This window comes from Equus quagga, chromosome 4, assembly GCF_021613505.1.
Source record: "Equus quagga isolate Etosha38 chromosome 4, UCLA_HA_Equagga_1.0, whole genome shotgun sequence".
Lineage (NCBI taxonomy): Eukaryota > Metazoa > Chordata > Mammalia > Perissodactyla > Equidae > Equus > Equus quagga.
This window is the reverse complement of record NC_060270.1, coordinates 20,694,202-20,806,930: the sequence shown is the minus strand read 5'-3', so window position 1 is coordinate 20,806,930 and position 112,729 is coordinate 20,694,202. Positions and strand designations below refer to the sequence as shown.

The 112,729-nt window shown below is 41.0% G+C and overlaps 4 protein-coding genes and 1 non-coding gene across 7 annotated transcripts in view; 3 read left to right on the top strand and 2 right to left on the bottom strand.

Moving 5' to 3' along the window:
• Positions 1 to 10,873: 10,873 nt before the first annotated feature.
• CD80 (CD80 molecule) lies at positions 10,874 to 38,479 on the top strand. The gene is made up of 7 exons (XM_046659748.1): positions 10,874 to 11,078; positions 12,161 to 12,462; positions 24,287 to 24,604; positions 28,912 to 29,196; positions 33,355 to 33,471; positions 34,915 to 35,027; positions 36,892 to 38,479. Exons 2-6 carry the CDS (start codon positions 12,363 to 12,365, stop codon positions 35,010 to 35,012), a joined length of 918 nt encoding a protein of 305 aa, XP_046515704.1. The 5' UTR covers positions 10,874 to 11,078; positions 12,161 to 12,362; the 3' UTR covers positions 35,013 to 35,027; positions 36,892 to 38,479.
• Positions 19,712 to 19,868, top strand: LOC124238777 (U1 spliceosomal RNA). The gene has a single exon (XR_006888382.1). It is a non-coding gene; the product is annotated as a U1 spliceosomal RNA (small nuclear RNA).
• A 149-nt stretch (positions 38,480 to 38,628) lies between the features above and the next one.
• On the bottom strand, positions 38,629 to 60,745 carry TIMMDC1 (translocase of inner mitochondrial membrane domain containing 1). The gene is made up of 7 exons (XM_046659749.1): positions 59,698 to 60,745; positions 57,116 to 57,281; positions 54,400 to 54,488; positions 53,826 to 53,893; positions 45,706 to 45,784; positions 42,123 to 42,233; positions 38,629 to 39,921 (listed from the first exon to the last, which is right to left on the bottom strand). The coding sequence occupies exons 1-7, from the start codon at positions 59,913 to 59,915 to the stop codon at positions 39,771 to 39,773; spliced, it is 882 nt and encodes a 293-aa protein (XP_046515705.1). The 5' UTR covers positions 59,916 to 60,745; the 3' UTR covers positions 38,629 to 39,770.
• Positions 60,746 to 62,936: 2,191 nt separating this feature from the next.
• POGLUT1 (protein O-glucosyltransferase 1) lies at positions 62,937 to 85,345 on the bottom strand. The gene is made up of 11 exons (XM_046659576.1): positions 85,155 to 85,345; positions 84,336 to 84,426; positions 83,119 to 83,262; positions 78,772 to 78,907; positions 76,487 to 76,608; positions 71,737 to 71,796; positions 70,066 to 70,165; positions 67,844 to 67,902; positions 66,645 to 66,812; positions 65,891 to 65,947; positions 62,937 to 65,432 (listed from the first exon to the last, which is right to left on the bottom strand). The coding sequence occupies exons 1-11, from the start codon at positions 85,237 to 85,239 to the stop codon at positions 65,276 to 65,278; spliced, it is 1,179 nt and encodes a 392-aa protein (XP_046515532.1). The 5' UTR covers positions 85,240 to 85,345; the 3' UTR covers positions 62,937 to 65,275.
• A 3,319-nt stretch (positions 85,346 to 88,664) lies between these two features.
• The window catches only part of TMEM39A (transmembrane protein 39A), a 31,782-nt gene continuing 7,717 nt past the window's right edge, over positions 88,665 to 112,729 (top strand). The window contains exons 1-6 of one of the 3 annotated variants that reach the window (XM_046658042.1): positions 88,665 to 88,688; positions 88,823 to 88,959; positions 90,135 to 90,321; positions 97,652 to 97,874; positions 102,784 to 102,867; positions 107,596 to 107,750. In XM_046658042.1, the coding sequence (XP_046513998.1) occupies positions 90,209 to 90,321; positions 97,652 to 97,874; positions 102,784 to 102,867; positions 107,596 to 107,750 (575 nt within the window). In that variant the 5' untranslated portion in view covers positions 88,665 to 88,688; positions 88,823 to 88,959; positions 90,135 to 90,208. The other 2 variants (XM_046658041.1, XM_046658043.1) reach the window with 2 other exon arrangements.

Below are 112,729 nucleotides of genomic sequence, written 5' to 3'. Positions count from 1 at the left end.
GCCTAGGTGACTTCTGAGTGTTCACAAAAATCAAAGGCACTGTTCGAATTTTACCCTCGGAGGATGTAGTCAAAGAAAGTTCTGTAGTGAGGGACGTTTTTAGTGATAAACAGGCCTATGAAACTCATCCCTGGCTCAGCTTAAGATGTATGTTGAAGATATTCTTCATATCACATAGGGCTCTTTCTGTGGGAATCCATGGGAAAGGCGTTCCTTTGGCTTGAATGTCAAGAATCCCGGGGTTGTTCTTAGCCATTAGTTCACTTTCACTTCATGGTGCCTGGGAACCTTGCTATTATTAGCATAGACTCCCCTCATGCTACCTCGTTTCAAACCCCAGCAATAGCACTTTGGGAAAGTCACTTCATCTTACTAAGTTTCACTTTCTACTTTTGTAAAATAGGGAAATCGTTGCACCCACCTCATCACGTTGTTCTGAGGGGGTTGCATGGAATAATTAATGTAAAAATTTTAGCACTCTGCTTATCAGTGTAGTAATCATGCAATAAAAAATTACTCCCAAGTCAGCTGCCTGTCTGTATCCCCAGTGCTCACCTCTGTCACGTAGAGCCATTCTACCCTCTTTTCACAATAGTTAATGCCTACGGACATCGTTTCTCCTTGGTCAAAAACTAGAAAATGTTTCTGGGACATCAAGGACATGGTCGTGCAAACCAAAAAAACAATTGATCAGTTAGCATGCTTCCAGCTCCAAGTAACTGCATATAACCATCATACCCCCCCATACCAACACCCACATACTCACCAGGCTTAAACAATAAGCACACATTATCTTATACAACAAAATGTCCAGACATGTCCAGATTATCTTATAAAACAAAATATCTTATATAACAAAAGTCCCCAGGTTAACTCAGCAACTCAACACTATCATCAAGGACTTGGTTCCTCCCATCTTTCTCGTCTACTCTTGTCAGCGTGTTAGTTTTATCTGCAAAGTTATTCTCAAAGCTTTCCCTGCTCCCATCCCCAGCTGCACCCCAGAAGAGTAAACCAAGAGTAAACCAGTAAACTACTGGCAGGCAAATGAGATTATGTCTCCCTTTGATCAAGGATAGAACATCTTCCCGCAGAGGTGGAGACTTACACAAAAATCAAGGTTTTGTTTACAAAGAAAAGAGTGCATATTGTTCTGCCAAGAAGAACAGATATTTATCTGGCATTTTACTGGGTGCTAGGTATTAGTGTAGATGCTGGAAAGACAGAGATGTTGAAGGCTGAGTTCCCTGTCTCCAGTTTTATGATGGAGGACACATCTCAGGCATTCACTTCATTACTCACCAACACCTATCATTTGCCACATTGAGGCTCTTGCTGAGAAACAAACTTGTAGGACTCAGACCTGACCTCTGAGACATTTCCAGCACTTCATCTGTAAGAATTGTTATGACATCCAGGAATGATCTTTATGTATGCCGCAGACATTAAACACCTACTGTGTACCAGATATATGCTGGGCCCTGACACAGGACCTGACCTCAGAGAGTGGACCGAGCCAAGTCATCTCATTTTAGGCTTTTGACTTATGATATTAAAAAAATTTTTTTAAATAAAATGTTTATGTATTTTTTTGATGATAAAAATAATGCATACTTCCAGTAGAAATCCTGGGAAAGCTTCTAGGAATCTCTCTCCTAAAGAAATATCCACACATGTTCACAAAAGTAAATGTTCCTGGATGTTCTTTGCAGAATTTTTTCTAATAGCAGAAAATTGGAAATGACCTCAATATGTTTTTACAGGAGAGTATGAATTTCCTTCTCCTCAATTATGGCATAATTATGGAACTGTTCCAAACCATGAGGTAGACCTTTAAATCAGTAGACTTTGAGTAAATAAACAAGTGTGCCTGGAAAGAGCTTGGAGACATTTTGTGAAGTAAAAACCCTCAAATTTTAGAATGAGGAATATATATGGGCTTATTTATGTAAAAAAAAAAAAAAAAAAAAGAGGAGCTGTGTGTGTGTGTGTGTGTGTGTGTAAAATGGCTGAAAGGATACATTTCAAATTGTTAATGATGATTATGATTACCTCACGGGATAATGAGAAAGTTCGCTGGGAGTAGGGAGAAGGATAAGGGGAAACTTTTAATCTTTCACAATAAGTAGTTTTATATATTATGTGTATTAAGAAATTTTAGAAAACCTAGAAAAAGTAGAAACCACCCACGTTCCTATACTCCGATTACAGTTTTTATTTTATGCACGTGTTTTGGAAAAAACCGGGTCATTTGTACATAGAATTTTATATCCTTTTTTTTAACCACTAAGCTTTACATTGTAAACATTTCAGTCATTTGTAGTAGTATTATTACTATAATTGATCCCAAATGTTCAGATAAGGTAACGCCTCTGTAATAAACTCCCTTTCATGTTGATACAAAGAAATATGAGGCCTGCTTGCTCAGTTGCTTTCTGAGCTCTCCATGGCCAAGGTTGGTGCAAGGCCAGGAAAACATAAGCATAGATAATGGAAAAACAGCAGACTAGTTGAATCTTTGCCATTTCGTGGGCCCAAATGTGTGATACTTTGTCTAGTTAAATCATGAGAACTAAAAAAAAAGAGAGCTAACAGGAAATGGTTAATAGGCAGGGCCCCTTGAACTCTCTAGCAGACACAAAATAACAAAAATATTCAAAGGAAAACATACCACAGGATAGGACCTCAATGTACATTTTTAAAATAAAGTGAAAAAAAAAAGAAGTAGAGACTTTTTAGAAGAAAACAGCAGAGAGCTAGTGCAGGAGAGGTAGGAAGCCCAATGCAGCAGTTCACATATCCTGTATCATCAGTTCATCTCAGAAGACTTAGTGGGCATCTGTGATGGTTAATTTTACGTGTCAACTTGGCTAGGCAAGACTACCCAGATAATTGGTCAAACATTTTTCTATATGTTTCTGGGAAGGTATTTTTTAGATGAGATTAATGTTGAAATCCGTGGACGTTGAGGAAAGCCGATTATCTTTCTTAGTGTTAAGTGGACCTTACCCATTCAGCTAAAGGCCTTAATAGAAGAAAGACCAACCTCCCACTCTACCCTACCCACCCCCGGCCAGGGAAGAAGGAATTCTGCCAGCAGACGGCCTTCAGCTTGGAGCTGCAGCATTAACTCTTACCTAGGTCTCCAGCCTGCTGGCCTACCCTGCAGATTTTGGACTTGCCAACCTCCACAATCGTGTGAACCATTTCCTTAAGATAAACCTCTCTCTCTCTCTCCATATGTACATATTAGTTCTGTTTCTCTGGAGACCCCTGACTAATACAACATATAAAATGTGCCAGGCACCTTGCTAAGCACCCCTTGCAGTTATAGAGGGAAGGCAAAAGTCACAGTAACAGAGGAGACTTCGGAGGGTCTAATGACATTAGGCCCTGAGGACTGTGGCAGGGAGAAGGTTCAAGAGACAAGGTCGGCAAATGTGAGAGAGACATTATCGGCTTAGTCAGAGTGTTCAGAGAAGGCATCCAGAGAAAATTACATCTGGGCTGATTTTTCAAGAGTATTAGGAAGACAAACTAAAATTGCCAGAAGCCCAGAAATAACCCAAACAGCTAGCATGCAGGAGAAGCAAAGATCTTTAAAACATAAAAGCAAAGATGTGAGGTTAGGTTGGTGTTTCCTCCCCGAATGATGCACAGCTGCTGGGGCCCACCTCAGTGCTGAGGCGTGAGCTACTCACCAGTCGAGCCTGCTTAGAGTTGTGAGAGTGGTCACCATCTTAAGCTGTCTCCTTTCCTTCCTTATTGAGTCATTCCAAACACATCACCCATGAGATTGAGTACCAGATTTGCACAATGGAAATCAACTATCCTCCTTGAGGATTTTAAGGAAGACAAGGAAAAAGGACTAGAAGTTCAGCTCATTGAGGAAAACAGGCTCTCTGGCCACTCGTCCCAAGGTAATTTTAAAAAATAGAAAATGCATGTGCATAAGAGCAAAGTTTAAATCATCAAATAGCCTCGCAGGGGATATTTGCACAGCTTGTCACTTTATAGTGAGGAAACTAAGGCCCAGTGAGGTGGAGAGAGTCACTCAGGGTCACAGAAGCAGAGAGAAGTGGGCCCGGAGCCGACGGTCTCTGACCTCTCAGTCCAGGACTTCTGCCACTCTCTGTACTGCCATTTAGACAAAATTTGAAAAGATGCAATAGACTAAACTTCGATTTCATTAAAGTTATGAACCTCCTGAGCCTGATTTTTAACATAGTCCACTTCCCCCCAAAAGAGGCCTCCGCTTGATCACAGTATGAAAGTAGTATTTAAAGAGAAATCTAAGATGTATACTGTAATTCTAATAAGAAGGCAGTAATCACATACAGTAGGCTGTGGTGACGGGGACACTGCCTGGAGAGATGCGAAGGAGATTAAGTGGATTCAAATTGGCGTTTGAAAAGCCAGCGGTGGCTTCTAAACCTCTGATCTGGAGATCCACCAGGAGATTTTGAAACCTTCTTTCTACCAGATGGCCTCCACGGCCGCTGTGCGTCTCCCAGTCCTGCTGGGATTTCCCCCGGGGAAGGAAGCTCAGCCGGCCAGGCAGTCCCCAAGGTCGCCTTCTGGGGTTTGTGATAGACTTTCAGTGCTCCTGGCCGCAGGCCCATCCTAAAGGACTTCACTGCCCACTGGGCTGGCTTTCAATGCGTGAAAATATATCTTCCAGGAAATGGAAAGTAACTATTCCTTAAAGCAAAAACCTTGCTGAAGTCATTTTTTTTCCCCACACAGCCTCTATTCCACAATCCCTCCATCAGGGTCAGCCTGGCCTAACCCACATGAATCTGCTCTCATTTTTGTTTCTAGAAGAAAAAAATGAAAAAAAATTTTGAGACTACGGGTAAAGAAAAATCTGGCCAGGGAACATGTTGTTGCTCTCCCCTATCTGGCCCTGTACCCTTCCCTCTGATGAGGGATCACTTCCCTCACGGTGGGTCTCTGGTGTTCTTTCCTAAAGCTGCACTTTGGAGAGAACTGAAGCTCGGGGTGGAGAATCTAAAAACGGCAAGGGTGGAACTGAGGACTTCACAATGGCAACTGGTTTAGGCAGGTTTCCTAGTGGTGACGGCACTGGAGAGTCCCTCAGCCTTCCCTCGTGGTTAGAGAGATCAGCTCAAGGCCTGGGAGGGATTCATTCTGAGAATGCTGAGACCCTTCACTCCATCAGATGCTACTCTTCATGTGCCGTACTTGTATAAATTGGGCTCTGCCGCAGAGGCTCCAAATGGTCAAATTCCTTGTCATATTAAGTAACAGCTAAATGTGTCTATGCAAGGTGTGCTTTAAATGTTGCCCATTCTGGGAAGAGAAGGTGAGAGATAATTCCCCTCTCCCTTCAAGTCTTGAAATATCTCTTTAATTTTATGAATAGAATTGAACTACTCCCCACCCCCCACCACCTTTTTTGAAATCTGGAGACCATGGACTTTTGTTAAAGATTGTTTGTCCACTTCAGTTTATATTCCCTTGTCAGTAAGAAACAGATGACAGCTACCTATTTACTTTTCAGGAAAATATGCAAGAAGGAAGAAAGAGAAGGAGGGTGAGGGGACAGGGAGGAGGAGAAAGGAGAAGAAGGAGAAAGAAGAAGGAGGGTGAAGAAAGGTGACTGATTCCCTTTAGGAGTGGATAGATAGCTTCAGCGTGTTTAAGCAGTAAATATGCCCTACTGTTAAATCTTTAATGGGCTGTGCACGTGACTTCAGCTTTTATTCATTCAAGCTTCCTTTATGGTGCTACACTGTCCCATTTTGAAACCACCAACGATCATCTCTGGCTTCTCTTTCTAGTGACTGACGGTTAGCTACTTACCCTGTTTCTCGGGGGACAAGGAAAATGAAGTAGAAAAGTGGAAAGAGTGACTTGTAACTTTGTGAGCAGCTGTGGTCTTAGTACTATATCCACAGTGTGGGTGAGGGGTGGCGACGGATGGCTGTAGTGACACTTAAGCCCCAGAATCCTAGAATCAAGGACCCCCAGGATTGCAGGGCAGGTCCCTATCCTCAGGCAGAGAAGCCTCAACTCTCACAGACACAGGATTTGTCCCTTTTCTTAAAGGATAGGGCCATAAAATGCTGCAACCACCTTTGAAAGTTGCCCTTTTCAGTTTCATCACAAAAAAATTCTTCATTAAGCACAACCAAAATATCTCCTGCTTTAATTTGATTATTTTCTTTAGTTCAGTCATCCACAGAAGTGGAGGGCATTTGCATCCATTAAAAGCTCAAAGCAAATAAACAGAAACACCCCAAGGCTATGGAGGATCATAATCAAGCACCTCAAAGCCACTTGGCCAGTCTGAAAAAAATCTCAGCTCTCCATTGCTCTTTTCTCTGGGTTACCTAGTTTAGCATCATTATTGTTACTTGTTACTTTTCTCTGGATCCATTTTCTACATTTAGTTTGAAACTGAATGTAGTATTTCAATGAGGATCTGGGCTCATGTTGGAAGAATCCGCAAAGATTGTTCCTGGCCATGGGGTGTCATCTTTCCACTCATACGTCCCAATAAGTCGTTGGGAGTTTCACCATCCTACAGACTCATGTTCGGCTAGGTGCCCTGGTCTTTTTCTGCTATTGCTTGTGATTTTTTCTTGAGGTCCATCCACCTTGTTCTTATCTCTCCCATTCTGTTCATCTTTGCATCCCCAGTGCTTAACACAGTTCCAGGCACACATTAGGCACTCGTTAAATTTGGGGGGAATTGGCTTGATGTGCCGAAGGAGTGGTGCAGAGGTTAGAGGCTCAGAGAAGGGGAGCGCAGATGGGGTAAAAGAGTCAAGAAGAGCTTCTTGAGGAAATGGCATTTGGACTGGTCCTTTAAGGAAGAAGGATGTTTGGATGGGCAGAGAGAATGAGGAAAGGCACTCTAGAAAGCTATGGTACGGTCAAGATTTTCAGGTAGAGTATAGTGCCAAATGCAGGAGGGAGAAGTGTAGTGGGCCATAGGGAGAGAACCCTCAGTTCGGACAAGGGTTAGCTCCCAATGTCCACTTCTCTTTTCAGTTTAAGAATTCTGGTGATTTCCATCCCAGAGAACCAGAAGGAGTGTGACAGCATTCAAAGAGGAAGAGGTGACCACTCTCACACCGATGATGTTTCCTGCCAGCTTGAGCAGACTATGGCGCCACTTGGGAGCACCTTAGTCTTAAAGCCTAGATCTGACCACTGCATGCTAGGTGCAGGCATTATAGACAGGTTTGAATGAAGCAGGGAAAGGAGCCAGGGAAGCTCCACGGAGAGGCTAAATGTTGCTGCAACCATACTCAGTGGCAGAAATCGGGGTGCTGGTCATTAGGTGGGTGCCCTGGGGAACTGACCTGAAAGAGTGGTCAGAATGCTTCTTGTGACTCTTCACTGCTGAGATGGTGACATCCCCCATAATGAACTTCCAAACCCCATGAGAAGGTCTTGTTAGAAAACCGAAAAACATAACTTCCCTGAAAATTTCTGTCAGTGCAATAGTGTGTTTGTTTCTTTGGCAACAGTGAGCTTGTGGTGGGAAAGGGGTTTTCCCAGAATTCGGATGTCGTAGCACCTTGGACCCTGAGTACTCAATATGCAAATATCGAAATGGACAAGGATTCTGAGGCCACAGGTGGGGTCTAGCCCAACCCGGACCTGTGGCCTCCTAGAGGAAGGGTAGAAAGTTGGAGCTCACTTTCCAGTCTCCAGAAATTTACTCCAGAAATCTTCAGTTCACTTATCATGCACCTATTCTCATTGTAATTGTAGATATATCTTAAAAAAATTTTTTTTTTACTATTATTTTAGTGGGGTTGCAGGAGGAAGACGGTTAAACATGTCTGGTGAATCCACAATCTTGGAAGAGGAGCCTTCTGTATTGTACAATCAGGAGGTGGGGGGGTGGGGCGTGAGTCTCAGTGTCCGACGTGTTCCTCTCCCTCCAGTCTCTCTGATTAATTCACATCAAGGTGCTAACGGCATATGCTGTTTAATGTGTGCTTTTGCAAAGCAGGTTAGGACTTTCACTGGGACTCTTAAAATTTGAGGGTGTCTAGTGGTCTTCAAAGATTTTGCCCAGATACCCCTCAAATAAAATTTATAAAACTATGAATTTCTTTGCTCATTCTAAAGTTGACATCTATAATTTTGTCTTCCTTGAAATATCTGCAAAGGATATCATTTCCAGCATATTGTAAGATTGTCCTTTAAAAAAAATAAAACTATTACATTACTCTTACATGTACTGAGTAAAATCTAGATTGGCAAAAATCAGTGAAGAAGTTTCTTCCACATCTGAAAAAATGTTCGAGAAAATATAAAACAGGAACTTGCCTCTGGTATATATTCCTTTTACTTGCAAATGTAATGTCGATCTATTAGAGGTAACCTGGAAGTTGTCTTGTAAATTATTCAAAATGTGCAGCTGACACCCAGACCAAGACACAGATGAATGAAAATGCTCACCAAGCTTTTTCTTCTAATGAGAAGGTGAAAATGCCGTGGCCTCCTGCCAGAGGAGGTCTTGCCTGGCATGCTTTACAGAGCTTGAATATTCTAAATCTAAGATGGACAGAGTCACTCACTGAGCCTTGCCATAAACTTGTCTCTGGGATGCAGTACGATCGATGCCACTGCCTTCAGTATCATCTCTCACCCACACTCTCTGCTCTTTCTGGCTGCCTTGGGAGAGATGGTGTCTTGACGACAGACAGGAAGTAGAAGAGGCAAATTCATTCAATAAAAGCTGCTATCACACCTGCCACTCCACTCTACACCACATCTGTTGCTAATGCCACGTTTCTGCCCTCAGAAATACGGACAAGATGGGAGGGACATGAGGCCCTCCCTTGGGCTTATATTGTCTTGATTTGAGGAGGCAACATTGATTAAAGCACCAGTATTTCAAATTGTCCCTTCATTAGGCACCCTGAAGTTTTTTAGTTTCCAGAACTTTGTACCATAGTAGCATTCAAGCTGGGTGAGAGGTAAGCTTTCTTTTCAAAGAGAAAACTGCACTGCACTGCAAACAAACACTGCAGGGAAGTTTTCGGAAAGAGTACATAAACCGAAAATTTGGAAACTGATTCTCCTAAAACTATCAGTGCCCACATGCTCTTTGAAAATCTGCAGGAGCCTTTGGGGATAGAAACATCTCAGTTTGAAGATCCTGCCTTGGCCTGAATAAATGCATCTTCTGGCAGGGAAGTGCAAGCATTTGGGGGTGCTACGAGGAGTGGATATTTAGAAGCGGACCCATCAGACCACACTGTATAAGCTGCTGCTCCCTCTGTGAATAAGATTTGTCTCAGATGCAGCCAGCAATTTTCTGAGGCTGGGGCATTAGCTGAGCCTTGGGCATATTCCCTCTAGTGAGGGGCTGTATTTGCTGTCCCACAGGCCTGGTCAGAGCCTAAGCACAGTCACGAAGTGGAAAAGACTTTCTTCTCTCCTTCTCTTCCTTCAGGATGACTTTCACTCCTCCCTACCCTGTGGACACCCAGAGGCCTCAACCGTCATCCTTCCCTATGAGCTTTTGATTTCAAGGGATCTCAGTGCCTTCCTTAACACTGAAAAATTTGGGATGGATGGCAGCTTCAACTGTGATTTTTGCCAGGAAGTTTGATTTCTAATAGCCTTAAGTCAGTATTTCAGACATTTCTATACCATATTCACAAAGTTTACCACATTCATATATCACATCTACTATCATTTTCTTTTTTTTTCCCTGTAAATGGACTCACCTTTCTACTTCTACAAATTCATTTTAGATGGAAAACTATTCTCTACCAAAAACAGTATCCCTCCTGTCTTAGCCTAGATTCTCCAGAAAATGAAGCTAGAAGCAAAGGATTGGGAAGTTGAGTCCAGTGGTGCAGGATGGGGCACGGAAACAGGGAAGAAGGAAAAGCCAGTAAAGGGTGTCTTACTGCATCGGCCTCTGCTGCAGGCGACTGGTACTCAGTCGCACCAGGACCTTCTGGAGGGCCCCAGGAAACGTCTCTCAGACTCTCCACCTGGGTCACAAAAGGGGAAAGCAGGGCTCCATCAGCTTCCAGCCCTCTTTAGTTAAGAGTAGCCCCATGGGCATGAACTCCCCCATATTTCCAGGCTGAAGGTGCCTGAGTGCAGAACTTCCAGGGGTATCCCATGCCAAGACAACAGAGAAATCCCAGGGCCAGAAGCAGACCGTAAAAGGTGCAGGCCCGGGCAAGATGCCCTCAGGTTCCACATGTGCAAAACAGGCCGAGTGGACCAGCAAGGGCCGGCTGCTTACCTATGGAGTGCCCCAGAGTTCTATATAGGCTGGCTGGAAATGGGGGCGGGGGGCCAGGTGTGTGACTAAAATCTTCCTCACCCCACCCCTTGGTTCTGTCATGGTGCTCACTGAGGTATGCTCAACCATGGCCAGGGCAACAGGGATACACTGTCCAACATGGCTGCCAAGAGTCCACCCTGTGAAGGTGGTGGGGGTGGAGGGGTGGGAGTGCAGTTAAGGGTGGCTTTGTGAACTGAGCACTCTCCAAACAGTGTCCGCCACGTGTGAGGTGGACGGCCCACTCTGGCAGTGTGTGACTGTGATGAGGGAGGGGTTACTGGGTGCTGAAACAAAAATTTGAAACCAGCACAGAAACAGCCAGCCCGTAAAGCTCACAGACCATCTACCACAAAGTCAACGGGCCCACACCCCTCCCCACAGGGAAACTTTGCTTCTCTCTCTCCCAGGCTGCCCAGTGCAGTCTTCTCTCCCCTTGAGACTGCACGGTGATGAGAAAGGCTAGGGTGTGGTTTGTCCTGGGCAACACCCTCTAAGGAGGTGACTGCTTACAAAAAGGGACAGCAGAGGGAGCTTCCTTAAATGATATACAACGCCTTACCCATACCCTGCTTTGGCTTAAACCTCTCTGGTAAAGAAGATCAGATCCTCTATCAAATGAAAGGAACTTGGAAGGGGAAATGCCATCCGTGTGATATATCACCCAAAGAAAAACTGAGCAACTTGCCATTATTTTAGAGACAGCACGAAAAGAACACCACAGAAGTGGGGCCTCATCCTTTGATTTTTAACACAAGAGAAAAGGAGGATCGTGCTTCAACAAGTAAGTACATTTACTATTATCTTAATATGGGATAGCTGGGTAGAACTGTTTACCAACCACCTGACTGCTTTTTAAACAAACATAGCATTACTCCTGCCCCCAAGATGCTCACTTACCCCCAAAGGAGGCTTTTTGGGGTCTTTTATTCCCATAGGAGGCTGAGGCATCCCAACACATTTGGAGAATCATAGTCAGAGTTTTGGCCCATTATTTCAAATTTCCTAGATGGTAGCAAACATTAATTTCATAGGCTGAATTTGAGTTTTCCAAACCAGTAAAATTCAGCTGAATAAGTGAATCTAAGCTAATGCTAGTTAAAGTGAAGTATGGCTGATAAAACAATCCACTGTGGCTGGAAAACTAGCTCTGGGGTAATTCCCAAAGAGGGGTCCCAAACATCTCCTGGGTAGCCTTGGACTGTGTGGTGGCAGGTTACCCTGAGAGGATCACATTGAAGGCCGGCGTTCATTTTCATTTCTAAATTTTGATATATTTACTGAAAAAACAATCAGCTTCCCCACATTATAGTACATAAGTAAGTCACGTTTCCAGTATGTCTTTTCTCTTCCCTTTTTATTGACAAACTTTTCTGTCGATTGAGATCCTCTCCCCTTGTAAGACATATTCTTTGCGTAGAAGTGTTTAAGAATTGAGACGCTTGTTTTTATAGGTTAATGTATTAAGAAAGAAGCAGTTTCATAACTTAAGGACTTCCTTGGACAAAACAGGCCCTCGCTGGTGCTCTGTGTTTCTCAGTACGTTCTGAAGAGGATCTGAACTTTCTTAAGTTGGCTAACTGATACCGAGGGCCCTTAGAGTGCTCTGTGGTTTTAACAGAGTCGTCCCTACTGAGCAGAGAGCCATTCCGTGGGATAGCTGGTGTTGGTTCTTAGAACATGCACAAGGCAGGGTCAGCTCCCGCGAGTCCCTCAGCCTTTGTGTTTCCCCTGAGACCCAGCCCCGGTTTAGAGGTTGCTCACATTAAGATCCTCACCTCGTTTCAGACAGGCAACTAGAGACTTGTACAACGTACAGTAGGCCCATCTTCCTTCCTGGATGACTTCTATTTTTTTCCTTTTTAGGTTGCAAAAATAAATCCACGATCTTTGACGTTCAGGAGTTTGGATACTTCAGTACACCATCCAGCCTCTCCTCGGTGTGTTTCGCAAACATCACGGGAGAACCCTCTGTGTGGGGCAACTCAGCTGTCTTCTGCCCCCGCCTGGCGCGTGCTGGGAGGTGCCCAGGTCTCACTTGGCTTGAAATTGTTTGCTTTCATTTTCCATGGGTCACACACTGAAGTGGGGAGCCCCACCACCCAAACGCCCATACCTCAGGATCCTTCAGCTCTTGCTGCTGGCGGGCCTTTTTTGCTTCTCTTTAGGTAAGTAACTTTCAGGAACCTGACTGTCAAGTCTGCTGCTTCTGGGTTTACCGAAAGGAAATGATGTTCTCCGTGCTGCCCCTTCTATCGCCCTGTGAGCTGGAAGGGAACTTCGGGGTATTTCAGTCCATTTTAGAGGTGAGAAAACTGAGGTCCAGAGAGGTTAAAGAACCTGCCCATGATCACACAGCAAGTCAGCAGCCATGTTAGCTCAAGAACCCAGACCTTAAAGGAAGGGTGGGACGATGTTATTTTAACAAACCCATAAAGCTGATTCAGGACAGCTTAGAGTTGTGGTCTCTTCCATGAACACTAGATGCTTATTTGCATTTTGTGATATGCTTGGTGTGTTGATCTAGGGCTCTGGTTTCCAAATTATATTTCCGTGAAATCACACAGCTAGAAGTCTTCTGCTTCTAAAACTGAACAGTGATGACCTTCTTTCCAACTTGAAGGGGGAAAAGAAAGTAGTGGAGGCATATATAGTAGTCCCCCCCGATCAGAGGTTTCACTTTCCGAGGTTTCAGTTACCTGTGGTCAGTGGGGGCCTGGAAGCAGACGATCCTCCTCTGCCATTTGTCAGAAGGTCAGTAGTAGCCTAATGCCATGTCACAAAGTCCGCGACATTCCCCTCACTTCATCTCATCACGTAGGCCTTGGATCATCCCGTGTCATCACAGAAGAGGGAGTCACAGGCAATAAGATATTTTGAGACAGCGAGCCCACATTCACGTAACTTTTATTGTAGTATATTGTGATAATTGTTCTATTTTATTATTCGTTATTGTTGTTGCTCTCTTACTGTGCCAAATTTATGAATTAAACTTTATCATAGATATGTGTGTATAGGAAAAAACATAGATAGCATATATCGGGTTCAGTACTGAGCTTTCAGGCATCCACTGGGGGTCTCGGAACGTATCCCCCTCGGATAAGGGGGAACTGCTGTAATCTTTGTAATGTTAAGTTTTTGTCTTAATATTTATTTTTATGCTTTAGTTGCTGATGCTTGTTGTCAATACTGGCATCTGACATTAAGCGGTATCAGGGTTAGCACAAAATTCTATTGTTAGTTATGTTTAATTTACTACATAGATATTTCACGTATGTCCTACAGAGAACACCTTGACTTCTAGAGGCTTGTGTTCCAGCTCAGTGCTGGTCTTGGGGGCTGTCGGGAAGGGTGGAGCTCATCCTACTGATGGGGGGTTCTGACTTTAAGTCAAAACAAACAGAAGATCTGTTTTCTGCTGAGCAGCATACCCCTTGGTTTCCCCAAAATAACGAAGAGCAGTTTGCCAGTCTGCTAAGAGCCGAATAGCAAGGTCCTTGTCTTGGAGCTGCTTACTTAAAACATGTCTGTGCTGCCGGCGTCACCTGGAACGTCTGAGGTGGGAGGGAGGCCCCGGCAGGGAAGGGAAGAGGAGTGGGCACACAGGATACTTGGCTGCCGTGGGAGGAGTCGTAAATTTTCTGTCCTGAGTTAGAAGTCTTGCTGTTTTACATTGTTGCTGAGCCAAGAGAACCATGAGTGAAGTTTCACAATTTACACATCAGCTTTATGTATATACTTGACAGTTATATTACATTTCCCACACTGAATTTTCTTCTGGGAAGCTGGGAAGCACTCCCAAACAGAATCTTCTGGGGAGTCTAAATGAGTTGAAAAATATTGAGAAGGAAATTATACAGGTTTCCTAGAGGATGTGTGTGTGTATGTGTGTGAGAGAGAGAGAGAGAAAGAAACAATAAATAAGAGAGAGAAAATATAAAAAGAAAATTAAAACCAAGGCTTTAACAATTATACCAGGAAAATTAGCCAGAGGCAAGTGGAAGGAGATGATCTTTGAGCTAAAGAAAGATATTTAGGAAAGCACCTTGCTCTACAGCCAGACCCGGATTTTATTGTTTCTGTCCTGAGTCAACAAATGGATCCAGGAGCTTCTTCTGTCCGAACACCTGCTGTGCATCGGGTAGGCTTCAAAACGGAGCCTGGGATTCCTGCCCTCAAAGAGATTTGAGTATGTTAGTCGGAGAGAGCAAAACTGGCCCCCCCATGAAGCAAGGGAAGAGCAGTGAAGCACCTGGTGCTGGCTGTAAGAGCCCCAGACCTGGGAAGGGCAGGACCCAGCTGGGCTGCACAGCTGGGGCAGGCGTTATGGTGAAGGATGGGTGGTCATTTATTAATTCAGTAAACGGTGAGCATCTCATATGTATAAGACACTTTTCTTGGTCCTGGGGACAAGTGGTGAGCAAAATCGATGTGGCTTTTGGCTTCATGGAATTTAGGGTCATTAGGAAGAAGATGAAAATTAATCAAATAATTACTCAAATGAATATATCACCAACAAACACTGTCTTTCCCTGGCAGAGGGGAGAGTGGTGAGAGTAAGCTGGGTGATGGCGGAAGGAGCAGCCTGTGAGGGAGAAAGAGGAGCAAGGAAGTGCAGAAGGCCAGTGTGGGGTCACGAGGGAGGCAGGAACCAGACACCAGGGGCTTAAAGGCCACTGTCAGGAACCTAAATGTTATTTGGGGGCACTGGGAAGCCACGGAAGGGTTTTAAGCAGGGGAGGGACATGGCCTGTACCAGAGTTGCTCACACTTTAATTATGCATGCCAATTGCCTGGGGGCCTTGTTCAAATGTCAGTTCTAGGGGATTTTTAGGGCAATGAAAATACTCTGTATGCTACTAGAATATGGATTCATGTCATTATACATTTGTCTAAACCCATAGAATGTACAGTGCCAAGAGTGATCCCTAATGTAAACAGTGGACTTCGGGTGATAATGATGTGTCAATGTAGGTTCATTGATTGTCAAAATTGTGCCACATCTGCTGGGGGATCTTGGTGGTGGGGGAGGCTGGTGGTGGAAAGGGCAGGGGGTATATGGGTATTCTCTGTACTTTCCCTTCATTTTGCTGTGAACCTGAAACTGCTCTAAAAAACAAAGTGTACGTATTTTAAAAAATGCAGTTTCTGCTTAGGTGGGTCTGGGGTGGGGCCTGAGATTCCGCATTTCAAACATGCACCCAGGTGATGCTGATGCTACTGGTCCACAGAACTTTAGTTTGAGTAGTAAAGCCCTAAATGACATTTTAAAAACCAGTGTTGCTGAAGCATAAAGAATGGCTCGTAGGGCAGCCAGAGTGATTGTGCAAACCCATCAGGAGGCTGTTTTCATAGCTTACAGTACCTGACGATAGCTTTGACGATGGGAATGGAGTTGGAGGGAGATGGATGGACCGGAGAGTGTGTGTGATGTAGAATTGTGGGGATTTGCCAGACGGGAGGGTAGATGTGAGTTGTGCGTGACCTGTGGGAGACAAGACTGGGTGAAGAGAGTGAAATATGATTACGGAGGACTTTGTTCCAGGGCCGGGGATTTGTCACATATACCCTCCTCTCCTGCCCTGGGTCACGTCCACCCATCCCCAGCCCTTGCTGTCCAGGACAAGTGACCCCTCTTTTCTGCACAGGGTAGGACCAGCTGGGCCCCTCTCCACTTCCATTTCGGTCTGTGGAGGCAGAAACCCTGGACTCATGTACTCCAGAAATCGGTGGTTGTAGGGCAGAGGGTTTAACAGGGCCTCATGTCGGCATCTGTTCCTCAGAGCTGGGGCCTTTCAGGGAGACCCAGTTCTAAGGGGAGGGGAGAGGCCTTTGGGTGGAACGGGCCGGGCACCCAGGAAAGGTACTGGCCTGTGAGTCCACAGCATGAGGAACACTGAGCTAGAGGAAAAGAGAGCCCTCAGAGTGCCACCGTAAACAGAGCCTCACCCCACCCCCATGTACGTCCCAATGCTGCTGGCCAGGGCCTCTCATGAGCCACAGTTCTTGCTGTGACTACCCTGATATCGGCTGTTCAAGTCCCTGAACATTTTAAAGACGTAAATCCTGTTTAGAGACACACACCAAAGTAAGGATCAGATTTATACAGAGTATAAACACTGGGCCTAAAGAGGAGAGAAAGTTGGGAGCAGGGCAAAAAGCAGGTGACAAGTCTCAAATCTGTCAGCTGCTGGAGAGGAGATGCCTCTTCTCCTCCTTCTTGCCCAGCACCCAGCCCAGGGCTGACACAGGCCCCACAGGTGCTGGTTCACTTAGAAGCACTTAGAAGCGTTCAAAAAGCGCCCTTCCATTGGAAAGACATATACAGACCATTAACAGTATATCTCCAGGCTGTGGGATTATAGGGGACTTTCATGCCTTTCTGTATTTTCTATTCTTTCTAAATTTAATGTTTCTTTCTGAGTCAGGGAAAACATCTATTTAAAAAGCATACTTAAGCCCTCAGTGAGAGAATGTGCACCACAGCACGTGGTGACTGAAGTTGCTGGGCTCAGTGGATTCTTTCTCCATTAGGAGAAGTGGTGGTGCAGCCCCACTGACCACTGCTGAGGTTCAGCTCCGTGGAAGGGCACGAGGACCAGGCCACTGTGTCCACGCTGCCTCCCTCCAGTTTGGAGGCATTAGCGGAGACCCGTGGCTTCCTAGATTGGGTTCTTTTTTTTTTTTTTTTAACTATACTTTAAATTTTATTATATTTATCATTAGATCCCCCAATTTTCCTGCATTTTTTGGCAATGATGTAAAATTAACCATTTTAAAATGTATAATCTGGTGGTTTTTAGTGTATTCACAATGCTGTAAAACCAGCACCACTATCTAATTTCAGCATGTTTCCATCACTCTCAAAAGAAACTCCATCCCCATCAGCGGTCACTTCCCCTTTCCCTCTGCACCTTCTCCTGGTGACCATTGACCTACTTTCTCTATGAATTTGCCTATTCTGGACCTTTCTTATAAAAGGAGTCATACAGTAGGTGGCCTTTGTCTTCTTCCACTTAGCGTAACGTTTTAGGGTTCCTCCATGTTGTAGCAAGTATCAGTACTTCATTCCTTCTTTGGCTGAATAATATTCCACGGTAGAGTGGGTTTTTGCAAGGTGCCTTGTTTGTCTGAAAGTAGCGGCCTCTATACTTGTTGGCAGGAAGCTTCCTCTCCTGGGGGTTAGCAGCTGAGAGTTGAAGTGGTCAGGGCAGGAAGCTGGCAGAGGGGTCAGGGAAGACAGGGGCTGGGGGCCGTTGCCGTGCCGGTGGGGCAGCTTACACACATTTGAGAGAGGAGCAGAGTCTACTTCCGTTTCTGCCTTCCCTCCCCCCTCCTCTCACAGCCCCTGTGTCTACGGACTGCTGCTGGGTGGAGGAGGCTCCGGGGGGGCCCCCCACGCCAGCTGTGGGCGCTTGACTCAGTCCAAGAGTCAGCCAGTTACCATGGTGATTCTGCAGCCACCCCCCCCCCCACCCCCCCAGCATGATTCACCAAACCTGGTGCTGTGCCTGAGACAAAGGGCCCTGTTTAAAAAACCTGTTCAGCATTTGACAGTTAAAGCACTTTTATATCTAGGTGTCATACAATCCACATGATACTTAATGTGAAGTTAGGAGGGAAGATAGTATTATGCCCATTTTGCAGAAATTATACCTGAGGCCCAAGGTGGTTAACCAACTTGATCGAGGTTATAATTCTAATATGCAGCGTGTAGAACAAGATCTCCTCGCCTAATGCCTAGCCATGCAGTCAGCAAATATTTATTGAGCACCTACTATGGGCCAGGCCCTGTTCTGTATTCTGCAGATATGGCAACAAACAAAACAGATAAAGCTCCATTCTCATGGCCCCCAAAGTAACTACACATGCAAATATGTATCAGCTGGAGACAAGCTGGAAGAGAAATAAGTCACGGAAAAGGACTGAAGAGTGGCAGGATGGATGGGGTCAGAGAGGATGGAGTCAAGTGACGTCAGCATCATGGCAGAGTTCCCTTTGGTCTCTCCTCTAAGTAACAACCAGTCAGACATCCAGTGACCAACAAAGGACTCCCTGCACAGCACACCAGAACGTCCGAGTGATCCATTCACCTATCCATCTGAAGGTGGGCGGCCTGGACCTCCGGGAGGCAGTAGAAATAGGGGAGCAGTCCCTTCCCTCTCGCCTGCCAGAGGTGACCCAAAATGCAGATCTTCACACTGGCACACATGCCAGTGACCATAGGCCTCAAGGGCAAACACAGCACTCGTGGCTTGGACTCTGTCCCACCCCCAACGGTGGTGGTCAGTGCACATGTCCTGAGGCTCCAGGACACAGCGAGGCTAGCTACTCACCCCGCTCCCACCCCTTGGCAGTGGTGCCAGCCTTTTCAGCAGTGGGGACTACATTGACGGCATGAATTTTCCCAGCAGGGGTGGAGGCCCCTGATCCGAGGTTCCAGAGCAGAGCATCAGTGTGCACATGCCAGCGCTGGCAACCAGAAGCTGCGGCCCCTGCTCCTGCCAGTAGTGCTGGGTGTGCACAGGTCCTGAGGCTTCAGGACACAGAAGAGTGCTGGTGACCCTTCTCCTGGCAGTGGTACTGGTCTCTCCAACAGTGGGGACAACAACCAATACATGGATTTCACCAGCAGAAGCAGGGTGCCCTGACCTGAGGTCTCAAAAAGCACACTGGCACACGGCAGTGACCAGAAACTGCAGGGCCAGCAACAACACTTGCAGCTTAGCCCCTTCTCCTCCTCCTGCAGTGGCAGGTGGCACCTGTGACCTGAGGCTTCAGGAACCACAGCAGAACCTGAGATCCAGCCCCTGGTTGTGGCACCTCTGACACCAGCTCTACCAACGGTGGGGCTGCATGCAAGAACGTGGGCCCCCGACACCAACAGTGATACATGTGAACCAGTGACCCTGGCAGTGGTGCTGCCTGCACCCCCAGATAACTCAGGAGCAGCAGCACAGGTAGAGCACAGGGCAGCAACACCTGAGTCTGTGGAGAGCGATTGGGGCAACCTGAGACCCAGGTGACCCCAGAAGCAGCAGAAGTGCTCACAGCCTGGTAACCCCAGTGATGACAGCTGAGACTGCAGCAACATCATAAGCAGCACGGCATGAGCAGCACAAGGAGGGCACTGATCACACCTCTGGCAGAGGCAGTGGATGATGAAAAGTGTAGGCTCTCAGATACAACCAGAAGCAGTTCAAAACCAAAGTAACCAAAGCTGCACCCAGATAAGACAGGTGGTTCCTACCACAAATGCACAGGCAGAGGATCAATTCCTCAAACAGCATGAAGAACTACAATAAGACTGCAGAACAGAAGGAGAGTGACAGCTTTCCAGAAACCAAACTTGAAGTCACAGAAGATAACAATCTGACTGGCAGAGAATTCAAACTAGCTGTCGTAAAGAACTCAATGATCCTTTCCTGGCAGAGGAGACAACATGATCATGAAGGTTGTTTTCCCAGGGCAATGTTATTCATTGCATTCCAGATGTGTGACCTCTTTCTTTCCCCCAAATGTGGGAAACCTGACTGCATACTTTGTGACTTTGGGGGACTGCATTCATGCTTAAAAAAAAAAAAAGAAAGAGAAACTCAGCTAGTTACAAGAAAACTCAGAAAGTTCAATAAGCTTAGGAATAAAATTAATGAACAGAAGGAATACTTCACCAAAGAGATTGAAGCTCTAAAAAAACCAAACAGAAATTCTGGACATGAAGAACACAATTAATGTGATTAAAAAGTAATGTGGAGAGCATAAAAAATAGAGCAGACTTTATGGAGGAGGGAATCAGTGAGCTCAAAGATAGAAACCTAGAAATGATCCAGGTGGAAGAGGAGAGAGAACTAAGATTTTTTAAAGGAAAGTCTTCAAGAAATGTCTGATTCAATTAGGAAAAGCAACATAAGGATTATAGGTATCCCAGAAGGAGAATGGAGGAAGAAAGGATCAGAGAGCTAATGCAAAGAAATAACAGCTGAGAACTTCCCAAACCTGGGTAAGGAACTGGCTATACAAGTACATGAAGCTAATAGAATTCCTAATTACAGCAATGCAAAAAGACCTTCTCCAAGGCATATAATATTAAAACTATCAAAAGTCAATGACAAAGAAAAAAAATATTAAGGGCAGCAAGGCAGAAGAAAATAACCTACAAAGGAACCCCCATTAGGCTTTCAGCAGATTTAAGCAGATAAAGAACTCATACAACTCAACAACAAAAAAACAAACAACCCAATCAGAAAATGGGCAGAGGATATGAACAGACATTTTTCCAAAGAAGATATACAGATGGCCAGCAGGCACATGAAAAGATGTTCAACATTACTAATCATTAGGGAAACGCAAATCAAAACTAAAATGAGATTATCAGCTCACACCCGTCAGAATAGCTATGATTAACAAGACAAGAATTAACAAATATTGGAGAGGTTGTGGAGGAAAGGGAACCATTGTACACTGCCAATGGGAATGCAAACTGATGCAGCTGCTATGGAAAACAGTATGGAGATTTCTCAAAAAATTAAAAATAGAAATACCATATGATCCAGCTATTCCACCACTGGGTATTTATCCAAAGAATATGAAATCAACAATTCAAAAAGATTTATGCACTCCTATATTCATTGCAGCATTGTTCACAATAGCCAAGATGTGGATGAATGGATAATGAATATGTGGTATATGTATACAATGGAATACTACTCAGCCATTAAAAAAGATAAAATTCTGCCATTTGCGACAACATGGAGGGACCTTGAGGGTATTATGCTAAGAGAAATAAGACAGATAGAGAAAGACAAATACCCTATGATTTCACTCATATGTGGAAGATAAACAAACAAACACATAGATAAGGAGAACAGACTAGTGGTTACCAGAGGGGAAGGGGGTAGGGATAGGGTGAAAAGGGTAAAGGGGCACATATGTGTGGTGACAGATAAAAACTAGACTATTGGTGGTGAATACGATGCAATCTACACTGAAACTGAAATACAATAATGTACACCCGAAAAAGACACAGTGTTGAAAGCCAATATGCCTTCGATAAAATAAAAAAGTAAAATTAAAAGAATTTTTAAAAAAGAGAGAAAACAAAGAATAAAAAAAAAAAACAAGAGAATGGAGTCAGAGAAGTCCTCTCTGACAAGGGACACCAGAGCAGAGACCCAACGGAGGTGAGGGCCTGAGCCACGTGGACGTCTGGAGAAGGCGTCGGTACCTGTCATGGGCCGGTACTATGTAGGGTTTTACTTGTGTCATCTCACTCGAATTCTCACCCCACTTTGTGAGGTAGGTGTTGCTATGCGCATTTGTAAAATGGGGAAGCAAGCTTGCGATTTCACTAGGTTTTAGGCAGTAACACTGAGATTCCAAGGCCCTAACTCTCCCTTCCAGAGCCACCAAAGCAGACAAAACCCCTCGGAGACCTTTCAACTGTTTTCCTGTAATAGTCTGCGTGTAGCAGAGTCCCTGAGTAGGAAAGCCGAGTCCTGGAGGAAATTTCCAAAATGCCCAGAAGATGGTTGGTTCCTCTTTTCAGTCTGGTTCTTCCTCAGCGTGAGCCTCTAGTGAGGGGACCTCACATAGGAATACTGAAAAGCCCATTGATGGCGTGTCACTGACCTTTAGAGAGACACCCACGCTTCTCCTCAGATGGCTGGACAAAAACTCCTTAAGAACCATCATGGAAACTAGCTCACTTTCAGTTAAGATTTCTCCAATGTCACCATATGTCAAAATCAGTTAGAAATCCTGGATTCTTTTTGGGTGGGAACAAACAGACTGGTGGGGGGAAAACCCTATTATTTAAGACCCCAGTTGAGTAAGCTGCTTTCTGTCATCATGTCTGTCTGGCCCAAAGCAAGACCAGACATAACCCCTGTCAGGTATCTGACATAACCCCTGAGTGACATGAAGGGGACCAGAGGGCAGAAGCTGAAGGGGAGGGGAGGGAGACAGAGGAAAGGAAGTGCTAGCAGAAGACCTGCTATGGACCAGGGACTCTGCTATTTATATCAGTAAGTTGATTTAATTTTACAATGATCCTCAGAGACAGGATCATACCCTTTTTATAGAGGAAGAGACTGATTAACCAGTAAGTGGCTGAGCTGGGACTAGAAACCATGTCAGTAGGAAGCCGTACGTAGTCCATGCTCCTTCTATATATCACTTTGCTTTCATTGTTTCTCTTTTTAAAGAGGACTCGGGGTATTTAGCTACTATATGCTCCCCTCAAGTATTTATTTTTATTTCTTCCCTCTTTTCAATTATATTCCCTAAAGCTGGGACAGGCAATGTTCAGCACAATTGCCACAAGGGGTGCCTTCGATCATTCTGAGTCACCTCACATTGCTAGGAAAATACCTACCATCACAAAACTTTCTTCCTAAATGCTGTGGTGGGGCCACATCCAGCCTGAAGGAGGCCTGAAGAATGGCTGGTGAGATGGAGGGGTGCTGGTGCCCCACAGTCCTGCTGTCCAAAAAGAGAAAGCGTCTGGAAGTGAGATCCCTAGACATGGGCCCCCCCAAGGGCTCTGTGTGGCTCCAGGGAATACGGGGAGGGGAGGACACGACATGGTAGCATTGGGTGGCCCAGGGAGACGGCAGTTGTGAAAGAGCTTGGGGCTTAGAACGACTCTGCTTTTAGGTCAAGCCAGAATGGGAAGAGTGACTATGGCTTCTGAACCAAAAAATCAGAAACTATTGTCGGACAAGGGATTTTGGTGCTACTGATGCGTGCTTAGGAGCTAACAAAGAGATGCAGTTTGGATGCTGAAATGTTGGTATCGCTGGGATATACTGATGGGAAAATGGGCAGAATGTTTTAAATGGGGGCCCTCTAGCAAAACTAGGCTGTAGGTCATGTGATTGCAGATAACCAAGAGAGTTAAGACAGATATATGTCCATTTAGGATAGCTGAAGAGGGCAGAAATGGTCCAGAGGTATAACCGAGCCTTGTCTGGTGGGGATGAGGTGAGTCATTTCAGCCTGAAGTCATGGAGTCTATCAGGCCTGGAAGGAAAAGGACTCTGTTTTTCAAAGCAAAAGAACTCAGTGGTGGGGCTGGGCTGGGGTGCAGGCAGTGGTTGGCTTACTTATGCTGGAACTGGGGCCTAAAATTGGGGAAACCAATAAAGAAGGAGAATGGGCTGGAAAGCCTGGGCCAGAAAGTATGAAACTGGGGTAGTTTCCTTTCCTGGGTTTAGTTTCTGCATCTGTAAAATATGACCACCAAAATGAATGATCATGGAAGTCCCTTCAAGATCTCACATTCCTTAATTGTGACTTCCATCCACCCGGGCTGAGCATTTGTCAATCCATAGTTGACATTCATATGCTAGGGCTCCTAAAGTCCTCTCTCTTATGGGACTAGTGGAACCTCTCCCTTACTGTCTATCCACAGATAAAGAAAATGTGGTATACTCCACATACAATAAATATATTATTCATATCATCATTGTCATTCCTTAAAAAGGAAGGAGATTGTGGCACATGCGAAAACATGGCTGGACCTTGAGGACATTATGCTAAGTGAAATAAGCCAGTCAGAAAAGGAGAAAGATTATATGATTCCACTTCTATGTGATATCTAAAGTAGTCAAATTCCTATAAACAGAAAGTTGAGTGGTGTGGGGCTGTGGGGAGGGAGAAAGGGGTTGTTTAATGTGTACAGAGTTCTAGATTTGCAAGACAAAAAAGTTCCAGAGATCTGTTTCACAACAATGTAAATATACTTAACACTAATGAACCGTACACGAAAAAATGATTAAAATGGCAAATTTTATGGTTTTTTTAACCACAATTAAAAAAGAAGGGAAAAAAAAGTGCTAGGGACCAAAAAATCAAAACAAACGTAGCTCTCTGATCATGCTTAGTCACTAGATACAATACCCTGAGTTCTATTACTGCCAAGTCTGAATTCCTGTTTGTGCAGGAATCTTTGTTTAATAAATATGAAATCTTGTTCTGCTTGCCTCTCCTTAGGCATCATCCAGGTAACCAAGACCGTGAGAGAAATAGCAATCCTATCCTGCGAGTACAACATCTCCACTGACGAACTGACGAGCGTTCGCATCTACTGGCAAAAGGATCGAGAAATGGTGCTGGCTGTCATGTCTGGAAAAGTGCAAGTGTGGCCCAAATATGAGAACCGCACCTTCACCGACATCACCAATAACCTCTCCATTGTGATCCTGGCTCTGCGCCTGTCAGACAATGGCACATATACCTGTGTCATTCAGAAGAGCGAAAGGGGGTCTTTCAGACTGGAACACCTGACTTCCGTGATGTTATTGGTCAGAGGTCAGTGGGATTTTCTCATTTACTACAAGCTGGCAGACTCTTGATGCCCTTAAAGACATGCTCCTATTGATTTAGGTGGAAGTTTTACCAAAGAGGGATGTATCTCATTTCATTTCTTAGGTTTTTTAAGGTTAAGTGAATCTCTAGTTTTACATTAAACCTAATTGGTTTCTCAAGATGTTCTGGAAATATCTAGTAGTGTGTGTTTCTTGCACTTTGATAATCCAAGTTCGTGACAATCATCCTGGGGCACTACAATGACCTGAAGTGCCTTCTGAATCATAAGGGGCCACATTTGATCTGATGTAGCTGTACTATTAACTGCGCTTGACCAGTAATAGATTCTTGTGAAAGCATGTTGAAAGGTATAAGATGCAATGCAATGCAGGCATAAGCATTTTTCAAATAGTGTTTGAATATCTATTACTATGACTATTGTATTATCGTATTTATTGTATATTTGAAGTTCTCATCTAACAGCTATTCCTACAAAGTTAGATATTAGGGAACTGGATGCAGCATTTATGAGTGCCATAGGAAATTAATTTGTTAATTCATGCATCAAAGCCCTATTTATACACCTACCGTGAAGGGCAAGCATTTCTTATCTTGGGTAAGGAGCCTTGACTTAATCACAGGTGATGGTACTAGAGGATGCTGAAGCAGCCTGAGCCCTTGCTGAGAAATTGCAGCCCTGGGCCATTCTCTCATACTTGAAATTCAAACACATTTCTTTTTCTTCCTGGGCACTTGAGCCTGTAGCAGAAACCAAACCTCTTAATAAAAGATAATGTTTAACCTTGATAACTGATAATGTAAGTGGGTCCTTAGTGAATTCCTCACTGTTCTTCCCTGCTTTGGTCTTCAGCTACATTGACTCTTTGGCTCTAGCATCCAGATCACACCCAAAGCTTAGCGCGTAAGCCAAAGTTACATGGAATTATCTTAAACCTCACTCTGTGCATTCCCTACTCCTGGAGAGAGGAACTGATTATATGGTGGTGGGATCTGAGGAAGTCTAAGAAACCCAGCTCCTCCAAAGTTCTGATCTGCATCGATTGATTCCTGGAATTCTTGCATTATAGCCTCTCCTGCTAGGTTCAGCATTTTTCTCCTACAAGATCCCTGTTGAAAATGAAAATGTGTTACCTGGCGGAGGTGGCACAACCAACATATTAGCCTGTATTAGTTAGTTACATTAGATACATAGTCAATCCTCCAACAGAATACCCAGAGACACAGAGACTCAGGACATGTACATTTTGATAGAAAGATAAAGAAGAAAATCCAAGAGGGAGAAGAGGCAGAGTTTCAGGGAGGGCCGGCCCTAGTAGCCGATTACAGGAGACCAAGCACAGCTAAAGGGGCAACATGAGAGTGCCGGGGGCCTCAGAAAGGAGGACGGGGTACCAGCATCAGGTAAGGGAAGACACAAAGGGAAACTTCACCTGCTTGATTTGACCCAGAACCAATTCTGATTTTTCCGATTGCATCCATGAGAGCAGTGCTCCTCAAATGTTAAGGTGCCTGTGACTTGAGGACCTCGTTAAAATGCGGATTCAAATTCAGCAGGTCTGGGGTTGGATCTGAGATTCTGCACGTCTAACAAGCTCCCAGGTGATGCCTGTACTGCTGCTGAGGACCACAGTTTGAGAAGCAAGAAATTAACCTCTCAGGTGGCTAGGGTGACCAACTGTCCCAATTTGCCCAGGTCTGAGGAGATTTCTCAGACACAGGTTTTCAGTGCTAAAACTGGGAAAATCTCAGGCTAATCAGGACAAGTTGGTTTCCCTACATTTGCCTGAGATTGCCAAATGATACAGTATCAGCATTGCAGTATGTGGAAGGCTCCATTAACCAGCACATTTGAGGAACTAGCTATACTAGTTAACAAATTTACTAGGTTAACGGATTTTCACCTTTCTAAAACATGTGCACCCTTTCCTTTGCTAATAAGACATTCTTACCTTACCCATTAAGAGTGGTGAAAACTTGGGTTAATTGGTTAAATGAGATACAAAGGGGTAATTCTTTGATGATTCACGGTCTTGCAAGGCTCTAGGAGCTGTTACTCTAAACAGATCATCTTATAGAAGGGATTGGAGACAGAGTTGAGGCTGTCCTAAGCTCAGCCAGACTTTGAAAAGAAGATTTTTAATCCGATCTCTAGTATTGGTGGCATTCTCTGGTGCACTATTGGTGCGCTCAGAAAAGCAGTGCAGAAATGAACATGAATCATAATTTAGGATATCAGTTACCTGGATTTGTTATTCCAGGTTATAACACATGACATATTGATAGTATAAGACACAAAGAGAATATTCTTTTTTTGAGGAAGATTAGCCCTGAGCTAACTAACATCCACAGCCAATCCTCCTCTTTATGCTGAGGAAGATTGGCCCTGAGCTCACATCCGTGCCCATCTTCCTCCATCTCATATGTGGGACACCTGCCACAGCATGGCTTGATAATCAGTACACAGGTCTGTGCCTGGGATCTGAACCGGTGAACCCCGGGCCGCCAAAGCAGAGCACGCAGACCCAACTGCTACGCCATGGGGCCAGCCCCACAAAGAGAATATTCTTAATGTCAGCTATCTCTGTGACAATTTGATCCTATAGGATAAATTAAAAGAGTAGGAAATAATAATGTCAATTAAAAATGGCTCAGGAAAATGTCAAACAATGTAGGAACAGGGTTAATTCAGAAAAGAAAGGTGGCTTCACCTTCAACCAAATCCAAGTTTTTCCTTTTCTTAGCAATTATAATCACTTGACATAACTTCCCCTTTCCTCTGTTATTCATGGTGCTACCAGGCAGTCCCGGAAGTTTTCACCCAACCGCTTGATGAAAATGAGGGAACTCATCTAAGAAAGGACAAACTTGAGATACATATAAATCAGGCCATTAACTACCTTCCTGCGTGTCAGGCTCTGTGCTATGTGATTGATAGTAATGACGTCATTTAATTCTTACAACCCCGGAAGGCAGATATTATTATCCCCATCTTACAGATAAGCAAACTAAGACTGACAGTGGGTAAGTAATTGGCCCAGGATTAAGAGGCAAATCTGGTTTTAAAACCTGCTCTTGATGACGACTAGGCTATCATGCATCTCTCTGTGGGACTCAGAATTCTGAAAAACACACAAAAAACAAAAAACTATATGGAATGATGTATGGGGGTGTGGGTTCCCCACATTCATGCTGAGAAGTATAAATTCTTTAAGTCTGAGAATAGGTGAAGAAGTGAGGGGAGCTTTCACCTGTGTTCTCTGCAGTTATTTCACTATGCTTTGCTTTGTCAATACTTTGTATCTTACTGAGGGTCAAACACACAAATGAGAGAGCCTCGTGTATCTTGGAGGAATGCTAAGAAGGCCTCTCTGTCCTTTTAAGGCATATCAGAATAGCGAGGGCATCAGTAAAGTATAGTGGTTGAGATGACAGGCTCAAGACTGTACACTTTGGACTGGGGTTTATCTGATTAAAAGACTACTCTTGAAAAAGCAAGGGAATGCTAGACAAACTTCAGGGTAGTGGTTACCTCAGCTGTGGGAAGGAGAGCACAAGATAGGTGAGGCCATGCGAGTAGATTTACCTAAGTTACTGTCAATGTTCTGGTTCTCAAGTTGGACGGTGGGTTCATAAGTGTTCGTGTAGTAATAATTAATAAATAGATAAATAGAAGAGAGCCACTTGGTGCACCTCAAGTATCAGGAAGAAAGGAAAGAAAACAAAGTGAAAGAAAGGAAGGGAAGGAAAGGGAAGGCTCTGGTATCAGAAGAACTTCATTCAGATCCCAGCTCTGACACTCACTGGTTGTGATTTCTGTAGACCTCAATTTGATTATTTACAAAATGGAAATTGTATTACGTTAAATCAGATGAAACTTTTATTTTACCTTTTTGGATCTACAACCTACCTCCTAGGGTTATTGTAAAGACAAAATGAGGTAATGTCCAGACCTAACAAACATCAAGAGCTCAATCAATGATGTCTGTTATTTTTCCCTTCACCTCTTACAAATGCAACTACTATGTCAATGTTTATTCACACGAACCTACTTCATCTCCTTTCTCGAATAAATGCCCTCCTACCTCCATCAAAAGTGATGAAGAATTGATGTAGCCAATTCAAACCAAAGCTAGCCTTTGAATTGTACATAATTATTAATGACTTATAGGAAGTTGCAAATTATATCTCATTTTTTCATTCTTATTAAAGCTAGATAATCTATTAAAAATATAAACCCATACACACACGTACACATATGTAATGATATGTGCATATACTTTTCTCTTCAGCCAACTTTCCTGTCCCTACCATAGCTGAAGTTGGAAATCCATCTCTTAACATCAAGAGGATAAATTGTTCAACCTCTGGAGGTTTTCCAGAGCCTCACCTCTCCTGGTTGGAAAACGGAACAGAAGTAAATGCCATCAACACAACGGTTTTCCAAGATCCTGAAACCGAGCTCTACACTATCAGCAGTGAACTGGACTTCAACATGACCAACAACCACAGCTTTGTGTGTCTCGTCAAGTATGGGGACTTAACAGTCTCACAGACCTTCAAGTGGCAGATACAACGTAAGTGGCAGTTTCCTGGGGAGTTTTCACTGTGTAGAATCCAAAAAGAAAATAACTCAGCCAGATAGATTTTAAGAATTGTGCGTATCGACTTTGATAGTATTTTTTTTTTGCAGTAGTTTTAGACACGCAAATAAAATGATAAAGTGTTATTGTGACTTATTAAGGTCACTGTACAAGGTGGGACTGCAATGTTACTAGACTAATTTTATTTTCTTTAATAAACGTTCTAAAATTTACACACCCAAATAAGTTTTATCCACCGAGTGTAGTCATCTTAGGAAGTTACTGTAACAATATTGTTGTTATCCAAAGCACTAAACTTTGTCCTTCTTTGGAATTGCCCGCGGGGCTTTGGGGCTTTCCTTTTGGGACCCCATCCCTATAGTCCCATGGTATCAAGTCATTGCTTTTTATGGGCAAATGTGTCTTTTAAGATGAACTCCTGATTCATTCAGAACCAAGTCTGGTGAAGAACGTAAATGACAAACCACTCGAGGACAATGCCTGAAAAAAAGAGGTCATTTCTGAGCAAAAATCGTGACCAAATACGTTACCCTTCAAGGAGAGAACTTATAGAATTTTCTTTCCCCAAGAGGTGAAATCATTTGAAAATATAAAATGGAAAAAGTTGGGCTTATATAAATTTACACATGTTAAACCCATAATGGGTTATTACAGAAGAACTCAGATACTCGAAATACCTGCCTAATTTGTATGGCTGATTATATGGGGGACCACCAGGCCTCTCCCACCCCGGGCCCTACTCCTAACAATATGTTTTGTGGGTGCATCGTAAGAAACAATATGCTGTTTGATATACGATGGTATGTATAATGTGTAGTATGTCTTGTGTCCTCTTGTCTTTACCTGTAGTAGAGGAGATATTTTAGATATTTTAGGTCTAGTAGTTCATTCTAATGAATGACTTACTCTAGATCTTTCCATATCAAGTGGATTCTTTATTTAGGTAATGAGATAAAATTTCCTGGGAAAATTAGTTCAAATATAAACCAAATTTTGACATGATTTTATTGATAGTCCAAGTGCATCTCTCTCAATTATCTTTTATGTATTCTAAAAATATGTATTAAAATGAGATTTGAATCATATAGTTTATTAATTCAGCATTACTTTTTATTTTACTGATATATGATTAACCAATTTTATATTATCGTAAGGTGGTGAATAGTATACAAATCAGTAATAGCAGCTTCAAACATATTTTATTTTGGACAGTATTTATATTTGGAATATGGGTATATATTCTAGGACAGGGGTTGGCAAAATGTTCAGAAAAGGGCCAGATAGTAAATATTTTAGTCTTTGTAGGTCATAGAATCTCTTGCAAGAACTTAATCCTGCTGTTATACCATGAAAGCAGCCATAGCAAGCTAAATAAAATTAAAAAATTTTATTTTAAAAAATAGGTGGTAGGCCAGGTTTGGCTTACCTACTGTAGTTTGCTAATTTATAGAAAATAGAATGTAGCCCTTCAAATAAAAGGATGGAGCTATAATTTAAAGATGATTTAGGCTGCCCAGCTTTATCATCTTTTCCCTCGTATGCCTTCTCTCAATTCTTCCTTCAAGCTAAGGATGAGCAGAATCCCTTTTCAGTCTAATTCAAAACCCTATTGCACTATTGCACTATTTGGTCTACATTCACAATGATTAATGGAGAGATGATTAAGTGTATGTGTTTATTCATTCCTCCATTCAATCTTTATTAAGTAGTTATCACATTCAAAGCGTCTTACTAGGTCCTCGTGTTGTCGCTATGGTCCAAGAGCTTTAGTATATAAATACTTCAAGGCTCATTAATTGAACTGCAGGCATCATTTAGAGTCAAAAGCAAATAATGCATTTGTGGGTGGTTGAGGGTTGACTGCATAAACAAACATAAATTAGGGGTATAGTTCATAGAAATGCTACAAATCAGTGTGAGTAAAGCTTTACTATATAAATGCCCACTCTAAAAAACCCTCAAATTTATTAATGAAACAGATTGGGTCTATGATTCTATTAGCCTGGGCCTGCTGAATTTGTTAACCCTTGATGTCCTGGAGGCATATGTGTGTGTAGAAGAGGACCGAGTCCCACTCGTGGTGTCTAAGAAGCACTATGAGCAAATGTCCGCATGGAACAATGCCCCTGGGATCCTGGGTCCGTCCTGTGTGGCGTTACCAGGTTCCTAACCGGCATCACAACAGAGCCGGTTGGCTGCTACCGGTTCCTCCTTCTTTCCCTCACACACACATCCTCTTTCTAGGTTAAGTGAGGCTTGAGGATGGATGGGCAGTGGCTTCTGAGAGGAAGTCAGGAGTGAGTCAGAACCTGTGAAACTTCTAGACTCCCAGGATAAAAGCAAGAACCTCTTTGTTATTGTGGGTGTCATTCTGGTCTGTAAAGATAACCCTGATAATCACTTGATGTTTCCACGCAATCTGGTGTTTTAAAGAGAAAGAAAAAACCAACTTTCTCTAGTCCCTAAGTGGTAGGTGCACCATGATCAAATGTGCATTTTAGAGTGATTACTGTGGCAGAATGTTTAGAAATTATTAGAGCCCAGGAAACCAGAGGCAAAGAAACCAGTGTGGAGGCTACTGGGTGGGAGATGAGGAAAACTTGAACTAAGGCAGTTGCTGTAAGAGATTTGGGGAAAAGGAGTCAATTGCAGAGAGTTTCTGAATACAGAATAGAAAGTCCGTGGATGCCTACTGGGCAGTGAGCACAAAGACAAGCTTTTACTCTTGTTTGGGTAACTAAATGTGTTGCCATTCACTGAAATTGGAGAATATAGGTGGTAGTATGCTTTGGAAAGAATAGAGTGAGTTCAGTTTTAATCAAGTGGAGATGCTGGCATCCAACCATCTAGTTGGCAGCTGGAAAATAAAATCTGGAACTCAGAAATGAGGTCAGAAATATGATATACAGGTTTAAAATCAGATGATGTTCCAACCTTGGGTGTGGATGAGATCACTCAGGAGGACTGGGGCCAATGAGAGGATAATGGGACCATAGACGGAACCACGGGGAACCACATATTGAGAGGGCAGGAAGAGGTAGGAGAACCTATGAAGAAAACTGAGTCACAACAAACACAAAGAGAAGCATTTGGTGTCAAAAGAGTCCAAGGAGGAGAAGCTTTCAACTGGACCAAATGCTGATGAGAACTCCAATAAGCTAAAGACCAAAGTTTATCCACAAGGCTTGGTAACCAGAAAAATTTTAAAAACTAATAAGTTAGCAAATGTTCAATATTGATTGGTAAGCCATTCTAGAGAAATCAGAAGAGGATGAGCTGCTAATATTCCTTTTAATCTGTGTCCCTGCCCTTTCTCCAGATGTTGTTGCTAACTACTCCTCAAAGGGGTTGAAGAATAAATGGTGTGGCCGCTGCTCCTGATCAGGAGGGATGCACAGCGGTGCCACATACAACTTTCCATTCCCCACCCACATCCTTCCTTGCGCCCCCATACAGCCCATAGCCAATTTGCAGAGCTCTCGTCCAGGAGGATCCTGCCTAATACCAGGCCATATGCACTCTTAGTTCATTGCTGGGCCTCTTCTATCCTTCCAGAAGCTCTAGGCTGGATGGTGAAAAATGTGTATCTGAAAATGAATGCAAAGCGACTCCTGTAGCTTTAGGCACCTACTGTGAGAGGTAGGTGTGAGTGTGTGTGTGTGTGTGTATGAGAGAGAGAGAGAGAGAGGTGTGTATGCTAAGAGAACACGCTAAGAGAAAGGAAGAAGCCATGACAGAGCTGGAGAATGAAAAATAAGATATATCCAGAACACAACATCAACTAATTAGTAGCAATACATAGTAATGTCAGCTATAAAAATGAGATACAAAGACAAGATAGCTTTTAAAGTATCTCCTGAGAATCTTTTTTCATGCCAGCTTAACTCAGTAAATGCAAAAGTTCACATTTTCTTTTTCACATTCAGTATCTGACACCTGGATATTAGTTGCCCATAAGTATGTGTCTGATCGAAGAGTTATACAAGAAAAATGCTAGCAGCTGTGTTTTGAAGGGCTGACCAGGCAAAGAAGTGAAAAGTGCTCTACAGTTGTGTCAATATACGGGGCATGGAATGGGTATCAGGCAATCGGAAACACATTAGAGCTGACAATATTCTTTTCCCTCTGCAGCCAAACTAGACGACTCTCCTACTAACCAGTCCCCGCTCCTGACCATTATCATCACGGTCTCACTCATTGGGACTTTTGTGATCGCTGCAGTCATATGGCAAAGACTCCAGGCCTGCAGTAAGTACTATCGTGCAATCATCACCATCTCAATTCCTGCAAGCTCAAACTCTATCAGTCTGGTTCAGCATCTCTCTGAGGTTTTAGCCTAGTCTCTTCTCATTTTTGGAGCAAATCTATGGGAATTTTTGTGTCTCCTTTACTTGTCTTGACAAGTTCTGTTTATTCACTGGACAGACATTTCTTGGGCACCTACTATGTGCCTGGCACTCTACTAGGCACTGGAGATACAAAGATGAGAAATCACTGCCCTCAAGACACATTCTAGTTTAATCCTTTTATTTTTCCTCTAACTTGAGAGTATTTTCTTGGAGACACTGAGACTTGCTAACTAATTTGAAAACATTTCTTTCTTTCTTTCTTTTTTTGCTAAGGAAGATTAGCTTTAGGCTAACATCTGCTGCCAACCTTCCTCTTTTTGTATGTGAGCCACTGCCACAGTAAGGCCACTGAGAGACCAGTGGTATAGGTCTGTACCTAGGAACCGAACCTGGGCCGCCAGAGCAGAGCACCCCAAACTTAACCACTAGACCACTGAGGCTGGCCCTAATTTGAAAAGATTTATGATGCAAACTGATATTCTAATTTTTGACTTAGAATTGGAGGAAAGGCAGAATGGTAAGATTTGGGGGTCAGGAATAATTTTTTTGGAGGAGGGTAAGATGCACTAATGAAGTTAAGAAACTACACGGCCACAGGTGATTTGACCAATTCTCAATTCTTCAGAATACATGTTTGGAAGGAGTGGTTGAGGAAAGAAGAGATATCTAGGATATTTGTTCCTATGAATTTAAATATTTGGCCTTACACATATCCTACCCTCAATCTCTGTAATTAAATGAAGAGGAACTGCTAGTCCAGAGCTAAGGCCATAGTCACCAGGAAGGAACATCAACCTTTCTTGGAGTAGAAATCATGTACAATGAGCAAAGAAAATGGGAAGACCAACATCTGCTGATTTTCCCAACATTCAGCACAAAAAACAGTCCAAGCTCAGGGAAGTCACTAGAGATTCTTTGCCCTGAACAACTCACCCCACAGGTAGGATGAAGAGGTCTGGTGGGATCAAGGATGTTTCTAATACAGACTGTCGAGCCTTATCCCTGTAGTTCAGGGTTTTTCATTCTTAGTACTATTGACATTTGGGGCCAAATAATTCTCTGTTTTAGGGTGCTGCTCTGTGCATTGTAGCATTGTTAGCAGCATCCCTGGCCTCTACTCGCTGTATGACAATAGCACCCTTGCCCCAGCCGTGACAACTGAAAATGTCTCCAATCATTGCAAATGTCCCCTGGGACGGTGGGTGGGGGTGGTGGACAGGACTCACCCCCAGGTTGAGAACCACAGCTCTAGTTCTAAGCCAGTCTGAAGGCTTGCTGAAATATGTGGGCACAATTTAAGGGAAACTTATCTAAATTGTTATTGTTTGTGCTTATCTTCAAGGACCTGCTCCAAGAAGGAGGGAGAGGAGTAATGAGGGTAACATGGAAATGGAATGGCTCTCCTCTAACTCCAGAGGATCTGCAAAAGCATCAGGCTGAGTGGAACACCTGGAGGTAGCTGCCTTTAGCTCTTCTCTACCAATGTGGGGTAGATGAGATCTTGTGGATCACGAGGCACAGTGTTGCTTTCCTCTCAGTACCAAATTTAAGAGCTTTTACCTACTATGCCACTTCTTCAAAAACCTCATTCAGATTGCTCTAATGATTGGTATCTCTCTCCTTTCTCCCCACATACAATTTGCTTACTATAACCTCTTCCTTTGCTGTGCCATTCTGCCATCTTGAAATGTTCCCCTCTTGTCCGTCAATTCAGTGTCTTTCACTATCTATAAAACACTACCTTACTTTTAAGTTCATCTTGAAGTACTATTCCTGGGCTACCTCCTTATTCTGACCATTCCTTTTTCCCCAGATCCCTCAGTACTCATGGACATGGATTGGGATCACTTATGGGTCTCTCTGTACTCACTCAGGAACATTCTCATTGGTCTCTCGGCCAGTTACTAATAGTCACACTACCGATCCAATCACAGAGCCAAATTATTTCATAAAGAATTGCTTCTCCTTGTCATTTTCCCACTCAAAAACTCAGAAGAGACCCCAGTGCCTACAGAAAAACCTTCAAAACTTTTAGCTTTCCACAGTCTGGGTGATCACTTTAGTCTAAACATCCTCAGTTCTTTGCAATTGTTCTTCACATGGCAGTTTCCAAAAGGTTCAAGTGAACACACTAGATGTCAGTAAATGGTGTCCAAGACTTTAGATTTGACCTGACTGATTCTACATACAATGGGATAAGTACTGTCTGGGGTCTGGAATGTTCTTTCTGTTAAGGGAGCCTAACACAGCATCAGCTTTTGTGAGTCACATGGTTAACTTATATCAATTTTGTGTTATCCTAAAACTCCCACTTCTTTTCATGTAAGAGAAACATTGGAACATTGGAATCCCAGAGACTGCTATCAGGTCCAGTGTGGTTTACAGCCTCCACAAGCAGCTCAGTTTTGACTTATAAAAGTTAGGGTGACACCAGCATATGAAATGAGAGTCTGCAGAGTTACCTTTAAAAATAAAATGAAATGTAACACCTGAGACTTATATAACAGGCTATGTTTTACAAAAGTATCATTTCATTTTAGTCTTTTAAAAAATTTCTATGAGCAAGATCTTTCTATCTCTATTTTATGGGAGATGAACTCGAGGCTCCCAGAATGAGTGATTTCCCTAAGGCCAGACAGATAAGGAGCAAAATCAGGACTCAAACTGGACATCAGCTCAGGTCCCTCTCAGACACCAGAGCAGCCTACACATATTTTCCCCACAGCAGGCCCAATTTCCTTCCTGTTTTCTTTTCCTTTCAACTTCTTGCTCACTCTTCAGGATGCCTTTTCTGAGATGTCCCCCTCAGTTCTGCAATTACGTAGAATTTCCTGGACTTTCGTTCGATCTTAGAAGTTGTCTGCTCAGTTGGCTGAAACTTCATAATGAAGCCACGACTCCAGTCTTCTACATGAAGCCGTCTGTGGCCATCTTGTCCAGTTCAAACATTTCTGCCTCTGAAGTGCTACAGCAATGCTCTCTCCAGCACATCACATTCCACCCTGGGTTCATGTGTCATGTCTTATATTTGTTACCAATTGTGGGTTTACTGAGAAGAGCAGCCATGCCTGACACATCTTTGTTGGCCCCAGATATAGAAGAGTGTCTTGATCAATAATGTTTGGTTGTTTGGTCATAGCTGGTGCTTAATATTTGCCTGGTATTTCATGTAGTAAAGTGTCAGGCTTGTCCTCAATTCTCTCGAAATTTAGACTTCCCTTTATATTCTTTAGCCATCAAGATTAATAACTACAATGTTACCTCAAGTTGGGAATGCGCTTGTGATAAAAAATTTTAAATTTAAAAATGCTTTCCTCAGATCCAACGTCCATCTGAGATTCTTCTTCTTGGAACTTCGTCAAATGGCCAGGATCATCCCACCTTGCCCTTCATGTATCTGTTCTCTAGAAGCCTCTTCACTTCAGTGGATTTGCAGAAAGTGACTAGAGGAATATGCTGGGCACAGAAGTAGCTCTGGTGACCTTGATCAAGGAATTTGGAAACAGAATTCTTTAGACCTGGAAGAGACATTAGAGAATACTAGTCTCATTAATGATAAGGATATCAAGGCCCTGGAAGGTGACCTGCATTGTAAAGGCCAAAGTCAGTACCCAGATTTCCTGGCTCTGGTGCTTTTTTTCCTCCATCAGTCTAGCCCTGTACTATTAACTGGGGTACATATGTGTATATATACACATCAGTCAAAGTGCTTCTGGAAACAGAATTTTCCAACATCAGGTCAACTTCAGATACTTGATCTGATGCAATACGGGAGAAAGATTTTATGTTGTTGTTGTGTTTTGTTTATGTTGTTGAAAGCAATCCAATGTTACTGTGTGGCAAGTATGTTCGTATGTATACCTATATGAAGACAATGGAACTATTATTGGTGTTTAGCCAGTATTTCAGTTTTCATTGTGGTCTCTGTTGCTCTCCCAACTTCTCCATCAGGTTCAGGAGAAAGTAGAACTATGTGAGACTCATTTCCTCTGACATGTGAGACAAACGACTCACGCACCTCAAAGCAGTAGGCAGGTTGGAGAGAGAGAGTTTGGTTTAAACAGTCACATTCTACTGGTTCATATTGGACTGATAATCTCCCTAAGTGGTTTTATGCTAGTTTAACCTTATTTGTAAAACATTTATGAGAAAGTTCTCATTTAAGATAAGATACGTTTTTATTGTGTAGATACTAAAGAGTAAGCTGTCTTCAGAAGAAACTGATTGAGGTAATGAAAACAGCATTCTGTAGGGCTTCCTTAGATCCCTACAGTGGCTTTTCTTCCTTGGTATTTCTGGATCCTTCTGACATTAGCAGAGAATTGAAAACAAAGAAGTGACCCACTGCTGTTTCTCTGTTACTTACTCTTTCTCTGAAACTTCCTTCCACACTCACTGGCCCAGGAGTGGACCTAAGGTAAGCTGGGGTGATCAGACATTCTCATCTGAAAATTTGGAGTTGGACAGCAAAAGTTGACCAAGTTTCTCCAATGTGGCTGGATTTAAAACATCTAATTTTGGTAGCTATAAAAGGACCAGATTATGCTATATAGTCTAAGAACAGAAGTACACTTTTAAATGGTGTACCAGAACAAAATCACTGAAAATAAAGGTAGCAGACTGACAAGAACTTAAAGCAAAGAAACAAACAACAAAAAACACAGGAATTACTGCATTTAGTTAAGATTTATAATCCTCAGACATGATCAAAAGGAGACATCAAGAAGTAATTAGCCACAAAATAGGGTAAACCTAACAGACAGCTTATTTATACTTTACATAAGTATATTAAGTTATTGCTTATTACATTTAATAAATGTGTCAGCACTGTTTTTTCAAAGAATTTTATTTTACTTTTATTGTTCTGATATTTGTGTGATATGAATAAAATTATTTTTAAAACGAACTATCTAATTTTATAACTTCTAGTTGAAGGATTTAATCTATATGTGGTTGTGAATAAAACAATAAACAGACTGTCAATTTGTCAGCAATTTATGAATGCGATAATTAAGAAAAACACACTTTATGCAGTGTGGTAATAACATGTAAATCATGGCGAAAATATATTGGTGCAGAGGTCTTATATCCTTGTAAGTAATATTTGTTGTTATCTAACGCCTGTGTGCCAGGGCATTGTGCTGCGCTTTACGTGCATCGTTTCATTAAATGCCCATTCTGAGGTAGATACTATTTCATTTGACAGATGAGAAAACTGAGTCTTAAAGTAAAGTGGCTTTGCTGTGGGTCATGTGGCTGCAAAGCCACATGGCCAGGATTTTAAGCCAGAGGTCTGCCTCCAGAGCCCATGGTTTTAGCCACTACACTACATGGCTTCACAAACCTTGCTCCTGTGGACAACAGTATTTTACAGTAGGAGCTAAGAGGTCTAATACAAAAACAAATCACTAGCAGTCATCGTCGTCGTCCCATGTCGTGTCCGTCCCCCCGCCCCCCCGCCCCCATCACAATCTTCAGCACAGCTTCCTTCTTAGGCAGTAAACTCCTGCAGTGTAGAAACTGTGTATCTATTCTAAGTAACTCTTCATACTACAGCGGAGATGCTTTGTCAGCAATACTGAGACAGGAAACAAAGCTGGGCTGCTTCTGTAATCTTGCTTATCTACTTCCTTTTTGTTACATTTATATTTTACTTCAGATGGCGTGGGAATCATCTTTGATTTTTATTAAAACAAAACCAAACACTATTACACACTGAGGCCCATGCTGTTTCTAGGACCCCAGGGCACAAGAGTTTCACAGACTATTTCCCTTACCTGGTTCTTTCCTCCCCTCCTACGGGCTCCTAGAGTACCCTGTTAAAGGGCTACAAGAAAAAGAAAGAACCTGTAGAATTCAACTTTAATCTTTTGGGAAATTCTTAATTTCCTGTTGTAAAATCCAGGGAAAACAAATATATATTGATCAATCAATATAGATATAACGTCAAATATATAAACCAATCAATATAGATGTAAGTATGTATTTCAATTTAAGGATTAGTAAAGTTAGAGTACAACAGCCCAATTCTTGGTTAAAAAAAAAAAAAAAAGATAAGAGCAAGTCCCTGCCAGCACAGGTGCCAGCCCTTACATCTGTCAGCAGGCTGACCAAAGAGGAGTCTGACCACTGGCATTCAATGAACATGGCAACACAGCTCCCTTCAACTCTCCAAGGAGTTTCAAGTCAAGGAGGTTTTCAGTCCTTGTCTTGTTTATCTGTTGATGGAGGGTTTCTAGGAAGATTTAGCAGTGCTTCAATTTTCTCAGCATCATCCTTCGATTGATTTTTCTGTAAGCTGCTTTCAATTTCTTCAGGGAGGAGCTCAGTAAATTGTAGTCTGGCTTTCCTGTAATCAAAGAATGAAAAGGATATATCAAGTACTGCTCCATTTCTTTAGTTCTTTGGTTTTTAAAAAAGATAGTATTTGTGTTATTCTCCCTGCAAGTTATGAGCAAACAGTGCTCCTTGCACTTCAGAGACAATTACTTCCTTCTCTCTCCTAACCTGTTCCAGTCACAAGCCAACTAAGATTCTCATGAGACCAAAATGGACACCGCCCTGGCAGCAGCTCTGAGTCAAAAGATATTCCCGAGTTCTCGCAGGGGGGACGTGCAGTTGCTGAAGCAGCCTGAGCTAAGGTGTGAACCCCACAACTTAGCCGTCCTCTTGCCCTCAGGGCTGGGCGGACGTGACCCCCGCCACTCTGTTAAACCCTCTGTTAGAAGACCTTGTAGGAAACGCACAAAGGCTATGACCATGGTAACCTTGTTACAGAAAAGTCAGGCAGGACCACACTATAGAGGCATATTCACCAAGAGTGAAAATCTGATTTCCAAATAACGGATCAGTTCTTTTTCTAAATCAAATATTAGTGTCTTCCTTTCTTTATATGATTAACAGGGTCGCCCATGACTTTCTTCTCAGGTCTTTCTGAGCAGATGGGACCATTTCTTCTCCATATCTCTACAGCCAGTTTTCTACAATTTCTGCTCACTAAGGCAATTTTTTAGACTCCCACTTTGTTTGATTTCCCTATGGTTATTTTCAAGCAAAGAAGCAGACATATAAAAGGTTCTTAACTATTTATTAAATTAACTCTCCTCAAAAATATCACATATATTCCATATAGATAACCTATACATTTTTGACACTACTTCCTCTGCCAGTGTTCTTTCAGTACTATAATTCAAGTTATTGTTTTTACCCATTATTGAGGTTTTCCATCTCTAAATAACTGACAACTTCTCTAGTTATTTTTTCTAGTTTCCTTTTTTTGGGGAATACAATTATTATTATTTATATTTTTCCAAATGTTAATTCTTCTATGTATCAGATTCAAATAACCAGTATACTTCCTTACCTTTCTAACTCCTTTCTCAAAGCTTCCTTTTTAAAAAAGAATTCTTTTATGACACCTAAAGAACTAGAATAAGCTAATGCTTTCATGCTTTTACTTCTTCATAATATCAAATTTTATGCTGGCATTCAGAATTTTAGGTGCTGTACCCTGGAACCTAGTCAATTGCATATCTCACCTACCCTCTTACTATGGAGAGGAGGAAGGAATGAAACAAACATATACTGAGCATTGTGATATGATTCTGCCCTTAGAGCAGCTAAGAAAACTGAGGGCTTGAAGTTAAGGAAAATATCTAAGGTCACGGAACTAATTAATAGTCTAGCTGGGATTTAAGCTTTGTTTTCAAAGTTTCATTGGCTCCAAAAACAATGCTGTTTCTTCTATAGCACCTAAGTCTTTGGAAAACAGATCTATAGATACCAAGAATTTCTGTGTGTTTGTGTGTGTGTGTGTGTTTGGCATAAATAGAAGTTTCAAGTAAAAACAAAAGAAAAAAAAAGACTGCTTCTGTATTCAACTACCAAAGCAGTAGCAACAGATGTCATCTTAGTGCCCAGGAAGCTGAACCATGAGAATCATTTGTACAAGGACTGCCAGATGGCAGCCTGTCATGTTGATCTTACAAAGAATCAGCACGAAGTCAGCTATCAGTGTGATAACTGTACCCCAGGGAATGACTAGATGGAATAAGTGAAAGCTTTCATCCTCCTCAGTGGCATCCAGTCCATGAACTCTATCTACATAATTCCTGTGTGTTCACAGCAAGAAGTAGAATCTTTGAATGTAGAGACTTAACATGCTCTCTGTTGTTCATAGATGTATGTGCAAACGGAGTATCAGCTTTTAAATAAAGCCTAGCAAAGCTCACTCACTGCTGTGCATTTCCTTTAGGTAATTCCTATATAGTCAAGAATATGAGAAAAGCAAAAAATATGCAACCGAATGAGATTTACATCTTAGCTTTTTAAAAACATGTATCTAAGGAAAGAACCTCATCAGATTAAAAATAAAATTAGTGTCTTTCATTTTTCCATTCTCCTTAATTAAAAAGATTAAAAGACCAGGTAGGGTACAAGTTGAGGGACTCAGTACAAAGGAACTTTTCTTTGAATTGAGTGGCAGCTTAGAACACTCTCTAAGGCCTGCACTAGGAAAGTCAGACATGCTCATCATCACAGGCTCCTTACCACTCTTCCACTTTCAGCTCATGGAGTGCTTTCCGATCCTTCTGTTTTCTCTCCTGAACGGTCTCACCATAGTACTTCTGCAGTGCCATCATCAGACTTCCTACAGGAGTGCTGCGGAGGAAACAGAGGGAAAGCTTAGGAAGAAAGAACCCTGAGACACGCAACATGTAAGTGTCTCTTCTAAGGCTGAGCACCACCAGCTGAGCGCGTGTTCACTGATGGGTCCAGACACACAGGACAGTTAAAGCGTCCTTGTTGAATGAAGAAGAAAACAGGAAGGCAATTTCCTTTCTGGTCTGAACAACAGACAAAAACAATCACTGCAACTTCCTAAAATTACCTGGTATAAAAACAACGGGTCTATAAATTGGCTCTGTGTTTTTTTTATCATGAATGATAAATAAACTGGGAAGATATATATTTATGAAGTCCTAGAAGTAGCTTTATGCTGAAGGCTTCTCAGAAATCAAATTAGTACCAGCAATGGTACCAGATCCCCCAGGGGGCAGGAACTGTGGAGGGTGTTTTTGGTTCGAGGAAGGATGCTACTGGCTTTTGGGGGTGGACCCACCAAAACATCCTAAAATGCAAAAGGCTGGCACAACAGTCTCACCTACAATGCCAATAGTTACACACTGAGAAACTGATTTAGATAATAATTACTACAGTGATGAAGAGTGTTTGATTCTTGCGTCCTCAAAGAGAAGGAGTTTTTGACTCTGAAATAACTTAAATCCCCTCTGGCTACAACTTAAGTAACTTCATTTTAAAAATTATGTTTGCTAAGTGGAAATGTCCATCAATAGATGAGTAGATAGAGAAAATGTAGTATAAACAATGGAACATTGTGCAGCCTTAAGAAAGCAGATCCTGTCTCACGCTACAACATGAATGAATCTCAAGGACATTACACTAAACAAAGTAAGCCAGTTACAAAAAGACAAATATTATATGATTCCACTCACATGAAGTATCTAAAGTAGTCACAATCATAGAAACAGCAACCAGAAAGGTGACTGCCAAAGGCTTGGGGGGGAAGGGCAAGAATTAGTGTTTAACAAGAACACAGTTTCAGTTTTATTAGATGAAAAAGTTCTAGAGAACTATTGCACAACAACATGAATATGCTAAACCGTACATTTAAAAATGGTTAAGATGGCAAACTTTGTTATGTGTTTTTTACCACAATGTAAAAAAATATTTTTGCTGCTAACTTCAACAATTTTCTCCTTCAGATAAAGCTGGTATATAAATAATAAAACAAAAATAATGTCAGCAATGGACTATGACATGCTGAATTTCTTTTTAAAAGTTTAATTAAAAAAAAGAATCCATAGTCTACAGTATTAACTCCTCCTGGAAAGAGGGTAGAAAAAGGGAGTGGGTAGATGGAGGGGAAGGGAGAACTCTTCTAGTCAGGTGAATTCCTGATAATAAATATAGAAGAAATGATACACTAGCCAATCAACGTTTTACAACCAGCTTTGTAATAACTGATTACAGCATGGATCATCAGGGGATCATTAAAACCACAAAAAAAAAGCTGGAGAGCAGACTATTCACAGTCTCAGCCCACAGATTACTTATTAGTCACAAGGGACAAAGATACCTTTGTAGTGGACAAATTTAGTCGATAGCAAATATGGTAGGGAGCATTCTAAAATGACTCTGCAAACTTTCCTGCCCTAATCCCTCGACTATGAATATGATGAGCTATTATGCTCCTGATTATATCATGTTACATGGCAAAGCAGATTTTACAGATGTGACTAAGGTTTCTAATCAGTTGAATTGGAGTCAATCACAAAGGAGATTATCTGGGCGAACCCTTTAAAAGCAGAGAGTTTTCTCTGGCTGGTGGCAGAGCGACTGAGAGATTCAAAGTATGAAAAGGATTCAACACACTGGTTGCTGGTTTGACCCTGGGTGGGGGCCGGCGGTGGGGGGGGGGGGGTGGGGGCAAGGCACTGTGAGAAAGAAATGTGGATGCCTCCAGTCACAGAGCAATGCCTGGCTCACAGTGAGCCAGGACACAGGGACTTCAGACCTACAGCCAGAAGGATTCTGTCAACGACCTGAACGGTTTGGAAAACAGATTCTTTCCCAGAGCCTCCAGAGAAGAGCCTGCCTGGCCAACACCCTGATTTTTTTGGCTTTGTGAAACCCTGAGCAGAGAACCCATCCGAGCCTACCGGTCTCCTGACCTACAGAACAGTGATAGAATAAATGGGTGGGGTTTCAAGGTGCCAAGTTTGTGGTAATACGCTACACAGCAAGAAAAAACTGCACCAAATAATGAAAGTTAACATCACTTATAAACGGTGACATAATATGTTTCTTGATGTGATACACTGAGAAGGACACAACTTCACCTATGCTGTATTCCCAATGAAAACATTTAACCTAAATTGAATCATGAGGTGATAATCAAATAAAACTGAGAAATATTTGGGGGGGGAAAGGCAGTGGAACTGTTCTAGTTTAAAGGACTCTAAAGAGACATGACAACTAAATACAATATACAACTGGATCCTGGGTTAAAAAAAAAAAAAATATATATATATATATATATATGGCATTACTGTAATAATTGAGGAATTCTGAATATGGACCCTATCTTAGACAGCTGTATTGGAGAAACGCTAAATTAGTTCCTGCGACCACTGCACTGTGCTATCACTGCAGCGTGTTCTTCATCCTCGGGATACACACTGATATATTCAGGGGTGAAGAATTATGAGGTCTCAAATGCTTTAACCAGGAAGGAAAAAGAAACACACACACATCCTACACATATACAGAGAGAGAGAAAACAAATATGGCAAATATTAACAAGGTGAGTCCAAGCAAAGGGTATAGAGGTATTCAGTGCACTAATTTATTCAACTTTTCTGTGGGTTTGAAATTTCTCAAAGTAAAAAGTTGGAGAAGAAAATTTTAAAAATTTATTAAACTAAACAAAAGAAATCTAAACAAAATTTTTTTATAGAACGTGCTTTTAACTGTTTCTCATTCCTTGTTCCTGCTCCTTATATATAGCTCCTTTGTTCAAACTACAAATAGTTTCAGGTATTAGTGATATTTAAACAGTTTTTACCCAGTGCAAACAAAGTAAAATCAATAACTGAGGTAGAATTAGAATTGGACAGTCAAAGCTACTGCCAATACAAGACTAGAGACATTTGACAGGCTCTAAGGATTACATTTGCTCTCTAAAACTTCACTGATTTTATTTTCTTTTTTAAAGATTGGCACCTGAGCTAACATCTGTTGCCAATCTTTTTTTTTCTTCTTTCTTCTTCTTCTCCTCAAAGCCCCCCAGTACATAGTTGTATATTCTAGCTGTAGGTCTCTCTGGTTGTACTGTGTGGGACACCGCCTCAGCATGGTCTCAGCGGTGCCATGTCTGTGCCCAGGATCCGAACTGGCAAGACCCTGGGCCGCTGAAGCGGAGAGTGTGAACTTAACCCTTCGGCCATGGGGCGGCCCCTAAATTTGCTCTCTAGATGTGAATGAGATTTTTAAGAGGCAAGCCATTAATGAAAGTTGTGTTCATTTAGAATCAAACCACTGTAACACTTACCCTAGCAAGGCTCCAATTATGCCACCAGCCACCAGGCCACGCAGGCCTAAGTTTATTCTAAAAAGACTTCCTGTGACAGCTATTTAAAAACAAACAGAAAAGGCATTATTCTCATCTTTAAACACCTGAATTCCATTTTTTAATTTTCCTTCCACGAAAAGGACATAAACCCCTAAATAAGCTTTCTGAAACCAACATTAACATACCACCACAACCTAGATTTCCGGAATCTAAAATGCCAATACAGCTAGTTTCTCTTCCCCTTTGCAGGGTCAAAGCAAGAAACGCTCCCTTTACAAACCATTTCCTCCCTCTGGTCTATGGATCCAACCTCTTCTCATTCTGCTCGTTTTTTCCCACCTCTCCTTAAATATCTGTAATTTCTTCACTTCCTCTTTTTTCATTTCTTCCTTCTTCAAGGAAAGCTTTCTTCAAATAAACAACAAAACCCCCTGCAGCTTATGCCTTCCCCCAGCCTCACCCTTTCTGTCCTCCTCCACTTCACCTCTCAGGCAGGACTGCAAGCGGGCATTTGGCCTACAACGCCACCTAGTGGCCAATGCCTGGGTCCTCCTCCTTCCCACTGGGATCGCACCTCGATGATGCCCATTCATTTTCCTTTTATACTATGCACAACACAACTAATGCCATCTCAGGTGGTAAAATTTTTTAAAAATAACATTTGAGTTTATATTTCTTATGTAAGTACTATATATTCATTTTTTAAGTTTTCTAAATTTTTAAATGAACAAAAATCACCTATAATTCCATTACCCAAAGACAGTAATAAATTTGGTCCTTTTTTCCTAGTCTTCTTTTCCAAACAAAATATTTTTTAAAAACAAAATATTTTTTTAAAACATATTAGAATAGCCAAAATCTCGAACACTGACAACACCAAACACTGGCAAGAATGTGGAGCAGAAGAAACTCTCCTTCACTGCTTGTGGGAATGAAAAATGGTACAGATATTTTGGAAGACAGTTTGGTGGTTTCTTACGAACCTAAACTCACTCTTACCATATGATGCAGCAATCACACTCCTTGGTATTTACGTAAAGGAGCTGAAAACTTATGTCCACACAAAAACCTAAACACAGATGTTTACTGCAGCTTTGTTCACAATTGTCAAAACTTGGAAGCAAACAATACATCCTTCAGCAGATGACGGATAAAGCATGGTACTTCCAGACAATAGAATATTATTCAGTGCTAAAAAGAAACGAGCCAGCCCTGGCGGTTTAGTGGTTAAGATGTGGCACTCTCACAGCAGTGGCCAGGGTTTGTTTTCCGGTCAGGGAACCACACCACCCATCTGTTGGTCGTCATATGTGGTGGCTGAGTGTTGCTGTGATGCTTAGCTTTTTCTTGTAAGCTAACTTTGAATTCCTTGGATAAATTCCACTTGGTCATGGTATACAATCCTTATTTGTTGCTGGACTTGGTTTATTAATATTTTGTTAAGGATTTTTGTGTATGTACCCTTGAAATATAGTCCATCCATAGTTTTCTTTGCTCTCTTCCTCTGGCTTTGGTATCAGGATAATACTGGGCTACCAGAAGGAGTTGGGAAGTGTTCCCTCTTCCTCTATTTTATGGAAGAGTTAGTGAAAGAAACTTACCAAGTAGCCAGGGAAGCCATCTGGTCCCAGGTTTTTCTTTGCCAAAAGATTTGTTTTTTTGGTGAGGAAGACTGGCCCTGAGCTAATGTCCATTGCCAATCTTCCTCTTTTTGCTTGAGGAAGGTTGTCCCTGAGTTAACATCTGCGCCAATCTTCCTCTAGTTTGTATATGGGACACTACCACAGCATGGCTTGATGAGCAATGTGTAGGTTCATGCCCGGGATCTGAACCCACAAACCCCAGGCCACCGAAGTGGAGTGTGTAAACTTAACCACTGTGCCACTGGGCTGGCCACAAAAGATTTTTAATAATTTAGTTTATTAACTTGTTATACGGCTACTTAAACTTTCTATTTCTTCTTGAGTAAATTTTGGAATTCTGTCCTTTTTTTTTCTTATTGGTTGGTCTTGCTAAAAAATCATCTACTTTGTTGATCTTTTAAAAGAACCAACTTTTGGGGCTGGCCCCATGGTGTAGTAGTTAAGTTGACGCACTCTGCTTTGGCAGCCTAGAGTTTGCCGATTTGGATCCCAGGCACAGACCTAGCACCACTCGTCAAGCCATGCTGTGGCAGGTGTCCCACATATAAAGTAGAGTAAGATGGGCACAGATGTTAGCTCACGGCCAATCTTCCCCAACAAAAAAAGAGGACTGGCGGCATATGTTAGCTCAGGGCTAATCTTCCTCAAAAAACAAAACAAAACAAAAATAAAAGAATCAACTTTTTGTTTCATTAATTTTCTCTATTGTTTTTCTTTAAATTTCATTGAGTTTCACTCTAATTCTATTATTTCCTTCTATCTGCTTACTTTAGGTTTATTTTGTACTTCACTTTCTAGTTTTTAAAGGTGAAAGAAGTTTAGATTATTCATTTGAGATCTTTGTTCTTTTACTTACTTTTTCTTTTTCTTACTGTTTACATACAAATTTCCCTCTAAGTACTAATTTGGCTGATCTCATAAATTTTGATATAATGTGCTTTTATTTTCATTCAACTCAAAATAGTTCTAATTCACCTCTTTGGCCTATGGATTCTTTATAAATGTGTTGTTTAATTTCCAAATATTTGTGGATTTCCCCAAATTCTTCTTTTAAATTCCACTGTGGTCAGAGAACATACTTTGTATGATTTCAATCCTTTTAAATTTATTGAGACTAGTTTTACAGGCTTGCATATGGTTTAGCCTGTAGAATGTCTTACATGCACTTGAAAAGAATGTATACTCTGCTTTTGCTGGGTGGAGAGCTCTAGAGATGTTAGTTAGGTCGCATAGGTTGATAATGTTGTTCGAGTCTTCTACGTCCTTGTTAATTTTCCCTATAGGTGTTCTATCCATTATTAAAAGTAGGTATTAAAGTCTCCAACCACTATTATTGAGTTGTCTATCTATCCTCTCAATTCAAACTGTTTGCTTCATGTATTTGGAGCTCTGGTGTTCGATGCATATATGTTTATAAATGTTATATCTTCTTGATGGATTGGCCTTTTAACCTTATAAAATGTCCTTCTTTGACTGTAGCACTTTTGTCTTAAAGTCTATTATTATTTTTTTTTTTGAGGAAGATTGTCCCTGAGCTAACACCTGTGCCAATCTTCCTCTATTTTGTATGTGGGATGCCCAGCATGGCTTGATGAGTCATGTGTAGGTCCACGCCTGGGATCCAAACCCGTGAACCCCAGGCTGCTGAAGCAGAGAGCACAAACTTAACCACTACGCTACTGGGCTGGCCCCCTCAGTCTATTTGTCTGATACTCATATAGCCATTTGAAGTCTTTTTCTTAATGTTTGCATAGTATTATCTTTTCCATCTTTTTACTTCCAACATTTTTGTTTCTTTGAACTTAAAGTATATCTCTTGTAGATAGCATATAGTTGGATCTTTTTTTAATACAGTTGGACAATCTCTGCCTTTTGACTCGAGCGCTTAATCCATTCATATTTAATGTTATTATGATATGGGTGGATTTAGGTTGACATTTTGCTATTCGTTTTCTATATATCTCACTTAGTTCCTTTTTGACCTTGTTACTACTTTTAAAAGTTACTTTCTTATTACTCGCTTTAGTGATTACATTATGCATCTTCACTTATCACATTCTACTGCAGATCAGTACTAATTTTATTCCACTAAAATGTAGAAACCTTGTTCCAATACAGCTCCACTCCTCTCCAATCTTTATGCTACTACTGTCATTTATGTTATGTATATATGTTAAAAAAACAAGAATATGACTATTATTTTATACAACCATACATATTTTAAAGAAGTTAAGGGGGAAAACAGTTAAGAAAAGAAAGAAGAAACAATAAATGTACAAGGTCTTTTATATTAACCTATATGTTTACCATTCCTACTAATTTTCATTTCTTCCTGTGGAGTCAAGCTACTATTTAGTATCATTTGCTTGCTCCACCATACCTCTATTCCTTCCCTCTGTTTTGTGCTTTTAATGTTATATGTAGCTTTAGTTATATGCCCAACACTTCAATTTTCTTATTTTATGTAACTGTCTTTTAGATCATTAAGAGAAGAAAATATTTATACTGGTTTTAATAATGACTTACATAATTATCTTTATCAATGCTCTTCAATTCTTCATGTAGATTCAAGTTACCATCTGGGATCACTTCCTTTCAGCCTGAAGAACTTCCTTTAGTATTTTTGTAAGGCAGGTCTGCTAGCAACAAATCCTCTTTATTTGCCAATGTCTTTACTTTTGTCTTCAAATCTGAAGGAAGGTTTAGTAGATATAGAATTCTTGATTGACAGCTTATTCTTTTTAGCACTTTGAACGTCATTCTACTGCCTTCTGGCTTCCATCATTCTGATGAGAAGTCAGCTGTGAACTTATTAGGTGTTCCTTGTATGAGTTGTTTTTTTCTTGCTGCTTTCAAGATTTCTCTTTGTCTTTCAACAATGTAGCTATTATATGTCTAGGTGTGAATCTCTTCATGTTGTTGTTCTTGGAGTTTTTTGAGCTTCTTGGATGTGTGGATTGTTTTTCATCAAATGTGGGAAGTTTTTGGCCATTATTTCTTAAAATATTTTTTCTGCCCCTTTCTCTTTCCTCTCCATCCAGTAGTCCCATCATACATATGTTGCTATGCTTAATGGTGTCCCACAGATCTCTGAGGCTCTGTTCATTTTTCTTAACTTTTAATATTCTGTCCTTCACAAGAGACAATCTTACTGACCTATCTTCAAGTTCATTGATTCTCTCTCAAATCTGCTTTGGAGCTCCTCATGTCCAGTGAATTTTTAATTTCCATTATTATATTTATCCACTCAAATTTTAATTTGATTCTTTTTTATAATGTCTATTTTTACTGATATTTTCTACTTGATGAGTCATTGTCATCATGCTTTAACTCTTTAAAAATGGTTTGAAATCTTTGTCTGCCATGTCCAGCAGAATGGGCCTTGTCAGAGACATTCCAAATGATTGCTTTCTGTATCCCATCTTGTGATTTTTTGTTGTTGTTGCAAACTGGACATTTTAGGTAATAAATTATAGCAACTCTGGAATTAGAACACCCCTACCCAGGATCATGGATGTGGTCCTCTGTTTCTGTAGTGACTTGCCTAGACCAATTTTGTGGAGTCTTTTTTTCTGTAGAGTGTAGTCACTGATGTCTCTGCTCAGTTTTTATTTTTATGTCTGGCTTCGCAGGAATCACATCAGCTTAGGAGTCAGCCAATGATCTGTCAGTGGCTCTGCTTAATCCAGTAAGGCTTCCACCCTCTGCCAATGGATCTGTTTGTGGCTTGAGGAATGCATTCAAAGTTTAAGCAGTTTATAACTCTTTTCTGGCTTTTACTTTCTGTGTTCATAAGGCCTCACAATTAACCAATAATAAGTAGCTTGCTGGGGCCTTCACCAGTCTTTCCTAAGTGTGCATACTTATACAAGCAGGCCACTTTCCAGAGTTCTGGGGACAAGTAGGATCTTGTTAAAGCCCTCTTTGGCTGTCTTGGTCCCTGAATATCCCTGTTAAGATTCTGCCTCATCTGCCAGTCTGTTGCTTGCCCCAAATGGTATCAAAATCCCAGGTTAGCTGTGTGATATTGTCCTTCCCTGACTGTTTGAAATTGTTTTCAGCAACATCCCTAGACATGGAAGTTTCTGTGTTCTGTTCCAAATAAAGTCAGCCACCCCAAGCAGCAGAACTGCTGGTCCTCCCAGCCTGCCTTGACCTTGTGGAACTTCTGCACCATGCAACTGGGAGTAAGGAAGTAGGAGCAGCCCCTGGCTGAATCACTACAGATTCCCACTATTCTTATTGAGATGCAGTAGAAATTGTTGGATAGATGCTGCTCAAGTTGTTGTGTGCCCTTGGTCAATTGACAGCATCTTTAAACGGTTACTTTTGATAATTTTGTGCAGTTTTATCATTGTTTTTTGGGGACAGGATTTGCCAAGCTCCTCACGTAGCCATCCCAAATGTCAAATTTTCTTTTATAAATGTCCATACCAATGCCAAATAATAATGGTGAGGGGAGACAGCCTTGCCCTGATTCTGACTTCAGGGGAAATTACTTTTGTATTCACCATTAAGTTCAATGTTGGTTGCTGCTTTGAGATATAAATTTATATTGTATCAGAGATATTTTGCTATTCTTATTTTACTAATTTTTATGTTTGATCAAGAAACATTTATTCTACTCTACTAAGGCCAAACAATTGTGATATAAAAGGCAAACACTTTCTCTGAATTCAAGTAAGTCATTTAGTAGAGAAGCAAAACAAATAAACAGCTACAACATAGCATTATAAGTGCTTTAATACAATTATTTATAGTGAATTATGGGAACACAGGGGAAAGACACCTAAACAGATCTAAAGATAGGAAAATGGGGGCTAGGGAGGACACTCCAGGGAAGCTGAAGCTAACAGATGAGCCAAACCTTGAAAGACAGGTTAAGCAGGAGCTGAAAAAACTTAGTTTTGGGAGTGAGATGGGTTCAAGAACAGGGACCAATATATGTAAAGCAAGAATATGCTGGGTTTGGGGAATCCAAGTCTATTCATAAGGGTGGAGCAAGAGTGCTGCACGGGGGCCAGGTCAAGAATCGACATTAGTCATAGGAAACTACAGAAGAATTTCAAACAGAAAAGTACTATAATCATATTCATATTTCAAAAAAGTAACTAAGACAACTCTGAAGGTGGAAGAAACCAAGATTATAAACAGGGAAAATAATCTGATAATAGCAGGTAAGAGAGTCCATATATATTTAAGGAAAATAACCGATAGGATTAGAAGTTTGGAAAGAGCAGGACAAAGGGCAGGAACATATCAATCTTTGGTTTCCAGTTTTGGAATTTAACAGGGTAGATGAGAGAGAACATAACAGCAGGAGCAAGTATGGAAGTGGGGGGAGGAAGACAAGAGTTTGGTTTGGGTATAGGTATGTGAGCCTACAGAACAACCATATAAAAATGTTTGCAAATTTAACAAGGGTAAGTTCTAGCCGCTTCAATGCTATTAATGTCTATTTCTGGGTTTGTATTTTAAAATGTTTTCATTAAAATGTTAACTTCAAAGTATGTATATGTGTGTTTGCCTGTGTGAGTATACATATACATGGAGTAAGTACACCCCAAAGAAAGATAGCACAGGTGATAAAGCAAGTGGGCTAAAACGTTAACAAGAGCTGAATCTCCGTATGTAAAGGGTATATGATGTTCTTTGTATTACTTTTAATTTTGCAACTTTTTGTAAGCTTGAAATTATTTCTAAATAAAAAGTAAAAAATAAGTTACATGTTGCGTATGTGTGTGTTTTTGTAGGTGAGAAAATGTACATGAGTTAGTGAGCGTCTGAGTGTATATGGCAGTTAATGTCATTTAGGTTTCTGGAAATAATACTTCAATATTTTTTAAAAAAAATGTTCGTTTTAAAGAGAGCATATCTACCAGAGGCAGAGATCTTTAAAATAAAATCCAAACACTTTCCATGAAACATCTGTCCTCTTTCTACTTCACCTCAGCAATCTCATGTCGAGCCACTCTTCCTCTCACTCACTATGTTCCAGCCATATTATCCTGCTTTTGAGGAACTTTCCTGCCTTAGAGCCTTCACCCTGGGTGGTCCCTCTGCCTAGGCTACTCTCTTTGCAAGGCCTGCTCCTTCCCATTCTTCAGGTATCAGCTTAAACGTCACTTCCTCAGAAAGGCCTTCTCTGATCACCCTGTCCACAAGAGATCTCACTGCTCCACCTACTTGTTACTTTGTCTCATGGCAACCTATTTTTTCCCATCCATGTTAGATTGAAAAACTCCACAAAAACAAAGACCTTTTTCTGTCTTGTTCACCAAGCATACCAAGGGCAAAGCACAATGCTCTCCCATTTTTGCATGCATGTTGAACAAGATGTGATGAGAAGCCAACCAAAGAATTCAGTAGCTCTGATTCATAAGTCCTTACATGTTTCTTAAGCCATATTTGACAAGACTGAAAAATGTAAACAAGAATAAACAAAAAATCTCTTACCTCCTGCAACGACAAAATGGCTCAGGGCATTTTTATCCCGGTACACATTTAGACCAGTGTTCACCGTGCTAAGAAGGGAGAAGGAAAAGAAAATTTAAAACATCTCCCACTTACCTTCTTGATTGTAATTTTCACTAAAGTGGTCAGTATTAGTTTATAAGAGCCCACTATGTCAATCCTTGATCCTAGTCTAGGCTCCCCCACCGTGTTCCAGACTACTAATATGCCTATGGACTTTCTAGGGTAGAACTTCTCCTGCTGAAGAATGGACCAAAAAACAACCAAATTTCTGGAATAAATATTCACTTAGAAATAGAAATAGAAAGAAGAGTTTTGTAGAATTTCTCTTACTTAGAAACCTTGTATCTATTTTGATACTAGTTGGTAGACATCTATCCATGGATCCAAAACTACAATTGGACCAATTTTTTACAAAGATAGATAAGAGTTCTCGAGAAAAATTTATTATGAATCACTTTCATGTGGGTGTTTAGTTTTTATAATCCCACATGCTCGAAAGATGTGCTCCTAAAAGAATACCAAGACCCTCTGCCCAAGTTCCAACAGAACTTACTTGAATATAGTCACAAACACTGTGGTTCTCCAACTCCAGCGCCAGCCATACCGGATGAAGCCTCGCACGGCAGCACGATGTGCAGATTGCTAAAGTTAATAAAAAGGCTGTGAGGTTCCCAGACACCTTGACCTTTTCCTTATTCTCAAACTGTGGTGGAGGGATGTCAGCTATGGATTAGGCAGGGACACCTGAACAGATAGGAACAATGCAAGATCTCTAGAGATACCATTCTTTAAGGACTGAAGCTTAAGCAAAAGTCCCATGTGCATCTATTCTATCAACAGACAGAAAAGGAAAGAAGAACTGCTGGTATTGACCAAGTAATCCATCAATTAAGTATCAGCTGTGAATCTATGTGGCAAATACCATGACAGATATAAAGTCAGGACTAGCCATGCTTTTTATATTCAAAAATTCTTGAGGAAAAGAAAAATATAAAATAAAAAAGCACTGAGTAAATGGTAAATTAGAGGGTAAGGATTAAAGTAACACAGATGTGCAGGAAAGGAGCAAAGGAAGAAAAAAGAACTAATATTTACTGACCATCTTCTATGTAAAAGTTGGGTTATATTACCTCATTTAATCTTCACATTTTCTTCAGGTAGGTGTTTTAGTTTTAATTAAAGCATAGAGAGGAAGTTTCTAACCAAGACCACTCAATCAACAAGGAATAAAGTCAGAATTGCAAGGTATGTTGTCTCCACAGCCCATTTTCACTAGGCTACCATGGAGCAAGTCTGGATTTTTAAAGAATCTGAGGGAATCCCTAAGTGGATCCTTAAATACTGTATGATACTGGGCAAATCAAAACGTCACTGACGGGTATCAGCATGGACTCATGGCTTTTAATAAACAGGTAGATAAATCCAGAAATAGATATAGATGTGCGTATGAATGTGTATATAAATCTCACACACACACACATTTCCAAACTCTGTCTGCCTCAGGCCTAGAAGCCATGACACCCCAGTAGCAACAAGCATACCAACCACCAGATCTTGGTTTTTAAAGACCTTCTTCCACTAAAAGAAATTAAAGCTCCTTGGTGAAATGGCAAATTCCAGGGCTGGTGCTGGAAAAGTAAAAGATGAGCCATGAATATCTTGCTGTGCCAACAAGTAAAGATGTGCTCAGAGAATGATGGGGAAATATCAAAAAGGAGCTAGCTTGAAGGGGCTCCAACTGTCCAAATCTAGGCCAATGTGGGCATCAAGATAAATGATGATAAACTTACAGAATAAAATAAGAATCCATGAATCCATACCGATAAAAATAAATTATAAATAGACAAATAAATAAATAGAGCCGAAGAGAAAGCCCTTCCTTATAGCAGAATACTAACCAATAAATGTAGGAACAATGGAACTAGAAAATGGCCATTTGGCAAGCACCATAGTAATAAATGTTTCAGGCAAGAATCATCATTAAATGCTAAAACAGGAGGGTAGAAATTTGATGAAAAACAGGATATTTACATAGTCTCAAAGTATCTAATAAGTATCCATAAGAAATTTATTAATTACAAAGGAAAAAAATAGTAATTTTACAGTAGATAGGCCTGGCAGAGACCATCTTAACCAAGTGACTAAAGTAAACATCACCAGTAAAGAGACAAATTGATATCACGTGCTTCAGATATAATGTGCTGGGAAGGAAACAGCAATTCTAGGGTATTCCAGCTAAAAGACATAGCCAGAATCTAATCACAAGAAAACATCAAACAAATCCAAATTGAGGGACAGGCTACAAAATAAATGGCCCACAGTCTTCAAAATGTCAAGGTCATGAAAGTCAAAGAAAGACAGAGAAACTTCCAGATTAAAGAACACTAAAGAGACATGACAGGCAAGTTCAACATCTGATCTCGTGTTAGATCCTGGACCAGAAAAAAAAATGTCTTATTATTTATTTACTTTTAAAATTAATTACATTAGTGGGACAAATAGCAAAATTTACATGAAGTCCGTAGATAAGATAATAATACTACATCAGGGTTAATTTCCTAATCTGGATAATTATACTACGGTTATGTAAGACAGTGTCCTTGTTTACGGGAAATACATGCTGAAATATGCACCATGTCTATAACTTACTCTCAAGCAGTTCACAAAAAAATAATAGTATGCATTATACAGAGAATGATAAAGCAAATGTGGTACAGTGTTAACACTTGGAGAATCTGGGTGAAAGGCATATAGGAATTCTTTGTACTAGTTTTGCAACTTTAAGTCTGACATAATTTTTTTAAAACTGCACAAAACAAAAAAACTGTCCGAGCTGTAACTTCCTCACTAATACAACAGAATTGATGTACAGATCTAAGACATACCACATGAGTTAGCACTCTATCAACTGTAAAGCTATAGTTATATATGTTAATTATTGTTCAGTGTGAGCTAATGTATGTACGCCATGGAGGCTTTGTCAATGAGGTAGCTATGCTACAGCTGAGCCCTGACGGTTTAGCAGATTAGAAATATATTTCAGAAAGTCGAGACATCGTGCTGATCCCTTCTGAAGATAGGAAAAGTGGTCCGATAGGCCATGTGTGTGCACTTTAGCATCAGTAGTTCCATTGTTATTAAGTACAGACTTTGTTTCTTTACTCTGACATCCTAAACCCTCCCAACCCCACCAAGAACCGAATGATTAAGTGTAAAGTGAATTGCTAAACTGGTGTGCCCCCAGATCCTATGAGAACGCCAGTACATACCACAGCATCAAACTGGTTATGATAAATTTCTGCTTGGCTCTGCTCAATGTAGCGCTGTTTAGCATGAATAAAAGCTGGTACTCCTCCATATGCCCAGCCAATGATGCCTGCTGAAAGTGCCGCTCGATAAATATTCTCAAGTTCCTTTGAAGGTCTCTCATGTTCACTAAAACATCAAAAAGACAATGTTTGGAGTTAGTTTATGGATACTGCTCTCTAAAAGACAGTATGATCAGAATTATCTCAAATGCTAAAACCACCACATTTTTCATTATGGGCAGAATCAATTAAATCCTCTGGTGAATTAAACAGTACAATTATATTACAAGTAGCTCAAATCTTAGCCCACACTAATCTATGCTGTAGAAATCAGGCTAGTGGTTGGTTAGTCTTGAGAAGGCAGCTAATGGAAAGGACACAGTGGTTTCTGGGATGCTGGTGACAATCTCTTGGTTACACAGCTATGTCTAGTTTGTGAAAATCCATTTATCAGTATACTAATGTACATTTTTCTAGATGCATATTACACCCCAACAAAAAGGTTTTTTTTAAGGTGCTCTTCTTTGATGACTATTACAACTCTACCATATTCCTGGAAACAGGAAGAATTTGTGAGTTGGATGTAGAGATCGATATTGCCCCTTTTGAATTTTAAGCTAACTTTTTGGAAATTACAAACGTATGGGGTTTTAGGACAATGTATGCAAGAATAAAATCCTGATGTAAAAAAAATCTAAACCTCATCTTTCTGAATGCTTAACTTTTATGTCATGCTCAGATGGGCCTGTACTATAAAAAGCACTGAATGAGAAATCTCACTATGCATGGGCAGCACTGACCAACCCAAAATACAAGAAAAAACTACTGTCTATTCAATTTATTCCTTTCAAAAGCATAAGAAACTAGAACCACCAATGGTGATTCCAAGAAAATTGCTCTCATGAATAGTTAAGTTTGTAGGTATCAAGTTACTATAAATAAAGGCCCTCCTAGGTAACCACTAAATGCTAATTACTTACATTACTAAATTGCTTTCCTCAGAGATTGCACAAGTGTTTATCTAATTCTAACTGCCAATAACCACAACATTTCTGAAATCAGAATCAGTGAGTCTTTACAGTTCCTGCATCTCCAAGAGTGAAATCTAAATAAAATCTCTTATAAAACTATAATTCTTATACTTACGTAAATAAGAGAAACTGCTATAATTTGAATTTTATATTTTATCTTTTATAGCGAATAAGATCAAAAACATAAAAACTGGTCTATGGTAGAACTCAGAAAAGAGAAAAGGTAAAGGAGCTTCAGATTTACCAAGCCTAGAGATGCATATGCTTTGGCTCTTTTTCATCCTCTGAAAAATTCCACGACATAGGTGATATTTATCTCCGTTTATCAACATGGAATTGACGGCTCTAAAAAGTTATATAGTTGGCCCAAACACTAATGAATGATGAGGAAAGAGAACACAGTGGTGGAAAGGACCTAGATTATAGGTAACAATCACGGGGATGTGGTTCTGGTTCTGTCACTCACTGCTAGTGATCTACAGCCAGATCCCCATCTCTCTGAGCCTTGGTTTCCTCATCCACAACATAAGGAGGAGCGTGAAAGTTATACTTTCAAATTTCTTTAAACTCCAACATTCGGTGGTTTGTAAAGGTAATCAAAAAACAACCCTCTTCCGTCATATATAATACAGGATGTTTCACAGGTATCTCAAATAGATATATTGGAAGGACCAATGAGAAAGGCTCCTGCATTATCTTAAAAACCAAGATGATGGAATCCATATAAAGTCAGTAAATATAATTCTGCCAGTTCCCTTGTTCCAACTATCTCAGCAACATAACAAATCATCAAAGTTAATTTAACCACTTGATAACACAGTGTAGTATGGTAAAGTATTCATGAAAGGGCAAACTTCTCACCAGTAATTGATGAATGAATAAATGATGAAATGAATGAATGAAGTATCCTGAATTTTTCATAAAAGTTCATTTAATTTGAAGGGTTATCTTTTATTCTGAAATATGCTTATTTGTGAATCCAGTTAACATCTTTTCTTTTATAAGGTGATGAAACAATAGTTGCCACTATTTTTCATATATTCCTTATTCGGTAGAAGAAGAATTTTACAACTCACTCTGCCATCTCTCCAACCTCCATTCTTTTGGAGGGGACGGGGGGCTACTGGTCATGAAATATCAAAGTTTGGGATCAAGCGAAATATGAAAAAGAATACTGGAGTGGAATCCTGCAGATGTGGGTTCCAGGGTCAATTCTGACACTAATTAGCTTAGTCTAATTCTTCTAATCTGTAAAATCAGGAGAGTACACTAAGACTACATTCCCTAAATATCCCTTAGAGGTCTGGCTTTCAATCAATCTCGCCCCTAACATTTGAAAACCGGCCTGTCCATCAACAGAACTACCAAATGGCAAGGATAACAGCTTGGGGTACAAATATTAGAACCTCAAAACCCACTTAAACCACACCACCCTGGGCTCCTCTGGCCCAGGATGACCCAGGTTTCAGGACATCTTCGCAGGCCCTCCCCACAGACCCTGGGCACGTTTACTCTTTGACAAACAGCTCCCGGAGGCGGTCCCATCCGGATTCCGGGTAATGGGGTTCTGGGACGTAGGAAGGCAGCTTCCGGTCCTCCGCAAGGGCCTCCGAATCGGCGGCCACAGCTCCCGCAGCAAAGACCCGAGGGAAAGGACCCAACGCCCTACAAAAGAGGCACCGTGGCGCCGGCGGCCGCACCTCCATGGCCCTCTCCGAACCTGCAGGCATGCACACACTTGGGCGCTCAGGACCCCAGGGCCTCCCAGGGGCTCGTGGGAGGACAGTGAAGATAACTGCAAGACTAACTGGGTAAGTACCCGTACGCCAGGCCCCAGCTAATCTGCGGCCAGACCCGCTGCCACAGAGCCAAAACCTCGCCTCGGGCCGCGGCCTCACTTTGGAAGCCCTGGGCTACATGAGACAGGAAGTCCCGCCCCCACCAGGGCAAAGACCAGGGGCAGGCGCGAAGGCGGAGCCCGAGCCGAAAACACTTCCGGTTGGAGGCAAGACTCACCTTAGAGGTGCCTGACCCGCCCCCGGAAGTTAGTTGGCGGCCAGTAGCATCGCTCAGTGCCGTCTATCCCCGCCTCCGGCCCCGTGTCCCTGCGCCTTCTGGGCCACGCAAACCGGGTGTCGCGCGCGTTCCTGTCGGCCGGACGTTGTCAGGGGTTCAAGTAGATTAGTACATTTAAAACGCCAGAAACCCCACATAGGTGAAGGAGAAAGTGCAGTATTTAGTACAAGTGGAGTACAGAGAGAGGGGAAGGCAATTTGCGCAAATACCAGCCCAGGCCCCCCTGTCACGGTACGAGAAACCTTCCGGGCTGGCTGGGGTCCGTCCCGTACTCGTTATGTTCCGGTTGCTGGAAAGGACCGAGGCGTTGAAAATCGGTTTTAGTGCCAGTTACACCGAGATTTCCAGAACACTTTTGAAGAATCAGCTTTGGATTCTTCAAGATGGATTTTACTCCCCTCAGTTCATATGCCTGCTGTTTCTCAAAAAGCAGGACGATTTCTGGAATTTCTATCAAGTGTGTGTTTGATAGTCCAGCCATAATTTCCCGTCGCTACAACCTCTGCTAACATATGTTTCGAAGTATAGTTATTAATAAAATACAAGCATTCAAAATATTCTCAAGCTGATTTGTGCACTTTCATTTAATCTTTGCTAGCAACCATAGTTTCTTAGTCTCTTTGCCAATCTCCACCCCCGCCTTTGTTCCTTTCTAGATGTAATTCAAAATTGCTACATTCTTTAGTAGAATACAGTAAATAGAATTCTGGAATTTGAGAGCTGGAATTCTGTAGATAAGGCCCAGAGAAGTGATTGGCTAGAATGACTAGCTGAATTAGGGACAGCGCCAGGAAGATTTCTCCCGTGTCTGGGAGACAGGATTAGATTCAGCTCCCATCATAGCCTTTACTACATTGTATCACAATTTCCTATTTGCCGATGTGGCCCAGTAGACTAACTTTAAGGTCAGAGACCACGTATATTCATCCCTGTATTTCCAGGACCCAGCACGGTGTCTGGCATGTAGGTTGTTGAATGAAAAATTCAGATCCCCTGACTCCTGGCTCTGGCTCCAGGTTACTGTTTATCCCATATAGTCATAGGTGGGCACCAGGAGAAAGTCCCAAGCCCAAGAAAATGGCTGTGCAGTCTGTTTAGTCTACACGTAGAAAAAGCCTGATGCTTAAGATGACCCCAAAATCATTCTGGGATGAGGGAGGACTTGGAATCCGTGGGCGGGGGTGTCAGGCAGATACTAATGAAGTCATTTATATTCAACTCAGATGTCCCCAGGATTCACTACCCTATATGGAAAAAATGAGATTATATTAACAGGCAAATTTCACTAACTCCATAGCTTCCTTCTTTGGGTAACCGGAGCCTCATTTGTAAGGTTTCCTTTACTATCTAGTACCTCGAAAAGTACCCAGACCCTTGGCCCCTGCTCACACTGTTGCTACTATTCTATCTTAGCTCCTCAGACTACCTGCTTCTGTCACTCTCCCACACTCCAAGACCCCCGGGCTTCTTTTACTACTAGGGAATTACTCGCCCTCCTCCGTGGTCTGCTCTTTCTGAAGGGTCTCAGAGCAACACTAAGCCAAAAGATGTTATGAGGTTTGCTTGGACTGTTTCACATACAGCTCTCTCCTCCCCAGGACGTGCATTTGCCACCGTAAAGGCATCAGGGAAGGATTTCAGGGCAGTCACCACACTGTGCCTGGGACCACCATTCTCCTATCCTCAGCCCTTGTTGCTGAGTTCTGCTCAGAGAACCCAATAGCTTCTTCCTCCATCATGAATTTTCTCCCAGGGGTCAGAAGGTTCCCTTTCCCTGCCAGGTTCACCAGGTACTGCTCTTGCTACATATATTACATTGTATTATATTGTATACAACATAAACTGTTTCCACAGGGAGAATGAATTTTGAACTCCAAGGACCACTTCATTTAACCCATCTCTCAAAGCATAACTCAATTTTTACCTCTGTGAAGTTTCCCATCTGCCGGATGGAAATTTCTTCTTCCACTAAACTCAAAATCCACAGTTTTGATGAATAATTGGCTTTATGATTAAGGCCTCGTGTCGCCTTAATTATCTTCTACCTATGATGCTTCTCATCATGTTGTTTACTTTATCATCTCAACTACAGAGCTCCTTGAGGCCAGCAGCAACATTTTCTTATCTCCCTCTGTGCACAGTAGATGCTCAAGAAGTATTTGATAAATATTAAGGGAGTAATTGTAATCGTACCGCTCTGCCTCACCCACAATACCTTCCCTCTGGATGCAGCAGGACTATCTTGAATGAAGGCATCTTCAGATGCATGGGAAGACAGGTTTTTATGTATCTGTGTGTGCTCTTGTTTGTAGTCAGTGTAAGGTTGAGGGTAGGGAACTATCCTCATTGGAGCAGACCCAAAGGAGCCCATTCAGTTTTCTTCTTTTGGGAATCTTGGCTAAGAGACAGCCTGGAAGTCTTTGAAACTGCACAAGCAGCACTCTAGAGATAGTCCAAAACTCTTGCTGAGATTCCTGGAGTTGACCTGCGTTTTACCCTTCCAACTGCTACAAAACTTGTTTAGTTTCTTCGAGATGCCCTCATATCGTTCTAATAAGTTCTTTTGCTTAAACTAGCTAGAGGTGGTTTCTGGTCTTGGCAACTAGGACAACCTGACCTAATACTGTAGAATAAGGTGGAATACTCACCACATCACACACACAATACTCCCCAAATAAAGAAAGGAAAAGCATTCCTCGTGTTATCCATGTATCCCACTCCATTCAGATAAGAAAAATAATTCTCTTTCCTTGAAGAAAAGTGTAGCCTTTAGTTCTCTGAGGAAGAAAGGGTAAGTTTGGGACCCAGCTAGTGTTAACAACAACATGTAACAACCACCTCCAAAAGTTATGGGGGTAAAAATTATTTTCAAAAACATACATTTTACATGTAGTTACACACCATCCTCATACCATCTACACTGAATTAAACAAATACGTATAAAATCTGAATAATATTTGCTGTATTTAAATACAAAAGTGCCCTTATTGACTCTTCAAAGGGCAGGTGAGAATTTGCATTGATCCAATTCTTACGGTCTTGTCCAGTCTTCCTTGGAGCCAACGGCTGGGCAATCTGTTAACAGGATCTAGTTAAACCAATTGTCTGTCTCCATCCATCCATCCATCCATCCATCCATCCATCCTTCCAACAATTCTTTAGTATCTACTCTGTGTGAGGCACTGTGCTGGATAATGGAGTCATCGAGATGACTAAATCATGATTCCCACCCATCAAGAAGCTCACAGAACAGGAGGAGAAACAGTCAAGTAACTGCAGTGCAATGCGACATCATATAATACAAGCATGAGCCAAATATTATGATAGCCCCTAACTGCCTCGAGGAATGAAAAAAAAGGATTCAGAGAGAAGATGATGCTTGAGCCAAAACTTGAAGCAAAATAGGAAACATTTCCAGGGAAATGCAGCTTCAGCTCCTAATCCAAAGGACAGCAAATTTTACTCCTAGTTTAGTGAGAGGAAAATTAACATACAGAGAGAATGACAACATCTACTAGGGCCTCATATTGACAAGGCCAAACCACAGTACAACACAGAAACCTGGACTGCTTATCGCCAGACTCATAGCACCTGAGGACACGGTCCCCCTGAATTTTTAATACTCAAAAACAAAAAATCCAACTTTAAACATCTGCCTTATTCCATGCAATGATCTTACCAGGAATATCCAGCTCCTCTAAGAAGGTCCTTAGGCTTGAAATTTTGTGGAAGGGAGTTTAAAAGGACAAGTATCTTTCTCACAAATGGAATAAAATCCCTGATTTGATGTGACTGCATCTCACATTTACTAGTTTTGAAACCAGTTAATACAAAACAGTTCTTAAGAGGCAAAGGAAAGAATTGATTTCTCTGTGGAAAGGTTGGGCCTAAGGGACAAGGATGGTTCTGAGTCCTCAGACTACATGGATTTTAATCTACAAATTTTTCTTCATTTTTGACTATGTTAGGGAGAGCATCCTGAGGGGCTAACCTACTATCCAAGTGTCTTTTTCAAAAGGTAAAAAAGGGAAAAAGAGACATTCCAATACAGATTCACACTAAAATAATTAGTTCCTATGTAAGTAAGTGCTAAAGTCGAATGCTCTAAACTCCCAACTTAACAGCATTTCATATATGAAGACTCCTTGAGATTCCTGCAGAACACTGAGAGTGTGGATGCTGCCAGCGTAAGGAGGGAAAATATTAAGGGTGTGCAAAGGGTAAGGAAGAATTGCTGTTTTGTGCACAGTTCCTTTAAAGAGTAGGACTACTTCCTAAATTTATTAAGAGGTTTTTGTCTCTTTTTTTTGAGAGAGAGAGACAATAAAAGAAGGGTGTGAAGGCACAAAAAGGGAATTTGAAATCCAATTGCAATAATTACTCATGCAATTGGCCCCTTTCTATGTGGCATTATAGAAACCTCCTGAGTACTAAAGAGTTTATGCTTTTACAAAAGAGAATCCCTTCATCACTGCATAGCACAACTACTGCTTCCTTACACCTTTTAGGAAATGATCCCGGGCATTTTTCAGAAACCCTAGAGGGCTTCTTACATTAAAACACAGTGACAGAGATCAAGCCTAGAATAACTGCAGAGTTGCGGTGATGAGCTGTAATCGTCCAAATGATTGATTTTCTGCTCCATGTAATGGGACAAAGGGCATCATCCTGTGGACACAGTCAGTTTCACAGTGATGGACATGTACATGTGGATGATGATCTGAGGCACAAGCTGTGATTGGTCCTAAGAAATGAAAAGTAGAATCAGGTTCAAAACCCGTATCTCATGATTTCTGGCCCTTATTCAGCCAAAGCGTTGAGCTGCTTCATATCTGTATTATAGACAGTTTGGATCTTTCTTGAGAGTTGCTCTGGGTGCAGCATGATAAGGAAAACCAGATATTTGGCTTGATAACAGTATTCAAAGTATAGGTGCCACACTCATGATAAGCTGCTCACCGCAGGATATCTGAGCTTTGCTGCCATCAAGAGGACTAAGGTCCGATGATGACTACTAGAGTTCAGTTTTCAAAACTTTGGGAATAATCTGATCATAGTCTTTCCTTCTTGTTACATTATAGGAGAGGAATTTAGAGTATTCAGTCAAAAGGTTCTCCCAGTAACAGGTGACGTCATCCATCTGCAAGTGGTTCATAATAAACTGGCTTCCCCTAGAGACAAGATTAACAAGAACATTAAAAGCACAGCATTTAATAATACTAGCTTACATTTGAGGGCTTACCTTGTGTCAAGCACTGTTCAGAGTGCTTTATATGAATTAATTCACTTGATCCGCAGAACCAACCCTATAGCTTTCATATCCACACACGTGTTTAGCAACAGAATTTAATATTATTTTGTTAAGAACAAACATACATACAGCTAATGCTCAGAACAAGTACTTGTTTAATTTCCTCAAATATTTTAGTCTACTTCTTATAAAGGACGAGCTTGAGACATATGTAAAGGTGTGTTTTTTCCCCCAGGACAGCTTTAATTCTGATCACGTCTATATAATGAGGATGAAATCTGGAAATCACCATGGTAACAAGACTCGTATAACTTTAGCTAGGGCAAAAGGGGGATGATAGGAAAGGATGATGGAAAAGGAAAAATGAACAGAAGTTACCTTTCAGCAATTTCTCGAGCTATGTCATCATTTGCTTTTACAAACTGCAATAGCTCCCTAAAATGGAAAGAATTATTAGACTCTGCAATATAGACCAAGTTCATGAATACTAAGTCAGAAAGATCATAGAGTGAGGTCTATGGATCATCTCTAGTGGATTATTTTTTTTTCTAAAGCAAAGATATCAGGGTCCTTGCAGGAACAAAATAACAACAACAAACAGCCCACACACAGGATAAAGGCAACCTATTGTAGATTTGGGACATAGTTGAGAAAAATAGAGAAATGTTCAGTAATATACATCAAAAATCAACAGTGAAGAAAAAACTTCCCTCTTGTCTTCTGCTCTGGCCCTGAGAAGACGGCACTGGGCTCTCTTTTCTGGTCCCTTTCCACACCTCTCCCTAGCTCCTCCCATCATGAGAGAAAATTTGCCTTCACTGGGGTCAATTCTCACGCTGTATCTGAAAGTCCCTTTGACAATATAACAAGATGGAATATCCCCATCTTCATTCTGTGAGAGATTAGAGCTTTTCCCTTGCATGCTGTCTGAATGTTACACTTCAAACCAACATTAGAACACTTTTTCAATTAAGTGTTATCCCACTCATAGCCTATATAAGAGAACTAAATAAGAAAAAAAGCTTTCACTGGAAAAAAGTCATCAGGAATAAATGCCTTAAATGGCTGGGGACTTAGAGGCAGATCGTGGGAGTCATCAGAAGTTCAGCTTGCGGGGGAGAGAGCTGCTTACTGGACGTTGGAGAGGTCTGTTTTGACTGGGATATAGTGAACCCATGGCTTCAGTTGGGGATAGAAGAATTCCAGCCACTCATCACCAACATGGAAAACAAGTGAACCACACAGGAAGAGGTGTTTGAACCGGAAACTTGCAGCTACACCCCGGAAATTAAAGAGATACCTGGGAAAGAAAGAACAAAATATACTTGATACTGTATGCCTGCTGCCACAAATAGGACCTTTTTTCTTATTCCCTCCTCCTCTTCTCTCCTTTTATCACCCCTCCCTTCTTTTTCCATTTTCAGTTTTCAAGGACGCATCAGCATGTCCCTCTGGGGTTTCCATAAGCTCCTTGCTTTTCCAGGGGCTACAGGTTGCTCCTGGGAATGTCGGGGTGAAGGGAAAAGGGGGATACTTTCTCCAGGCAGAGCAAGATTGGGCCAGGAGCTAGCTGGGTGCTGGGGAGAGAGGATACAAGGCTCAGATGGAGACAATGCCTCACCCTTTCCCACAAGCTTTGCTAGGCCTAATGTCTCTAACTCATCGTGGCCCCCTCAACCTTGTTTTGCCAATAGAGTACCCCATCTTGTCAGAGGCATCCCCTATTCCCTCTTCTTCTGAAGTCGGGAGAGGAGGACCAGGTATACCTAATCAATCTTTAAAGAAACGCTCCCTGAAAAAAAGCTGTCTTAGAAAAGATTTCTTTCCAGCATTTCTCATACATGGACCCGTCTCCAACCAGAGTCGCCTTCCCCTATAGTTCCCACTGTGCAGTGCAATCAGCACCCCACTGCCCTCCTCCTGACCTGGTTTTACCTGTTCATCTATTTCTTAGTCCTGGCATTTAATTTTAATATTTTAGTTACATACGCTTTCTTCATGTTGAACCTTAAACTGTTTTATTAACCTGATAAATACTACATCTAACTTCGGCTGCTGGCTGGGTGGGCTACGGAGAGAGGGAATCCCACCACTTTGGTTACTAGAACATCAGCTCTATGGAAGCAGGGCCCATATTTCATTGTCTTTGCCGTTCCCACAGAACTCAAGCCAGAGCCTTAGGCACAGCAGGCCCTCTGTAAACAACAGCTAAATGAATGAACGCTACTTTCCTAAACCCCAGCTGGGCCCTAGTACTAAAGTTCTCACCCAAAGTGAAGCTACTCCAAAAGCAATGGGAAACCGAGAGCGTCAGGAGTCCCGGGGTCTTACTTGTATTTGCAGTGATCCACAAGATGCACGTCCTGAGCGGCTGGCTTTCCCAAGGTGTCCTTGACATGAAAAGCAAGTTGTGAGTGTTACAGTAGCATTTACTGAAGACCACCATGCAGCAAGTGTTGTTAAACAGTCCACCAACATGACCTCGGTTAAGTCTCACAAGAAACACACTTCAGTGGCATTATTATCCCATTTTATAGATGAAGAAGCCGAGGCTTCGAGAAGTTAGGAGACTGGCTCAGGGTCATGTGGGTCTAAGGAGAATAGCTAGAGTCTTAACCTGGGTCTGTCTGATTTTAGAGTTTAAGCTCCCCTGATGCCAAGCAGATCCTCCTCTGAACTCGGAGGTCATGCTGCAGCACAGTTCACTCTGTGGACGTTATATGACACAGGAGATTACAAGTGGAGGCTGGGGGGCTTAGAGGTATAACCCACACACAAATTTTGTTGAGCACGCAAAATATTTAAATATTCAAGGGGCCGGCCCAGTGGTGTAGTGGTTCAGTTCATGCGTTCCACTTCAGCAGCCCAGGGTTCACAGGTTTGGATCCCAGGCACAGACCTATGCACCACTCATCAAGCCATGCTGTGGCAGGCATCCCACATACAAAATAGAGGAAGATGAGCACAGATGTTACCTCAGCGACAATTTTTCTCAGCAAAAAGAGGAAGATTGGCAACAGATGTTAGCTCAGGGCCAATCTTCCTCACCAAAGGAAAAAAAAAACCACTGCCAACATTTCTAGGTGGTAGGATATTTCTTACAAAAATCCAGACTTCCAACTTTTCTTAGGAAAAAAAAAGATTTGGCAAACTGGGCTCCTATTCCCTCTGGCAGCAATGGCTGGACCTTTAGCACTCTCTCCTGCTCACTATTGTGGCCCTTTGGGGCATTTGAGTTTGAGACCCCATCTATATTCCAGCTACCTTAGCAGATGATAAACTCCTTGATGAGCGGAACAAGTCTTGTTTGCTTTTGCAGCCTCCCTAGTAGATGCTGTGCTGAATGGATACATTTTCTTTTTCCTTTTTTTGTGAGGAAGATTGGCCCTGAGCTAACATCTGTTGCCAATCTTCCTCTTTTTGCTTGAGGAAGATTGTCCCTGAGCTAATATCTGCGCCAACCTTCCTCTGTTTTGTATGTGGGACACTGGCACAGCGTGACTTGATGAGCGGTGTGTAGGCCTGCACCTGGGCATCTGAATGCACAAACCCCAGGCTGCCGAACTGGAGCACGTGAACCCCAGCACTATGCCACCAGGCCAGCCCCCATATTTTTCTTTTTTAACGAAGTTTCTTAAACTTCATGTGCTCCTGTTTGATTAAAACTATCAAATGATAAATACATGCATCTCAGATATACTTAGTTTTTCCCACAAGAAGTTTAAACATTTTCCTCATGTCATCCTCACATGGTATATGGAAATTTCAGATGAAGACATTTAGGGCTTAAAATTCTTTGAATAAGGCAAGAAGTCAAAGAGTTAAGAAGACAGAGATGGACTCTACACTGGAGAAGCCAGTCATTGCTGGCTTCACCTCAGAAGCACTTGGGGAGTTTTAAACAAATGAAGATGCCTGCACCGCATCCCCAGAGATTCTGCCTCATTTGATGCATTTTTAAGCTTTCTGGTTGAGAACCACTGGTTTAAACCAGGGGTTGGCAAACTACAGCCCACAGGCCAAGTCCAGCCTATTGCTTGTTTTTGTAAATGGCCCATAAGCTAAGAATATTTTACCTTTCAAATGGCTGAAAAAAAATCCAAAGAGGAATATTATACGACATGTGAAAGTTACAGGAAATTCAAATTTCAGCGCCATAAATAAAGTGTTATTAGAATATAGCCACGCTCATTCATTTATGTATCTTCTATGGCTGCTTTCATGCTGCCACGGCAGAGCTGAATAACTACAACAGAGACCATACGATCCGCAGAGCCTAAAATATTTACCATCTGGCCCTTTACATAAAAAGTCTGTGGTCTCTGGTCTCAACCTTCAAAGCAGTATAAAATACTAGTCATAACGTGGGCCAGAGAAGCACTGTCAGTTTGAAAAAGAATAATTTACATGTATGTTAATACTAGTTCATGGAACTTCCCCTACATTCATCCCGCCACTGAGAGGAAACCTAATCTGAAACTCTCCCCAGGTGGCAACGTTCTTTGAGTGAGAATGTTCACGTCTGTAGTTCTACTCAGATGACCGGTGATTACTTTCATAGATTTCCAGGCCTGGTTTTTGGTGTATTCTGCATCAACCAGTTTTGGATTTTTTCGAGATAGAAGAATGAGAGGATCTCGTTCTGGACTTGTCCTATAAAAGAAAAAACATGACATAAAACTATGTGTCCTGCACCAGAATCCTGTTCCCAATCTCTGAAAGGTAAGCAGTAACTGGACCCAGTGCAATGACTGTATGCACAGATGGACAACTCATTGGTCACGTTAACAGTAGAGGAGGGGCACGAGACGCTGCAGCATTGAGGTGGGCCCGGGCTGCTCCCCACTTTACCCTTCAGGGGTGGGGAGTATTTGCCCTTCTCTGCTCACATCTAGTCTTTAAGATTATATTGTTCTGGTCACTACAGCCATACCCCAGGGAATGAGCTCCCTGTTAGGAGGGTTCACATAGCCTCTATAATCACTATTCTCATAGCTGTGTGACTAGGTAATCATCACTGACCAAAACAGCCACAGGGCCTTTGTTGTGTGTGTTCTGTAAAATCCAGTAGGATATTCAAATTAAAAAAAGGGGGGGCTTAAAAACCTCAAGACTGTATGTAGAAGTCCTAGTTATGGTCCAAGTAGCAGACGGTCTTGACATCTGAGGGGTCATGGGCCCGCTGAGAATCTGATGAGAACCGTGGATACCCTCTCTAGAAAAATGCACACATCCCCGTATAATTTCAAGGAAGTCCTAAAACCTTTGAAGTCCACACCTGGATCCCAAGTTAAGAATCTATGATCTCAAGATTTGAGAATCAGAGAAATCGATAAGGAACTTATCAGTAAGCAGTGGCTGTTGGGCCCGTCTGAACAGAGGGCATGATCTCTCACAAGGACCCACCGAGAAAACTACAAAACTCTTCTTCCCTCACTGTCTCTGTTGTATTCACCTGTTTGACAAATATTTATTGTGCATCTATGTGGCAGACACTGTTCTGGGCACTGGGGACACAGAGCTGAACATGGATAAGGTCCTTCCCCAGCCTTTTTCCTTCCCCTCTTCCCTGTTCCCCGCTGCATTTCCACCTGTCTCAGTCTGTGCCCTCCACCACCGTTTGGCAGCCACATGGTCTGATGAAAAAGGCAATCAGGAGAACTGGTGATGGTGCCTGCTCTGCCATTAACTGGCAGAGTGACTGTGGGCAAAATCATAAGCTTCTCCTAGGAAACTATATGCTCTCAGGCAAGAGGACAACGCATCTGTTCTGTTTAACATTACAGTTATGCACCACATAATGACATTTCAGTGAACGACAGACCGCATATACAACAGCGGTCCCATAAGATTAGTACCATACAGCCTGGGTGTGTAGTAGGCTACACCATCTAGGTTTGTGTAAGTACACTTTGATATGTTCCCACAATGACAAAATTGCCTGCTGATGCATGACAGTATATACTCAACACCCATCACACTCGTGGCACATGTAAATAGCTGCTGGATAGATGGATAAACTTTACCTCTTTGAATTTCAGCTCAATTAAGAGTGATTCGAGCCAATAATTTGAGTTCTTCTCTAGTCTAAAATTCTGTGATTCTATGTTCATTTCTTAGTTAGCTTTCTCTTTGAGCTAGAGTTCTTCACACCCTCAAAATTACTTATATTTTAAACATTAATTGGAAGAATATCTTTGTAAAATGTCAGAAAATATAATCACCTTGAACCTCGGAAATATGCTGTGGAATTTTTCTTTTTCCATGGCCACTGTGCTGCTGACCTAAAAACAGATTTTTGATTAGTTTCTGTATTTTTTTCTTAACTATATAAGGATGTGTTTCAGCCATTTCTGTTGATTAGTTCAGAGCTTTACATTTTTAAATAAGTCTGATCCAGGCTACTCCAAAGAAAAAGCCCTCAATGACATCATGTTCCCTTTTGTTATTTGTCCCTTCCCCTGGAGGTGCTAGCCAGTAATATCTACAAATCTATTGCTCCACTAAGTTAACAACATTGAAGAAAAGTACCCAAACCCTAAATGACATGTTTAGGGCTATTTAATTCAGTACAATGAGGATTTCTTCTTTACTTTAAGTAGAGTGCTACTGATAAATAATAGACAAAAAGAACTGCAGAAAGTATCAGAACTTGCATGAAGGGCAAGCAAAGAAATCACCCTGACTTCACGTTTTGGATGTGTAGGAGGTAGCATCAGAGATAGTCTGACTTTGCAAAGCACTGGTATTCTTGCAGCTGGACTAAGTGCTCCGTAACGACAAAGTCCCTGAAACTCAGGTCCCAGTGCACATTACCATGACCAGCCTTTCTTGCTGAAACTGCTAGCTCACAGGTGCACCATCCTTCACTTTCTTCACAGGAACCCTGCACAGAAGTTTGTGCAGCATCTTCCTCTGAAAAGGAGGAGGAGGGCTGACCTGGAGTTCACGAGGGATGAGTGGGCTCTTCACTGAAATGGAGAGACTCAAGAGATGAACTTTCCAGGTAGAGATGCTTCTCAGATACATTCAGTGTCACGTTACTCATTTTCTCTCAGCTGAGAGCACTGCACCGTATCTTCCTGCCTTATCTTCTAGACTTTTCTTGCTGGATCATCTTTACCTGATTCTCCAGCCCAAGGCCAGAATTATCTCTCACTCTGCCCCATACTCCCTCCGACCAAAATATAAACACTAGAGCACTGAGTTTTTTGTTTTATGTTTGTGTTTTTTTAGTGGAAAAATGATAGGCCCATTATATAAAATTCTAACGGAAAAGCATAAAATAAAAGTAAAAAAAATCATCTGGAATCTGCCCACCTACAGATAACTACTTTTTTTTTTTGAGGAAGATTAGCCCTGAGCTAACATCCACTGCCAATCTTCTTCTTTTTTGCTGAGGAAGACTGGCCCTGAGCTAATATCCGTGCCCACCTTCCTCTACTTTATATGTGGGATGCCTACCACAGCATGGCTTTGCCAAGTGGTGCCATGTCTGCACCCGGGATCTGAACCGGCAAACTCCAGGCTGCCAAAGCGGAACATGTGAACTTAACCATTGCACCACCGGGTCAGCCCCTACAGATAACTATCTTTAACAATTTAATGTTTCAGTGAAGAATTTCCTTCCAATCATCTCTGCACGTCAGTGGTTCTCAGTGGGGGGTGATTTTGCCCCTCTCCCCCAGGGGACATTTGTCTGTGTCTATTTTTTTGATTGTCAATATGGAGAGTGCCACTGGCAGTTAGTGGGTAAAGGCCAGGGATGCTGCTAAACATCCTACAATGCACAGGACAGTCCCCTACAACAAAGAATGATCCAGCCCAAAATGTCAACAGTACCAAGATTGAGAGACCTTGCTGTACATAACAGAGGTCATATCATGCATGCTGTTAGGTAACATTCATATTAGGACAAATATTAAAGATAATAATAAGAGCCACCACCTACATAGCTGTTGCTATGTTCCAGGCACTGTTCTCAGTGCTTTATACGTATATTAATTCACTCTCACAAGCTTATGAGGTGAGTTTTATTATTCCTGCTTTACAGTGGGGACCCTTGAAAGGTTAAGCAATTTGCCCAGAGTCACAGCTGGTAAGAGCCAGGGTTTGAACGGAGAGTCCTTGTTTTTAAGCCCTATACTCCTTTTACTTTCCATTCATGCCAGTATTCCATTTTATAGCCATGTCATAATTCACTTCGTTCCTTATTAATGGGCTTTCTGACTTTTTCCGACTTTTTGCTTTAAGAAACAACACTGTAGTGAGTATCTTTGTACACACATCTTTGCACACTTGTCTAGTTAACTCCTTGGGATAAATTCTAGAAGTGAAAGTCAAAGGATGTATACATTTTAAGTTTTGATATATATTGCCAAACTGCCCAACAAAAAATGTATCAATTTATACTCAAATTTTTAGTATAAATTTCCTTGGTCCCTGGGAAAGATGTATTTAACATACACAGACTTGAACTATGCATCATCTCTGTTTTCCTTCTCTCTCATCCTTCCTACCCTTCTCCCCACCCCTCAAAAGACCTGTGTTAGGACCTTTTCCCTCCTGGCAAACACTAACAGGGGCCACCACAGCTGCCCCTGACCTCTTTTATAATCATCTTCCTGACAGAGTGAAATCTTTAAATCTCTAAGGATGCTGACTTCTTCTACAGAATGAATAATAAGTCAATGGGGACAAACTCCAAAAAGATTATAAAAATAGTAAAATGGGGGGCAGATATCACTGCAGATGGATAAACAAGCATATTATTAAAGTTTCAAAGTAAGAAATAAAATCATATGGCTAGAGATTCAAATGGAGGGCTCTAAAAAATAAAATTGCAATTCTATAATCATGAATAAATTCAACTGAAGAATAAAAGGGGAAGGTATCAAAATAAAAACATGTTCATATAAGATTAGATTTTAAAACATATTTTGTCTTCCCTAAAAATTACTTATTAGTTTACAAGGGAGAAAATAGTAACTACACCATGGAGAAGCTGGATAACACCTTGACCAACTGATTAAAATTAGCATGTCTAATGAGGCACGAATGGACTCAAAATCACTTAAGTAGGTATTCAAGCCAGCAATGCATAAACTGAATCTAATCATGAGGAAATAGAGAAAAACAAACTGAAGGAAATTCTGTAAAAAAAAAGTGGCCTATTTTCTTCAAAATGTCAACGTCATGAAAGACAGACTGAAGAGCTGTTCCAGATTAAAGGAGACTAAAGAGTCATAACAACTGCATTCAACACATGATCCTGGACTGGGGGAAAGTGCTATACAGGACGTCACTGGGACAATTACATGTTGTATCAACATTGTTTCCTGAATTTGATAATTGCAGTGTGGTTATAAAAGAGAACATCCTTGCTCTTAGGAAATACACACTGAAGTGGGGAGGGGGACGGGGTCATCAAGTATGCAACATACTCAAATAGTCCAGAAAACAAGAAATTATGCATAATTACATATCCAGCTTAAATGTCCATCAAAGGAAATAATAAAGTAAATTATTATCCATCCAATGGAATACCATGCAACTGTCAAAAATAATGAGGTCATTTCATATGTACTGACATGGGAAGATTTCTAAGACATACTGCTAAGTGAGGAAAAAATTGCTTAGGCGAGACATATTTATAAATTGTTATGAGCATGTATAGGTTTCATAATCAGAAAAAAGTTTTTAAAGATTTTAAAAATAAAATAGATGTACAGCAGGTGGAAAAAGAGCTACAAAAAGAAGGAAGAATGTGAAAAGGGTATTTGTCAGTATTTGAAAAAATAAGGCTTAGAAAAGTAAAGCCAAGAATAACTTGGAGAAAAAAAGGTTAAAGACTTTTCTCCCCCCTCTCAAAATTATGTTCAAAATCAAAGGCTACATAAGAAATGATGGTCTCGGTGTCTGAGAATACGGGTGACATGAACTGGTAAAGTGGAGAGGACAACACACTTGGAAACCAGCACTTCAGGCCTAGACTGGCCTGACCTTGAGCAAGTCACTTAACCTCTCTGGGCCTTCATTCTCTCACTCCTGAAAGAAGGAGTTGGACAAAGACACTTTCCAGTTCCAGTTCTATGCAATATGAAGCCAAATTATCTTAAAAAAATAATTTACAAATTATACCTACTGGATAATAGACTCTTTCTTTACCCACAGCGCTCTAACGGCCACCGAGGACTGTGGCCCCGCGTGTTTCTCCAGGGAAGGGACATTCGCTTCATCCCCTTTGAATCTCCTGCCACACTTAGAACAGGTGATAGACATTTGTGGAAATAAAGTTGAATTAAATTATTGTTTTCTCTCTATATCTGAGAGAAGATCTATATAGACTGTGTTTCTAGAAGTTTGCTAATTAAGTACCAATATTGTTTGAATCATTGATATAAAATGTAGCTAGGTAAGAGATACCTACAACTTTGACGACCTGGACAATCTAAATTCTGACATGATGGCAGGATGGAGTCGGCAGGCCAAGGCATGTCGCAATCATGAATCAGAGAGGATCTGGAATAAGCCTGTCCTTGAGATACCTGTGGGACATTTATGCCCACCCCATACCCAACTAAAGGACTTAGCTCTAAATTATAAAGTACATTTATGTTCCTCCAAGTAATTTTCTATCCTCCCCACAACATGGTTATTCTTTTTTTTCTAATTATGAAAGTAATTCACTCATATTTAGAGAATCTTAAAGTACAAAAAATTTAAAGAAAAGGCTCTTATCATTTCCCCCACAGAGGCATTGCTGATATTTCGGGTAGGTTCTTCTGATCTTTTTTATGGCTATCTAAATATTTTTATACACATACAAAATTGCTTATGCTATAAACAGTTTTTTGTCTTTTATTTCTAACTTAAAAAGTTAGTCATTTTAAAGTAAGTAATTGTTTATACACTACTGTTTATTTCAAGAAGACCCACAAAGAGGAACAAATAAAAATCTTCCAATGGACCTACCTTGCCAGATCTTCTCTGAAGAGGTCCCACCGTCCAAGACCCGTAGGATAAATTGGCCAAACAGCGGGTCCCCCTTCCCAAAATGTCCAAGCAGGATACATGATATCATGGTACTCGGATGTCTTCAACACAAACAGAAAGGCTGTTCTCAATCAGCCTCAGAACAGAGCAAGAAGCAGCAAAGTGCATTCATGCCATAGGGTCTGGACAAAGGCCTTACTCTGGGGTTACGTTGTCAAAGATATATTTTCCCTAGTCTGCAAAGTCTAGACTCTAGATATTAAAAGGCAAAAATAACGGTTAAAATTTATGGACTCACTGAATCCCAGAGTTTGAAATCACATTAAAGGTCAACTTTTCTAACTCCCCGAAGTTCCATTTTTCTAGAGGACACACATTGTTATGGTTTTTAGTTTAAGGAAATCATATACCCAATTCTGAATGATCACATAGCTCTCTCATCTTTTAACTGCTATCATACTTGGAGTGTATACTGTCTTATCAGTTCTTGGTTATTTCCCAGATGGAGCCTTTGAGAGCAAGAATTACAGTGGGCTCTTGAGACAGATCATCTGAGTTTGAATGCTGACTCTACCTCTTTCCAACTATAGGCAAGTTACTTAATCTTTCTATGCCTCAGTTTTCTTACCTTTGTAATGGGAGAGAGAATAATATCAAGAATATTATCTATCTAATAGGCTTCTTTTGAATATTAAATGAGTGGGTATATGTAAGAGTGTGTGGCACATACTAAGTAGTGAATAAGTGTTAGTATTACCTAACACTGCGGCACTGTTGAGTTCACACTGGTTGGGCAATAAATTCTTGGTTACTCGTTGATCAGGGTCAGGAGTACCAATGGGCAGAATGGAGTGAAGGGGTATTATCCTACATCTTTTGAAAAAAGTTTGAAACCATTTGTTCTCTTTTAATGGTTACTCCTGTTAAGACTCTGGCCACTGATAACCCCCCCCACTCTACTGTTTCTTCCATTGGAATTACACGTGCAATTTGCCTTCTCTCAATTGTGGTGTGCTATGTGATGCACCAAGCACCTCAGACATAACAACTGCTCAACAGAAGCTGCAATATTAACTATGAAGTTGACAGACTAAAATCTCTCCCTTAGAAACTAGGAGTCACCGATTAAAAAAAGGAGGGAAGTGAAGATGAAAAGAAAGTTAGTACACTGATGGTCATACTTTATCATTGACAGAAACAACAGATAAATAACAAACATAAAGTCCTTACTGACTTACATGGGAACCTCTATCTGTTCTTCTAGAAGGGTTTCATGACAAACAACGGGACCAAGTACTTTTGAGAAATGAGGCTCAACCATGGGAAATGCAACACAAATGTGGCCTCAGCCCACTGGCAACACAGGAAATAAACAAGTCTAGAGAGAAAGTAAACTTTGATAAAGGAAAAGCAGGGATAAAAGGTCCCTCTGCTTTGGAGAAACCAAATCAGAGATGGTGTTCCTTTTCTCAAAGTCCATAGGGTTTTCCTAAACCCACTCTTCCCCCAGAGAATCTTCCATCCACTCTCTTCTAGCTGCCCTACCACTGCACCCAAATGCGTTCAGACCTAGTCTCTAGGGAACCAAGACCCATCCCTGCCAATACACCATTTGCAGGAACCGAGCACTGACAAGCTATCAACTGTCCTGAGTTCTCCAAGCCCACAGGTGTGTTCCAGTGCTCCTATGCCTCCATAACTAGACCCAAAGATTACCCCTCACATATCCCTCTCAGATATCCCAAGCTTGTTACCTCAGTGCACTGCCTGGGCACAAACTAACACCTTTGGTTTGACTGTTAGCCATGCTGGGCTTGGGATACAGTGACAGACAGGACAGAAGGTATCCAATACTATGGCTGATATATACATTGTAGGAGCTCAACAAATACTTTTGTATGAAGGTGCTCCCAAACTCCAAGCCCACACACTTTCTTGGGCCACTCTCTCCCACGCTCTGTGGGATCTCTGAACCCCACCTCCAATGTCCTATAGGTTTCTTAGGCCTCTCTCATTCCCTACCCTCTATCCCTACCCCTATAGACACTTAAGCAATCTTACTTTCATAACTTACAGGTCCTCTACCCCATCTCCTCAGTCTTATTACTCAACTACTGTGAAGCTAACAGGGACACAGACCCATTCCTGGACCTCAGGCCTCATCCTCATCCTTACCCATCAGACTCTGTCCCAGGACGATATTTTCCTGCTCAGACCCCAGAGGACCACCCTCCATCCCCTCATATGGCTCCTCCTGTACTTACCTTACTGAAGGAGAAGACTGGAATGGCAGGCTCCATCCACTTAGGAACCTGAGGATAATCTCGTACGTTGATCACCATCTCCATGTCAGGGAGGCGCCCGATAACTTCCAAAATAAAGTGTTCAACACCACTACACCTGTCAACCAGAAATACCACAAATTCACCAGGGTGGTGCCTGCTCTAGGACAAGGCAAGGTTCCATTCACACTTTGAAAGTCAGAGAGGCCAGTGTTTAGATCACCACCCTACTGCAAAGTCTCCTGAAAGCAGTGCTTCTAAAAGGACTCTTCCACTCTTTCAGACTGTGCGAGTTATCTTTCCTAGCTAAGCTGCTCCAGCTTACGATACTTTAATCAGATTCTCCAACTAGATCATCATAAGTTTGAAGGGTGTATTATTGCTACTCCTACCATTTCTTCCCCTCTATTCATTCCCAGTTTTTTCTTTATTTCCCCTATATGGAGTAGTTTAATTAGTAAGCAAGATACAAATTCTGATAGGAACTGGAAAAACTGATTTTCTACTTGTGTCCCTTGGGCTCTGCTTCTCACAGAGACATTATTTTTATTTCCACTATAATTAAGACTCACAGTTTACAAGGAAAGATAGGAAGTTTTCACTATCTTCAACCTGAATATAGTACACTATCAAAATCAGTTTTGGAAGCCAGAAAAAGAGTGTTATGTACACAATCATGAAGACTATAACACAGCTTTCTGATTAGACTCCCTGGGACTCCTCAGAGGATTTCTGGAAAGAGAGGATAAACTCACAGCTTAGCTCTTCGGCCCCATCCTTTGAGGTCCTGACCAGCACTATACTGAGGGCAGCATTCCAAGGCTTGACCAGAATTTTCTGGCATCGTGGGAATGACTGATTTAAAATATTGATTCATATATAGGGAGATAACTGCAAGAAATATCAATGGCTCCTAAACATGAGAAAAGATGCTCAACTGTATTAATAAATAAAGAAATCCCCAAAAAAGTCAAACTTCTAAAAATAGGGAATGACATGGTGGTTACCAGGGGATGAGGGTGGGAGGGACAAGACAGATGTCGTCTAAGGACACAAACTGACAATGAGTTGTAAATAAGCCCTAGAGATCTGATGCACAGTACAGTGAATACAGACAATGTAACGATCGTCCAACTTGCTAAAGAGACTAGAACTTAATCATTCCAACTACTCAAAAGAAAGGATAATTATGTAACATGATAGAGGTGCTAATTATTGCTACAATGGCAATCATATTACAATATGTAAATTATCAAATTACTACGTTGTACACCTTAAATTTACACAATGTTATATGTAAAATATTTCAATTAAAAAAAAATAAGTAAATAGTCACCACAACAAAAAAGAAATGCCAGTGAAACGAGATACTAGTTTTCACCAATTGGATTGGTAAAGATCACAGAGTCTGCTGCTACCAAGTACTGGTGAGGGTGTGAGGTCTACTCCGAGCATGGGATATATGGAGGGTGGGGGTGGAAGTATAAGTAGGCACAACCTCTTTGGAGAACAATTTGCTTCTACTGATCACAATTTTAAAAAACACATTAATTGGCCTAGTTTACTTCTCGGACTTTAGCCTGCAGACATATTTACAGGAGTGCTGAAAGGTGTACGTACAAGGATGTTCCCTGCAGCATTGTTTGCATTAGCCAAAAGTCAAAAGGGAGTGGTAGAGAAGATGTTAAATGTCCATTCAAAGAGGACTGAATAAAGAAATCCATCCAATGGATTATTATGCAGCCAGGAAAGACTGAGGTGTTCTCTATATACTCTTATGGAACAATTTCAAAATCTAATGTTATATGGAAAAGAAAAGTAAGTTGCAGAATAGAAGATACAGCATGTTCTAATGTGTTGATGAGTCTAGAAAACTGTATGTGCATAGACTATTTCTGGCAGGATAAACAAAAAACTGGTAGCTGTGGTTGTCTCTTGAGAGGAAGACTCAGGGACTAGAGGTCAGGGGGTCTAAGATGGTAGAGAAACTTTCTTTTCATTGTACATCTTTTCCAGTTATTTAACTATTTTACCATCTGCATATAAAACTCTTTTAATGCTAAAAAAAAAAACTAGTTAAAGAGTTAAAAAAATAGGGGCTGGCCCTGTGGCCAGCTGGTTAAGTTCGCGCGCTCCGCTGCAGGCGGCCCAGTGTTTCGTTGGTTCGAATCCTGGGCGCGGACATGACACTGCTCATCAAACCATGCTGAGGCAGCGTCCCACATGCCACAACTAGAAGGACCCACAACAAAGAATATACAACTATGTACCGGGGGGCTTTGGGGAGAAAAAGGAAAAAAATAAAATCTTAAAAAAAAAAAAAGTTAAAAAATATATTATTGCAGTACATTTATAGGTGACAGCTAAAACATTTTTTTTTCACATTCAGCTTTTAAAATAGCACTTTCACATACTGTGTGATTCCATTTACACAGAACTCTAGGAAATAATCTATAATGAGAGAAAGCAGATCAGTCGATGCCTAAGGATGGGGTGTGGCATGGCAGGGAGGGGTGGGAGAGACAGATTGCAAAGAGGCACAAGCAAACTTTCGGGAGTGACAGATATGTTCATTATCTTGGTATATACAAACATTAAAATGTATCAAATTGTACACTTTAAGTAGGTGCAGTTTATGTCAACCATACCTCACTGAAGCTATCATTAAAAAAATACCATTATTCCCCATCTTTGAAACGACATGTCTCCAGGGTTAGTGAGACGGTCCTCTGGTTCCTTGGCAAAATCTCTCGGCTTATCCTTGAAATGCTGAGTTTATATTTTATTTTGTCCAGAACTGCATTTTTTAAGTGTCATACAGTTTTCTGAAACTGGGTGAATTAAAAGTATCTAGATCTAGAAAAATACTATTTGTAGCCAGATGGGAATCTGAAATATTACACAACTGTGTCCATTTCATTAAGGACATTGGTTCTGACTATTTCATTCTATTTCTCCTTTGTCCAATTCTGTTTTCCTTAGTTGTGCATGTAGTTGAGATAGGGAACTTTTAATGTCTTTAGAAATACAGACTATTTTATTGTCAATGAAAGGTTCTGTACTCCCTTAAGAACATTTCAAAGAGCTCATGATTCTGACCAAAATGCTCTGAGGTCCAGAATAAGAGTTTCGTGCCTTTGAGAAACTTTGAAAGTATTTTATTTCATCTAGAAATTGTTCAGCTAACTATTAAACATTGGGTAAGCCTTCAAAGTCCAACAATGCCTATATTCATATTTTCTTTCTCACTTGTGGGAATTAGGAATTCCTTTATACTCATAATTTGTGCTTAAAATCTCTATTATCGTCCCAAGTAATAAAACAAATGTCTCTTTAAAATGCCTCCAGGATTTTCCTCACCATCACCTTATTTGCCCCTGACACTTGATAACCAAAATACAACTGTGAGGGTAGTGAGATATTAAGTCATCTTTATTTTCTTTTTTGTTCTTATTTTTATGTATTTTTGACAAGGAAAATGTATTCCTTTGTAATAAAGTTGTTATTAAGAACAAATAATATAAATCCTTATATCTAAATGGATGCATGTTTTTGCAATACTGCTCATTTATTTTACTTTTAATGACAGAACAGATTGTTTAAAAAGAAGATCTTAGTAAGGGAATACCATGCCCTCTGCATTTTGTACTTTGTAATTTTATAATGATTTGAGTTAAAAAAGAAAAAAAAAAAGACTCCCAACAGAGAGGTTTATCATTTGTCGTATATAATGCTGCCTAAACCCAACTTCCAGGTCAGTCTGTGACCCTCCCTGATGCCCCCCAGCCCTCAGCCTGCTGATATGTTAAGTCAGCTCTCATACTTGAAGTCTTGGCTAGAGTACACTGTGTCATCAGCACCCCCAGTTTCAGCACCCCCAGTTACAGACCCCCAGTAACTCCTCTTGCCTTTCTGTCACCTTTCTTGGAATTCTTGGTATCTAGAACAGTACTTGGCCCATGACAGACACTCAGTCAGTACTTTTCCTCCTTCCGCTCAGCTCACTCGTGCTAGGTCTCATCAGCCTGTGTCCTGCAGCTACTATATCCAGGGAAGGATCACAAGGGGCAGAGTCATAGCCAATAGAACCAGTGATCTTCCCAAGCCTCACAAAGAGAGAATAGACAGGCTTTGATATGGGAGAAAGGAGGACAGGAGTTGGCAAGAACAATTCCGAGGCATGCAGGGCTTGTCACTATTTTATAATCCCTCTGAAACGTGAGGAGGGATTCGCCTGTCGGTCCCTTTAAGTGGCTTCTCTTTAAGTACAGTATCAAGTAAGCCCATATATAATAAGGTCAGAAGATATATTTACCTCATAACTCTTACCTTGAAGGGAACATGCAGTCATTTTCTCGGTATAATCTGTTCTTAATGATCTGATAGTGGGTCCCTAGTTTCCGTTTGACTACCTCCGCCATCATCTTCCTGGAGATACCTGCTCGGAAAGGAGTCAGATCCTCTTCTATGACACTAGGAAAGAATGGAATCATCAAGGAAAGCAGGCCAAGAGAGGGGTACCATTCCACCTATGGCCTCTCTGTGGGTTTAGGTTTAGTATTAGAGAAGACAGTAAGCTGAGGGAAAGAATAGAGGGCAGGACTGAGCAACTTTTCCCCTAGAAGCACGACAGGTCCTCTAAAACATCCACAACATCAAAAGATCAAAAGCAAGTCCATTTCTCTTCTTCCTCTCTCCATCGGGTCTGCCCCTCCCTTGCCTGATGCATATTCCACCTTCCCTACTCATGCCACACCCACGTTCTCCCAGTCACCACAGTCCCACTGACTTCCCCTTCTCTGAATCCCACAGAAGGTACGGTTTATGCCTTACACTCTGACACTGTCTGACTCTCTTGTTCTGGTCCATCTGGCCGACAGCCACCCCACAGACACCTGACAGCAATAACCAGAAATTACACTATCTTGTATCCCTTTTAAAGTTCAGAGCATAGTAAGTTTTCAATAAGTAACACAAGTATCAGGTGACTATTTTGAGGAGTCATAGAATAACATAAGGAGGAGCTAAAAGGACCTTGTTATTTACCAGAAGAGAAATCTGAAACCCAGAGAAGTTAAGTGTATTGCCACAGGGACAATCCGTGGGCCATCTGGGACTAGAACCCCGGGCTGATTCCAAAGGAATCTGTCTACCATACTACACTCCAGCCCTAATTTGCATACTTTAAAAATAACCAAGAGGAATCTTAAGGTTAGATTCATTTATAAATCTGTTCAATTCCTTCATTTACTGAGTTCCTACTGAAGGCCAGCACTGGGGATACAACATAGGCCTTGACCTCAAGAAGCTCTTGGTCCAGTGGGGAAAACAGACAAGGACATGAGCTAACTTGACAATGCTGAGGCCCACTGACCTCCCCTATCCCAGGGCATTTTTATTCCCTAGAAATAGGAAAAACACCTCAGAAACTCCGACTGATCTCAAAACATGCTTGGCTCTCTGACCACTGCAACCAGTGGGATCTTAGGGGACTTCCTTGTGGCAAGAACTAAATCCTCAAAGACACATCAAAGAAAAGAACTCACCCATGGTAGCAGCTGCAGTTTTGACTTGAACATGGTTCATAATTCTCCAAAGACCTGTTAATTTGGTCAATAAATACTTTCCATTTTGAACCTTCAAAAAGTGAAGTAAATGAAGGTTAACAAAACAGCCCTGAGCTTATTTGCTAACAGCAAATAACAGAACCAACAAAAGGCCAAAACTTTCAGACACCCCCTTCCCTCCTCTCGAGTGGAAACGAAAAGCCAGGAAGGATTGGTTCTGTAACTCTGCAGCACTCACGTCAATTCTGCGCCTCTACTCGGCCATCAGGTGTCCAAGAAACTGGAAAATTTCCAGGCTTAATGCCTGGTACTCAGAAGGCTAGGGATAAACTGGAGAGTGACACGGATTCTCACCTTTTACTAGTCAAACTGAGCCCCATAAAGAGGATCAATTAAAAGCCACAGACATTAACTCTCCTTTCATCTCTTATGGCAATGGACACACACACGCATGCACACACATACACGAATTATCCCCCAGGGTGTTTCAGGGAGATGCAGAGTAGCCAGGCGCGGGCGATCCCCGCTGGGGAATTCCCTCTCCTCCTCATTATCACTCCGAACTCCAGAGGATGGGTTACTCTCCAGGGTCCTGCGCAGGAGAAGCAGCGCCAGCCACCTAGATACTCTCATCTTCGCTCCAAAGCGCCCCGGTGCCCTCGGCCCCGGTCTGCGCTACAGCCGCCAAGCATCAGCCAGACGCCGGCCTCCCCGGGCAGCGAGCGGGGCGGGAGAGGGTCTCCGGACCGAGCCCGAGCTCGAGCCCCAGCCGCAGGCTCAGCCCTGCCCGGAGCTCACCTGACTCCTTCTGGCGGCCCGGCACGGGGGGCAGAAGCAGCAACAGCAGCCCCAGCCGAAGCTGCAAGAGAGCCCACCGCTCCATGGCCAGTCCACCCACTGCGGAGTCCCCACGGCGGCGCCGGCAGAAGCGCAGCCCCGCACAAAGATGGCCTCGGGGCCGCACCTCGTGGGCGGAGGCCGCCCCGCACAAAGAGGGCTGCGCGCCGCTCTGCCCCGCCCCCAAGCCCGGCCCCCGGCCCTGCGGCCCTGGGAAGGCGGTGCCGGGAAGCGGAGGCCCCGCCCCACGCAGTGCACGCGCGTCGGTGCTGCGCGGGCAGGGCGCACACAGTCGTGCTCGTTGGCTTAGAGCCGAGCTATATAGTTAGCCGCTTCGTGTCGAAGTGGAGTGAAGGGTTCAAGATGCATGTCTCTCTCTCTCTCTCTCTCATAAAATCGGAACCCAGGAGAGAATGAATAAGTGGCATCCCCTGGGATACTAAAGGTAATTTCTTACATTGTGTAACATACTGAAAACATCTTACTTATTCTCTGCAGTCAGAAAACTGAACGTCGGAGAGGATACGATTCCTGCCCGCAGCTTTACAGTTAGGGGCACAACCTAAGTTAGATAGTTTTTTCCTCTATGTCAAACTGCTTCTTATTAAATGATATAGATTTGTTGACCACCCAAATGTACACAGCACTGTTAGACCCCAAGGGGTTGCAAATAGTGTAACACAAGTGTCTTTGTAATAGGAATTTGTAACATTTGGAGTGACAGACATGAAAAAAATTCAGTGGGCAACATTATACTGGACAGTGCAGGTATATAGCCATATATAGGCATATACAGGAAAGTATAGGTATATATAGCCATCATACTATAAGTATTTACCTGTTGTCTAAAATGTGCATGGTAACGTCCTAGGCTCTGTGGAAATACATGGAAGGAGAAGATGAGATCTGTTCCGTCGAAGAGTTTAGAACTAGTGGGAAGACAGTTATGCTTCCCCAGAGATAATTTACAAATTACGACAATATGTAAATACTACTGATTTCAGTGGAGGGAAAGATCCATATGGACTGGAAATCGCGAGAAAGGGGCAGGAAGGGCGTATTCCAAGCTGAACAAAAGGAAATGTTGTATTTAAGGAATATTTTGCTGGAGACCCTAAAAAAGGGAAAGCCGTAATTTGCAGAAGGTGGAGGTGGAATCTAGGTTGGTGGGAGTGGAGGGTTTAGGATGCGTGTTGAGGAATGGTGGAAGATAAAATAATGTTGATAAGTTAGGAATGGGCCATATCGCTCACTTTGGGTGAATAGGCAAGAGGAGAAAATGGATCCCAATCCTATATCATACAAGACTTCTTCAGGAATCCAAATGAAAACTTGAGTTAAAGTTTCTTCTGCTTCCGGGAAAGTGGGGAGTATCTCAAAATGAATGGTTCTCAAAAGCACATAGCTAAGGCAGTGTACTACATCGATGACACCACAATAAGCTTTGCTTTCAAAGTTAGTCTAAAATGAATATAGTGGAGAATAACTATAAAAACTCTAATAAAAAAGTTGTTAAATTTCCATAATTTCAGTTTTCTGCAATCAGAAGAAAATGGAAATTGCATTGTCAACACATTTCTTTGAAATGAAAATAAATCAGTATTTTCTGCAATTTTGTAATGTTTATCTGTGTGGAAGAGTAGGGACAGGCTGGGATATAAGCAGACCCTATACCTGGCAGGAATATGTGACAAATGAATCCAAATAATAATCGTTTCTTTTCCTTACTAGGTGAGGTGTTTTATTCCAGCGGTTCGTATATGTGAGTAAGTGCCAGAATCCTCCTAGAGTTTATGAAAACCACAGATTTCTAGGTCCTATGCCAGCCACTAATTTAAAATGCAAATGCTATGTTTACAAGACCCTCTATATAAGTTCAAGCTGCTGCTCCTCTCTTCCAATTCATTTCGTGCCACACTCCGCTTTGCTCACCATGCTTAAGTTTCTCAAACACGTCAAGCTCTAACCCACCTTAGAATCTCTGCATAAAGTTTGTTTTCTATCTGGACTGCTTTTCTCTCCCATCTCTGCATCTCTGATTCCTTCCCAACATTCAGGTTTCTGCTAAAATGTCATTCTCTCACACACATATCCCCTCAAAATAGCACCCACTTATTTTCTACCTTAGCTCATTTGTCTCCTTCATAGTAATTAAAATCTGTAATTATTTTATTTACTAAATAAATATTTCCCTCATTGAAATATAAGCTCCAGGAGGGCAGGGACATATCTGTCTTGTTCACTAACACAGTGCCTGGTACACAGTAGGCACTAAATAAATAATTGATGAATGAAGGAGGGATGCTGGTGAGCCAACAGAAAACTGACAAATGAGTTTTAATGTAGCAACTGAGGAAACAGTTAACAGAGCAAATGGGACAATAAATGTACAAAATTCCTTACACCTAGAGGTGAATACAATGAAGATATGTAATGATCCATGTTGGAGTTTATGGATTCATGAATGAAAGTTTTGTGATACATTAGAACAATAAGAATATTTGGGAATATTATGGGTTATGAGATTTAAATGAAATATGTAAAAGCTGCTAGTCTAGAGACTGGCACACACACAAAATACTCTCAAAGGTTAACCAATCATACACTCAATAGAAGGACTTTCTTTCAAGATGCTTAAAATCTCTGGAGTGGAGATCTCACACAAGCTCTCCTTTTGACATTTTTACCTTTTTTTCTAATATCAAACTATCGGCAGTGTCTGAATTCATCATGATATTGCCAACCTCCTTCCCCTTTTCTCTCCCACTCCCTTTACTAGAAAGCCGTTCCTCCAGAACAGCTATTCATTCTAGGAGTCTCGGCTTTAAACCTCAAGCTGTCTGTGAGGCTTTTCTTTGTGTTGACACCACCACCATTCCACAGGATTTATTACACTGTCTTACGTGCTATCTCTGGACCTTAGGCGTATTTTTAATGTTGCATTTATTGTAATAAATTGTAATTACTGTGTTTTCCTGGTGTCGTTTCTTCCACTAGACTATGAGCTCTTTGTAGTATTCACTCCTGTAACTCCACCATTTATCTAGTCCTTTACTTAGCATACAATAAGCGCACCGTTGGATGCTCAAGCACGATTTCGTGACTTGGGCTCCTTTACAAAGCTGTGACGTGACCTTAAGTGATGTCTTCTAACCTCCCCATCTGTAAAGTGAGGGCTACCACTTATACATGATTGTTACTTGGAGTCCATGAGATAACAAGAAAGTCCCCTAGCGTCGTGCCCGCACATCGTAGAGGCTCGGTGACTGAAGCCGGGAGAGGAAAAACAGAGGTTGGCCCGCGCAGCCCAGCTAGGCGGGACCAGGAGCCCCGCGGAGAAAGCGGGTCCCACTGCGCAGGTGCAAGTAGGAGTGGGTCGGGCGCTCGCTCCCCGGGCTGCATTTGTGGTTCCGGGGGCCGGCTCGCGGCTGGGACGTCCGGCCGTCGCGGAGCTGACGTCATCGCCGTGCGCTGCCACGTCTCCTCAGCTCCACGGTAATGGAGGCTGAGAATGAGTGCTGACGGGGTCGGGCTCTGACTCTGGCACTGACTCGGAGTCTGGGTCTCCGTCGGGGTCTGGGTCTGAGTCTGGCAGCCCGAAGTCTGGATACCTTTTCTCAACTCTTCAGGTGGGGACGGCCTGCGGACAAGCAGCTGGTTTGGAGCTCCTCAGCGCGGGGAGGGAGTTCTCTTGCTTGCGGTCCAGCCTGTAAAGCCGCCACCACCTCCTAGGGATCCCGCCCCACCGGCCGGGCCTCCTCCATGCGTGAGTATTACCGAGCTGCTGCGCTGTCCAACTGTCCCAGGTCTGCTTCGTCCCTCCGGGTTCCGCGGCTGGGACCGCTTAGTCCTCCCCTATTAGGGGCCAGTCTATTGAAGTTGTGGTTTCTTGCCATCCACCTTCCCCAACCCCGTCTTCTCACCTCTTCCATCCCAGTTTTTTGCTCCACACTTTTCTTTCCCTTTGCTTAATTTTCTTCTCTTCCCCTCCATCCAGCGGTTTGAATGCCTGTCTCACCTGGAGTTTGTTAGTCTACAGCCAAAAGCTGTGAAGAATAGGGAACGTCGGATCAGTCTGCAGTAATGTTTTGAAAACTGGGGTTTTTCCAGGGTGTCATTCTTCAGCTTTTAAGTTGTACTGTTTGGGAAACAGATTTTGGTATCCATATTAGCGGAGCCGTGATTTTGCCATCGATTGATGAAAACACAGTTTCTTTTCAGTGAGGGTCTTTATTTGTTATTTATCTTTTAATCCTGCGGTTTCAGTATTTTCTAAATGATTTTACATCAGTTTTTCTGGACTGGGCATCCGCTTGAGCTCCTTCCAATATTTTTACTCTAACGTATGGAGGTACCACTTGAACAGTTTTAAAGAACTAAAAGGCGTACTGGTGTACTTTCATCTCTCTTTGTTAGTCCTGATAACAGCCTCTGTAGGACAGGGAAAACTTTTTTTTTTTTCTGATACAGAAACAAACTCAGACGTTAAATGCCTCAGTTAAAATCAGATAATATGTGACACAGCTGATGTCAGAACCCAGATCCATTGATAACAAAACCTAACGTTTTGAACAGTGCTGATTCTCCTGTATTTTAATGGCTTATGGTGAACTATTACATTTGAATTGGAAAATATATATGTTAGATGTCTCTTGTAAACTTCTATCTGGGTGTAATATATTTCATATGATACAAGTCAACTGGCAAAAGACATGAATTGTGACTTCCCTAACGCCGAAGAGAGCTTAGATCAGAACTTAGGCTTCTGACCCATTAGAGTTTGAGAAGTGCTCTCTTTAAAGTAGATAATAGACACTGGGAGCATTTGTTTGAAAATCTGGTTTTACCAGACCTGCTCACTCAGTTTTTCTGGTTGTTTTATTACATTGCCTACTTTAAAAATAGTTAACTGATGTTTAAATGTTTTCTCTTTTTGTTCAGAGTTGAAACAGGTTGACAACCATTAACCTGGGTTGCAACTACAGGTGGCACTGGAAGCAGACTGGTTCCCGGACATGCCCGGTGGAAGGAGGGGCCCTAGTCGGCAACAGCTAAGCCGTTCAGCTTTACCTTCTTTACAGACTTTGGTTGGTGGGGGCTGTGGCAATGGCACAGGCCTGAGAAACAGGTAAAGAGGAAATAAAACTATGCATAATTTGTAATATCCTATCATCAATAAGACTAAAAGTCATCATACTATTCAGATATTTGCTTACAAAGGTTATTTCTTAACACTGAAGTGGAAATCCTGCCTTTTGAAGAGTGAAAGCTCAGTATTTCAGAATGCTTTGGAGGTAGAAAATTGTGATGGGGCCCACAAAGTAAGCGCAGTCTAATTCTTACTGATGGCTGATAATCCAAATTCTAGTCGTCACCTTTTTTTTTTTTAATTAAAAAAAATTTGTTTTTAAAGATTTTATTTTTCCTCTTTCTCCCCAAAGCCCCCTGGTACATAGTTGTATATTTTTAGTGGTGGGTCCTTCTAGTTGTGGCATGTGGGATGCCACCTCAGCATGGCCTGATGAGAGGTGCCATGTCCACGCCCAGGATCTGAACGAGCAAAACCCTGGGCCGCTGAAGCTGGAGCACGAGAACTTAACCACTCGGCCACGGGGCCGGCCCCCTCTAGTCTTCACCTTTTTAACTATTTAAAAGAAGGGAGAAGTGAATTAAAGTACAAGGCAAATGTGATGGCTTAAATACTTACTAGCGTTCTTTTTTTTTTGAGAGGACAAATTAAGACTGACAGTTAATGTGAGATTCTAAAATTATAGGGCATTCCATCAAGAGTCTTAAAAATTACTTTGTTCAAAAAATTGTTTGAGGGGCTGGCCCCGTGGCCGAGTGGTTAAGTTCACGCACTCTGCTGCAAGCGGCCCAGTGTTTCGTTGGTTCGAATCCTGGGCGCGGACATGGCACTGCTCATCAAATCATGCTGAGGCAGCGTCCCACATGCCACAACTAGAAGGACCCACAATGAAGAATATACAACTATGTACTGGGGGGCTTTGGGGAGAAAAAGGAAAAAAAAAAAAATTGTTTGAAATTATAAACTGTCAACTGTAGCCTAAATATCTTAAGATTTGTGTCATGTTGTATGAAAATAAAGAATTTGATCTTTTTAATAGAAATTTATCTCTAATTTTTAAAAGGATGAATTATCTCTAATCTTGTTTAGGATCACTCACTTTATCAGGAGATTTGATCATGTAGCAATAGAAAGAGATGGGTTTTACCTGATCAAGTGTTTGGTCAAGATAATTTTGTCAGCTAATTTCTGCTTCCTCCCTGAATAGAGTTTTCTCTTGCTTTGGTTCTAATTTACAAAGCTAGCAGTCAGTCAGTACTACTCCTGTGTTGTCAGGCCCTCCAGATGTTATTTATGCACTTCTCTCTTCCTGGCCTGCCTGCTTTCTTTCTGACTTTCCAACCCAGGTTCTCGGTCTTCAAAATCAGTTCTGATTTTGTCATTTCAGTGGAGCTCTCCCTCAAATTTGTTTGAAGGGTTTTTTCCAGTCTCTGATTCTCATACAAATTTTTATTCCAAATTTTATGTTTATGTAGTATATAGAGTACTTGTAGCTTATTCTGGAGTATTATTTTTTACTCTACTGTTCTTTGGATTTCTTCACTTTAAAACCAGTGATCCTGGGACTGGCCCATGGCTGAGTGGTTAGGTTCGCACGCTCTGCTTCGGCGGCCCAGGATTTGCCAGTTTGGACCCTGGTTGCAGACCTATGCCCTGCTCATCAAGCCATGCTTTGGAGGCACCCACATAGGAGAACTAGAATGATCTACAACTAGGATATACAACTATGTACTGGGGGGCTTTGGGAGAAAAAGAAGGGGGGAATAGTGGCAACAGATGTTAGCTCAGGGCCAATCTTCCTTAAAAAAAACCCAAAAACCAAAAAACAGTGATACTAGGGCTGGCCCAGTGGCGTAGCGGTTAAGTTTGTACACTCTGCTTCAGTGGCCTGGGGTTCGCCAGTTTGGATCCCAGGCATGGACCTACACACCGATTATCAAGCCACACTGTAGCAGGAGGCCCACATATAAAATAGAGGAAGATGGGCAAAGATGTTAGCACAGGGCCAATCCTCCTCAGCAAAGAGGAGGATTGGCAGCGGATGTTAGCTAGGGCTAATCTTCCTCGAAAAAAAAAACCCCAAAAAACAAAAACAGTGATACTGTGCTTCAAAGCAGGATGCTGAAAATAAGTAGTAAATTGCAGTAAGATTTTAAAACTTTACTCTTAATTTTCCAAAATTACTACAAATAACATATCATTTTATATTTTTAAAAATAAAGAAAAATTTAAAAAATGAAAATATGTGAAAATGCTTTCGAAGAAAAGTACTACATAGATATTGAGGTGAAGGATGTTTCCTATTTTAAGTACATGCCTTAATTTTACTAATATATATACTGACTATCAACAAATTACAATATGGATGCACGTAACTCCTTCAGCAACTACTCGTGACAACACACGTGAAGTAGGGGTTCGGTGACTGTGGCCAGGAGAAGAAAAATGTCGTTTTCTTCTACTTCGACTTTGAGGATTCCCCTAGATATGTCCCGTGGAATCCCTCCTCACTGTCTCGGGCTGCTGTAGGAGCACTTAGAAGGAAGAAAGAGTCAGGCAGGCCTACTAGTTCAGGCCTCAGGTTTCCCAGTCTTTTCTTAATCAGACTAACTCCTTCTCTTATGTGTTTTAAATACTGGGATACCATGTAAACTATCTTCTGGGAGAGGGAAAATAAAGTGTGCTGATGATCAAAAAGATCTGAAAACCACTTTCCTGGATGGTTCTGCTTGCACTTGAAATCTGCAAGTAAAATACTGAGAAGAACCAGGAACATTTGGAAAATACCTCTGCTCTTAGCTATGATCATGTGTTCTTTTCTTTGCCTTCCTAGTAGCTCTTCTGTCCTGCCTCTCAAGGTTCCAATCTTGCTTGCCGTGATCTACCATTCTCCACCCACTCTCATCCTTTAACATATATTTCTTTAGCAGTTAATTGGGGTGGTGGGGAAAAGAATGTATTTTTCAACAGATTAGAATAAACTGAAAGATTATGATTGTTTATGGTTTGAAAGTCACTAAAATTATTATTGCCTGATTATTTTGTGACATTTTTACCTAGAGAGGTTATTTTGGAAGAAGACAGTTCTTTATTTGTTTCTTGATGAGAAAGAAGCAGCCTAGAACAGGTTGTTATGCAAGACCTGGGGAAGGGGTATAAAAAATGTGGATAAAACCAGTGGTAGATGGCCTAAAATATAGTTTTAGGAAGCGTATGTACAAAAACAGTGTCCAGATGAGGACTACTCACTTCTTCAGTGTCTGTAGAATAGCAAAGAGTAGAATAGCAAAGAGTGAAATAGATAATTGCTTAAGTGTGATATATTTTTGAATGATATATTTGATTCTGCAAGACATAGGTCAGCTGGAGAGGAGAATATTTGCCCCTGCTTTGTGAGTGTTTGTGTCCTGATTGGTGAAGTTAAACTTGAGAATGTCAAAGAGCTAATTTGGTAACACAGTTGAGATTGAAATCCGTAGTTCCCTGTCCTGCTTTCCACCTGTTGGAGCAGGAATTTGTTCTTGGGACAGTGTGCTTAGATGATTGCCTTCTAAAGAAGGACAATATACTGTGAATTTCTGAGTTTCCTGGAGAGCTTTTAATTCAGGGAGAATCTTATTTGAGAGGACTAAGAGTGATGTTTTCCTTGCTTTGTTCTTGAATATACTTTGTTGTAGTATCACCTGAGTACATCCAAGTGATCTCTGCTTTCTCTATCCCTTCTGATTCTTCTTTATTCCTTTGAATCTTTTTTGCTTTGTCCACTTGCTTAGCTAAATTCTGCTGCTTGCTGCCTCCACAAAAGCCAGTCTCAGGCCTGCTATGTTAACTCTTTCCTGCACACAGACTTTAAATGCAAGGACAAAGCAGATGTTCAGCATAAACCACAGTGTTTGCACGAACAGTCTAGCCACAGTAAGCCGCTTTTATTATTTAGGGAAACTTTTATATCAGTGTGGGAACTGTTTACCATCAAGTTCCCAGATGCCAGCCTTGCAAGCAGGCCTTGCTGAGGATAGCTATTCGGAACACCTCTTTTCCTTTGGGGAGTCTGGACTTTTGATACTGCTAGGCAGAGTGCCTGCATGGCTAGCTCCCAGTAAAAACCTTGGACCCTGAGTCTCTAATGAGCCTTCCTGGTAGACGACACTTCACACGTGTTGTCACAAGTAGTTGGTGAAGGAGTTAAAGGACTCTTAGAAGTTTGCACCTGGTTTCCTCTGGACTTTGCCCCATATGCTTTTTCTCTCTGATTTCCTTTGTATCCTTTTGCTGTAATAAATCTTAGCCGTGAACACGACTATATGCTGAGCCCTGTGAGTCCTAATAGCCATTCATCAAGCTTGGGTGTGGTCTTGGGGACCTGCAGCACAATTTGAAAGAGAATATTCAGTATTAACATTATCAAGAGTTCTTTAAAGAGAATCTATTCCAACCCTTGTGTTGTACATGAAGAAAAGAGGCTCAGGGATTTAGTTACTTTCTCAAACACCACAGCTGGTTAGTGGAAAATCTGGGACTAGAATTATCTCACATAGTGTCTCAAACATTTGTGTCACTTTGCTTTTCTTGAATTTATTTTTATATCCGGTTAGAGGAATAATACTTTTATTTTTCCTGAATAATACCTCTGTAACTGATTTTCTGAGCTGTAGTGACCATGTCTATTTTCGCTCTGTTTTTCTTTTTTTTTTTTTGGTTTTAGGAACTTTCATCATATCGCCTCTCAAGCTTTTGTTTTTGTTTTTTAAGATTTTATTTTTCTCATTTTTCTCCCCAAAGCCCCCCAGTACATAGTTGTATATTCTTCGTCGTGGGTCCTTCTAGTTGTGGCATATGGGACGCTGCCTCAGCGTGGTTTGATGAGCAGTGCCATGTCCGCGCCCAGGATTCGAACCAACGAAACACTGGGCCGCCTGCAGTGGAGCGCTCGAACTTAACCACTCGGCCACAGGGCCAGCCCCTCGCCTGTCAAGCTTTTAACTTATAGGAATACTTTCCTCTTTTCCACTAATGCTCTGGATCATTTTATTTGACCTTTGTCTTTTTGTCTTCTGGCTTGAAGTCTAATAGCCAAGGCTGTATAGAATATCATAGGTGTAGATCTTTTGTACTTTGTTTTGATATCTTCCTTGAAGCCCAGCAAATTATTGACTTTGTTAACAGCAGAAGCACATTAGTCTACTTTACTTGGGAAAAATTTTATAACAACTTTTTTTAATCTTTAAATCATAACAAATAGTTTAGCATGCTTTGCCTCCTCATGCATTTTTGACTGAAGAGGAATAAGAATGTTTAGGTGCCAGCCCAGTGGTGTAGTGGTTAAGTTCACACGCTCCACTTTGGCGTCCTGGGATTTGCAGATTTGCATCCTGGGTGTGGACCTATGCATTGCTCATCAAGCCATGCTATGGCGGCATCCCACATAGAAAATAGAGGAAGATTTCCACAGATGTCAGCTTAGTGACAGTCTTCCTCAAGCAAAAAGAGGAGGATTGGCAACAGGTGTTAGCTTGGGACCAATCTTCCTCACCAAAAAAAAAATAATAATAATTTTTTTTAGTTTGGTTTAGATTAGGGAGTTCCTAGCTTGTAACTTCTTATCAGAATTTTTTATTTCCATATCTTCTGATTAACTGGAGTTAGGGAATAGTTTGGCTGCTATATACATAGCTTGGAGTATACTCGGGGAATGAGAAGAAGAAACTTTTATAATTTTTCAAACCTCCCCCCACCCCCATTCTTCCCTTCTAGCTCTTCTGAGTTTCTGCCATGGTATTCTTGCTGTGCAGAATGAGCAGAGTTCATATTCCCATGAGTCACTTAAAGTACTGTAAATGTCACATACTACTGCCAGAATTCTATATTAGGAAATTTTAGAGTGGAATGGTAATGTTACTATCATTCCTTCTTTAGGATCTTCTTTGGAAATGTCCAAACCAAGCCTCTTCCTTGTTCTGTAAACGATAGTAAACCTTTAGATCTCTGTTTTCCCAGACATATAAACAGTGGGATTTTTTTTCCTACTCCTATCTTATCATTTTAGATAGCCCAGATAGCTTAAAAGAGCTTGGAAGCAAGAACAACAGGAAGATAAGGATTAAAATCTCTGTATTTTAATTTGTATTTTAAGAGACCTTTCTTTTTCATGACTATATTGGTCTATTGTATCCTCAACCTAAAGGTATTTATTTGTAGTGAACTAGGAAAAGTACAGTCTCTCTCCTCAAGATTATGGTCTGATAGACAAGATGTAGATATATACAAAAAGTTATATAACAGTATGGAAAGTGCAATAATAAAGGCATAATTTAGGTATAATGGTGGCACAGAGGAGAGATGAATCTCTTCTGATTGAGTCAGAGTAAGCTTCATAGAGGAGATATTTGATCATTTTAAAACCTTGAAGGATTTTGTCAGTAAATGTGTTGTGGGAGGGGTTAAGAAGGGTGGGTTTAGAGGGTATTGCCAGTGAAAGGAATAGGGTGTACAAAAGAATAGCATGTGTGTTCACAGATAGAAAATAGCATGAGTATTGTCTATGGTGCCTGTAGAGGAAGGATAAGAGATGAGGCTAGTCTGTTAAGTAGAGGACCTCATAGGACAAACTGAAAATTTTTGGATTTTATCCTGTTGGCATTGGAGAGCCATTAAAGGGTTTTGGGCAAGAGAGTAACACTATCAGAGCTTCACTTTAGAAAGATCTCTGAAGGCAAGTTGGAGGATTTGTTGAAAGTGGAGTTGAATTTAGGAGGGTTACTGCAATAGTTTAGGTGAAAAATGGTAACTGCTTCAACTAAGGCAGTGGGTTTAGAGAGGAGGGTGCAGTTTAGAAAAAGGTTTTTTTTTTTCTGCTTTTTTTTCCTCCCCAAATCCCCCCAGCACATAGTTGTATATAGTTTTAGTTGTAGATCCTTCTAGTTGTGGTGGAAAAAGTTTTATAAAGTGGAGTATATAAGATTTAGAGGGTGATTGGCTATGGGGAGGCAGAAGGTAAGTTCTAATATGACTCCCAGGTTTCTGATTTGGACGCTAACTGGTTGGGCCATGAACTTGGGTTAGGATCATAGGAGGTTATGAGGAACACAGAGATGTCCAGTAGACAGCTTGATAACATGGGTCTAAAACTTAGTAATGAGCTCTACAGAGAGAAATTTTAGTTTTCAGCATGTAGGAGATAATGGAAGCCATGCCACGTATTAGATCATTGAGAAAGAATGTATGGAGGGAGAAGAGCAGAAGATCCTAGGATAGAGTCTTGAGAAAGGCCAACAGTTAAGGGGCAGGTGGAGAAGGAAGCAGGAGCCCTTTAGGTGCTGTGACACTGAAGGGTAGCACCATTTGAGTTAACCATGGTTTTCTCTTTCAGGAATGGTAGTGCTATTGGCCTTCCGGTCCCACCTATCACAGCCTTGATCACCCCAGGTCCTGTTCGTCATTGCCAAATTCCTGATTTGCCTGTGGATGGGAGCCTGCTCTTTGAATTTCTCTTTTTCATCTATCTGCTGGTTGCTCTGTTCATTCAGTACATCAACATCTATAAAACAGTGTGGTGGTATCCTTACAATCATCCTGCTTCTTGTACTTCACTGGTAAGTCTTAACAGGCCTTTAAGTTCTTCATGTTACTTAGCCAAGAAGCTCATTGGAAAGCCTATATGGAAATTATTTTTCTTAATAATTTTTCTTCTAATAAAATGTTTTTCTGTTAAATCACAGATTACTTTCAGAAATATGATATCATAAGATTGTTAAAATATAAATATCTGCCTTTGGTCCACGATCAGAGGAAGTAAAAATATAAATGAAAAGGCAGAAAACATTTAAATAATTTATTATAATAATATCATGGAAAGGTTTTGATATTTAGCTTTCTCTGCACCATGTTAAATTTGTTGGAAGTTTAAGGTGCCAATATGATTAAATTCTAGGAATTCTACCCTTTTAATGGCTATCTTAGGATAATGGTAGCTTCTATAACAAATAAACCTGAAATTATATAATGCTTCAAACACTTAACAGTGTGAGGCAGTTATCCTGGTTGGCAGGAGTAGCACCCTTCCACATGGTCAATCAGGAAACCTAGGCTGATGGAGACTCTGGCATCTTCTAACATGTGGCCTGCAAGGTAGCTGTGGTCCATCCCTGTCAATCAGAAAGGGGAAAGAGCATAGAGAAGTATAAAGGAGAGTTTCTTATGGCCCAGGCTCACATCATTTTCACACATGTCAACTCCTAACTGCAACAGAGGCTGTAAAATATAGTCCTCTCACTGGGTTCATTGTTAGCCTGAGTAAAATTGGATTCTGTTACAAAAATAAAATAGAGACAAGAACTAACTGTCCCTGCTGAAGTACATCAAAATGTATTGTAGGTTTCTTCTACTCTCTTCCCAGTTATTTAGGAAAGCTGTGATACAGTTGATGCAGATAAGGTTCTCCATAAATGGGTGTATAAAATAACAAGTGAGGCTAGTCAGGTGACTTGACAGCTAAGTGGTTGTCAGTGGCAGATTTGGGTGGGTAATGGAGATATGCACTGGCAAAAAGAAGACTATTGTCCTAGGTAGTTTATGTGTGTGTCTGGGACTTATAAATGATTAGAAAACCTCCCTGGCCTGGTGAACACAGAAAGGAAATGTGGACCAAAATCTTCAAGATAGTATGGGCATATCCGTGCCCATCTTCCTCTACTTTATATGTGGGATGCCTGCCACAACACTGCTTGACAAGTAGTGTGTTGGTCTGCACCCGGGATCTGAACCAGTGAACCCTGGGCCGCTGAAGTGGAATGTGTGAACTTAACCGCTGCACCACTGGGCCGGCCCTGGGAATAAACATTTTTGTTTTAAATATTTGTATCACTTGGTTGTTCTGAAATTAACTATTAAGAATTTTCTTTCCATATTGATCATCTACCTACTTAATATCAGGTGAAGAGAATTTCAGTTTCTTTATTTAGGAATTGTAGTGACTTATTGCCAAATTGTATCCTTTTTTTTTTTTTTAATAGTCTTTTTTTTCCTACCTGGATTATGAGTTTACTGAATGTAAGAACTATACTTCATCCATCCTTTGCCTGTAGTGTTGTAAAATGAAGAGGTTGCACTAGATGATCTTTAAGGCTTCTTCCAGCTTTGTAGCTCTATAAGTAAATACTTCACTATTTTCACAGTGACATTGGCAAACACCTTAAAATATTTACTATGTTCTTTGCAAATATTATCTCATTTACTCTTTTTAAACACGTAAGCACTAGTTTATGACTCTCATTTTATAAATGAGAAATATGAGACCTAGAAATTATGAAACTAGCTTAAAATCACATGGTGACAAAGTGAGCACGCAAATCTAGACCTATCTGCTATGCTTTACTTCCTGTATATATTCTATATTTTCTCTGTAAGTACTTGTTGGGTAGTTCATTATACAGTTTCCACTTTGGCATTCCATGGAAACCTCTTACTTGTTGAATTTTCAGGCTAATCACAGAGTTCTCTCATTCAACTATTTCAGATGAGGAGTTCTATTACAAATCCCCTACAAATGCCTTGAAACAAAGGGACCCAGTGCTCTTGTTGTAATCAGGAAGCTACTGCTACAGCTGGTGACTCCAGAATTAGGCTTCCTTTGCTCTGACTCATACCACCAAAAATGGGTGCCTTTTACACTGCCCCTCTTTCCACTTCACTCAGTTCTGACTTCAGATTTTATGTGGTGGCTGTAGTTGGCAGAAATTAAATCAAATCCAGAACTTCAGTTGCAAGAAAGTCTGGAAATGTAGTTTTTAGCTTTCTAGTTTCTGCAGTAGAGGAAGGCACACTTAAATGAGGATATTCATGTGGATTGGTTCACTTCTGCCACGTGTGATCCTTGCTCACACAAAGCTTAAAGTGTAATTGTGGAGCTGAGAGTAACTTGTGGAATAGCAAATGAGATTTTAACCCATGACTCTGAAAGGGGCCTGAATCAGTGAGCTGTTCAAAGATGAATGGGCTGCCAGAGACCTAGTTCCTTCCCAGTTTGACTTGGATGCTCTAGATCTGGAAGGAACTTACATCTCCACTAGTGGTCTGTCTCTTTTAAGTTTTCTTCTATTATGCATGCCTGACTCAGAAATTTGTCAGATTTATATATTAGGTTTTTCTTTTTCCATTTCAAGATCTTAATTATCAAGAAGAAAATGTGGACACCTAAATATATAAGATAGCGTTCTAGCTATCAAGCAATTAGCTGAATAAGTCTTAACCCTAAGAAACATAAAAACTAGAAGTAATATAGTAAATTTTTCAGAATAGTTGGGAGTGGAGAGCTCTGATGAATCAAATATTCTGGTTTATAGAGAGTTAATCATAAGCAGATTACCAGTTTTCAGTGATTTAGATATAATGAAATTTGCTCACTGATAAGACATATTGGGCACTTAAATTTTTTGATATACAAAATGTCTTAGCTGGACTGGCGATGCATAAATAAGATCCCTAGACATTAGCTAGGGGCTCTAGTGAATTTGCTTGCATTATTTTGGAGGAGCAAGGTGAGCAAGGAGGAGTCTCAAAACTAAGAGGGAGTAAATATTGTTAGAATCCAGACACTTAGCGAGGGAGAGAGAAAAGAAAATGATCTGGAGAGCGGTAAATCATTCTCTTGACATTCTGGCTGCTCTACCTTAAAAATGTATCCTGAGTCTGGCCACTCTGTCTCCATTGCTACTGGCCCTGTTCAATCCATCATCATTTCTCACTAGAATTAAAAGCAATAGTTTCTTAACTGATCTTGCCCCACTACAATATATTCACATAGCATTCTGTGTGTCACTTTAAAATACAAATAGAATCATGGCATCCTTTGCCTAAAACACTCCTGTGACTTCCCATTAGGGGAAAAATGTATAAATTCAATCTTTTGTCACTTATTACCTCATTCTAGCCTTCTTGCTGATTTTGAGACACACCAGGCATATATTTTCCTGTCTTAGGACCTTTGTGATTACTTTTCCCCTGCCTGGGGCTCTCTGCTCACAGATCTTGTCATGGCTGGTGTTTTTTACCACTCAGCTGTCAGCCCTAATGCCACCTTTTCAGAGATATCCTCTCTAACCACCAATTTCAACTGGCTCTGCACCTCCCTTCCCAGTTGTTATTTATCACTGTTTTATTCCTTACCAGTGCTTATAACTATTTGAAATGCTTTTGCTTGTTAGCTTGTTTATTGTCATTGTCCTTCTCCCTTAAACAAACTTATTAAAGATATAGGTTTAGCTCCCGTAACAGGTTATCTAAAATAGAATAGAAGCTTATTTCCCTATTAAATAAAAATTAAGTAGATGATATAAGGCCAGTGTGACAACTCTTTGTACCTCTTGCTCTGCCACCCCCAACATGCTGCTTCTAAACCATGGTCCAAGGTAGCTGCTCCAACTCCTGTCATCACATCTGGCCAGCAGAGAGGAAGAAAGGAGAATGAGACAGCTCCTTCCTTTAAAGGCATGGCTTGGAAGTGGTTCATATCACTTCCCCTCACATCCTTGGCTACAAGTAGTTTCTGCAAGGGAGGCTGGGAAATGAACCTTTAGTTAGCTAGGAGTCAGTGCCCAGTTAAATTCTGCTACGATGGCAGAGGAGCAACTAGTAATCTCTGCCATCCCCTTTCCCTCTCACACCGCAGTAAAAAGTAAGATCCAGGAGAGCAAGAACCTTGTCTGTCCTTCTTCAGCACTGTATCAGGAAGAGTACTTGGCCCAGTGGATGCCCAGTACATATTTATTGAATAAATTAATTGAGAAATTCAACTTTTCATTCTGGAAGGAGGACTGTGGAAACCTACAGACCTTTTAACCATCAAAATGAAGATAGTTCCTAATTTTGTTTGTTGCTAATGACTTTTCATTTTGTTTATTACCACAGTTTTATATACAGACTTAGAAGAAACTATACACAGCATCTAGGTAATGCTATCATTGTGTAGGAAGAAGAGATCAAATATAAGACATATTTGTAAATCATGCTAAGGAGAAAGACCAAATGAATGTAACTGATGTATCAGCGAGTAGAGCGTTTATGTTAGTAGATAGCCAATTAGATTAACATAAGCTTACAGAAAGAAAGACCAACGACAGTAACTCCTGAAGACTGGGAATTCCAACTGGTCCATGAAATGTGACACTCATGATAAATATGGCATTTTAGAGAAATTATTCTTGCCATAATTCTGCAGGTTATCACTTGTTAACCCAAAGCTGTAATCGTTTCCTTTTAATACAATTAACTTTCAGAAAAAGGAGAGGAATGCATTCCAGATAGTTTAAAATAGTGTTTGAAAAGTTAAAGCAATTGCCATGAAAGGAGAAGTAGAAGGTGGATATTCTCTTCAAGATCTCTCAAATTCCCATGGTCTGTGTGAAGTGACGTAAGGAAGATCTTGTGAGGGAGCAAACCTCTTCATGTAGTAGTTCCAGTTTGATACACGTTTCTTTCTGATGCAGTTATTTGTTTCTCTTATAGAATTTTCATCTCATTGATTACCACCTGGCAGCATTCATCACAGTGATGCTTGCAAGGAGGCTTGTATGGGCCCTCATCTCAGAGGTAACAGCTCATTCACTGTATTCTATCACATATAGCAAAAGTTAGTTATTAGAATGGGTTCAGGTTGAAATGTGAATTGTCCAAATATAATTTGGATACAATTATAAATTAATTTCTTTACTCCCATGTGAATTGTGCTAGGTTTTGGTTTGTTGGTTTTTGAGGAACATTAGCCCTGAGCTAACATCTGCCACGAGTCCTCCTCTTTTTGCTAAGGAAGATTGGCCCTGAGCTCACATCTGTGCCCATCTTCCTCTATTTTATATGTGGGAAGCCTGCCACAGCGTGGCTTGATAAGCAGCTGTGTGTAGGTCCGCACCTGGGATCTGAACTGGTGAACCCTGGATTCCTGAAGTGGAGCACGTGAACTTAACCACCACACCACCAGACTGGCCCCTGTGCTAGTTTTTTTTTTTAATAAAGATTTTCCTACAATATATTTAAAATTTAAGTGTGATATAACTCAAGAGAACTGTTAGAAATCTCATTTGTCCAGTAGGAACTTATTTCTAGCTTCCAGGTTCTTCAGTGCAATCTTTCTAATTTTAATAGTTACAGTAAAAATATGATGAATTTTAGGTAACCATTGATAGGAAGAGTTATATATAAATAAACAATTGCATCTAAAACATTGTTTCAAGTAACATTCACTTGAAATTATTTATATACCATTTGTGGAGTTGCTAGCAATGGATTTGTTTGAGTTTATTAAAACTTGGAATTTTAAAATGACTTGGAATTTTAAAAATCCAAATTTGCATAGGACTAATCTTGAAGATCAGAATCTAAGTTTAGTGGGCAGAGGAAGAAAGAATTGGGACATTAATAGGATCCTTTTAAAATTAAAAGTTGTTGATAGAATTGGCCATTGGTATCATTTTTTATATATTTGTAAACCCCAGTGAGGGAAGTTAAATGTTTTAAGACTTTGTTATCTGTGCCGTACAAATGATTACAAAAACAAAAACGAAAAAATGTTAACTTAGCTAAAGTGGTTAATAATTTTAATCTTAGAGTTTATAATTCAGTGAGATATATTAAGTGAGTAGTTACTATAATCACAAATAACTGAGAAGCAGCTTTTTTCCTTTAAAACATATGTGGAGGGGCTGGCCCCATGGCCGAGTGGTTAAGTTCGCGCGCTCCGCTGCAGGCGGCCCAGTGTTTCGTTGGTTCACATCCTGGGCGCGGACATGGCACTGCTCATCAAACCACGCTGAGGCAGCATCCCACATGCCACAACTAGAAGGACCCACAACGAAGAAGATACAACTATGTACTGGGGGGCTTTGGGGACAAAAAGGAAAAAATAAAATCTTAAAAAAAAAAAAAAGCATATGTGGAAAGTCTTTGTATCTTTAAGCTCTAGTTTTCAGGAACCTTATTTCTGAGCACAGAGTAATTGCAGATATTAAGTCATAATCTGAAAGCCATTTGAAGTTAACTGAAAAACAGTAATAGTAGGATTGTCTGTTCTGCACAGTGGGAAAGGCTGTCTGTAACCTTTTCTCCCAGGTTCTTTATTTAAGTTATGAAAATAGATGCTTACTTTTGGCTGTAATGAGAAGCTACATTCTTTCTTAAGAGGAACTCAGTGGAGTTTTATGTTTACATCTGTCAAGACAGGCAAGGAATGATTTTGTTTCATCTCTTCAGTACTTAGAAATGGTACTTGGGTATGTCAAATTAGTATATCCAGTTAGTGTGTAAACCCTTCATAACTGGGGTTTCTACCTTGGAGCCACAAGGGCTATAACTCGAAGTACTCTGTTTCTTTTACTGATGGCTTAACAACAGAAGAACAGCTTTTGCATAACCTTCGTTGGAGACTATATTAGCTGTTTTCTAAAGAAACCTGTAATTCTTACTGAGAACAAAATACTTAAGATAAATTTAAATAGATTTCTAGTCAAAGACTTAAATCTGTATTTTAATGTCCATCAGAAAGGGAATGTTTAAATAATTATTGTATAGCTACATAATGGAATAGTATGCAGCCATTAAAATAATGAAAATGTCTTCATGTAAGATATTAAGTGAAAAAAGGAAAGTGCAGCACTGTGTTTAAAATAAGGCAGGTGGAAGGAACAACATATATTTGCTGATATTTGAATACATTTTTTTCTAGGACATAGAAACTAATAATGGGCTGCCTAGTTGGTGGCAGGGAGACAGGGAAACCTCGCTGCAAACACTGTTACACATTTTGTATTTTGAGCAGCGTGAGTGTATTACTTATTCAAAAATTAAACATAAGAGCTGTATAGTGGTTCTCTTCCTAAATTATCTAAATTAGATTGGTAAGACCCATCATAAGTCAGCTTTCCTTCCTTTCATCAAAATATGTTTGTTGCCCTTTTTTTGATTATATCACAGAAAGGATCCCTACTCTGAGAAAGACCCATCATTTTTAAGGAGAGGCAGTTAATTCAGAGAACTAAATGCTGTTCTAGGAGGAATACCGCTCCAGCTAGATGGACTCTGTTTATTCCCCTCCAGGCCAATTCCACTTCTCTACTTGCTCCACAAGACCGAAAGTTATTCAACTATTCTTTCACCAACCTGAGGCAACACTGTTTTTAAAAAATTGTTTTTCTAAATAGAAAAGTGGTAGATTTTATTGGAAAATACTAAAATATAAAGCAGAAAAATGTTTTAAATTACTCAAACCCCATTATTGAACTACATTCATATTTTTTTTCTAATCTTTATATACATATAGAGAATATATCTCTCTTTGGGACATTATCTTTGTATTGTCTGGATATTTGGGACATTATCTGTATACAGTTTTATATCCTGTACCTCTCACTTAGGAATAATAGTGTTAGAAATATTTTTCTACTCCTTACTTGGCTAATTCTTGCTTATCCTCTAGATCTCAGCTAAAATATCACTTCCTCAGGAACTTTTCCTAGCTTAGGGTCTCCTGTTATTTGCTCTCCCTAGCAGCGTACTCTTTTCTTGTAGCACTCATCACAATTGTAAAAATAATTATTTGCTTAATTTTAAGTTTTATATTTGTTGTTCTTGATTGGGCAGCCTCATAAAGACAGAGGTCTTGTTTGTCTTGATTATCACCAGGACCTGGTATAGTATCTGTCACACAGAGCAGAGTGGTTAAGAGCTTGGGCTCTGGAAGAAGGCAAAAATGATGAATACATCCAAGCTCTGCTGTGCTGGTGACATTGGGCAGAGGCAGCCTTTTTTATTTCTAACCCTAAACTTTTCAGAATAGAGGCAGTGAGTAATTCCAATGGCTTCAATGCCTTCCCTAGGCTTTCATACATGAGGTACATCAGCATGAGGTGTGTATCGGGGAGTGATATGCAACTATTTGCTCTGCTATGGCTGAGAATGCTTGAACCTTCTCCACAGTTTGACGTTTAAGCAGTTCATTATGATATTAATTAATTCACCTGCTTCTTTGCATTTATAAGTAACTATGTAAATAGTACATATTGCATGTATGTTATATGTGCCATGTAGTATGTTGGGTAAACTAAGAAATGGTAGAAAGGGGGGACCTAAAAGGCTCTTATGACTTCCATGTGCTATTGAACCCAGATAATTTTTTTCCCTTTCTGAGATCTGGCACTGCTCTTTTGGAGGTTGTAGAAATACACCATTATCCCCTGCGTTTTGCTCATTCTCTCCTTCCTAGTTACTTGGAAGAAAATCACATTGCAGGGCTTCATGTTTCGACAAGTATGTTTTCTTACTATATTTAATTAGTTTTAAAGATTTGAGATTAAAGAAGAATATTTGAACAGCTGTGATATAAAGAATTGGAAGGGATCATGCATTATTTCCATGTGTGCAAAAGTCAAAAAAGAAACTTTTATTTATGTAGGGATTTGTCCTGAAGATCTGATTATTTTTTGAAGCTTCAGTAATTTATTAAAGATTAATTCAGCAAACAGATTGTGGGGAGGATTCAAAGAAAACTAGAAACTGTTGCCGCTGTTGAGGCCATTACAGTCTAGTCAAGAGTCAGATAAATTAGTGGCTTGCTGTCTTTATGTATATAAAAATTACCTGGTGGGTTGTTAAAATACAGGTTCCTTGACTCCTGATTTTGTTCCCTATATCTGGTGAGGAAAGTCAGTAGGAATTTCGTGTTCAATAAGCAGCACAAGTTATTCTGATGAATGTGGTTCATGGACCATACTTTGAGAAGCCCCAGTGTAAACAAATTATACAATATTGTGGGAACTTAAAGGAGGTCTATATGAGGTACTATGGGAATACAAGGAGGAAACAACTAACTGTGCCTGGAGAAGTCTTAATCTTCAAGAATGAGGAAGATAAGGTGGTGGAGGGGAGAGATTGCCAGGAAATCTCACTCTGCCGTGATGCTGACGTCACTTCTCACATTTTTAATAGCTCTCCACTTGAAGAAGGTTCTCAGTACACTGTTTTAGTAGCACATTTCTTGATGTCATCACTTACTGATTCAAGAGTAATTACAGACCTACAGTGGTAGCGGGATTTGGGTTCAGGGTTTTATTTGTTTTGCTACCGTCCAGGGTCACTGGTGGAGCTGGCTCTGGAAACTCAGACCAGGAAGATAAGGTGGGATGGGGCAGTTTTTCGTCTCTTCTCCCTTCCTTCCTTTCACACACACAGTTTACCTTCCACTAAATCTACTAAGTCCTTACTTGAGTCACATTGTTTTTGAATAAGGTCATTTATAAAATGTTCCTTTTGGTGCTTCCAAACTTTCAGGCTACTAAGGCGGGTGCAGCATCCATGATTCACTACATGGTTCTGATATCCGCTCGCTTGGTGCTGCTCACTTTGTGTGGATGGGTACTTTGTTGGACCCTCGTCAATCTCTTCAGAAGCCATTCAGTCCTCAATCTCCTCTTCCTTGGCTACCCGTGAGTACTTCAGTTTTACCATTTTATTAGTAAGTCTTTTAAGAAATTATTTGGGTTATGCAAATGATAGTATAAAAAATGAAAATGAAACAAAGTATAAAAAATGAAAATGGAAAATAGTGTAAAAAAAGGAAAATGAAATTCTTTGAATATAAACCAAGAGTTCAGAAAATTGAAAAAAATCAGAGGGTAGGATGACCATATAATTTATTTTCTAAATTAGGATACAGTTAGGACAACAGGCATAAACCAGGACTGTTCCAAGAAACCTGAGAGGTACGGCCTTCCTACTAATGGAGAATATTTTAATTAGCTCTGTTCACCAAATAAAGGCCCCTAGTACTGCCCATATTGGAACAAAGGGTGGTTAATGTTAGTTGAATGAACTGGCTCAACCAGTCTTACCCTTTTGGTCAAATTACTTTGATCTTTGGCTCCTTATAACAGAAGAATGCCATATTCAAGCCCTATAGACTTAGATACTTTTTTTTTTTAAAGATTGGCACCTGAGCTAACAACTGTTGCTGGTCTTCTTTTCTTTTTTTCCCCTTCTCCCCAAAGCCCCCTAGTATATAGTTGTATATTCTAGTTGTGAGTGCCTCTGGTTGTGTTGTGTGGAACGCTGCCTCAGCGTGGCCTGGCGAGCAGTGCTGTGTCTGCACCTGGGATCCTAACTAGTGAAACCCTGGGCTGCCAAAGCGGAGCCCACAAACTTAACCACTCAGCCTTGGGGCCAGCCCCCACATACTTTTTTTGACCAACATTTTATTATGGAAACTTAAACACACAAGATTGAAGAAATTTTTAAGCAAATACCTACGTAACCTCCACCTAGATTCTACCCATTAATATTTTACTGTAATTGCATGACAGTATCTGTCCATCCATTCCTTTATCCATCCATCAATTCTTATTTTTGGTGCATTTTAAAATTAAATCACAGGCCTCAGTTTACTTCCCCCAAAATATGTCAGCATGTGCATATCAATAACTAGAGTTTGATATTTTTTACAGTTTTTTCTTTTGAGGTAAAATTCATATACAATAAAATTCACAAATCTTGTGTACATTTGCTGCTTTGATAAATGCATATACTGTGTAACTCAAACCCGTTCCCATATAGAACGTTAACAATTCCAGAGCTTCCTTCATGCCCCTTTCCAATCAATCACACCCCCCGCCTCCCAGAGGCAACCATTGTTGTAATTTTTTTCCACCAGAGATTTGCCTGTTCTAGAATTTCATAAATGGAATCAGACAGTAAGTACACTTTTGTGTGAGGCTTCTCTCATTCGGCATATTGTTTTTGAGATTCATCCATGTGGTTGTGTGTGTCAGTAGTATTTCATCGTATGAATATACCACAGTTTGTTTATTCTCGTATTGTTGGACACACCTGGGTTGTTTCCAGTTTTTGGCTATTGTTAAAAATAAGACTGTTAGTGTACATTCTTATACAAGTCTTTTTCACAAAGATATATGTTCATTCTGTTAGGAGAAATATCTAGGAGGGGCATTGCTAGACCATAAGGTAGAAGTATGTTTAGTTTTATAAGAATCTATCAGACCTTTTCCCAAAGAAGCTGTATCATTTTATCTTTCTACCAATTCTGTAAGAATTCTGGTTGCTCTGTATTTTTGCCAGCATTTAATGTTTTCTGTTTTTTTAGATTACAGCCATTCTGATGGGTGTATAGTGGTATCTTATTGTACATATTGGCTTATTAAACTAACTACCTTGCTTAGTTTAACTTGTATACACTTGACTAATACTTTCTTCATTGCATGTTAATAGGCAGCTACAATTTATTGAGCTCTTATTATGTGCTAAGTGCTGGACTAGGTGCTTATAAACATCACCTCATGAAATCATCACAATACCCCGGGGGAGTAGTGTATTTAGTCTGCTATAACAGATCCAAAATATTAGTGGCTTTAAAAAGTTACAAGTTTATTCTTCTTTCCTGTACAGTGTGTATGGAAGTCGTCTTGGGTGGCTATGGCAGCTCCATGGTGTCAGGACCCAGGCTCCTGCTATCTTTTTTGCTCCACCCTCCCCTAGCAGGATAGATTGTCAGGGAGGCTGGAAAATTAAGTCTTTAGTAGGGCAGCTGTATCTCAACTAAAATTTCTGTTGATGTGGAAGAACAGGAGAACAGTGGCTGGCAGAACAGGAGAATTAGTGGCTATTAGCCACAGGTAAAGACAGGTTAAGAGATTTAAAAACGTTGCCATGGTCAAACAGTTTGTGATAAAGACTCAGGTCTTTTTGATTCTAGAACCCTTGTCTTAACCATTATTCTATATCAGTAGTTTTCATACTGTGGTTCCCAGACCAGAAGCACCAGCATCAGCTGGAAATTTGTTAGAAATAGAAATTGTCAGAATCTACCCCAAATCTACCGCAACAGAAACTCTAGAAAGTAGGGCCCAGTAATTTGTCTTTTAACAAGCTCTCCAGATGATTCTGATGCTTGCTCAAGTTTGAGAATCATTGCTTTATACCATTTATGGTGCTGAAGTGTAAGCATGAATTTATATGTGTAGTCACAGTATAAAATCAAGGTATAATCAGAGATTGTGTGGGTAAGGATGGCAGGAGGAATCTTTCTATTGGTTGTACTAGGGTATGTCTAATTATAGTGTTTAAACAATTATTTAAGGCACTCATCAACTCAATTCATTAATATTACCCTTTTTCCTACAAAATGAATTTTGTATGTTATAAATACCATTTTTCATGATTCAGATTAAGGTGTATACTTTATTCTGTTTATCAACAGCTAGTTGAATCAATAAGAAGGTTAGTTATATCTGATATGAAAGGCTAGTTATGGATTTATCAAGGAATATTTTGGCCAAATTTAAGAGGATTGCCATCATCAAAATAGCTAGCAAGCTTTTTCATTTCAATTTATGTATATAAAGAAGCTTGCTTATTTGTGGAGGCTCTCCACACCCCTATGAAACAATGAAATAAGCATGTACTTTAAACAAATTTTACTTTTAAATATATTTACCTCCTTTACTTTTTAAAAGTTGTATAATCTAACTTTTATCTGACTTCAATTTAAAAATTAAGTATGAGAAATTTAAAATGCTAGACAATGGCAATGACCACATCTTTATTTTCTTATTTATTCATAAGATAAGAAAGGGACTTTTTTCTGCCTCTTTTTTTTTTTTATTTGATTCTCAGCTTTGCAGGTGAGGGTAAATAAATCCAAAGATGAGCAGCGGTAGCTCTTACATTTATCTTGAATCTCTCCAGTGCTCTCCATAATCTCTGCTATTGCATTCTAAACCTCCATCAGGTCTTCTGGTAATCCATTCTTGCCTTCCTCCATTCTGTTTTTCATTGTCACTAGAATGACTTTCAAAATGGAAGTTGAATCATGTTACTAACCCTCTTTAAAATTCTTTAATGAATCATTTCCTTTACCTTACAAAGTCCTCCATAGTCTAAGCCTTTGATGGTACCTTTCCAGTTTCTCTTATTCTACCCTGTATCAGTTGTCTGTTGCTACATAATGCTGTAACAACCAACCACAAAACCATGGTAGCACACCACAGTAGGTTTTTATTGCACATATCCCGATCTTAGCTGAGAGTTCAGTCACATGTGGTGGGATTGACTGGCTATCAGTTTAGACAACTAGGACAGCTCAGCTCTGTTCCACATCTCTCATGCTCTGGCAGGCGGGCCTGGACATGATCACATAAAATTAACAGAGTGGCAAGAGAGCAAGTCTCACTGTGCAAGCTCATTTCAAGCTTCTGATCGCAAGCATGTCTGCTGACATCCCCTTGGCCAAATACAAGTCACCTTGTTGAGCCCAGTATGGGGATAGGGCAGGGGCACCTCACCCACAGAATGAAGGCTGTGTGGTTACATGGCAGTGGGTGAGACTATAAGGAAGGGTAGAGAAATGGGGCCATCATTGCAGTCTACCGCATACCCAGCCTCTGACTGCCCCGCCCTCCCATGTTCAGCAATAATGAACCTATAGCCTTCTCTGGCCTTCGCGGTTTCGCACATGGGCAAGTTCTTCTGCCTGATGCTTCCACATTTATCCCTCCCACCCTGCTGCTCCAGGACCCATTCACATTGGATCCTGGAGCTGCTGTTAACCATCCTGTTACTTACTAATAAGCTCATCATTTCTCCCTCTATAGAAAACTATGATAGCTGACATTTGTCTGTTTTTTTATAACTAAATAAGACCTTTTTTATTTGCTCTTTTTAATATCTGAATTTATGTCAGTGAAATGACTTATTTGCAATACCTAGGTCACACTGTGGAAGTTACTTAATGAGGACTTGGGGAAGTATTTAAAAATTTTTTAAGGAACCAAAAGTTGGAGTAACTATAAGAAGTTACGAAAAGTCTCAAAAATATTTAATACTTTAACCAAGTAATTCTACTAATAGAAGTTTATTTATTGTACTTCTAGAATTTTTTTGATTAATCCATCAAATATTTATTGAGTGCCTATTAATTTTCAGCCGCTATTCTAGGCATGAAGGGTACAGCAGTGAATTAAGCAAACTAAAATCTCAGGTTTGTGAAGCTTACATTGTAGTGAGGGGAAGATAGACCCAGAAAAAAACCTAATAAACATGTAAAATATATGGAGTGGTAAGATCTATGGAGAGAAATAACCAGGCAAGGGGAATTAGGAATGCTTGTGGTAGTAGGGTGGTGATGTAGGGCAGAGGCAGGGGAGCCCCATTAAGAAGGGGAAATTTGAAGTGAAAAGCAAGCCGTTTGAAAATTAGCACATGCACTCAAGATCTGTGTAGGAAAGTGCTTATCCCATTGATATTTATCATAGTGGAGAATAAGAAATGGCTCGTTTCCCACAAGAGAAAAATGGGTAAATTTTGGTACATCTATATGGGAATACTGTAGTATCTTTAAAAATTGCTACAGAGGGGCTGGCCCCGTGGCTGAGTGGTTAAATTCACGTGCTGCACT

Excerpts from the sequence above, each read along its gene's own strand:
- CD80 (XM_046659748.1), top strand. The coding sequence starts at position 12,363 with ATGGGTCACACACTGAAGTGGGGAGCCCCACCACCCAAACGCCCATAC. Across the intron at positions 24,605-28,911 it reads CGTGATGTTATTGGTCAGAG|CCAACTTTCCTGTCCCTACC; the intron begins GTCAGTGGGATT and ends TTTTCTCTTCAG. Across the intron at positions 29,197-33,354 it reads CTTCAAGTGGCAGATACAAC|CCAAACTAGACGACTCTCCT; the intron begins GTAAGTGGCAGT and ends TTCCCTCTGCAG.
- TIMMDC1 (XM_046659749.1), bottom strand. The coding sequence starts at position 59,915 with ATGCCTGCAGGTTCGGAGAGGGCCATGGAGGTGCGGCCGCCGGCGCCA. Across the intron at positions 53,894-54,399 it reads GTGTTTGTGACTATATTCAA|CACGGTGAACACTGGTCTAA; the intron begins GTAAGTTCTGTT and ends CTCCCTTCTTAG. Across the intron at positions 45,785-53,825 it reads CCATTTTGTCGTTGCAGGAG|CTGTCACAGGAAGTCTTTTT; the intron begins GTAAGAGATTTT and ends GTTTTTAAATAG.
- POGLUT1 (XM_046659576.1), bottom strand. The coding sequence starts at position 85,239 with ATGGAGCGGTGGGCTCTCTTGCAGCTTCGGCTGGGGCTGCTGTTGCTG. Across the intron at positions 67,903-70,065 it reads AGGCCTGGAAATCTATGAAA|GACACCTTGGGAAAGCCAGC; the intron begins GTAATCACCGGT and ends TTTCATGTCAAG. Across the intron at positions 65,948-66,644 it reads ACAGACCTCTCCAACGTCCA|GGAGCTATTGCAGTTTGTAA; the intron begins GTAAGCAGCTCT and ends TTTCCATTTTAG.